At 44.7% G+C, this 131,886-nt stretch overlaps 5 protein-coding genes and 1 long non-coding RNA gene across 10 annotated transcripts; 4 read left to right on the top strand and 2 right to left on the bottom strand.

The window, feature by feature from the left end:
• Nucleotides 1–1,635: 1,635 nt before the first annotated feature.
• Nucleotides 1,636–21,942, bottom strand: ZMPSTE24 (zinc metallopeptidase STE24). Its single transcript, XM_055801080.1, has 10 exons — nucleotides 21,782–21,942; nucleotides 20,109–20,255; nucleotides 17,193–17,279; nucleotides 16,428–16,544; nucleotides 12,564–12,716; nucleotides 9,601–9,742; nucleotides 7,005–7,165; nucleotides 5,460–5,564; nucleotides 3,329–3,472; nucleotides 1,636–3,017 (listed from the first exon to the last, which is right to left on the bottom strand). Exons 1-10 carry the CDS (start codon nucleotides 21,896–21,898, stop codon nucleotides 2,793–2,795), a joined length of 1,398 nt encoding a protein of 465 aa, XP_055657055.1. The 5' UTR covers nucleotides 21,899–21,942; the 3' UTR covers nucleotides 1,636–2,792.
• A 10,962-nt stretch (nucleotides 21,943–32,904) lies between these two features.
• RLF (RLF zinc finger) lies at nucleotides 32,905–74,773 on the bottom strand. 4 transcript variants are annotated; one of them, XM_055801079.1, is made up of 8 exons: nucleotides 74,546–74,773; nucleotides 69,069–69,223; nucleotides 61,066–61,147; nucleotides 53,906–54,038; nucleotides 45,365–45,567; nucleotides 42,903–43,039; nucleotides 40,571–40,712; nucleotides 32,905–38,057 (listed from the first exon to the last, which is right to left on the bottom strand). In XM_055801079.1, exons 1-8 carry the CDS (start codon nucleotides 74,756–74,758, stop codon nucleotides 33,318–33,320), a joined length of 5,805 nt encoding a protein of 1,934 aa, XP_055657054.1. In that variant the 5' UTR covers nucleotides 74,759–74,773; the 3' UTR covers nucleotides 32,905–33,317. The 4 variants fall into 4 exon arrangements, with proteins under 4 accessions (XP_055657054.1, XP_027639138.1, XP_013152763.1 ...); XM_027783337.2 differs by lacking the exons at nucleotides 69,069–69,223; nucleotides 74,546–74,773 and adding an exon at nucleotides 56,633–56,871 and having other exon boundaries at nucleotides 61,066–61,114; XM_013297309.3 differs by lacking the exons at nucleotides 53,906–54,038; nucleotides 69,069–69,223; nucleotides 74,546–74,773 and having other exon boundaries at nucleotides 61,066–61,146.
• A 37-nt stretch (nucleotides 74,774–74,810) lies between these two features.
• Nucleotides 74,811–84,214, top strand: LOC114011431 (uncharacterized). Its single transcript, XR_008746719.1, has 3 exons — nucleotides 74,811–75,227; nucleotides 83,072–83,149; nucleotides 83,244–84,214. It is a non-coding gene; the product is annotated as an uncharacterized LOC114011431 (long non-coding RNA).
• Nucleotides 84,215–85,743: 1,529 nt separating this feature from the next.
• On the top strand, nucleotides 85,744–93,280 carry GJA9 (gap junction protein alpha 9). 2 transcript variants are annotated; one of them, XM_027783044.2, is made up of 2 exons: nucleotides 85,744–86,862; nucleotides 90,987–93,280. In XM_027783044.2, the coding sequence occupies exon 2, from the start codon at nucleotides 91,008–91,010 to the stop codon at nucleotides 92,562–92,564; it is 1,557 nt and encodes a 518-aa protein (XP_027638845.1). In that variant the 5' UTR covers nucleotides 85,744–86,862; nucleotides 90,987–91,007; the 3' UTR covers nucleotides 92,565–93,280. The 2 variants fall into 2 exon arrangements, with proteins under 2 accessions (XP_027638845.1, XP_005234916.1); XM_005234859.4 differs by lacking the exon at nucleotides 85,744–86,862 and adding an exon at nucleotides 88,827–89,693.
• Nucleotides 93,281–95,218: 1,938 nt separating this feature from the next.
• On the top strand, nucleotides 95,219–100,375 carry MYCBP (MYC binding protein). The gene is made up of 5 exons (XM_055799524.1): nucleotides 95,219–95,345; nucleotides 95,561–95,633; nucleotides 97,027–97,075; nucleotides 97,816–97,945; nucleotides 100,277–100,375. Exons 1-5 carry the CDS (start codon nucleotides 95,250–95,252, stop codon nucleotides 100,319–100,321), a joined length of 393 nt encoding a protein of 130 aa, XP_055655499.1. The 5' UTR covers nucleotides 95,219–95,249; the 3' UTR covers nucleotides 100,322–100,375.
• Nucleotides 100,376–102,314: 1,939 nt separating this feature from the next.
• Nucleotides 102,315–116,710, top strand: RRAGC (Ras related GTP binding C). Its single transcript, XM_055799523.1, has 7 exons — nucleotides 102,315–102,621; nucleotides 108,343–108,546; nucleotides 109,250–109,449; nucleotides 110,301–110,415; nucleotides 111,932–112,074; nucleotides 113,510–113,658; nucleotides 114,673–116,710. The coding sequence occupies exons 1-7, from the start codon at nucleotides 102,355–102,357 to the stop codon at nucleotides 114,822–114,824; spliced, it is 1,230 nt and encodes a 409-aa protein (XP_055655498.1). The 5' UTR covers nucleotides 102,315–102,354; the 3' UTR covers nucleotides 114,825–116,710.
• Nucleotides 116,711–131,886: the final 15,176 nt, after the last annotated feature.

Genomic DNA, 131,886 nt, shown 5'->3' with positions numbered 1-131,886 from the left:
AAGCCCAGTGGCCATAGCCATCCTCTGTGGACGTATTTCACAGCACAAGTTTCAAGTCCCCTGGGACGTGCCATGACTGCTGAAAGGGAGATGTTTGTGCCTATTTCCATAAAGCATTCCAGTCCTTGTCCTCCTTTCTCCTTCCAGGGTCTGGGACTTTTCCTCACCATGTCCTCTGTCAAGCTTCTACTTAAGACCACAAGAAAAAGCTGGTGAGGCAGGGAACAGGGAGCTGGAGCTGTCAGGTTTGGGCAAGCCACTGATCAGTGCCCACCAGCCTCGCAGGTGCCTGCGTGAACTGCCAGAGATGCTCTGCTCTGAGTCCCTCTGCCTTGAATATTTGAACATTATTAACTAAAAGTAACATTAACTAAAGGTAAAATTACTGTTTTTACCTCAGGCACTGCCATCACTCCAGGGGAGCCCCCGCTTACTCGCCTGGCCTCACAGAGCTCTCGCTAATTTTCTTGCCTGTCTCCTCAAAACTGGTCATTAATCAGAAGGGATGCTTGGCTGATTCTAGTAGACCCACCTTGGCATCAAGGTGGTTTGTATTGGTTGGTCATGTAGCTGTGTGGACCCCTGTAGGAAGACTGAGACACCAGAGAAGGCAGCAGCTGCACAGAAAGATTCAGGTGTGATTTAACGATTCTCAGGAACAGAGGAAGCAACTAGTGTCTGTAGAAAGTCTGCAACGTGTAGGTGATGCATTCCAGATGTCTGCATAGGCAGACAGGCAGAAGGTCAACAGCACACACTGACAAACAGTGCCAGTGCTAAGAAGCAGCTGGAGCAGACTGGAACCAACTCTGAACCTTTGTTCACAGCGTTTGACAGTGAAATCCAGCTGAGAGAATTAGAGAGGTCAACTCCAAACAGTGACAAGGAAGAAAAGGAAGCAACAGACAATTGCCATAACAGCATGATCCTCACCTGTAAGCCTAAGTATTGCAAGTATTTCATACTTCCATGGGAACTGGCATTTCCTTCATTATCCCACTTTAGTCTCCTTTTGTTTGTGTTTAGCCAAATTTCTGAAATAGCCACAAAATTAACTGTTGAGTTTAAGTTTTACCTCACGGGTGAGACAAAGGAAAGCCCATTTAACATGTTTTCCATAGGCTTACACCAACCAGCATCTCAAACTCAAATCCTGACATGGTTTTTTACTCTTCTGAATTGACAGATTCAAGTTAATCCTTTTATTTTTAAGGGCCATTTATTAAATGCAATTAACATGACAAATATCGGCTCCTCTATTTGTATTTGTATATATATTTGTCAAACTGTCTCCGAAGTCCATATCTATAGTTTAGCTTCATATTCACTAGGGTATAAACATAACTAGAATTAAGGCATATAAAGGGCTTCCAGCAACATCTTGTATCATGTCACAGCTGAGAATCATCATACCCATCATAAGGCATTTTTCCCTGTGATCAGAAGAGCAAATTTAAGCTAACAGTAAAGTCTGAGAATACTCTGACATCTCAAACAATCAGAATTTGTTTTGACTTCTCTCTTTGTACAGAGCCGAGTCGAACTTTTTCATTTACTGATATAAAATCTGATTTTTGTATGAAGTATGTGCAATCAGTCTGGTCCAAAACATTTGTATGGCACATACAAACATCCTTTTAACTTTTACCTTTATTTCAAGGAAAGTAAATTTAATGCCACCTTTCATCAGAAAAATATGAGCTAAACAATGCAGAAGCCATTTCCACAACCATTCACTTTGTCCTTCACTAACCTCTATGAACAAACTGTGTCTTGGGCTATTTACATGATAACAACGACAAGGAATATTTTCCAAGTATTCCAGCACTGCTATTTCAGCTGAATTCTTATTAATGGAATACCCTCCATGGACTGGAGGACAAACCCCCTTGGAATGAAAGTTTGGCTCTGATGCACTGTCTGAGCAACAGGATGCTTCCATATACACAAAGAATTTAGGAAAAGGACAACAGAAATTGAGGAACTGAGGTGTGGAAAAGATGATAACAATTTTGCTCAGGCAAAAGGGAGAAGAATAGAGAATTAGCAACTTTCTTGAACATGTAGGTCTTGTTCTGATTCTCCATATATCCTTCCATACCCCAAGCAGTGGAGAAGAGGAGGAGCCTAATCCCACTGTAACACTGCTGAATACCAACTAGTGCTCATTTTCCAGGAAGCCTTGGTATATTTCCTCAGCTGTAATTCATCGTTCTTCCCACACTTCAGAGAAAGGAGGTTTTATTAAGTAGCATTTTCAATTACGACAGACATGAGTCCAGGAGAAAGGCCTGTACTTCCATTCAGCTTTTTAAAACACAAAATAGTGACTGGTGAGTACAAGTATTATAATACAAGAAACCAAGTCACTCAGACTCTCTTCATTGTGAAGAGGGTTGAGACTGGGAAGGTTCACAGAACGCTGAGCAGGGGAAAAGGATCAAAAGCAATGTTCAAGGCATACACAAACTGAAGAGATAGGTGCTTTGAAGTCTATACTTTTGTTTTCTTCCTTTTACAAGTCTATACTATGATATGGAGATAAAAGCCAGTGGGGGGGGGGGGGGGGGAAGGTCTTCACCCAGTACTTTTTCCAAATTAAGTTCCACAGTTTTGTTTTTGTTAAAAAAAAGTTATTTATAATTTAATACCTGTTTCAGGATTCTCAGATCTGTCGTGCTGTTAACATTGCACTCAATTGGCATTATCCACTTTTAAAAAGAAATTAAAAAGCAGCTCTGAACTTTGCTTCTGAGATGGAAGCATTGTCTCTGAACCAGCAATGATTCCTGTCACTCTTGCTTTGCATCTTTCAAGGCCTGAAGTCTTTCTAAAAGGGGCGGATGGGAGTAATGCCACATTGAAAAGATCCAGTCAGAAACAGGGAATCCTAGATTATCTTTGTTTAGCTTGATCAAAGCAGAATATAGGTCTTTAGCTTTTCCAAGTTCCTTGGCAAATGCATCTGCTTGAAATTCAAATCGTCGGCTTAATACAGTCAAACAAAATGACAGAACCTGTGGAGATAAATATATTGCAAATTATTTTAAAATTCAGCTATCTGCAAGTTCCTTATATTATCAGTAAATACTGCTGTTTCTACCTTCCCACATCCCACACATCACTGTGGCTGTAGAATTATCTCACTAAGGTTTATCCAGGCCACACCTGAAACTGGGAGTCTTACCCAACATGGAGCACTAAGCCTACTTATGAAAATGAGACACCAGATAGAGCCCTAGAAACTTCAACCTTTCCCCTCAGTCAAAATAAAATCATTATTTAAATAGGGTGATACTTCAGCATCCATGCCTTGAAAACAATTTACCTCATTGTAAGGTGAAAAAATGAACTGGAAAATAATCATCAAGCCTATCAGGGTAGGCTGGGTGTCATAGAAACCAAATGCAGCAAAGAGTTCTTTTCGACCAATTAACACAGCAAACAAGAAGAAGCAGAGGAAGGAATTCATCTAGAGGAAGGAAACAACATTCTTAATTAAGACAAATTTTTCTTCTAAGTCTAAAACATGGCCTATACATATTACAGATTTGCATAGAAATGCCACTGAAAATACCCAAATATATTACTTTAGAACTAACATACAGTGAGAAACAAACAGCTGGCCTTTATCTGCTTTCTGTAAATGCATGCAGTAGAGAAACACTATTTTCTGTCAGTGAGCTAAAAAAAGAAAAAAAGAAAAGAAGTCTACATAATGGAAGTTGTGAAGGAAGATGAAAAGGCAAGAAGAAGATAAATAAGGAAGGAGTACAGGGTAGAATCCATCTCCTTGGAACTGAGCAGAACTTTCAAGAAGTTTAAAACTAAAAAAAATTTGTCTGTGCTGTGTCATACTACTATTCCTGGAAACAGTCTAAGCTTCCATCTAAGCCATGCATCACTGTGAACAAGCACTGTGCTTGCCTGGTTTTTCAGAGTCAAGAGGTAGGACCATGCCATACCAAGTTTTCTAGAGAAGGTGACTAGTACCTTTTCAATCCATTCAAGTGGCTGTTTGGTCTTTTTAGAGTAATGTGGAAGGTGCCAGAATATTGTTGGTTACTGAAATAGACGGGACAAAAAAAAAAAAAAAAAGAGGGATGGCTGTGACAGCAAACAATCAACAGAAAAAGTAGAAGACACTGCAGAAGAATTTGTGAAAAATTCTGGAAGTGAAGATAAAATCTACCTATTACAGCAAAGTAATAGTTTCTAGAAAGTGAATCGAAAGACAAATGTTACATGAGTTAGCAGCGTGGCAAGTGTCATAATAGTTGCTAGTTAGTAGGGATCAAGACTGCAGTTGGATCCACTGAGGCTAGAAAGCAATTGCCTTAAAGTAGAAAGCAAGAACAACGACACTGAAGTGTTCAATTACATGGATAAGAAAAAGCCAGTGTGGAAAGAATGATAGTTTCTTAAACAGGAACTTGATAGTGATGTTTATAGCCTGATAACCTGGTGAGTAGCCTTAGAAAAAGAACAGAACCAGCATTCCTGGTATGGGGCACACATCTCAAGAAAGACATGATGGAGTTACAGAAGGTGCATAGGAGGGCAGCTAAGAGAAACAGCAAATAACCGAAAAGGCTGGGAAACTTGGAGAAAAGAAGGGTGAGTGATAGGTGGAACAGATAGGTAGATCTATACCAAAGCATACAGTAGACTGCTGATTATTTAATAGAAGGCACATAGCTGTGCCTTGCAAATAAAAGAATTAGAAGTAGAAGGTTTGGGGGAGGAATTTCCTTGTACTGTGCAATGCCCAGAGGCATAAGTATGAGCGAACAGACCACCAGGCTCCTTTTCTTCAAAGGTGAGGCTAGACAATCTCTAGAGATTGCTTCAATGTTCACCCCCCATTTGGGCATGCACTAAGAATGGTGCAATTAAATTATTTACCAATAATCAATGCAAAAGGTATGAGAATACAATATAAGTAAGAATGTCCTCCTCTGTCAGTTTTCATAATCTTCAATCACATTCCTTCTCAGCTCTCCAAGGAACAAGACTGACAGAAACTCTCAGACACATAGCTTTCTCAGAGATAATGAAAAATACCTAAAAAAATGCAGGCTGGGAGACAGGATACATCCAATCCTATCCCTAGCACAAGGATGGAAACAGACCTTCAGGGAAGGCCCTGAGATTCAAACAGGCAAGGACGAAGTGTAACAGAGCAAGAAAAATGTGTCCCAAATTCAGAAGGCTGCTGAGATGAATTAAAACGGCAGCAGACAGGCTTTCTTAGATGCTTTCTACCAACCAGATGAAGCAAGGAGGGGACAGAAAGGCTAATGCATATTCACTGTAGATACAGCAAAGAAAAAAAACCTTTCTGTTGTAGAACATAAGTATATCATGTGAATGTACACTTAAAACATTGGAAGCAGGCATTTGGAAACAGCAGTAATTACAGCATCCTCCAGGAAAACCATCAGTTTATCATAACTTACCTGGCTGATGATAATATTTTTGACTGTGTGACCCAGTTTCCAGTGACCCAATTCATGACCAAGTACAGCCAGAACTTCTTCATTTTTACATCCTTGTTTCTTACTCTGAGGGAGTAACAAAGCAGTAGTGGTATCAGGTATGACTGAACACATCTGAAAAATTTCTTATGTATTAGTTTGTTTTTTCCTAGGTCATTTCAGTGTCCCTAGATCAAGCCATTCCCTTCCACCAGCAGATACACACACATAATTTCTTGTTTAGCCTTTTTCAGGAAGATAGTTACAAAAAACCCACCAACTTTTAAGTTCAACAAGATTTCTACCATGAGGTGGTGGTCTCTTATTTCTATGTATGCAGAGATGCCTATGCAAACCCGGAAGAAGGTGGGAAGATATGCCTTCCAAGCTGTCTCCTACCATCCCTTGAGCTCATCCTGTTTGTTTACTCAAGAAAAGGCATTACCATGGAAGCAGACATTTAGAGCCACAGACTTTCAATGGAGAATTGAGAGCGAAGTCCTCTCCGTAATTCCTTCAACACTCAACGTGTAGCCTTCCCCCCAAGGCACTACTGTTCCTTTAAAAACAATAACAACACCCCTGTCCTCTGCAATGAACTATGACACACCTTAAAGATCTAATTAGGAAAGATGGACACCTGTGCCTTCAAAGGTACATTAGCAAGTCAGAAGCAAGCATGTGGGCTTGTGTACTGAGAACACAGCTAAAGAACCTGTTGAAATGGAACAAATGATTCTCATTATGACTAGAGCAGCTGAGCTCAAAATCCCCTCCTCTCATACCCCACTTCAGCCGTAAGCCATACCAAATCGTGGATGAAGAGAATTCCACCACCTACATGGTCACAAGAAACAGAAGCTGAACTGAACAACAATCTATATGCTGGCCTAACCCTAGGCTGCACAAGGCAATTCTTTCTTCTCTGAATTACTCCTTCAGGCTCTTCAGAAGGTATTCCATCAGTCTTAACCATCCCTACAGTCTCCTGAAGCCACAAAAGCTGTTTCAGTAGACTCTTGATGTGCAGCTGCACATCAATGGAAAGGGCAGTGAAAAGCCATCATCCTGCTCTTGACCAGGGTGGGGGAGGATGCGCTTGTGGACTCTCTGTGTGTGTGTGTGTGTGCGCGCGCATGTGCGTGCCTCTTGCACCACAATTCTTGTCTGTAGTAAAAGAGCGCATTTCCTTCGAAGGGAAGCTTTCGTGTGGCAGACCCAAGCACAGGAACACGAGCTAAAATCTTGAACAGGCCCCTTATTCAAACAATCACAAGAGGGCCCTACTTTTTATGTGCAGGGACCCAATGTTTTGCTAAAGCTCTGGTGGATTTCTACAGTCTCTTTGGTGCTATATGCACCACTCACACAGCCCCAGGAATTCCAATTAGCAGCTCAGCGATATTTGGTGTTGAAATCGTTTGGGTTTTAGCAGCTCACTCAGGACCTTTAAAATACATTCAGAAAACACAGCAGAATATCTGACCAAGAAGTTAATAACACAATGGAAAACCAAGATGAACTCACTTTAGTTTTAGACTTTGTCTCTTCGTTTTCACCATCTTCTCCTTCTGCTGGCTCTTTGTTCAATGCAGAATAATCTTCCAGGAGGGTGTCAAAGAGTACTATCCGCTTATTCTTGAAGAAGCCATAGAAATAAGCATTGCTATGAGAAGAACGCTTAGAACCTGATGGGGAAAATTCACATTAAAGACCATCATCTGAATAATGTCATGCAGTGAAGACTATGCAATATTACATAGAATAGATTCTTCCAAAGGAATTCTCCAAGTCCCCAAATGAACAGCAGACAAACTCAAGCACATGAGTTTGCAGGTTGAAGCATATTTTAAAATATCTAAGTAATGATGATCTCATTTACTGTCTTCAATAATTTTTTTCCATCTCTAATATGTAATAACTAAAATAACTAAAAACGTAAGAGCAGTCATGTGAGGATCTAATATCCAGAAAAAAAGCAATTTCTATTGCAATTTCAGGTTCACAGTGGAAAGAGCATTCTGCATAGAACATGTGCCGCCCTCCCGGCAAAGGACCTGTGACAATACATTCAGAATACATTCAGAATTCTTTCAATGTGCCAGCAAAGATCATTCAAAACAGATAAGGATGAAGATGTTAGAAACAGATAAGAAGAAGATGAAGAGATGAACTACAGATATCAGGCAGTCCCTCAAAATTATTTTTATCTGAAACAGGCAAATTTTTACAGCTACTTTTATCTAGATCAGGCAAATCACAGACTGTTTCTACTATCAATATACTCAGGGCCAAGAAACTCATCCATTTCCATGGAACATGAACTGTTTCAGTTCACTTAAAAAGCTGTCTAGATCAAAGCAGCTGTTAAAACTTGGCCTATTTTTGCCTACGGACAGGAGCTGTTGCAACATCAGGACTGAAAGAGGTCTCTATGAGAGAAGAGGCAGATTGCTCTGATTTTTGCAGGAAAAGATACGATGCTTCAAAATTGAAGGCATTTGCCTTCAACTCTCACTATAAATGTATAAGCTGCATAAACTCCTTAGGACACAAACTATCCATTGTTCAAGACAACCCATGGTATGGTCATGGTAACCTTCAGCTCCAAACCAAGACAGATTAACTGAGGAAGAGGCTTGTCAGAGTATGAAGCCTCAGGATCCAGTCCCTTCTCAGTGAAGAAATCTGAACCACCATTGCCACAGGGTAGCGACGTTCCCTTTCATCTGCATATCATAAAAAACTTCATCTTCCACTAAGTGTTGGTAGAGAAGGAACCTTTGTCATGTGCTTACTACAGAATGAACCCTAAAATTAAAGGACTTGGTTGCATGTGTTACTAAGAAATCAGTTCCGGAGTGGGAAGTGCCATGACAGAGTGCAGAAAAACACTGGCAAAAAGATGCTCACACATCCAGTCCCCCATGTCCGAAGGGAATGCTGCCGGCTCAACATTCTTAAGGATGGCAGGAAGGAGAGTGGGGGTTTGGCAGCCTCCCTCCACTGCAGACCACTGCCACTAAATGCAGGCATGCTGAAGAAGCCAGTGAGTAGTACACTAGGCAGGTGCCAGAGTACCAACAACTGGCTCACAGGACTTTCACCATGGTTAAAAGCCAGGATACAGCCAGCAACACAGATGGGAAAAACTTACCTATTTGGCAAGCCTCTGTGCTGACTCTCAAGCTTGAAAAGCTTCAGCTTCTCTAGGAAAAAGAGAAGTTTCTTGGGCCCCAAGTATATCAATAGCAGTAGTTCCTGGCTGTAGTGAGGCAGAGCACCAGCTGGATTTGGCCAGCATGAAGTTTTGAAAGCCACAGCTTCCAGGCTAGACAAAGCCTTCATCACCCTCTCTTAAAGCAAAATTCTACCATTTCAGCTCTTTATGCCATATTATACTGCTTTCACCAAGGCAATAACAAAACTGCTGATCCTCACAGCTGGGGCACAAAACCAAAACAAAATTTGGGAAAGTCCCTGAAATCAAGTTCAGAAGGGAGCAGAATGAGCAACAGTGGAAATGTCAAACAATAAAACACTCCATGAACACGGAAGTGGAGAGTAACATGGCAGCTGGCATACTCCATGTTATATTCCATGACCTATGGAAAGAGGACGAGAAATTCATTACTAGGAAGTGAAAAAATTACAGCCTCAAGTGGAAGGTAGTCCAAGAGTCCATCCAGCCATACTATAAGAAACCATCCATGTGAACATTCTAAGAAGGAATAGGTGTTTTTAACTTCCATAACTCTTTCAACTGTTTCACAGTTGACACAATCAGTGCTAAACTGAGACTAGAAAAGATGAAAAGAAACTTTTCCCTCTGGTTTCAAGTTCTAAACTTGTAATCTTGAATGCTGCTTCCATTTCTCATTACTATGTATTTCCACTACACAGAGCCAAGACAAGGCTTCCAATGAGATGCTGAGTTAAGGCTGTACGATAAGCTTTCGTTTCTCTGACCTTAAGGCAAAAAAGGGAAAAAGGTACAGGCACTGACAAGTATTACAATAGCTGAGGAATATAAGCAACTGCCCTACTACAGCATCCACAATCAAAGCTAAAAATCCACAAATTCAAAATTACAAAGTGTTTTTATTTAAAAAAAAAGTCTCACCTTCAACAACATACACCTTAGTCAGTGGGAAGTCTATGCTCTTTGCCATTGTTTCAATTTGTTGCTTGAGCTCTCCCTCAGGAAGCGGAATGAATTTATCAAACAAAGGTGCAATGTAGTCTGCATAGATTGTAACAAGCACCTGCGAACAGATACAGATATTAAGGCATACAAATGTGTGTTTCCTACAAAAGGTGGAGCACAATTAAGTACAAATAGAAGGCACAACCTCAGAAAAAGCACTTGACAAAACCGTCCTGTAGGAAGTGTGATCTATGGCAAGGCTCTCTATAGGTCACCCCATCAATGAAGACAACTACTGAGTCTGTTGACAGTCAGCAATTCAACAGCAAGATGGGGGCGGGGGCAGGTTGATCTACAATCTACACTCCTCAGCAAAATTCACGTAAACAGTGCTTTTGCTCTGACAGTTCATGAAACTGCAGAAGGCAAAGCCACTATGACAGCTGGGAGCAGTGGTCTTATCAGTGACAGGCTGTCACTCTCACCCACTTCACCGATAATGGAAAGCTCTGAAGTGTTTCATAATGAGCAGTGGAGCCCACTGAACCAGGAGATAGTCCTGCTTCTTCGAATTCCTGCTAACTTGCAAAGCCATGGTCTAAAACAGGCAAGAAATTTCATGTTTTGTATTTTCTTCCCCCTCTTCCAGCTGTATGCAGGGCTAAGGAACTGCCTGATGGCTCTGGTCCCCAGTGAGTAACAGTCATGTCCCCCAAATCACTATAATGCACCTGCATCTCTTCAGACCAGCAGCAGATGCAACCCAGATGAGAAAGCCAGGACTGGAATAACACTGTGATGGGGAGGAATGCTGAACTCCCTTCCCTCACACTCTTGACCTTCATGAAGTGGTTTTTATTTAAGTATTTTAAAGTAAAGGACTGGGAAAAAAATTAAATCCCGGTTAGCTAAAAAGGTATGGTACATGAGAGGCAAACAGATATCAACATTAACTACAAAACTACCTTGACAGGGTTTTTTCCACTGAAAACAGTAGCTTGACTTTTGAAAATACCTGCACTGTTGAAAAAAAGTCCAGTGAAATATAAAACTAGGGAAACTGACTTTTCCAAAGTCATAGCAAGTGAGGGCATCAATACAATACACCGCTAGAAAATAAAAGTAGCTCAAATGCTGAACTATGATTTAAGTGTATACTGCTAATTAAAAGCTTGAAAGAAAAAGAGCAATTCCTTAAGAAGTACTGATCAGAGTCTGCACAGATCTTTCTGTAAAAGTCATTTCAATACCCATGAACTGACATTTTTGAGACCTAACACCATGATTTTTCAGAACACATTCAGAGACAAAAAAAGGGAAGATGACAAAGCATAAGGACACCTGGACCACAGAAAGCAGGAGCCAGCACAACAAAGCAAGAGGAAACACTGTAATTAAGCCAATAATTAAAAACAAGCTTGGAAGAACTCAAGGTAGCAATTGCAAGCTAGACTTACCACCTAAGTGGGGCACTTCTGCTACAATACTATGATCACCGAGTTCCTCAGAAACATGTCGCTGGTAACTGCACTATGCCAGAATATGCCATACAGAAACCCACTAACCCACACAGGTTTTACTTCAGTTACACATTAGGCATCAATGAAGAAAAAATACAAGTAAGCAAGAAATACAATTGAGATAATGAGATCTGTATCCCAGAAAAACAGGATTATGAAAAGACTTCGCAGTCATGATTTCAACTGAGCTACATTGCCTTCCATGTTGCCACATCTGAGAAAGTCAATGCAGCTATTGGGTATGTAAGTGGGAAATAAGACTTTTCCTGTGTTAATTGCAGTGGCCTCCCGGGTAGCATTACTCTCTCTTTTGTACAAATGTGGCCAGCCAGTGCCTCTGCTTTAGAAAGGAAGCTGACAAACTGAGAGTCCAAGAAACTTAGAAAAGTGATCTGAATCTAGAAGCAGGGGGCAGAAAGAAAAGGAAGAATATAAAAAGCAACACTTACTTAACTCATGAAAGAGAAGCTTAAGAAAGAAAAAATAATCATGATTTCCTGCTTAGGTGTTCCTAAACATTTTCTTCTTGATGCACTCCAGTTCGACCAGCAAGTCTGAACTTGACGTGAGAATTAGGGATTGATTGATCCAAATTTATTCTTAGGCTAACATGGCAGGCTTTATTACATTACTGCGATGTAGTAATTCTTTTACTTATTTAGGTGCTCTTTTAATCTAAAAATGAATTAATGTATACAGCAGTACTATAGCTTCTTCTTGGGTGACCAACGGTTAGTATATTGAGCAAAATGACAGTAGAACACTATGCTGAAATAGAAAAAAAGTAACAAAACAGACCTCGGAGCTTATAGTACCAATAAAAAACATCAAATCCTTATGATGTATACAAAAAGATCCTTTTAATATAAGCCCTAAAAATGTCAGTGTATAAAAGCAGCTATATAAGCAGAACCAGAAATAAAAAATTGCTATCCATCTCAGTACAAAGCAATGCCACTGAGAATTGGTTGTTTGATACTGTAAGAAAAACCCTGTGGAAACACTACGAATCAAAGCACATTCTGCCTTGTCTTGCCAAACTGCTGGCAGTTGTCCTTGTGTCCTTTCTGTATTTTAGAAAAAGGAAAACCTATCACCACATAGTGCTGTATTTCCAGTATCGGTTCTAAATCTTTTTGAATGTTTATTTTTCGACTGATGAAGACACTCCAGTATTAAATAGATAAAATGTATCACGTTAATGTGGACAATTAATATTGTTAAAGCAACTGTTAAAGCAGTTATTCCTGTACAAGTACACTGGGAGCAAGACACACTGTTAAAAGCTGTAGATACATAAATTCCCAGAGGTTTGGGTTTTTCTCCTTTTCCTTTCAGTTATGTTTTCAAACTTCAGCATGCTGAGCCATGCAAGTAAGCTAGCATTTGGAAGAAACCCAAACATATTCTCATACTCACCAAGGAAACAACTAATGTGAAGAGCCAGGCATAGATGAAGAAGTAGTCTCCCCCTATTTTAATAATGTAGAGCAGAAGGGATGTCACTGGCAATAGAATACACTGAGTCACGATAAACTTCTTGATAGCGTCCTTAAAAAAAAATCCCAGCGTCTGTGAAGAAAGGATATCAATGATATTTTCAACATAAATACTGATGTGCCACAGGGGTTAATGAACTGATCCCTTCAGTGGATGCACAGAAACAAAGAAAGACAAACTGCAGACCAGCAATACCAATGTGATAAGGAAATCATCGGTTAAGAAAAGGTGGAAGAAGCTTTTCACCTCCTCTCCTGGTAACTGCGGCTTTTTACATCCATGTGGACTTGAAGCCCATGCAGATATATTCTTCCTTAGCAAGATGAGACCCAAACCCTTATTTTCTGTTGCACATATATACTTCATTAAAGGAGGCAGAAAAAAAATTAAGCTTATCTGTCCCTTCATTCCTTTACAAATCTATATCCTAGACATCATGGGATTTTTAGAGAATAGGAAACTTAAAGAAACATAGCTGCTCTAAAATATTTTGTCCTTGAACAGTTGACTCTATCTTAACTTTCAGTTATCACTAAAGCTGATTGTCTTAATTTGGCATATATAGAAGTCCTATTCAAGATTTTTAGATACATATCCAGCATTTTACTCCAAGCTTCCACTGGCAGGCAGTTACTACTCATGTAGCTGTCTCAGGTTTTAAAATCTGTGTAACTTTAATAGAAGCAATAGAAATTTCAAAGACTTCTACCTGAATGAATCTAGTGACTCTGCAACATGGTCAGACACCCAGCCAGCTCTCTCAGGAACTGTTACCTCAGTACTTACAGCTATCTGCAAGCCACAGGAGTGAGGGAGTTATTATGTACAGATCCATCCCAACAAGGTCGTATCAAAAAGCCCATACTAAGTTAAAGATATCGAACTTGTCTGGAAAGAAAAAAATACTGGTAAAACAGATTTAAATTAAAACTAAGGATTTGGGTCAAAAATTTGGATAGAGGCCTCAGACTTCCATGACTATCAGAAAGACAAATCAGACATAAATCCACAATTTTTGACTATTCTTTATGTAGACATACTCGCCCTGGTCACAGTGAGCGCACTGGGGATATACTCTTGCTACGCAACCATTCGTATCAACAGTAACACAACTGTATAGAGACATGCCCAAACAAATGGAGCGCTCCTGAAGGCACTGTTCCTTGACTGCCTTTAATATTGCCAGGCGGTATGGGCTACCTATTCCAGCAAAACAGTTCTGTAACTAGAAAAACAAGACTTGTGGCTCTCATTCACAATAAGCAGTGCTCCTTTCCTGAAAATCGTAGGGAGGACCTGGACAAAAAAAAATGGTTTGTTTGATCAAGACTCTCAAACTGGTGCAAGCCAGTAGAGAGAAAACAAAATACACAGCAGTGTGTTCTTCCTTCCTTACTTCCTCAGCTCAGCCAGCCAAAGGCGTTATACAACCTTTTTATTTTTTAGCTTAGTAAACAGCTGAAGAAACAGTCTTAACAGAAAGCTTAACAGAAGTGTGCTGCCGCTGCTGGGAATCCATTTAGCTCAAGTTTTCATTTTAACTCTTCCTTTATGTCCAGCTCCACAATCTAGGAGTAGAGCTATAAACCTGCATGGTGTCTTTCATCTTTGCCCCACCTCTCTCCTGCTTTCCAAGGCAGATGTGACTTCAAGAGAAATACTAATTTTCAGCAAGCCACTCCCATGGAAGAAGTCGTCTATCTGAAGATCATTTGAGAATCATTGCTAGAAATTCCGAAGTTGGGGCTGGTACCAGGTGTGAATTTGGCTCATTCACTAAAGGACCTAGCCCATTAGTCTGAAATGAAAGAGGGAGGTTTGACATGTTTGTAAGACATTTGGTACCTCAGACTGGACTGGGGCTGGACTCAGCCTTCAACTCTTGGCATGCGGACCACTGTGGTGAAAAAAACCTTGTAAAAGACTTTCCTGGAAGAAAAGATTGCTTGACTCATGCTCTGGAAACACAGGAACACTCCTTCCTCCCTTGATAGGAACAGGATGTTAGTCTGCCAGTATGCTCACTCTAAAGTCTGCGGAAGGGAAGGGGTTCTCCAGGACTATGGCTCAGAGTCACCTAGGATATGAATAGCCATGTATGCCATCATTCTAACAACAAGTATTTACTTGCTGGCGAGAGAACAAGATTCTTAGAAGCTACACCAATGTTTTTAGAAGCACGGGGATTTTTTTTTGTAAGACTAGAGAGCTAAGTGGAGTCTAAGAAGAGTTCTGAGATGGTCACAAGCTCAAGGCTAATGACTAACCAGAACAATCTTCAGATTTGCTTCCCAAAGACTGGAGCAGGAGCCACCGCTGGCACAGTATCCAAATACTGGGGGCAGGGGGAGAAACAAAATAAGCTTTGCAGCTTCCAGAAATATACTCAGATGTCAAAGCAAAACTGTTCAGTGAGAATTTTCATAGTTGGGCTTCCCTAGAAAGAAAACAGTATGTCACTAAATAACTGAAGTGTATCAAAGGAATACAGGATGTGTCAGGATCTACACACTTCTGTTTTAAAGACGATTGAAAGAGGGTGCAAACTGAATCACTGCATCTAGAGCTTTTTTCCTCACTCATTTTCTTACTACTTTTATAAAAGAAGTAAGAATTTATCAATTCTAAGAAAAAGAAAGAAAATAGATTAAAATTAGGTATTAGGAAGAAATTCCTTACTGTGAGGGTGGTGAGACACTGGCACAGGTTCCCAGAGCAGCTGTGGGTGCCCCATCCCTGGCAGGGCTCAAGGCCAGGCTGGACGGGGCTTTGAGCAACCGGAGCTGGTGGAAGGTGTCCCTGCCTGTGGCAGGGCGTTGTAACTAGATGATCTTTAAGGCTTAAGGCCCCTTGTAACCCAAATCATTCTATGAATCTCTGAATTTATCAATTTACTAGGAATATAATGAGTTTAGAAACAAACTGATTCCACTTCTTTAGGTCTAACTGTCTTTCTGCCTCCATAGAAATTGGAAGACGAAATTGGCAAATATCAGAGCATCTCTACCCTGATTAAAATGAGCAAAGACCTTTATCCCACATCTGCTACCCATCCAAATTTCATTCTACTGTAAAAAAACACCAAAACTTCCTAGTAGACTTGGAACTGAAAGTACTGTAGACAACACTAGCTGGGTCCAAAAGCAGGAAACAAGTCATGCTCTGCCATGAAATGGCCAATGATGTGTGCCAGATTGAGGTTCCTCTCCCAAAACAGAAATCTGATCTCATGATAAACTGATACTGAAACAGGTTAAGCTGTGTTGGTGAAAGAAATTAAGCAAGCCAGGGCTGACACTGAGTACCTAAGAGAACTACAAATGAAGAGCTGAATTCTCTAATTTAGCTAAGGATGATAGAAGAAATCAATACATGAAATAAAATGAGGAGGAAAGTGACTTCTCTGTTTTGTTTCATCTGTTCAGTGTCCATGAATCAGAACTGCCCCTGTCAAGCAGTGATCCAGACTTCTCAGGAAGGGCATACGAAGGACAAAGAATAGTCCATTCAAAAAAGAACAACTGAGGTATGAAATGTTCTTTGTTCTACTCCTAGAACACACGCTTCTCTGTGCTAAGAGGCATGGGCTCACGCAGAGACGTTCTGGAGCGGCACAGGTACTTCTGCAACAGTCACAAACTGTCGTTGCTCTTACCTTTTTGCAGCGCGAGTAGAAATGTTCCTAAAACTAATAATCTTTGGCACAGGTAGGGACACACCAGTCTGCCTCACCAACCAAACCTTTTGAAGATGTTACATTAGTACAAGTGCTATCTGCAATACCTGTTGATTGAAGCCATGTTTCTCTTCTATGACAAATGTGTTATACAAACTCCATGGGAGACCAGTCACTGCACTGAAGAGTGTTGCAAGCAGCAGAAATACCAATGATTGAACAATCTAAAAAAAAAAAAAAAAAAAAAAAAAAAGAATTTTTCTGACCTGTACTAACATTAATATCTGGGTGTTAAAAATGGATTTTATGTCAGTGGTTTAACTGTAACCAGTTAGGAAATTAACCTAGATAAATTCACAGAAATAACATTTGTGATGATTAGATTACTTATCACTGGAATAGCTTACTATGTTAAAGAAAGAAAAATATATACTGATTAAACAGATCTGGGACAAGAATTTGGATAGATGCCTCATCCACAGCACAAAGACAACATAAGCAGTACCCTCAAATTTCTTTGACTTTTATTGTGCAGGAAGATCACATCTAGGCTTAATAAAAAGACAACACCCAAACAAAAAGCTCCCAAAAACCCAACCCACCACCTCATCTGACTGCAGTAGCTTTGAGACTTGTATGTTTTTAACATACAAGGCTATTTTAATTAGTAAGCTAATTTAAAAGTCACATACTGTTATCAGTTCTCAGACTCACTCAGTCACTGTGTCCACCAGAAAATATCTGTTGTTTTTAGTACCCGGTACCTGTAGCTAAATCCCACCTTAAGTAAATGCAACCTTAAAAAATATAAATTATTATAACAGTATAGTTCATGGACTACATGTTTTCACTAAAATTTAAAGACTGCTTACCTCATATTCTGGTCCAAACCCAGCACGACCAGAGATATGACCAGACAGATTCCAAAGAAAAGGAATTCCTCCACAGAGGAGAATCATCTTGAAAACAAAAGCACAAACCCACAGAGGCAATATGAAACAGACTGCCACCTTATTCTACTAAAATTTCAGTGTGATAAGGCCCTTTCAAGGGTAAATTTGATAAGTTTCATAATTACGCTTTTTGTCCCCCTCTGATCTTAGTGGTGCATAACGACAGCCTGGAATATTTGGCAATGGTTCATTTTTACTTTACAGAAGTAGAGATGGGATCAAACGTTTTTTTGGTGTTTGGGTTTTCTTTGTTTGGTTGGGGTTTTTTTGCACCTGAGATATACCAGCATATCTCCAAGCCTATTTAGTGTAGACTTTGCTGCTATATTGGCTCAGACACAAGGTGTGTTTTTCAGAAGACCTCACTCATTTGCCCTGTGGCTGTATAACACACCATCTCCAGCAGGGGTATGCAAGATTCTGCAACTTGATTCACAACTTAATGATATTTAAGGTCCCTTCCAACCCAAACCATTCTACAATATGATTCTATGATCTCCTCTTCCATTAACTTGCTAGGGTAATGAATCATACTTCTACCTACTAAAGGCAAAATGTTGCAAAACTGTCACCCAATTTCATCAGCTTTGGCCATGACAGCCTCTTTGAAGTTCAAGCGGTTCCCAAAGACAACAAATGAAGCAGTTTACGTGCTAAGGAAGTGGCAAACCCAGACAGCACTGGTCATCTCACTTTAGCTCTGCTGGAATCTGATAATCCCAGGACAGATGCTGAGAAACAGAAAGACGCTCAGCATCACAGAAAGGAGGCTATAATGTCTCCCCAGAAGGGCCGCTATAATGTCTCCCCAGAGCCTTCTCTTCTCCAGGCTGAACAACCCCAACCCTCTCAGTCTTTCTTCACTGGAGAGCTGTTCCAGCCCTCTGACCATTTCTGTGACCCTCCTCTGGACCTGCTCTGATAGGTCCGTGTCTTTCTTGAGCTGCAGACACTGCTGGATGCAGTACTCCAGGTGGGGTCTCACCATAGCAGAGTGGAGGGGGAGAATCACCTCCTTCAACCTTCTGTCCATGCTTCTTGTGATGCACCACAGGATACAGCTGGCTTTCTGAGCTACAAGTGCAAGTTGCTGGCTCACACCCAATTTTTCATCCACCAGTACCCTTAAGTCCTTCTCTCCAGGGCTACTCTCAATATATTCATCCCCCAGTCTGTACTTGTACTAGGGACTGCCCTGACCCAGGTGTCAGATCTTGCACTTGGCCTTGTTGAACGTCACAGGGTTTGCACAGCCCACTCCTTAGGCCTCTCAAAGTTGCCTTGGATGGCATTCCTTCCCTTTTGTGTATCAGCTGCACTGAGCTTGGTGTCACCTGCAAACTATCTTGTGTTGTCGATGAAGAAATTAAAGCGTTCATGCAAGTACAAACCCTTGAGGGACACCACTGGTTTCCACTTGGACACTGAGCTATTGGCTGTAACTCTTTGGATGCAGCCATCCAGCCAGCTCTTTATCCATCTAACAGTCCATCTGTCAATCCCATCCCTCTCCAATGTAGGAGCTAGAATGTTGTGAGGGACCACAACAACACTAGACCTGGGTGAAGATAAGCACAGACTGCTGATACGGCTCTTTGTTCAGCAGGGCACTAAATCCAGTGGCAAAAGAGGCTCATTGCAATCGTCTGTATTTTCCTTAAAAACACCAAGGGAAGCTGTTTTGTTTAAAGCTTTTGAAATCAAGATAGAGCTTCAGAACCTTTTGGCTAGCTGCACTGGCTAGGCGGTACCACCTCACCCTGTCCGCTAATCCACTGTGGGAGGATAGCTTCATTTTTCAAATGAAATACTACCGCTATAGTTGGTCAAAAACATAGAAGCTTTTCAAATTCACACAAAGATTGTCTTGAGTTCTACTCGGCATACCAAAATGCCCAACAAGAAGAATATAACATGTATAACAATATTTTTGCAATCTCATACAAAATGAAACAAGGCACAGGTTAGGCTGCACAAAAGAGACCAGGAAATGCGAAAGTTACGAGGGGGCATAATTCTTAAGGACTGGTTTTGCATTGAAGTTATACAGTTACATGACTTACAATATTTTAAAATACTACTTTCATTATCTTTTATAATTGACCTCTTTTCTTCCTTAAGTTCATCATGTAGTAGATCATACTCTAATTATATTTTGGAATGCCAGGCATTTCAGGATTTCTTTTTGACCCTGTGCTACCAATGAGCAACGCTTTTCAGCAGCAGGTCAGAAAAGTTTCTCTTAAGACTGTTTGTGTATCACACGTGTAAATACTTTGTTCTAACTCAATGGCTCTGTTTTTTCATATATGCAAACATTAATTGTCCCATGTAATTGTTCTTACACTTAAGTAGTACCCATTGGTACTCCTTCTGTTCTCACAGGCTTTTCTTTCTACCTTCTACTTTAATTTTATCTAAAAATGAAAGTAATTGCATTCCTCCAAACACAGAAAAAAGTCTGTATTTGTCACAATTTAAAATAATTCTTGTTACTAATTCTTAATAATGTTGCTTAATTATTTGGCAGTGGAAACCATAATAGGTCAGCTGTGCCACTAAAACATAGCAATATAATCTGTGTTGTAGTCGTGCAGTATGACTCAGCTCTGCATGAAGGAATTATTCAGACAGCACATAATTTCTCTATTTTATATGGCAAATACAGCCACAAACAAGAAACACAGAATCCTAGACCTTCCAAATTTCAGTGTTTGATGTAAGATGCCAGAATGCCAACAGTGCAGCTGCACAGGATCACTAAGGAACAAAGTATTTCACAGTTTAAGCACATTAAAAGTATCATATGAATGTTAGAGAGGCTCAGGTACTTACAGTGCCCTCAACCTCTGAATACAGGCCTGACCAAAAGCTGAAGGTACTTTTGTCCAGCTGATACAGACGAGATTTTTCAAATGTTTCTGAATCCATGATCTGTCCTAATTCCCGTGGTACATGTGTTGTTGTTCTATACACCCGTCTCTGAAAAATTGAAAAAGAAACTTAAAGTCTACATCCCATATTTTTAAGGAGATAATTAAGATTTAACAACACCACAAACACGATCCCACAGGCCATGACAGTTTAAAAAAACCACAACAAACACCAATAAAAGCACAGAATAACAAATATTCCTAAATTCCTATTCTCTATCAAGTTCCAAATATAAAACGGAAGCATAGTTGCTACGTTATAACCAGAAACTGAATTGCCTACTTATTATTTCCAATATAATTATTATATGAAGATCACACAAACTCATTTTTCCAAGGATATGACTTACTGCACCACAATAATGACTAAGGAGATTTTGAAACTAAACACCAGATCCTCCCATGCACACCGTGCAACTTCACCAGAAAACACATCTGTGATGCAGTTGCATAAATGAGGTGCTGTTTCATTTTTGGTAGAGAACTCTTCAAAATTTTGGAAGGCTAACAGTCCTTACTCCATCCACTGCCTTATCTTGGTTCAGTATATGCATTCCTTCACGAAGGAAACGATCCTACCCTTTGTCACTTCAAAATACACTCTTCCTCTGGCCAGAGTACCAGGCGGCAGTTTGGCAGGAGCTTAGCTGACCTACGGGCTCACAGGCTCTGCAGCATTCCCTCCTGCCCTCCCGGCAGCCTTTCCCCGGCTGTGCTGGGATGGAGCTGATGTTTTCACCGCAGTCCGATGCATCCGTGGCCAAAGCGGTGCTGGCAGCACAGCGCAGATCTGGCTGTGGCTACACAGCGGTACGTCCTTGGTCCCCAGTTAGCAGGGTGGGGGTGGACAAGAGGCTGGAAGGTGACACAGCCAGGACAGCTGGCCAAAGGGATACTCCGTGCCGTGTGATGTTATACTCGGCAATAAAAACTGAAGCAGAATAAGAAGAAAGGGGAGGGGAGGGGGCCTGACTTCCGAGGTAGCTGTTACTTGGAGACTGCCCAGGCATGGGCCTGCTTGTGGCAGGTGGTGAGCAACTGCCTTGGCCACGCTTGTGGGGTTTTTTCCCCTCTTTCTTCACTTCGACCCACCGGTGTTCCCACGTCTGCTCCTCCTGCTCTCTCACCTGTGCTGGGGGAGGAGCGTGGCGCTGCCGGGGGGTGCTGGGCTGCTCCTCACCCCACCGCACGCGCACCCTCCGGTCCCGCCGTGCCCCCACCGACTCAGGGCCGCGCGCCCCCGGCCCCCCGCTGAGAGCGGCGGCACACCGCGCCCCGGCCCCGCAGCAGCGCGGGCACCGAGCGGGACGGGACCCCGCGGGGCACCGGGCGCCCCTCCCCCCGGCACCGCGCTCGCAGCCCCGCGGCGGCCGGCCGCTGCCACCGGCAGGCCGAGCGGTGTGGCCCCGCGCCGCAGCCCCGCCGCCCCGGGGCCCAGCCCTCCCCGGGCAGGCGACTGACTAAGCCGGTCCCCGCAGCGCCCGGCCCCGGCCCGCCGCCCTCCACGTGAGGCCGGCCGGGCCTGGCACAGCCCCGGGCCCGGTGGCGCCTGTCCCCGCCGAAGCCCCCGCCGACCTGCCGGTGCGCCAGGAAGGCCTCCCACAGGTACACGGCCCAGGAGAAGAGCAGCACGGAGCAGAAGATGCGCTTCTCGGCCGGCAGCTCGGCCCACAGCTCGCCGGGCAGCGCCATGGCCCCGCGCCGCTCCCGCGCTTCCTTCCGCCGCCCGCGCTGCGGCGCCGCCTGGCGCCCGGAGGAGCCGCGGGGGGCGCGGCCGGGCCGGGCCCTGAGGGCAGGAGGGCGCCGGGGGCGGCCGGGACGGGGGCGGCAGCGACGAGGCCGCCGAGGGACGGTGCCGGGGCGCCGCGTCAGCCGGCCCCTGGTGGCGCGGGGCTCCCTTGCCGCGGGCGCGGAGGCGGCAGGCCGGGGCGGCCTCCGCGCAGGGTGGGCTCCTCTGCCCGGGGAGCGGCGGGACGGGGTAAGGCGACCGCGGCGGGTGACGGCCCAGTTAGGAGCCCGCGGGCCTGGGCCAGGCCTGGGCCTGGGAAGGTGTCGGGTGAGGGGAGGCCTGGCGGGGAGACAGCGGGGCAGCCCCAGCGGAACCCGCTGAGGCGAGGCGGAGGGGCGCACCGGTGAGGCGAGGAGCCCCCGGTGAGGTGAGGTGAGGTGCCGGCGGCAGGCAGGAGGGCGGGCGCCTGCCGGCGTGTTGGCCTGGACGCCCCACGCTGCGCTGAGGCCTCTCCTGATGCTCAGGTGCAAGGATGTAGGGACCGATGTTACGGAAATTTCCTTCCCTAGCCTATATCCATTAGTCTTTATAGTATGACAGTGTATTAACTTTGTTAATGTATACAGTAGTGCACTGGAATGCACTCATTAGGTAGTGGAATTTCACTGGAAACTCTGGTATTTTCGTGCTTAGGTAAAACAAACTAAAGGACAGCCTAGCCCTGGCAAGACTTTGCTTCTTGGAGGCTTAGCAGTGTCCATGAAGGATAAAGGATACCCCTGGACAACCCCTGAAACCTTCCCAGCATCGTCGCTGTAGTATCTTGGTACCATCAGGAGATAAGTAACTCCAGCAAGACTGACTCCAGGTTCATCTGGATCAACAGACAAGTGGCAAGAACGATGCTGAAATGTAGCTTTGCAAAGTTTTACCATGATTAGTAACTGGTACTGTGGATGATGATGATTAGTCAAATCATGTTGCACCTGAACATCTGAAAGGTATAAGAACCCTGTGCCCCAATTTGGCTGGGTCACCTCATAAGCATGGATAAATATTTACCCTTGTAATTATACACTTTGCATCCTGATCTCTCCTCAGGTGGCACAGGCCAGTTGTAAATTTTCATTGACACTGAGGGGTGGTGCAGAGCAAGGCCTCACTTTACCTGCTCTCCAGAGCGAGACTCGGGGGGGCCCTCAGAAACCCAACTGTAGCCGTGATCACAACAAATTGAAATACTTCTGGAGGCTGACCAGAGGTGCAAGGCTGGGGAAAAGGGTGTTGAGAGGCACAGTTATGAACAAGACCAGCGATCCCTCCTAAGGCAAGGACCCTTTAGGAGTTCTGTCCCATCTGTGCAGCCATTCTGGGACCCCAGCCTCCAGTTTGACTTAGGAAAAGGGATCACACACAGGTACCCTGAGACAGCAATAGGCTAAGGCCCACTCAGTGATGCGCAGTACAGGCATGAAAAAGTTTGTTTCCATCCGACTCCAACCATAAGGGCACAGTTTGACCAGTGTGGAGGAGGACACTGAGAAGATTTTTATTTTGTGGGCCTCCACATGCACTGGGTCTCCTGCATTCTGAATCAGAGAGAATATTGACAGTGTACACCAGCAGGCCCAGCTTGTGGAGCAACAACCCTACTGTCTCCTTCCAGAAGAGGCAGAGGAGTGGCTTGATAGCAGTGCAGTAGAATTGGTTGGGCAAGGGCAAACAATATAATTATCAAGTAAATCTGATCAGCTAGGTCAGTATACTTCTGAATGTGCCCAAGCACTTTCTAGCAGTGTGTAGTGTCCATAGGAGCCTCATATAATAGAGGTCAGAGCCAAACTCCTGCAGTTTTCCCATGGGGTAGCTGTCATCTGTGCCTATCAAATGTCTCTGCTGCAAGGCAAAGAACATACTAGCACTAAGTGGAGCAAGTTGCGAATCTGCTGCCCAAGATGCTCCAACCTGGGACCACCTAGGTCTGGTCAGGAGGGTTCCCCTTGCCTACAGGCTAGGTCAGTGAGGCGTCCCTGGTTGGGCAGGAAGACTGTGACAGCTCCCACTCTTGCACAGCAGGAGCCGCACATTATTGGCCTCAAACTTGACCCAGAAGGTGGGGAGCGACGGACCAAGGATGCTCTAGAAAGTGCAGTAAAACTTGATGTCAGCCCGTTGATCTCTGCAGTTGTCAGTACAGGTATGCGGGAGGGATCCCAAGCTGAGACACAGTGAGAGGGAGTTGCATCTATGGGGATGTCTCTTGCCAGCAGGTCGAAGGAGGTGATCCTTCCCTTCTGCTCATCACTGGGGGGGCCACACCTGGAATGGCCCTCTTGTGCTGGGCTCCCCAGTACAAGGGAGACATGGAGCTATGGGACAGAGTCCAGTGAAGGGCCATGAAGATGATGAAGGGACATCTTTAATATGAGGAAGGGCAGAGAGGGCTGATGCTGTTCAGTCTGGAGAAGGCTCAGGGGGCTCCTGCTGATGTGTGTAAATATCTAATGTGAGAGAGTGAAGATGAGGGAGCCGGACTCCCCTCAGCAGTGCCTGCTGGCAGGACAAGAGGCAATGGGCACAAATCAAAAAACCCATGACATTCTTACCTAAACACAAGAAAATGTTTGTTTTTTTTTTACTGTGAGAGTGGTCAAACACTGGGACAGGTTGTCCAGAGAGTTTGTGGAGACAGTCAATCTTCAGAGACACTCAAAAGCCATCTGGACGTGGTCCTGGGCAACCCACTCAGGCTGATCCTGCTTGAGTAGCAGGTAGGGGCAAGGGAGATGATACCAAGAAGTTTCCTCCAACCTAAATGATTCTTGGGGACCCTGGGGAGCCTGTTCTCACAGGTCTGGCAAGTGAACTCCAGAGAGCTATGTTTGCAGCCTTACTCCTTTCTGCATTAGCTCCAAATCCATCAACATTGTGTTAACCAAACCATCAAGGCACAGCTGTAATAGCGCTTCTGGGCCTGGCATCAGGGCACAGGCATTAATCAGGTTAATTAATCAGGTTTTCTCACAGTCCCAAAGATCCAGCAGGTAATCTGGTATAACCCTGGCAACCCAAAGAAAACAGGCTGGGGAAGAGCAGGGTCATTATACCCCTAAATACAGCTGAGTTCTGTAATTAGAGCAGGTGTATGTCCTGCAGGACACAACACCCTCCCTTCTGAAGGAAGAGGTGCACAAGGCTCCAGAGAAAACTCATCCTACTGTCTGTACTGTTACCCCGCAGTGCTCCTGAGGAGTCCTGGGCAGTACTGACACTTGTGCCAGTAGTCCCGTGCAGCAGCTGGCTCTCATCACAAGTGAGAGGTGTACAGGAGCTGCACATTTTCCTCTTTACCTAGTTTTGCTCCGCCTGTAACTATAAATCTGGAATCCCTTATTGCACTCATTGTTCTCTGGCTATTATTCTGACACAAGCACATCTTGTGCTGAAATTGCTACAAAGTTTTATCCATTTCATTGTTGTCTCTAACTTCATATCGTATAGAATCAAAACATCTTTTCCATGCTGTGCTGTTTATCCCACATGGATCTGAAATCCTGCCCTATCTCCAACTTCACCTCTCCCAAATACTTTTCAGCTGGCTCCATCTGATAACATTAGGAAGTTTTCCACCAGTCTTTGTTATTTTATAGTTTCTGCTGGTTCCCGCTGCTGCTACTCAGCAGTACTTACCTGCATCCATTTACATCTGCCATTCTTCCCAGCATTGCACAACATGAGCTCAGATGCTAGAGCTGAATTACCTTTCCCAAATGCAGTGTTCCTGCTTCTCTGTTCATACTCCCTCTTGCCCTCCCTGGTCCCCAGTACAATTAACAATTTCAGCAGAAGGCCTGCTTGCATAAGCAGGGAGTTTCTTAGTGACCTAAAATGCAAGAGAGTAGACTCCCGACTGCTACACAGCTCCTCCCTCTTGCTTTAACAAGAACGCTTGAAGGGTGTTCCTTTATTACTGGAGGGATGCAATTTTTGCTACCGAGGCCAGTCATCTCTGTTCCATCCTTTCACAGAGGTCTTTCCTCACTGCTTTTCCGATCTGGAAGACCAGAAAAGATCTTCCAGAACCACTCCAATAATTTGCAATATTTTTTAACTTTTTTTTCCCTTCTGATTTCCAATACAGCGTTCCTGTTGATTAGCTCTGTGCAATACTCTCTGTAAGCTCACACAGCTTCTCTGTGTTATGTGGGGGCAAGACAGAAGAGGCACTCCTCCTCAGCGTGCATTTGCTGTCCAATCAAAGGGCGGTTAGTTTTTCTTCATCCACTAGACTTTTAATTTCTCAGGTACTACAGTCTGTACTCAAGGTTTAAAGTATTTTTCTTCAGTACAAGTTACCTAGACTAAACATAGTAATACATATAAAGCCTCACCAGTACTTGTCCAAATCCTTTCACCGGCACACTAAAGAGAAGGGAAGTGCAAAAATTAATATTGACTAAACTTGTATTTGCCCCTGGTATAGCAAGCAGTCCCTTGACTGTCTCCTAACACTTTTTTTCTCCTTGCAATGCAGTGTGGTTGACTAATTCTACCAGAGCAAGCTCTGTTAATTCCTTTTAAAATAAAGCAGTCTGGCACAACACATGTTCCATAAAGCCATTTGTTTGGCTGCTTGCTCTGGGACTCCTCATTGCAGACAGACAGGTATTGCTGCAGAGGAATTCCCAGAATATGGGTTCCTTCCTTTTTAAAAAGGGGGAAGAATTCAAGGTAATTGGCCCCTCCTAGTCAAGCCACCAGAGATCTGCCAGAGACAAGCAGCTGCTACAGACAATCCCTGGAGATCAGCTTACTCATGTGAAGGACCATGATGGCTTATAGTGGAAGAACTTGGCGTGCAGGGGACCACTGCAGAGCACAGTCAGGCACGTTCACATTAGGAAGGCTGTGATTCCAGTCTGACCTGTTATTTTTTTGTGATTCTGTTCTCCTTGAGTAAGCAAATGGCAGGACCTGCGCTTCTGGGTAAGGAGATAAAGCCCGTTTACTTTTGTAAAGGAGGATGAGATGGATTATAGCATAGGAAAAAAAGGGGAGTAGAAAGACCAGAGTATAGAAGAGGGGAAGCCTGCTTAGAGGAGTTTGGGAAATGGAGGGAATGAGATGCCACAACAGTTCAAGTGAACAGCAGGCCTGAGCAAGGATGCAAGTGCATCCAAACGGGACAGAAATCTCACACAGCAGTAGCCCCAACTGCATTAATAACTTCTGAGTTGCAGCCCTATTTCCTTGCACTGCAAGGGTAGAAAGGTACTTCATTGTACATCACTGTTGCTGGGTTTGTTTTCTAATGTTTCAAGGGGTTAAATACATGGAAGTTGGAAGCTCGGAGCTGGCGCAAAGGAAACAGCAGGAGATCACAGCTGGGAACAGAGAAGCTGAGACTCCTTTTGGTAGCACTTAGACTTTGACTGCCTCACTCATCACTGTGAGCATTTGAAGCTGACTTGTATCAGCACTGCCATCAAAAGCCCGCTTCTCTCCCTCTCTCTCTTCCTGTGCTCACACACGTGTGGTTTTGTAGTAAGGACCAAAGAATTCATCTGTGTTAAAATACTTCAAGCCCTTCTTCTCATGGTTTTCGCCTAACCCAGTTTATTCTGAAGGTAAGCACATCCCTACCTTTCAGAACCAGAGTAAACAGCAAATGTTTTGGGGAATACAAGGTTACAAAGCCCTCCAAGGAATCAAATGTTTATTTAGAGTCAAAGCACTCTCTTGGTATTTGGTATCTCTAATGTTAAGTGAAGACAGCATAGGTGCTGCTGAAATGCACAGAGCTTGCCACAGCAGTTCCAGGGACACACGCACCATGCAGAGCACTGTGTAACCTTCCACGAGACACAGTAAGAGGGGTGGTCACGAATCCTCCTTTTTAGCCAATTCTTGAGACAGCACTTTAGTATCGGTCATCCATCTTATTTACACCAGCCTCAAGTACAACAGAACTTAGTTGTCTGTGGATTTTTCATCACTGACTTCTAATAAAATAATGCCAACTGAATTTTCTTGGTTTTTTATGCGTGACCATTTCTAACTATTAAGCAGAATGACCTGTCAAATACGTTAAAAACTAGCCTTTTCTGTAAGCTGGTATGGCCCCCCAGGAGAAATACAGACCTGCCACTGCCACAACAGAACAGGCACTGCTCCTCTGGGCGAGCTCGTCACCGGCTGTCACTTCTCTCCTTTCTGGAGGAAGCTCCAGCAATCCATGGGAGCTGGCCAGGCCAGATCCCTCCCCAGCACCGAGCTGAATCCAGACTAAGCCCTTACCTACTTCCTCCCCTGCAATCTTGACACATTTTCAAGGAAGAGCAACAGCTGCCTGTCCCACCCTCACCCCTCCAAACGCGCGTGGGCATCGGTAAAAACACGGGGGGAGCCCTGCTGGGGGGAGGCAGGAGCAGAAGGGCTCAAGGGCACCAGCTGTAAACTTTGGGGGGGAGGGAGGAGAACAGCTTTAGCACCTGACGGGGCCAGACAAGGGCAAGGTGGTTTCATTTAAGCCTCCCCTGCCCTCTGCCATAACCACGCTCAGATTCTTGACCAGACATGCTCGGACTTAACTGGAAGTTGAATTTCCCTTGAATAATTCACTGCAGCCAAGATGCAGAATTTGTGACGTACAGTGTCACAAGGCTTTATCAGCACCATAAAAATCAAAGATCTTACATGAAAAAAAGACAGACAGACGGAAAGTAAGAAGTAAAACCAGTGAACTAACCTGCTGGCTCTGCTGAGCGCCCTGCCAGAAGCACAGAAGCCAGCCCAGGTCTCTGTAACAGTATTTTACTACCCACGAGAACACTGCAGGGCAGCCCACAGGCTTGGGGGAATCTCAGCACGCACAGCCAATAAACATGTTTTTTCCCATAAAATCCACACACTTGAAATCGGTAATTTAAAAAATGGAAGCGACATACCATGATTGTGAACTTGCACCTATGTTTTCTCAGGCATCCGCTGTTTGCAGTGAGAATCCTTTTTTAGGAAGTCAACATGATGGCGTTCCTTTGCTGCAGAGCAAGATGCTTCTCCTGTATGAAAATGAGAAGCTGGAAATGTTGCGTCTTCACTGTACAACAAGTACTGGTAGTCCTTGGAAGGGAAAATGATAGCCTACTCGATGACATGAAAACAGAAACTAAAACCTCTTAACTTCAGACCTTTACCCTTTTGTGGCCTTCCCCCCCCCGATACCCACCAGTGCCAGGCAGATTGGATAAACAAGCCCAGAAGAAATGGGGATCAGGATGTGGCTCCAAACTGTCTAGTCTGATGGTGTAACATCTATCACCTTGCTGAGACAGCAGTGCATTTTGTGGACGATAAAGAAGTGGGGTTCAAAGACTGAAACACACTGTCAGTATCTGAAATGGGCAAGACGTTACTTCTATAACTAGAAATAGCCGATGGACCAGTGCAACACTGGTGTCTTTCAACAGAAATACAAATACAACCTGAGACCAGAGTATTAAAAATCCCAGTAGCTGCCTACTCAACAGGACCTACAAAATACTTCAGAGATGCAACGTGTAGAAGCTTGCCCTTTGTATATTGGTGGTGATTTACCACATGCACTAACTCTTACTTGTTAAGAGCAGAATACCTTTGAGGAGCTTCACACGTGACTGTTCCGTGGGACTGCAGAACTACGGTTGTCACAAAATTTATGCTTAATATGCAAATTTGTTTATACAACAATTGGCAGGATTAATTTTTTTAACAGTAAAGCTGAACAGCGAAGAACTTTAATACACAGCTTAAACAGTGGGATTGTGTAAGGGTAATTTTGTACAATTTTGTAGAGTTCTTTGGTGGCAAATTTGCAGCAGAGCTTATGTGAACAGCATACAAGGAACGCAAACTCATTCGAAGTCACAGCTTTAAAATGATCCAGAATTTGGGAGAAGGAAGGAGTAAGCCATGCTCCAAAGGGAGAGGCAAGGCTGCACCACTGTTTATTTTGTTAAGTCGTGCTACGCAGCAATTTATCTAGGAGTCTTAGACAAACTCTTACAAAGTTTTTATCTTTTACACAGAAGAGCTTCACCCATGCCAGGCAGAAACTCTTTTGTTCCTTAATTTCTGGACAACTTGTGGTCCCAGGTTTTTTTGGTTTGTTTTGTTTGGTTTGGGTTTTTTTTTGGTTTTTTTTTTACATTAAAAAAATTAATTCACACATTCCATAATGTTGCCACTGTGAACATAGCTTCCTACTGAGCAGAAAGTTATCAGTCATCAGTGCCAACTCCAAGAGGCAACAGCAGAAAAGAAAGTAAACAATCTGAAGAAAGTTTAAGTACAATCAATCTTGAGAATTGGTCAAGTGTAAAAAGAAAGGGAAACTGTGATGAGGGAGTTAAAGAGAAACCTTGTCCAGCTGCAGGTTACATGGGCACAACAGAGCATGGGAAATGGGGGGGGGGGCAGCTCAGATCGGCAATCAGAGTGGTACCATTTGTGGCATTTCTAAAACCAGTGATGTCTCTAATCTCCAAGAGCCTCCAGTGTTCAATTAGAGGAAGGTCTAGCAAACGATGTGTAAATGAAGTCTAAAAGAATAAATGCAAAATTCTCTTGAAGGCTTTTCTTGTGTACATAGGTAAAACCATCACAGTGAACTATTATCCCATGTAAATTTCCATCTGACACCTAAGCAACTGTTACCTAACCCAATGAAAATGGAATGCAAAAATTCTGTGTTTAAATACTTTCAGGCTTGCAAGGACATTGTAACTATTCCAGAACTACTACTACAAAAAAATAATCTGTAAGATTACATTATTTGCAACACACAACCTTAAATACCCCATTTACCAAAAGCTGCATCTACACCATAAAGCAGCCCCTTGGAATTAAAACCCGGTATTAATTTTTAAATTTTCCTCTGGTTTCTGGCTTACGTAAACATGTAGAGTAACACCTTTCAGACTTCTTATGAAAACAGAGCTGTCCTCACGTCACTCAAGACAACTTCAGGTCCTTGCACGGAGTAGACTTCCATCAGTGTGTGCTCATGGATGGGAGTGGCAGTCAGCATCAGACATGATGCAGTTGTCTCAGGAACATACAATTTTGTTACCTTCAAAGAGGAGTCAGCCTAAGGAGTCATCACAAAATTGTCTCCTACCTTTTAAGTCTGCAGATACTTGCTTTGGTGGAATCGGTTTCTCTTTACTGTTCCCCATGCATAAAGTTCTTCACTGGTCTCTTATGGCTCAGCTAATTTATTACCACATTTAAGTATCAGTCTTGCATTTCATAATTTCCATTTTCCTGACTGTACTTACAGCATTTTAAGTTGTAGGAAGCCATCAACCATATCAAAACTACTTTTTAAAAGGTGTGGTACATTTTTAGGACTACACAAAGCAGAAGCTTGCACACTGCCTTTGTCTCACCACTTCTCTGGTCTGTGGCATATATGTACCCTTTCTGTCTCGTTTCATTCCTGCATTCTCATCTGATTTTTCTCATTCCAAGTAAGTATTTTAAGTGCTTGAATTCTTCAATACTGTCATATCTGAAGCTGTGATTATCTAGTGAAAATAAAGCTGTTTGACCAGAAACTGAAGGCTCAAAACCTCAATGTATTTACTATTCATGCTGATCAATTTTCTTTCTTTAGGCACTGAAGGGGACGGACTGCTTTGTGGGATACTCAAAAAACCCCAGTACCGTACTGGTACCTCTCTAGGCACATTACCTTAAGCAGACATCACATAGAATCACAGAATCATTTAGGTTTGGAAAGATCATCATGCCCAGCTGTAAATTTTTATTAAGTTTACAGTTAACCCCTCTTCCTGTTCTGAGATCCTGAAAGATTCAAGTATGTCTGAACATGACACAAACTTGACATTAAAAGGTAAACTTCTTTTTTTTTTAAAAAAAAAAAAAAAAAAGACAAAAATTACGTTGGAACACACTTCCATCTACTTCAGGTATCTGACCTTTTGACCCTAACTTCCATTTTTAAAAGCCAGTGAGAAGATTCATGCACCATACACTTTTCATAACAAGAAGCTTACAGTTTACAGAAAGGAAACAACAGGAAAAGATACACAATAAACTATACTTCTCCTGCTTGGTGTACAACATTTAATTTAACTCTTTATTTTAAGAATGCCCCAAAAAGTTTTGTAGTATGAAGATGGCATTTCTGCCTAGTTTTGGTCATAATGCAGTTCCCCAGATTTTTTTTAATTGCCTTCTTCATTCCTGCACCCAGCCAATATTCATAGTTATTTTTAAACATTTCCCCAAGTTTTCTCCATTTCCATTCCACTGCTACTTTTCAGATCGCAGTATAAAACCCAAAACACTACAACAAAACCCATGCCCTCAATCAAGAAGCTGCGATTGCTACTTGCTCATTAACATCCTCACAGAGCCTGGGAAATAGCACTCACAGGGCAAACAGATTCTGGCCCTCACGACGTATCCAGAAGTATAGCAAGAAATGAGACACAGCAGAACAAGAAACAGATCTTAAAATATTAATTACTCTTCTGATGAATCTTCCAGCTAGGTTTTATTCATTATCAAAAAAGCTAAACAGGGAATCCAAAATGTGCTCTGATACTTTCACATGACACAACTGTCTCGGAAGCCTGGCAGCGCTCTTCCAACACTTATGTTGTACCATACGCTCTCTGAAGCATCTTCTTCCTTTAAAGGGAAAGGTAACTAGGACTTCCTCATCTCTACGTGGCAAGTGCTTTCTGCCTGTACTAATTCTAATTCTTTCAAGACTGAAAAAAGCACAAAGCATATTACAAAATAAAATGTAATACTTTTTCCTGTATCTATACTGTTTTATCAGTCTTATAAATTATCTACAAATGCATAAAACTTAAGCAACATTGTCCAATGCACTCAGAATGGTCCCAAATTCAATTACAAGTAAACCAAATTAAAGATTTATTGTACAGTAAACAGATGGGTGAAAAACTGTAATTTATTGAAACTCATAACTCAAAAAATATAAGATGCTGTAGTGTACAATATGTTACACAAAGCACCCTAGGGTGCACATTCAAGTCAAGTAATAACTCCATCATCCCCCAAACCCTGGTACCCTAGTACTTGTTCCATATACAATCATGCACGTTTACTCTTCAAGAGGAAGACCCCAGTATTCTGATGTGTTAAATAGCACCAATATCGGCATAGCCCACTGAAAAAAATGGGGAGCTAAATTAACTTGGCCAATAATTTTGACAGATAATATACATTCATGGAATTGAACAGTCTAAACTAACCTAAACAGTGTGTACTGTAACAATTACTGTTCTAATTTGAAGTTCTCCCCATATAGCAGTAGTGAAGGCAATCTGCTCTAAGCAAAACTACTTATGAACTTCCTACACAAAGCTCATCTGTCTTTTTTGTTGGAAATAAGTCTATGAGGGGTGTGGAAAACTTGGATCTTTCAAGAACAACTACTGGTCTTAAGTAATGAAGCTGTTTTAAGGCAAGGTCTCCACAGTCCGTTAGTGCCTTGTCCAAGATTGCCCTCAAATTTTCTAAAGAAGGGGCAGATGACGATTCTGACAACAAGGGCTGGATTTCTGTTAGCTGCCCATGATTATTTTGGGTTACGAGTACATTTTCATCATTTACAAAGTTATTTACTGGTGTCTCCCCTTGACCGTCTCCCTCTTTCTCCAAGGTTTTATCTGCTGGCAACTGCTCAGGAGACTCCCATTCTACTACCTCATCAAAATCATCGTCGTCGTCGTCATCTTTTCCCTCGCTTTCCTGAATAAATTTTAAAAATGAAGACTCAAACCCCATTGGTTTATATGTCTTTAAATCAAATAATTTGGACACTGGAGGCTTCTGAGTTTTGTCTTTTGTAGCACAAAATACATTTCTTTCTGCATTTTGATTAACTGCACTATTTTGACATCCTTCTGGGTCTTTCTCTCTTGGCAACTCTAATTGTAAACTGGAGAAGTACGAGCTATTCTCTCTTTCACTATTTTCAGGGAAATCTTCAGGTTTACACATAACTGTCTCCCTGACGTTAGACTCTTCGAAACAGGTGTTCTTTGAACTGTGGTTACATTTTAAAGTGCCGGAATACATAAAGGCACTGGCATCAAAACTCACACCACCTGACGGACATCTTTTTTGGTCGTCATTGCTCACATCTTGAGGATCATGATCAGTATTTGGAACAAGAGGTTTTTCACTTTCCTGCACACACTCGGGGTTAGCTGCTTTACCCTCTTTTACACCTTTTTTATCCAAGTCTGAAGCTGTTCCGGAGCAGGACTGTTTTTCAATCATTATGCCACATTTAACACAAACAACAAGTTTCTGAATCTGTTGCTCTATGTACATATTGGTCATCTGATGTGTGCGCTTATAGTGCCTCACTATACTGCTTTCCAATTTGACAACAGACAAACATCCCTGAACCATGCAAGGGTACTGGGTCTGGTTAGATTTCTCTTTGCACATTTGTAGGGCTTCCTCTTTTGTTTTGAAACTCATCAAATGCTTTTCTCTACTCCTGATAATTCGTTTAGATTTTTCTTTTACCTGCTTCCCATTCTGCTTGCTTACGTCAACACCGTCTTTCAAATAACTTTGTTCATTTTTATCTTTATCTTGATTATCTTCCTCCTCTTTCTGATTTCCAAAGAGACTATCATAATATTCACTATGTCGGAAATACACATGTTGAGAGTAGTGACTGTAATTAGTGAAAATTCGATCACAGCCATTAAGGTCACAATGGATTTCAAAATCTTTGTTTAATTTCTCTTCACTGTCATGTTCTTCTATTAGGTGCTGTTTAAGCTTATCAAAGGTATAAAATACAGCAGGGCAATGGGCTTGGTTACAAACAAATCTTGCAGATTCAGCTTCAGAAAGCAGTTTTTGATCCTCTAAGTGTTCATTGTGGAAGTCACTACAGTGCTTAGCAAGAGATTTGGAACATAAAAACCGCTTACCACACTCTTTGTATTTGCATGCAAATATTTTTTTACATTTGACAAGTTCCCTTTTTGTTCTTGCTTTGTCTTTTTCTAAGCAGAGCTGTTCTTTATTGTACTGGTGAACAGTTCTATAATGGCGAATCAAACCTTTCTGGTTGGTAAATGCAGAGTTGCAACTTTTATGTATACAATGAAATGGTTTGTGGTACTTATGCAATATGTAACATAAGTTTCCTTTAGCAACTGTTCTTTTGCTTCCTCTTCCCTGTCTTGCTTCCAGTTCTTCCCTGTGACTGTCCAGAGAAGCTGTATTAGATGTTTTTCTTGTTACATTATTGTCTGTCTCTTCACTGGACTCCAAATCTGTCTCAGAACTAGTGTCTTCCTTCTTCGGATGACACAGCTGCTCTGAGTAGTCTGAATGTTCACTGAATTCGATGCTGGTTGCGCAGACAGGTGTTGGAACACCGCTATTTTTACGCATGTCACCTGTACATAAACCTACAGGATCAAATTTTTCATTAGAGCAGACCTTGTGAGCGACCCTCTCACAGCCAATTTGATGTTTGTTTCTGTAGTGAATTCTAAGGTGTGTTTTTCTTGTAAATGATCTTTGGCAAATATGACACTTAAACGGCGAGTACCGATGCTGAAACATATTTAACTGAAGAACCATTTCCTTGGAATAGTTATGCTTTTTAACGTAATGCATTAGGAGAGCTTCTCTGGTCACAAACTCACACGTACATCCTTGACATTCACAGAAAAAGGGTTTAGCTGCCAGCTGAGTAAGGTACTGGCTGGGTAAATTATCTTGTTGCTCTTGAAGCTGAAATTTTGAGGTAGTTCCATCTACAGATCCGGGGCACTTGGCATCCCTAGATGAGTAGGACTGTAAGGAGCCCAAATAAGACTTGTGTTTTGAAGAATTCTGAATGTTAGAATTTTTCAAGCTTAGGTGTTTCAAGCCTAACATTAGTTCCAACATGTTATCTTCAATATTTGATTCTTTAGAGCTGTCATAAAAAGATGTTTCTGGAGAAGAAGGACATGTTTCCTCTTTCAGGCCATTGTTTCCTTTACCATCTATAGTACAATATGAGCTTTCTGGAGAGTCAGCATTTGTGTCTGAATTATGACCTAACTCTGTAGTAATGTCTGCAGGGAATCTGCTGTCCTGAGTGTCACTCATCAGATCGAGAAAGTCTTTAGTTTTCATCTCTGTATGTTTTTTACCTTTAAAATTATACGGATGGGGTCTGCGAAGGTGTTTTTGGATACTTCTGGAATTTTTGTGTGTAGAACAGCAGCCTTCAAAACCACAGGAAAGATTTTTTTCATCAAAGCCAACTGCCACATTGGAACACTGTTGTTTCACATCTGCTGGATGGAAGACCTCTTCCTGGGACAGGAGAAAACCTGGGACTGCCTGATTGTGAACCATTGTTTCAATCATCAGAGGAGACACCTGGCCTTGGTTTACCGCAGCACCTGTGCTGTGCTCCCCACAATGAAGACTGCAATTACTTTCACTGTCTAGATCTTCACTATCAGAGAGAGCTTCTTCCTTAATCTGCGGAACTTCCTGAGAGCCTGAGGGATCCAAGTTATCATGCAGGCTGGAATTTTCAGATTGTTCAAGCAGCTGAGGCTCTGGAAGATAACTGCATTTGTCTTTTGAAACTGACGCCTCAAGTTTGAAAGTCTGCTTCACTTCCCCATTTGAGACTTCAATATTATGCACTGCAAGGTGATTTTGAAATTCAGTTTTTGAATAATAAAACTTTTTGCAACCAAAGAAGTTGCAGGTGTACGATGCATCTCTGAAGTGCTGCGCCTCATGATGGTAAAGCTGCCCTAAGTCACTGAAAACAATATTACAGCCATTTAGCTCACATTTATAACGAAGATCATCATGTGTTTGTTTGTGATTGAGAAGCTCGTTAACTGACCCAAATCTAGCGTAACAATCCATTGACACACACATATACGGCTGAGGCCCACAGTGCACACGTTCATGCTCCCGCAGATGAAAGGATGTCATGAAGTGTCGGCGACAGAAAGCACATTTCTCTCTCCTGTTTTTCATATCCAAGTAGTGTTTTGCATTCTCATCGTTGTTTTGATGTTCAGCTTTCAGATGTACACTTAAGTATTTAAACTGTTTAAATACTCTAGAACAATCTGTTCCGGGACACGGATATATGTCTCTGTCTTGTAGCTGGCAATTTTCCAGTTGGCTGAACGTGACATATTCGTGTGTGTCATTTTCGAAGTTTTCAGGCAGCTGTGGCTGATCTGACTTTTCCTGAAACGCTGGAGGCGGGCTGCTGGAAGCTGTTGTCTTTTGTGGTGATCTCTCTTTTTTCAGTATGATTTTCTTTTTAGGTCTGTGCGTTCTACTAGGTGGCATTTTAACATGTTCCATTACATGTGGTACAAAAAATTCTTTTCTCTTGAACTTTTTTGTACACACTGGACATGTATAAACACCATCTTCCATATGCATCTTAGAATGATGCAGTATTCTAGCCTCTATACACTCCCTTTTGCAGAGCACACAAAAAAATTTGTATTGAAGCCACCTCTGATACCTTTCTGAAGAACCAATGGGTTTTTTCACTCTCGCTTTTTCTTTAGGGTGGTTCATTGTGTCTTTTCCATCATAATATTTATGTTCTTTTGTCTCATCATAGTCACTAAAGAAAGTGTCTAACATGTCGGTTTCATTGATTGACATATTACAACTTGCATCATCCTCTGAATCAGAAGCTACTTTTCCTAACAGTTTAAGGCAATGTCGCTTTAAAGTCTTCCAGTCCCAAAATTCAGGATCAAATGGCCAATATGCTTTTAAAGCTAACAGCAGCTCACAACGGAGTGAATTTGGAACCATTGCATTTTCTTCATCAAATTTTTGATCTGGTTGCATATAGAGCTCTTCTAACACATTAAATCCACTCAAAGTTGGCTCGAGCAAAAATTCCGTGAGCTGACAAGCTCTCCTAACTTCAAGGTCTTCTGGTAAAAGGCATGCAATTGTTTTACATACTGATGTCTTCATTTCATCACTTCCGTTTGATCTGATCTGAAGGGCTCTCACACATAACAGAACAGACACAGCAAGTCCTGCTTCTTCTGCCTGTTATAAAAGAACAAAACAAACCACACAAAAAAAAACCCAAAAAACAAACAGCCACAAAACAAATGTTACTTTTCTTTGATAAGTACATTTTCTCGAGAACTGTTCTATGAAAAAAGTGTGCAATGAGAGCATCCAACAGCCTACAGCCCGCTCAGAGTGTACTCAGGCTTCTGAGAGTTAAGTGCCCAAGTCACTTGCACACTCCAAAAAGTTGTGGTTTATTTCACATGAGGAACCTGCTCTACCTCGCAAGCGAGGGGAGCCACTTCATGTTTAGGGCACTCTGTGGAGGAGTCACACAAACGAGTTTAGGCATTAGATGTTGCAAAACATCCTTCTGACCCCTCTCTCTCTTCACTGAGTGACTCTCAATCGTAACTAAAGTAAGAGAATTGTGTAAAGTCTCCACATACATTCCTTCTGCAGCACCCTAACAGGATATGGATTCAGAAGGTGCTGTACTGTGTAATAAGGAAATTAATGTAAATTTACACCCTGAAACAAAATAACCTTCAATAGCATAAGCAGTACAGTACCAGAAATGATTCATGAAGGTTACTGGCATTTCACTTCCAAGCATTTTCTAAGGAGCCTATGCAACTTTAAGGTGCTGCTCAATAGCACCAGGAAGATACCTACGAATATAACTCAAATGCTGATTTAAAACCCCCCGATACATTCCAAATTTTACATGGACAAAATGGAAAGTTACCTTGTTCCAAAATCATACTTTACAGCATAAACAATCTGAATGCATTAAATAACTATTTAGTCATTATTAGTGAAGATACGTAACAGTTAAAATATTTATGAATAGTGCAGAGAGATGACATGTGGCTAACAGAACTACGCCCACACCAGCTCAGATGGTAAAAATCCAAAAGAACTAAGAACAAGTTAAAACAATTAGCAAGCTCTTATACTCGCTGTGCACGACCTATTGCAAGTCATGCAATACTTCTTTAATTCAATAACAGCATTAATTTGCTAGACAGCAATAAAAACCCTACTTCTCCAGGAGAAGAATTTTTAATATGGTTTAGAAGGAAACACAGAAAGAACTGTTACATAATTAACAATGTATTATGCTTTATATATAAAGTGCCCATTCACACACATTTTAAAAGCAGAAATGGGCCAACTTCAGAGAAATTTGGAGCAAACGCTTCTCTGTGCCATCACTGCTGGAATTCACCTATGCCAAATTAGAGTTCCAGACTCTCTATGGTCTGTCAGAAGGACAATCATGTAACGTTTCTCATCGCTACTGTGACTACCATAGGGATCTGATACTTGCTTTTCTCTTATCAAATCACACTTGATAACTCATTTTGTTCACAGCATTAACTCTAGCCAGTGAAAGACTCCCAGGCAAAGGAACCTGAAGCTAGAGAGAAATTTAATTGAAAAAAGGAACCCTGTCTGTTTCAGCCATAATCCATTTGATGCCTTAACTCTGAATTAACTCATCTCCATATAAGAATGCAAAAAGATGAGCAAATCTGGGATGGTACTGTTAACTGAAACATTCATAAAACTGCAATTCATGTGGGAAATTCTACTCCACATGTGCAAAACTATACTGTTTTTCAGGAAGAAATGTCTGAAATCTTTTGGAAATGGTGACATTCCTAAGGGAAAATCCCATATCTAATTTAAGGCCCGTGATCCATCTAATACAGTTACTAAAACAGTTAAAATCCTGTTATTATCAGCTTACTTATTTTCTCCTCTGTTAAAGTGTGCCTGATTAATTCTCATTCATAATTGCCTTCCACGAATCTGGCTTCATATAGTGACCAGACACAGGAAATTTCAGCCTAACCAATTCCAGGAGTCAGAGTAGCCATCCAAGGAAGACAGATACATCCTACTGAGCAGCTACCCAGATTTAACCACAGCTACCCCTTCCGCTTTGCTTAGGAAAACATGGTACATTTGCCTCCTGGGTAGATGGATCAATTAAAGTCTTTCCATTACTGCTCAAACAGAGGTTGCAGTTTTATAAAAATTTCTGCTAAGCATCTCTTGAACCTTCCTGCAACTGTCTAGATATGCATTAGGACAGAAGGCACAAGTCCAGATGTGATGGTATCACACATTTTAAGGAAAAGATACTTTCTCAGAACACAAAAATACGAGACATTTTAGCCAAGTCTCCATTTCTTAGAGATGCTGCAGAAAATTGTTGCTGTGCCTCGCTTCTAAACGAGGATCGGATCAAAACACAGCCATGTTTTGTTTGCAAAAGACTGACAGACTGTATTTTCGGAGTAACAACCAAACCATTCCACATTGTTTGAAGGTCACTTCATTGTGTCAAGCTGACACAAAACTAAAATGGCAGACATTGCTCAGAGATTTTTATTAGTAAGTTATTAGGCACTTAATCAGAAAGTATGAATAATGAAATAAACTATATTTCATATAAGTTCAGTAGACCTATTAACAATAAATCAATGTAAACAGTTCTGTCTGCATCCAAAAACTCTGGACTGCAGCTTACTTACTTCAGACTGTATGACTCTTATCAAGAAAAATAAATGCTGTAGTGTCTTGGCAATGATGCCAAACTGACGACATCTCTCCAAAAAGGAATCTAAAGAAGGATCTATTCTTCTCTGCAGTTTGCTCCAGAAAAGCGTCAATTCCCTGCAAAGAGTTGAAAGCTGAATGTAAAAAAAAATGCAGATATACACAATTTGTCCACAGTCTACACACTTTAGTTCAGAGTTGACCACAACAATTTAAGTGTTATTAAAAAACAGAATACACTTCAATTGGGTCTTGATCTCAGAGAGATGCTGAAGAGAACTGTGCCTTACTCCTACACAAGCATCAGATCAAAACACAGTGTGTCTCCTGTTATTTAATGGGGAAAGACACTGGCAACAGGATTAATCTCGCTTACTGCAGGCATCTATGGCTTAGCTGCATAGACTGCCTTTCTAGACAAGAAAGGCACCACCCCACCTTAGAGCCTTAACTTTTCACACAAAAGTTTAAAATAGGTAAGATGAACCATAATGTAAAGTAGCCACTTCTCTCCCACTAGGCAAGTAGCTTAGATGTTGACATCTACATTTAAATGATGTAACTGCCACTCACTGCTTTAGAAGATTTAGAAGATGACAGTATTTTATCTCTCCTTGGAGAATAAAGCAATCAGCTAGCTCAGAACTACTGCCCAGAGCAGTATTACTTCAATAAAGTTCCAAGCACGACAGATACCTCCAGTCTTAAAAGTAGCATTACATATTATTTTACGATTATCAGCAACAATCATTGCAAAATCTCCAGTTTTGGTGAGGAATAACATATATAAACCCGAAGTTTGCTTTCATCTTCAGCCGTGAGTTACAGGACCTGAAAGTTTCATTGAAATTCTAACTAGTTTCAGTTCAGTCTTTGTACTGCAAGCAAAAAAAATTGCCCACAGTTGTCACAAAAGAAATAAATGTTATTCTGTAAAAATAAATGCCTCATTGGTGAAGTCTGTTCTCCAGTCCCAATAGTACAAAAGTCTCAGCTACAGGTGAAGGTGAAGTTCAACTCTCTTCATTTCCACCCTAGGGATACAGCTTTTAGACAGAACTGCTTAACAAGTCTCCTTGGACAACAGCAAATCATGTAGTTCACCCTGGAAGAACGTTAGTTGTTGTTGGGTTTTTTTTTTTTGGTTGGTTTTGTTTTTTCTTTAAAAAGAGAACAGGGGATGGACTTCAGCCTTGTATCTCTTTGGACATGGCTCTAATCTAATCTGTAATGACATTTTGGTAGTGAAAAACAGCAAGCCCCTAGAACTTCCAAGTGTGCTGGACTCTGCTGCCTTGAGTCTTCCACAAGTTCGTTTCCCTCTACAAGGCATGCTTTTGCTTAAAAAGACATTTCTAGCCTGAAACAGAAGCAACATGCAAATACTTCTGGCCTTTTTGTACAGCGGATCAGACCAGGGTGAACTGCATCAACCTGCTGACATTTCAGTGCTGTGAAAACTTTCCTTAACGGCTTTAAAATGTGGAGTAGATGAACATGCCACAGCTGACCAAGTCCCAGTTCCCAAGATAAACTCCAGACGTTTGGTAACATCAAGCCTCATGTAGAACATTCAGCCATGCCTTGAAAGCTGAAACTACAAATTCATTTTTTAAGGGGCAGAAAATAGCTTCCCTACTTCGGCTCTAGCAGTTTGCCGCTGCTGAAACAGAGATGCAAAAAAGTTTTGGATCGCCAGCTAGTTATGAGGGCAGAGATGTTTTACAGTGGCTATTTGGCCAAGATCTAGTACTACAATTCCCAGAGTTACAGAAACTGCAAAAATATATGAAGAACTATAAGGCGGCTTTTAGGAGCATGGGGGTGGGGTAGGCAGGGAGAGAAAAAGTTAAAGGATGCTGCCTCTGCACATTGGTACTACTTACATCTCTACAGAGGAAGGGGAAAAAAAAGGTATCACACTATCCTGGGTCTAAGTACTCAAGAGGGAGGAACTTAACTACAACCACAAAGCTTAGGAGTTTAATATCAACCAAGACAGCACTGATCCACTACTCAGAGCTACTATATCGCTGAAGCATTACTATTAATGCCAACAATATGAGTACTGTCTCATTTTTCAACAATTTAAACATTACTTTTGTCTAGCTGCTCTATTACTGTAGCAAGATGAATCCTTATTTATTTTTTTCACAAGTTATCTAGAAAGTGCTTCAGTCTGACGCGCTTCTCAAGTTAAAGATACATCCACTTTCTCTACATATTTTTGTACCATATATTACTCAACTCACTTGCACTGAAGCCAGTGAGGAACAGTTAGGAGTAGCAGTAATACTTATTACTTACCAAGAGCAATACACATTTGCTGTTTGAAGCTGATGAGTAAGGTATGTTGTACAAAGAATAAATGCAGTGTTTTCTTGTCCCTCAGATTCCAGATTACATATGATGTCCAGTACTTCTTTGCAATCTACCTTTGCAATCTTAAAGAAAGAAAAGAAAATTAAAAGAAAAGGCACTTTACGGTCAGAGCGTTTACAGAAGAAATGCTTGTTTACTGTATTCAAAGGAAATGGTCTCACAAACACGTAACAAAACACTAAGTCTCCTTTTAATACCCAGAGCTCATACCACACCTTTCAGCTACAGAACGGCACAAGAAGTTCACGTATGTTAGTTCTGATCCCTTCTCAGTATTAGTTTTCTCTGGGACCATCTTCCATTTTGGGCAGCTCAGCAAAATACTTACATACAGGGAACAGTATATCTAAAACTTCCCAATCCTCCTCTGCACTTGAAGGCACCCGTTTTCTTTCTTTTTGAAAACTGAAACCCAGGTCCAAAAAGATCAAGAGATGTGAAAAAGCCAGTGTCTTGTCCTTTTTGTCCGTACGTGCCGATTCTGAACAATCACACTCCAAAACATGATGTTAAAAATAGAAGTGGTTAGAGAAGAGAGAAATTCCATGGAAGCTCTGAAAAGCGTACTTAAAGGTAGTACCTCGTCATGTATCAAACCAGGGCACTAGCTTGGTTATAAGTCAAGTATTTTAGACCACAACAGTAACTACGAAGTGCCTTTCATATTAAGCCAACGCTGGTTTCAATACATGTTTTCCACTGGATCTATTCCACCTCACAGAACAGATTGCACTGAAGCAACATCTACTTTAATCAAGCTGTTGCTACTATAAACAATTCAAGCCTCTTATTAATCATGAAAAATAATGATCCAGAAAGAACAAAGGGAAGTTAAAATATACCAAACTCATTTTCACAGCCATCTCATCCAGCAGGAAGAGCAGAAGCAGGTATATTACCCCAGTTTTCTATACAGGCCTGACATGCTTTTTTGCAATAGTACAAGCATTTTATTAACTACTTGTTAACTACTGTGCTGGAGAACCTCTTTAATTAGCATTCTAATTGATTCAATAAAATCGACAAATTCAAGCCAAACATTGGAATCAGTAAGCCAGACGGCAATTCTTTATTCTGTTACTTTCCATGTCTCTCGCTGAGCAGCAGCATTTCTTGTGAACAAATAATTTCATAGTCACATTGTTACATGTGTGTCTTAGGATCAATCCAAAGTACCAGAAATGCAAGAGGTTTAATTAGGTGCTTAGCATAATTTGATTCGATTAATCAATCTGTGTTCTCGCTTTTATACTTGACTGGCAAGTAAAGACTTTTTTGAGTATCCAGGTAAAAGACACAGCTACACCGTAACTCTTACATGAAACTAAAAACTGAACACAGTCTAATGTGATTCCTCTGCCACTCATCGTTAGCAGCCAACCCCACCAAAGCACATGTTGCAAGTTACCCACATAACCCCAACGCCTCCAGTACGATCCTGCCTGCAGTGAGCTGTTAAACGCATTCACTGCTCCTACAGCAAACTGAAGAGACAGTCTGAGGCTACACCTATCCAAATATTTATTTTTCAAAAGAAATGTTTTTAAAGGAATGCTTTTAAATAGTTTACATGTGTAACAAGAACACTCCAAACAAGTCTGCCACTCACTCAGGAAGCACAGACATCAGTTGCATTTGTGGGGTTTTTAATAGATATGTGAAGCTCCCCCAGTTTATCAGAGTCTTACTCAAAATGTTCAAGTCTCACATTTAAAACTGCACCAAACCCCCACAACTCTAACGAGAACAGTGAGACTGATAAAGTAACAGATGATGTGTGAGATCAAGAGGCAGAGGCAAGAGCCCTATGACTGCTGTTATGACTGCAACGTGTTAACACAAATTATTACTGTGTTACTGTAAAATGAAGACTAACTAGTTTGAGTTCTGGAGCAACAACTCTAAAGGGGGTTTTGTCTGTTTTGTGGGTTTGGTTTTTTTTAAACTTCTCTTTACTAAGTCAGAACAACTAGAAGACCAGTAACTGCTCTAGTACTAGTATTTGAGTCAGAAAAGACAGATTTTCAATCATATTCCCCTTGTAAGGTGGATGATTTATTTATAGAAATTCTACTCTCAATCATAAATTACTAATTATTATTACTTAAATTTAAATAGTTTAATTTACATCGTTCAATGGAAATAAAGCCAGTTACAAGCTTTATTTAAGCTTTCAAACACATCTAAAAACTTGAATGCAAGCATAGAATACGTACTCATCTACACCAGCAGTTCATACAAATGTTCTTTCCTACTGCAGCCTGCAACAGATCATCTCTTTTCACAACTCTGCTGCAACAGTTTCACTCTTCAGCCTCAGTTCTTAGTACTGCAGAAATAAATTTTCAAATGCTTGATATGTTAAAAAGGGACTATGGATTACTAACCTCCTTAATGGAGTCTTCATTAGGCAGCATAGAACACACACATGTGATGTAGGCTTGGCGAAAAGATGAAACATTTGCAATTTCTGGAGAATCTGCACACAATTTTGACAAGAAAGTAGCTTGCGGGATGCAGTTTGACTTCATCAAATGTTTTATTCGCATCTGCAGAAAGGAAGGCCCTTCTCGTGTAATCAATTTGTTAGCTATGGAAAGAAAAAAAAAAATCTTTGTGAATACACCGATTTACAGCTGACAACTGAAACTGGCTCGCTGTACAAATCAAAGTGACAGCAATGAACAGAATATCTTCTCCCGAACAAATTCAGACCACCTATGTAGAGAGAGAATGCTGGGGTACAGAAGACAGACACCCCCTCCCCAACCAAAAGCTAGCATCCAGTAAGGAAGTATGCCACAGCAGCGGCTAAAGGACACCGATCAGACCATACAGTGTTTTGAACAAGTTACCAGTAGTTTAGATGACATTCAAGATCTTCAGCTTTTAATTGTAGCTTCATATTCCAAAGAACCAAAAATATTTCAAACAAAGCATTATGTACTTTTCAACTGGAGATTTTTCTACCCAAGTTGTTAAAGGTCTTTTCCAAACTAAATGATTCTATAATGCAAAATATACAAAATGAAGTTGAAATTGAAAATGTTGTCTTTGCGGGACTTTGGAAGAATTGTGTTTAATACATGCTAGGCTTAAGTTCTAGATCTACCAAATAAAGCTAATCATTATAAAACTTGATCAACTAATTCAACAGTAAAAATGTAATTTCAGCTTATTTTTGTAAACAGTTAAAATTCACTTCATCGGATTAAAAACTTGGCAGATTTTGTTTGATTCTCTTCCCAGGTACTTAACAGAACCACGGAATTATCTCAAGTTGGAAGGGACCTATAAGGACAACTGACCCCAGCTCCCTGCTATCCGCAGGATACCCAAAACTAAACCGTGTGCCTAAAAGCATCATCCAGACGCTCCCTGAACTCTGACAGGCTTGGTGCTGCGACCACTGCCCTGGGGAGCCTGTTCCAGAGACTGCCCACCCTCTCGGTGAAGAGCTGTCTCCAGGTGTCCAGTTCCGAACGTCCTCATCTCCTTTCCTTGTGTCCTGTCGCTGGTCACCAGAGATCAGCCCCTCCCCACCGCTGCCCACCTTGAGGGAGGTGCGGCCCTCCAGGAGCTCACCCTTCAGACTCTCCTGCAAGCTGAACAACGCAAGCCACCTCAGCTGCTCCTCCTGAGCCTTGTCCTCAAGGGCTTTCATCATCCTGGTTGCCCTCCCCGGGACACACCTAACAGACCAGCGTCCTTACACTGAGGTGCCCAAACCTGCGCACAGCTCCAGCTGGGGCCATGCCAGCACAGCGCGGGGTGGCCGACGGGCGAGCTGTGCTCTGCTCGCTGCACCCCAGGGCATGGCGGACCCCTTTGGCTGCCAGGGCACGTTGCTGACTTGTATCCAATTCGCCATCAACCCCAGCCCCCAGAGCTCTTCCCATGGGGCTGCTCTCCAGACTCGTCCCCAGGTACGCACATATAACCAGGATTACCCCGGCAGGTGGAGAACCTGGCACTCGCTCTTGTTGAATTTGAGAAGGTTGGCTATTGCCCGGCTCTCTAGTCTACCCAGATCTCTCTGTAAGGCCTCTCTACCCCCGAGGGAGGCCACAGCTGCTCCTAGCGCAGTATCATCAGCAAACTTACTTCACGTACATTCGACTTCTGCACCCAGATAATTTATAAAAACATGAATGAGCACGGGCCGTAAAACTCAGCCCTGGAGAACCCTACCGGTGAGTGCCTGCCAGCCTGATGTGAACTCATTTACTATAACTCTTTGAGCCCAACCCATCAGCTAATTGCTCATCCAATTATCATGGACTCGTCTAGCTGTACGCTGGACACTTTATCCAGGGGGATACTGTGAGAGACAGCTTCAAAAGCTTTACTAAAGTACACGCACTTTGCCTTGGCTGATGAAATAGTATCTTCAAGACAGCTACGGTGCTACTTCCAGCTTAACAAACACCTACAGAAAGGCTTGATATTAGTCTCCAGATTGTACATATTTCCGAAGACCCTTGAGAATTAAGGAGTTGTCACTACATTCCTACACTGCACGCAATAATACACATCAACCAAGGAACAAACTGTCTGCTGATTTATAGAAGAAATTATGGAAATGCCTGAAACGTTCTGAATAACAACTTAGTGGAAGAGCCATAGCATAAAAATATTTTCACTATGTTAGTATCTTATTATTACTGTGTGAGACGGGTAGCTAAGAAACCAGGAGGATGTAAATTTCTGAAAGAGGGGATTGTACATAATACAAACCGAGAAATTCTCATGCTTTCTGCCCTTAAATTATGTCCAAACAAAAAAAGAACACATTCTAACAGACACGAGACTGGCTGGCAGAAGGCTTACAATGTGCACCTAAACAGAAAACTCATTTCAGGGGCCAAGTACATACTACATGCTTATAGTGAGACTTACCAGTATTCTGCAGAAGTTTCATTAGTGGACCATTAGAGATAATTTTAAGATTCATGTCTCTGGTAATGGTTTCCGTTTTTCACAGGAAAAACCTCTGAGCAGTAAACTCTTGACATAGCTGACACTGACATTTCACATTAAAGTGACTTCAACGAAGAAGGTAAAAAAAGCTGGCTGGCAAAGAGATAGTCTGCAGTAAGACCTCCAGTTGCTAGGAAACAAGCCTCCTCTCTTCCTTAAAAATTACATCTGTATATAACACCGTGCTCGAAAATTTATCAAAAATAACAGTGCTTCAGTGTCCATCCTACTTGTAGATGTAGAAGACTGCTAACCCAACAAGGTGGCCAAGAGGTCAGCGTAAGGAAGAACCCTACGAAGGCTTTCTTACTCAGCATCAGGATAAAGTCATCCACCCAGGTGAAACACACTATTGGTGTGCATGTCATTAATAGATTTTAGCACCCACAAGCATACAAAGCAGCTCTGTAGTCCCTGCTTCTACAGCTCCTGGCTCACAGAATAATTTTTTTTTTTTTTTTGAACAGGCCCGTAAGAATAACAGAAGCAGTGCTGGGAATAAATAAGATACTCTATTTACCTGCTCTAAGAATGATCTAGATTCCTCTTGTTTCTTATTGCACAGCTAGACATGCACCCAGCAATTGCTCAAATGGAGTTTTCAGCGGCGTGTCGGAGCCAGCTAGTCAAGACATGGGGAGTGTTTTAAGAGTATGTGCAGCGAGTCAGACAAATTTGATGTTTTCAGGTCAACAGTCACACATTTATCTTTAAGCACAGCTGAGAGAAACTTGCCAACGATACAGGAGGGACTCACTGCTGGTATGGACAAGAGGGTCTCACCTTGCTGCGATCTCTGGGAGTGGGCAGTAAACATGCACCCCCTCCTCCCCCAGGGGTGGAAGGTCTGTGCCCCAGGGCAGATTCCTCCACACCAAAGTGAGCGTGTATGGAACCATGCAAGGGAGGCAAACGACCCGAGCTCCTCTGTCACCCAGATGTAAGTGATGAGGGTAGGAGTAACAGTCAGATACCCGACTAGCGATTTATTTCTGTCTTAGCACTCAGTTTTCCTCTGAAGCGTCTATTCTTTTCCAGCAGCCTGCCTGCTACAACTTCCCTTTCCCTGAAAAGGGAACAAAACCCCATTTTGCTGCCTGTTGCTCAGAAGGGTTGTTTTCCCCTCAGAGAGCCTAACTTTGCACTCAATCCTAGATCCGTTACGTTTCCAAACATGTCCATGAACAGGTTTTCTCCTTCCTTTTCTTCCTAGGACCTCCTGCTGTTGTCTGTTCTGTCCCAGTATTCTACCAAACATCTCAGTACTAAACCATCTGGCCATAAAAATCAACGCAAAGACATGTTGAAACCCTCCCCTCCTCCAAAGCCTTTATAATAGTAACGGGTCGGTGCAGCTTCAAACCCCACACATACCATGGGCTCTCTTATCCTTGCTCTTTGGTCCCGGGATAAGAGATCCCCCTCTCACCCAAAAATTCATCTCATACTGCAAGTGTTTAAGTTATACCACAATATTGTATAACAGCCTTTATAAAGCACGGATGGCACTAATGCATGAAAACACTGCGATCAGTACGAGAAATGTTCGAGAGAAAGAGCATCTTGGGTGAGCATTTCCATTGAAAGTACCCCTGAAACAGAACAACAACGTGCTAAAGTGCAGTACAGCATGTTAACTACACACAAGTGACACTGAAGGCTGTACATTTTACAATAGCAGTGTGGTGGAGAGTTCTCCCGGCTTTCCTACAAGTCAACTCATGTCAACAGAGATATACCAAGATGTTGGCATTGATCTGCTGCACACAGCAAAAACGCTCACCCTAACCTCTTTGTTCTTCCTGCATGACACTACTTGTTAAACAAACAAAATATTTTTAAATCAGAGAATTAAAGCTAGCTTCCTTAGGCATAGAAGAATGTCAGAGGTCAAGGTTGCTGAACAGCATCTATTATGTTCACTTTGGGATGCTCATAAAATTTAGTCATTTCAAAGGTGTAAGCAACAGTGATTTTTTTTTTTTTTTGTGTGGCCCCTTTCTCCAGCAAATATTCATGCCCAAAGTAAACATCTTGAGCCAGCTGACAGTACAAAACAGCAACAACCACCCTAGACACATGGCAGGTTTATTTATTAACAGCATAGAAGCAGCAGACAGAACCTAAGCTGCTATGAAACTTTTGCTGAAAGAAATTTGGTAAGCCATATTTACAGTTGATGTCAGTTCTTTTTCAGGGCCAGTACATTAAAAAAAAGTAATTAAAAACCCCTTTAATCAAGAGAGACAAGAACATGTCACATTTTCACCATCTTTGATTCAAGTAAGCATCTGATGATCATTAACAGGCACTACCAGTTCACAAAACCAAGCTGGGCACACTGGGCTGCTCTCACATCTGGTTTACCAGTGGCCCACAACAGCAAAAACCAAGAATGCTTTTCAGACACACCCCACAAAGCCCAAAAGCATGAAATACAAGCAATTTAAAGAAACTAAGTTTTAGGTGACTGAAATAGTACCCATTTACAACAACACTTCAGAAGACAATCTGTGAAACTGTTGCACTGAAGGATAAAATGGCAGTTTCACCAAAACAACTGAAAAACAGTTGTGCTAGAGCTTTCTGCAGCCCTTACTCAAGGTGCCTAACAGCAGAACTGCCATCCCTGCCGGGACCTGTGGGAAGTGCATTTTGATTCCTGCTGTTTCTGTCAAATGGAGCCTGGTAGTCAGAAAAGAGATCAAAGTAGTGGTACAAGTAAGAGAAGGAAGACAAATGTGATAACTAATCAGTGACTTGAGATCTCCTATTATAGCTACAAGCATTTACGTAATATGATTCTGAAGGTAAGAAAGCATTAATTTAATGCAGTAGACATCCAGAGATAGTTGCTTAATTCCAGCTCCAACCACGTTCTGCACAAGGCCAAAAGATTAATTCCAGCTCCCCAGATAGGCCAAACGATACTACAGCAGCATCTGACTTTCTAGCACAGAGAAAAGGAGGGACTGAAGATGTGGAAGTAAACCAATACCCACAAGATTTTTACTTACCATAATACATGGTACGATACACCTTCATGAATCAGTTTTTTCAGCAGTAACTTCTGTAGTCACAGAATTACACTTTGATGATGTCATGAAGATAAACTAAGATAAACATTAGCAGCACAATTTAGGAGTCAAAAGATTTTCCATGCCAGAATTTGTTGCATAAAGAGCAAGATTTCTTTAAGCTCTCATTTTGCCTTGCACCAGAGTGTAGAGTATACAAATCTGGTGCATTCATCTTGCATTTTGAGAAAAGAGCAAGGTTTATGTACACCCTCAATCTACTTCTCTCTTCCTGTAACATTTTAGAGTTTTGTGACTCACAGTGACTCATCATATGCATTATTTTGACTTCTCTGGAGTCTGTATACTCCAGATATACTCTGTGGAGTATACATACAATTACAGGACACTGAATCCTATGCCCTGTGATGTCTTTCCCAGCCTTACGTTCTCACCTACAATCCCCTGCAAATCTTCAATACCTGTTCAGCATGCTCTTATCCTCCCAAGAGGCTAATAAGAACAAAACCAACCAAATAAAAACCCCTCCATCCTCTGTCATGTAAGGGCACGGAATTATTTAACTACTGAAACACTACCTCACAGTATTGGTAGATATTAAATATCCCCACTCCCCCTCTCGCTATTTTCCCATTTCCATTACTAATAATGCTACTACTTTAACCTGCCACTTTCACAGTATTTGCTGCAAACCAGAACAGCGGGAACAGAACATTGACATGGTGCTCTCACTGTCCCAGATGTTGACAGATACCACATGAGCTCTATCACTGCTTACAGTTCCCTGCACTGTCAGTTGAAAGCACTCAACCAATACCTAAAACTTCTTGCTTGGGTGCTAAGATGTCACATGCACATAGCCTGGAAAGCTCTTAGAAAAATCTTTCAGATATGTCTAAGCAACTACGTTGCATATCAACAGGCCACAGGGATGACACTTTTCTCAGTTTATCTGCTCTTAGATACCCCGAAAGCAAGCAAAAAAAATCAAAGCAAGATTTCCAGAACTGCCATGAAAGCAACACACTGTAAAAAGCCACGTTTTAGGCAGATACTTGGTGTCTTAGAACCGCCCTTCATTTAAAATGTCTAACTCTTTACCTTATGATTTACTTCAGAAACGTTCCTTTGACAGACCGGTCTAACAAGGGATTCCAAAGTCACAGTCAGACCATTTAAGTATGCCTGCGGATTACTCCAGCCTATATGAGAATGCACTTGTTCAGTTACAGAATTCCCAGAAGAGCTCCAATGCATGTCCCGTTGCCTCTGCTTGCATCTCATGAAAGGCCCACTGGTGAAGACCACTCTTTCGGGCATGTATTCAGATCTAGCTAAACAGATAAATATGTACTAAATAAAGAACACCAAGAAATCAATAGTTTCAAAGTTGCCGAGTGACCTCAGAAACGCTCAGCCCCATCCAACATGGCCAGAGATGTGTCAACCAATCAGTTTGCCAAGAGAAACTTCAACCCAAACTAAAAGCCAAAGGACTGAACGAACCAGTTCTATCCTATTACTGCTGAAGCCAAGAGGTAGTCTGAACCACGTCAAGGTCCTGTGCAGGAACAAAGAAGCGTAGCAGCATTTAGTAGGATAGCCACTGGTAAAATCAGCCACGTGTGTAAGAAGCAAATTAATCTATTAGAATCCACACAGATACGTAGGAGGAAATCACTCCTACTGGAATTCACACCAGTCCTCCGCAACAGTTCTCCTCCTGCCGCAGCTAAAGGGATTTTGCATAGCTAGCTAACCATTAGCCCGCACCGGTACACCACCCTCCGAGTAAGGGATTCTTCAATGGCTGGAGGTTTTCATTAACATGGACCAACTTCGAAATGCAAGTTCTTTTGAGTAGAAATACACTAAGAGCAGTAACTGTGCAACTGCATGGCCTAACAATACTATAAATGAAAGACTCCAAGACAGGATGTTAGTATGGAATGCAATTCTTTTCAAGACACACTGGAGATGGCATTAAATGCTGTCTGGAGTTCAAATGTTTCTGCCATACTACTGAATACCTGAAGCAAAGACTGCAGTCCAGCCATGGCTGCTTTTTTTTTTTTAATGCTTACTAGCACAGGGAAGCAACACATCTTCTCAATAACCTTAACATGTTTCTCAGTTATGTAGCAAAATGTACTAACTTAACTCAGAGAGGCTACACAACACCAGAAAGGAGGAGTCTGCTATGGAAGAAAGCTTGACTTAAAATCCCTTTTTGTGCTCCTGTAATTTTTAAGAAAATATCTTAAGCTTCTCTTCCCCTCAACATTATTTTTAACTTTGGATTACTACTGAGGCAAACTGCGGCCTTGTGTACTGTTAATGGAACAAGTTAAAAGAAATACCAGCAAGTACTTAATGGTATCACCAATAGATATGAAAAAATTTCAGAGAGTAAAAAAAAAAAGTATATAAAGAACTCCTTTTCCTCACCTCATATTCTCTGATTCACGATCTTATTTTCATAGCCTATACTCAATGAGCTTCCCAGCCCAGAGCCTAATAAAAGAAAATGTCCACACTCATGTTTCCCCTCCACGTGCATTTTACACCTCTGAAATGTTGGACATACACAATTCTTCCCTGTCTCAAGGGAGCAAAATTTCTGTATTTTTATGAGGGAAAAAATAAATGATTATTTATAAAAATGGAATTTCAAGATGTTCAAACCAATGGATAGTACAGCCCAAGCAGAGATGCATTAGCAAGGACACATTATCCACAGTGTCAGTGAGACAGTTTCATAACAAATATTGTTCAGCAACATATGAATACTATTGTACAACACAATTTAAAATACAACTCTCTTCCGACTTCAAAACATTAGTTCCCTACCAAAACTTCACCAAGTAACTCCTTAATAACCACGTATCATCTCTAAAATCACATTCTTACCTTCCTCAGTTTCTACTGGTTGCTGGGATAGAATTTTAATAAGAACTGGATTTTTCCATACTCCTTCCCTTGTGATATCCACCAGTATTTGGAGATTGTTATTCCCAAATTCCAGTAAAGCATCATGTGAATCCTACAAATTGCAAAAAAAAGGTCATTAAAAGTCTTCGCTAAATATTAAACCAATGTAATTTTGTATTACCTGTCCTAGTATTTGACTGTATTCTACTAGTTTCACACCATTCTAAGTCATTCATGTTTTAACATGTTTGCACTGGGATTTTAAAGTACATCCTTTCACTTCTCTAATTCTACAGCAAAACTTCCCAATTTCAAAGTACTGAAAGTTAACTGAAATGGCCTAACTCAAACAGCCCATCTGTAGTCCTAACTCTTTTGCAATTTTTACATTTCTCCAGGCACACATGTACATAAATTATATTATATTATATATAAATAATATGACAGAAATTATTGTATAAAAGACAAAGGATGATTTTGTATCAAAGCATTCAGTGCCATTTAAGAAAACAGAATGAAGACTAAATAGTTTTCAAAATGAGTAACAAAATGCCAAGAGTGTAAAATTTTACATTTAGGGTTAATGGCAGTGAGATGATCCAGCAACTCCCATTTCTGAGAACTATTAAAGGCGTCACTCACTAGTCTGAGGGAAGGGGGGGGGGAACATCCTTAAACTACATGAGCAGCAGCACAGCGGGAAAGGCTCAGAAACAACCCTCATCTACCAAAAGGGCAAGGCTGGGGTCATATGAAGATGCAGGTTTCCTGGTGGTCAGAGATGCAAGAAGTCTCAGGGAACTTAAGAAAGAGAGAGCAGCACGCAACACACAGCAGAGACTGCTGCACACCACTCACAATCCAGACCAAACTGGATTATAAATCATTTCCTTTAAGATGAAAACATCCTCCTACTGGATACAGATACAAAATTTCCTTAGAAGCCAATACATGTCCAGTGCATTTCCTTGGAGATTCAGGGATCTCCAGCGCTGAAGTTTTGAAGCTGTGAAGGCTGACCCAGATACCCTCCCCACTGCACAGGCCTCCCGCTGAAGTTCATCCACCAAACCTGTATAAATAGCAAAATACTCCGAGTGACCCAGGCCCTACTGCTTTTATTTCTGGAAATCTGAGGAGGGAAGGGAGGGTGGGGGGGGGTGGGGGGGGTGGGAAAGTAATGTTACACATGGAAAGAAGCCTGAAGTCTAACACAGAAGAAAAAGCAACTGGAAACAGATTCCAGCACTTAATGTCCCCCGCAGGAAAACCAATCTGGGGTGACTTGCACTGAAAAAACCTAAAACATCATCATGCAGAATTTTCTAACACTAACAAACTGAAGCCAACTAACTGTAGGCAATTTGTAGCTACACGTTCAGTAAAAATATCTTAAACTTAAGAATGAGTTTGATACGTGACAAGATCCCCTAGTTCTAGTGAGCTGTTTTAGGTGGGCAGTACTTTTAACACTATTATTAACCTCAGGTTTGCTTTCAATGGCCTCTGATGTCTCCTCTATATACACCGGAATCAATTCAGTGTTCTGATTTATCAGAATTAAATAGGGCTAATATTATGACCACTGAGAACACCACAGTAACCGAAGAGCCCTGTAGAATGGGCTGTCAAAAGATGGCAATAACCTGCACGCCACAGTGCCACGCAGAAGACATGGCTTTCAAATTCCCGAGTTTCCTTCTATAACCAACTGACTCTGCTACGAAAAAAACCCAAGACTTTCTCATCTACCGTACACAGTAGAAGGCATCTTTGCATTTAATGATTAGACCCTTTAATAAATAATTTGACTTACGCGCTACGCATTTTTTTCAATACAGTATGTTGCCAGAGCATCGTCTCCCATACTAACATTATAGCTTTAACCTGTACCAGTCTCAAGCAATAATCAGATCATAGATCAGGTCAAAGACTAAGTCCAAAAAGCCATCAGCATTTAACAGCTTATGACTTCAAATATCACATGGGAGACTGAACTCAGTGAGCTTTACCGAGCTACAGAGCTGTGAGAAGGCATTCAGCACATGTTAAGCCTTGGAAGGAGGTGGAACTAACCAGCAAAGCCCTTCCCATCAGCCTGTATCAATCAAGTAAAGGCAAGAAGTGCCAGGTTCCTTACACTTAGCACATGTAAGAGGAGAAAGGACACCACATCTTTTAAACAGCATGTTTTCTTGAAGAAAAGCAACAGCTGAATCAGTTCTCGTTATCAGAAGACCTTTGGTAATCAGGCTACATTTCCTTTGAGGCTATCATTTGTATGTTCAGATTCTTCACTAAGAGCTTCAAGAAAGCATTAATAACCCATACAAATTTAACAACTGTACTGCAAATCTTGAGAATTTATGCTATTTCCTGGCATCACTTCAATAAAAGCATGTAACTGACATTCCTGGCTCTTACTGTTGAGAAACAGTTTAACAAATATGACCCAAAGAACCATCTCTCAGATTACTGATGTTTTACTGTACTTAAATGTACTGCAGTACTGCAGAAGACATAGCTTTAGGAAGCCACAGAGAGCTCTCGGGACATTACATATAGTGCTGTCACCCAAATACCTGTTCCAGCAACTCAAAGATACTTATCAGTGAAAAACACTGAACTACAAACCTGATCGTCAGCTCTGCACGGTTCTGAAAGGCAAGGAAAGGAAAACACCAACTCCCGCCTGTATGAACTCACCCTCTCTACTGACAAGTCAGGGATATTCCCATCCTGGCCCCAGCAAACACTCGCCAACCAAGTGCCAAAGACCATACAAGCAGGTTTTGTAACACCACGTTGCACTAGCTGAGATCCATTGCCTCTTAGTGATACTTATCCCATGCCCCTCTGCTACTGGGCTGCATGTTCTGAGGAGCTAGAAGCCATTGCCTCAGAGGAAGACACGCTTTTCTGCTGCCACCACGAGAACGATGCAGCTGAGGAAAAAAAAAAATCATCACACAACCTGGACAAGGGTGAGGTACTACTACTGAAAAAACTGCAATCTCTCAGCCTATGACATTCTGCAATCCAGACATTGAATGTAAACACTGTTTTCCCAACAGCAACTCTTTTCTGATCCGAGGGCTTCAGGATGTAGAACAGAGCTAGCAGAGCCCAGTTCAGTTGTAAGGATCATCCCCATTTCAGCACCTTCATATTAAGAGCTGAAAGAACCTTGGAAGGTCAGAAAGAAGGGGCCTATTATACAAGTCAACCGCGATCTGCTGAGTCAGCACCATCTTTACGATTCAGGGTATCAATACTGAAATACCAAATATAAAATTCAGCAACGCATGCACCATAAGTGACCACTGACAATACAAGCCACTTCCACTCTAACACTTAGCTGAATCCTTCCTTATTGGACCTACTGAAGTGTATAAGGCTAATATTAATGGAAATACTTATGAAAAACTACTACAATACTTCAGAAATCTTTGAAGAAATCTAATGCAAAATTTAAGTATACAGATCTCATCATGTTGGGACAACACCATGTTCTGAAGAGAAGGACACAAAGCATTTAATTCTACATGAAGTCAGGAAAGGATATTATAGTAAAAAGCTATGGACAAACTTAAAACAATCCTTGGAACAGTTTACTGAAGATACCAGGATTTTTCAGTCCTGGCAATTTAAAGCTCACAGCAATCACTACAGTGTCACAAAAGTTTTCATTTTATGCTCACCCTCAATACACAACTTTTCTAAAGAAAGCATTCATGCTCTTTGTAAGGCTTGAAGGGAACCCTGTTCCACAATCCGTATTCAATTCCCACGACAATACATCTCTACTGCCACTAAAGCTGTTCTGAATGCACTGCTTTATCACACCCATCCCCACAGTACCTCTCCACTGGGTTCCTCCCCCAGACTACACGAGCTTACCTGTAGCAAGGGCCCTGCTGTAATTCCGACCCAATCTTTTTCTCATATTTTACAGTATTTCCCCACCCACATCCGCTGCCATTGCATAAAACCCACGCTGGGACTCCTGCCATACAATCTCACTCTTTTCAAGGTTTGTTTTCAAGACCACACGCTGCCTCTGATCTTGCTTAGAGATAATGAAAAAGTGGACTTATGGGGGACTGCGGGGCATAACTACTCTTTCTTAGGATCAAAGAACAAACAGGTTCAGACACCAAATAAAGTTTTTGATAACATTTTGTATGTGAGCTGGACATCAGCAACACTCCCATTTTCAGCTTCAGAACAGTCCCTACACCTTGCTGCTTTGAAATGCAAGCCCATACCTTCTTCACTCCTGTGATGAAAATTTATTTGAAGTTTCACTGACTCTCACTACCTGTGCAGATTGTTAGAGCAACAATTACTGCAGGCACATCTGGAAGAAATGCCTCTGTCCCACATTTGCTACAACCACCAGTTACATTTGGAGTTATATTCCTCAGCCATACTCTCCTCTTTTGCTAGGAAAGGAATAAGCATATTCACACCTGCCAATACAGGGCATGTTCTAATATATAATTTCGCAGTGCTTTGCTACTGGATTTGCCTGGAAATTGGCACATCAACATGGTCACAGGCTTTAAACCTGCAAGTGTTCACATGACTGCCTACGAGTGAATCCTGTCTAAAGTTGTATATTGCCCGCTGTATTCAATGCATACTCCTTCTCTGTTACTCTCCTCTGATGACAAGCGAGTTCCTACTGTACTCCAGGGCAGGGTACAGATGTTCTCGTTCTCATATTTCTGCAAGAGTGCTACCTCAAAAACACATTAGAGGCACCTGTTTGTAAAGGTTCACAAACCTCTTCAGCAAGGTTTCAGAGTACTAATATGTGTAATAAGCTTTGCACAAATCTTTTACTATCTAAACTATTGGGAGCATTAGATGAGTGCTATACCTGGAAGCCACCGTTTGAAAAACATCAGTACAAAAGCCAAGTACATTACTATACCTGGCAGCAGCACATCTTGAGCTTTCCTTTAATTCTAAAAGTTGACATGAGAGATCTGGGCTTGCATCACCCTTCTACCCCTGGAACTTAACAGTTTTCTTCCAACATATTCAGCCTGAATAAAGTCATCTCATCTGACTAAAAACTTGCTCTCTATTGACAAAAGTATCAAAGCTTGATCACTTGCTTCAGAAACCTAGAAATGCACATGTTTATTGCACCACAGAAATTATTCTCCTTGGTATCAAGAATTCTCCTTGCAGATCCCTCCAGTTAAAAGCTGGGAATTCTAGAGCTACTTTGTACCTCTTGTAACAGGAAAAAGCCTGTAGATGCCATCCCATTCTCTGAACATGAGAGAACATACTGCTTTAATTCTAGGCTATCTCAGTTACAAACTTACTATATGCCTTGTAGTGTATGATAAGCTCAGAAGGCTTAGGGGAGACCTAAACATGTTACAGTGTTTAAAGGGTGGCTACAAAGGAGACAGAGTCACACGGAAAAAATGAGGTGCAATGGGTACAAGTTAATCCTGTAGAGGTTCCAGTTGGATCCAAGAGGAAAATTTTTCACAATGAGAACAATCAGCCACTGGAACTAATAATCTCCCCAGGGAAGTGGTGTATTTCCCAACATCAGACACTTTCAAGATTCAGCTGGACAGGATGCTGGGCCACCTTGTCTAGACTGTGCTTTTACCAAGAAAGGTTGGACCAGATGATGCTTGAGGTCCCTTCAAACCTTGTATTCTATGATTCACTCCCCTTCCTCCAATGATGACTGCATTAGTGAATTAATGGGAGCACAGACCCAGCCTCTGCAACACAATGGCTAATAGATACAGACTATGTGTAATAGACGGCGTAGCTGGGTATTGTCAAAACAAACAGATGCACCTTCAGACTTGGTTCTGGAGTGCTGCAGTGTCCACTGTCATCTGCTGTAGTCACAGGACTTATGTTCCAACACTCAAAATAAAGGACAAATCTTTGACACCACTAAGACCATAGGATTTAAACTGTACCTACTGCATTTCCTTCTGCTACCAAGTACATGCCACATCCAACTGTTCTTAGGGTTACAATGATAGTACGTATTCCATAGTATCTCAAGAAAAGGAGGTCTATCCACACCTGAAGTCACCAGTCACAGACCAATTCTGTCGCTTCCACGACCACCAGGACTACAGAGCTCTACTAGTCCGTTTCTCTCAGTTTAAAGTGCTGGGTTTATTCATCTTCAGCCTACCTAAGAGTTTCCACACCTGCAATTTCCCTGACTGCAAGTGAAATAAAAGTAAAATTCCAGAACCTCTACACCTACACCTTCAGAGCTACTGCAGCAGCCAAGCCAGAGGGACTGAGGAAATCCCCAGTCACAGGGGGATAAGGTCTTGCGATAAGGTCTGCACGAGGACAGCTGCGATCTCTAAGTTTACTTCCTTCCAGCGGCTTCCTGCCAAAATCTTCACTTCATTAACTTAAAACTGATACTAGCTTCCTACTTCATCAGTCACAGTTAAAGCCAGAACAGGAAACAGCAGCAACAGATCAGTCCCTGGTCCTGGAAGGGTCTATTAGTTTAAAGGCAGCAAGACCACCACACCTGTCCTTCAGCTCCATGAGGAACACAACTCCTCGCAGACACCTAGGTACTACCTCCAGACTAAAACCTTGAAAACATCTCTCCCTCCTAGGTAGTCTACAGGAGCCATCTTCATCTGAGTGTACGACTAGTAGTATTATAAGCTTGTTTCTGCACCACCTCAGAAGAAACACTTATAGAAACCACCTGGACTAAAGACCTGTCCTACATTTTCATCTCTCTCAAATCAGGTATAGACACTAACTTTGCCACTCAGAAGCTCTTTTAGTCATCTTTAAAGTAATGCTTTGGAGCCGTTACATCACTCCATCAAAATCAGTCTTCCTCTCACACGAACCACTGGATAGATCAATATTTGCTACGATTCTCTTGCTGCAGCTGCTGTTGACTGTGTAGTTATAAATCTGCTGTTAGGCTCAAGGCTCCCAATACTGTTGTTGCAGTTAGTTTTTTGCTGCTCAGAAATTCTTGCTGCCTAGAAAACAGCAATGTAGGACAGGCAGAATTCAGTGGAAGGGTAGAAGAGGAGGAGCACAACAGCAGCCGCCTTTTTTAAATATGTAAGCTGGTAAAAGAAATTGAGAACACTTACCTGTATGGATTGATGGAATCCTAACCACACCTCATGCGGCAATTCACTTTCAGGAATTGAAAGCAGTAGCTCAAAGCAGCTCCTGGAAAAGTAAGAGGCAAGTAAGCAAGCTACCCGAACACATGCTGTTACTTTAAATAACTCTTGTGGCACATATTACTTAGCATTCAGATAACAAATGACATAACATTGAAATACATTTGACTGCAAAAATCAGTTAAAGGCCAGAAACAGGCAAGAGTCATCGTATGGAGAGTGCTCCTTTTTACTACGCACAATCTTGCTAGGATAAGATTGCAGCTACTTTTATAATCCAAGATAGTTTGTTCAACATTGCTCAGGAATGTTGCATTACAGAATTTCTGCTCTTTCCTCTCACAAAGAATTCCTAACATTCATTCTGAATAAAACTCTTTTAACCCCAGCATGGCCTCTGTGCCTAGAGTAAGAATGAAAACCAGCTCCAGCTAACTTAAAAGTTTCAATGCTGACATACAAAGATAGGAACATTAAAGAACAGCTTGACAGAAGACACATGCAGCGATCAGCACAGAAATGGACCTAGAGAACAGATTCCTAACAGCATCCTAAAAGCAACAGACTGACAATCTATTTCAAGAGGTGCACCAGCACAGAAACAGACCCACAGAACAGATTCCTAGAAACGCCTTAATGAGTCTTTGATAACTGGGAGTGGTAGTAGTGGACTCAAATACCTATGGTGCCAACTGTAACAAGCTCAAGAGCTTACCAAATGAAAAGTAAACCCCCACCCACGTTGATATGCCTATCAAAAATGTTCAGATTAAGGTCAGAGTTAAGCAGATCACACTGTGAAATATCTAGTTCATTAACTCAGGGAACTGCTGAATTTGTGTAGCTCAGTTATCTGCACAACACAGGTGGAAAACATTCCCTTATTTCTTCACTAAGCCAAACTCCTGCTTAAAAACAGGACACTAGTCACCGACCAGTCTTGATTTATTATACCCAGGAAAGTTTGTTACATCTCATTTTCAACTGTGTCAACGGTTAATGTTAGTATCAGTCAGCCCCATCACAATGGCATGTGAACTTCTGCTGTGTATCTGCTTTTCCAAATAAAAATTCAGGAAAGCAAGAAGGGTTCAGAAAGATTTAATATTTCTGAAACATCTAGCAAATTTGAGACCTATAAATTCCATACATAATTTCAGGCTCCAAGAACAGACAGGGGGAAAAGCAAGACCTACTTGATATTCCCTCATTTAGATCATCAGGTCAATGCTATCCCTTTTCAGAAACAAAAAGGAAACGACTGTATGTATTTAGCACATCCATGTCTTTTCAGGGAAAAGTCCTGGAGAACAAGAATCACTGTTTTCTAGGAGATAAAGCACTGGCAGGACTACTGCCTGTATTTTTCTCAAAAAGGGCTATCTAAACTTGTATGGGACACGTGGATTACCTAAACCCCAACTACTGCACAGAATAATTTGACCTGATCAAATGAAATGTGTTAACTATGACACTGTCTAGAGATTCACAAAATCTACACACAGCAAAAATGTCTCAAATCGTAACAGGTCTAAGACTCCACCTATAATACATGCACTGAGTAACTGCTATAAGCTACACCTACATTATTAGTTCCAACTCATGCTATTTTTTCTTCAAAACCTCCACTCTCAAATGTTAAACAGAAGAATGACAGGATGACACGTTCCGTCTTACCGTAGATAGAAGAGCTGAGCTTGGGGAAGGGGACAAGGAAGAGATGACCATAAAGCAAACACAAGTTTCAAAACTGCCTAGTACCCAAAATGAATGATTTTCCCCTTTACTCCTGACTTCTGAGAAATACATTGAACAGTTGCCTCCAAAATGCTATGGCTAATCAGTTTTTAGCCAGATTCAACATAAACAAAATCAAATGGACAAATACTTAGTTAACATCTGGCCAACCTTTTAATATTTCATTTAATATTGGGCCTTCACTGCCCAATCCTGTTCCTTTAAATAGAGGTTTATATAGAGCAAAAGCTCTAAACACTCCTACTAGGCAGAGAATAGGATAGCCTTCATCACTGTCATTCAGTAATTATTCACATCACCAGGCAATGGAATTTCACTCATTACTATACGCATTACTATACGTAACAGGATTGCCAGATACTCCAATTGTCATAGGTGTTGATTTTATATAATAACCAGGACTTACTTTTCCCTTTTCCTGAATTTACAAGTTAATTCACCAGTTCAGATGTCTACACTCAGGAGGTTGCTACTGGACTATCAAAAACAACTTTACAAGGTCTCATAGCAGCTGAACTCTATTTTAACATAAGAAGAAAAAAACAAACAAAAACCCCAGCACCCTAACAAGACAAAAACACCCACAAAAAAACCCCTAGGTATGTGTCCAATTTTCACGCATGTCACACAGACTCTATTCATCAAATGAAAATTTGCAAACGTCACAGTCTATGTGCTTTTGAAAAGTCTTTTGATGTACACCTCAGACAAAATCAACCAATTCTATCTACTACCACTTTTAATTCCTGGAAATACTTTTTTGTATGTATGATATTGGTTATATAAAACATCAGGTTTAAACAAAATGGCAAAGCAAGATTTTAAAAATAATTTTCCTGTACTTAATCCTTAAGGACTGTGAAAAAAAAATATCTGAAATTAGACTTTCAAAGCATTGTCTTCATAGACTGTTATCTCACTCTGTATAGACAAGAGGGCTGAATTTATGCCTCAAGAGTTATAGTCTGCTGTAGTAACATAGCACTGAGCTGAACCAAGAGCCAAAAATTATTTTGTTGTGAGTTCTTAAGTCTTCCTCAGGACCCCAACACCAAGCACTCTAGTTTGGAAACCGCTCCAGAAGAAATCTGGAGCTCCAATTGTATAGCCAGCATGTAAAACAATGTACAGCTCAACTGCAAAAGTAACATCCAGGATATTCCAATTAAGTTTTCCTAGGTAGAAAAATAAGTAGAATTCCAAGTCAATTGCATACGTTTTTGTTGTAAGAACTGACTCAAATGCACAGCTGCATAAAGCCTAGCCAGCCTTCCCTACTGGCAAGGGGGAAGAAATGCCCATTTAGCTTAATTCTTCCCTTTGCTTCTTATTATACAATACCTCAAAACACAACTATAGCCCTGAAAGCCCATTTCCTCCTTTACTGTAATGCAACTAAACGGAATTTAGGTATCAAGGCAAAGACCACAAATCAAAATACCAGCATCACTTAACTAAGTCAAGCCTTTTTAGCCCACTCTACCAATACCACCACAATACCTACCTATACAAACTTAATTCCAAACTTAAATCACAATTTTTGCAAATAAAACATAATGGGTGCTTGAATGCTTCCATTATTAAAATAAAATAATTTCTCAGGCACTCAACTTCAAAATACCTTTCAGGAGGAGGTCTCCTAGACTTAAATTTCTTAATTTTGGGAGGAATAACTCTAGGCAAAAATCAACACATTATCTGCATACAATTACTCTGTAATAATTTTATACCTCATTCACCATTATTTTTAGACAGAGATTTTAAAAAGTAAGTTTGAAAAGCTTTCAGGATTGTGTTCACCTTTAGATTGCATTAGAAAACTTTTCTCATCCTAAGCTTCTTAAGAGTTAAAAAGATGACTATACATTGGATGATCAACAGGAATAGTTCACTTGTTGCCAGGAATTATCCTGCATTTGTTAAGAGTTAAGTCCTAATGACAGAGTGGTAAATGCAAGTTAGTAAATCAAAAGACAAGTTTATTAGGTTGAGAAATTTTTAGAGACAGAGCAAGCAAACCATCCCATGTGCTCCCTCACAGAGGCGTTATGGAAAGCAAGTACATTCTTCCTGGAAGCAACGTGTTACATTCAGTAAGTACAACTAGTAGGCAAGATACAGCTCAAGAAGTCTGAGGTAGACTGGTCTTATCAGTTGAATCCAGTTTTGCTAATTAGACCAGATGACATTCAGATCTTTCCCAATTTTTTTTTTAAATTGAAAAAGCGCATAAACACCTTCTCAAAGATGCAGAAATGGTAAACTCCCTTTCAGACCAATGCCATCGCAGAAAAAAGTAGAAAGGTGCCAAATACTAGCTACTGGCAAACACTATGTGAACTAGGAGCAATTTTTTCTACTTTTTAAAAATCTAACCTATTAATTTTAGGGCCATATAAATCATTTTTAGACAGAAGTAAAATTTTCATAATGATGGTAACATGAATGGCACCTTCCTCCTCACACAGTACAGAATCACAAAATGGTCTGGGTTGGAAGGGACCTTACATACCACGAGTTCCAACCCCCTGCCCTGGGCAGGGACCCCTCTCACCAGCCCAGGCTCCTCCGTGCCCCGTCCAGCCTGGCCTGGGACACTGCCAGGGATGGGGCATCCACAGCTGCTCTGGGCAGCCTGTGCCAGTGCCTCGTCACCCTCACAGTTAAGAATTTCATCCTAAGATAAATCTGCCTTCTTTTAGTTTAAAACCGTTACCCTTTGTCCTATCGCTACAGGCCCTACCAAAAAGTCTGTCTCCACCTTTCTCATAACCCCCCTTCAGGCGCTGGCAGCTGCTGTAAGGTCTCCCCAGAGCCTTCTCTTCTCCAGGCTGAACCCCAACTCTCTCAGCCTGTCTTCATAGAGGAGGTGCCCCAACCCTCTGAATCGTCTTTGTGGCCCTGCTCTGGACTTGCTCCAACAGGTCCATGTCCTTCTGCGTTGGGGGCTCCAGAGCTGAATGCAGTATTCTAGGTGGGGTCTCACGAGAGCAGAGTAGAGGGGGAGAATCACCTCCTTTGACCGGCTGGCCATGCTCCTTTTGACGCAGCCCAGGACACCGTTGGCTTTCTGGGCTGCAAGCCCACATTGCCGGGTCATGTCGAGCTTTTCATCCACCAGCACCCCTGAGTCCTTCCCCTCAAGGCTGCTCTCAATCCATTCTCCACCCAGCCTGTACTTGTGCTTGGGATTGCCCAGACCCATGTGCAAGAGCTTGCCCTTGGCCTTGTTGAACCTCAGGAGGTTCGCACAGCCCGACCTTTCAAGCCTGTCAAGGCGCTCTGGATGGCATTCCTTCCCTTCAGTGTGCTGACCACACCACTCAGCTTGGTGTCACCAGCGAACTTGCTGAGGGTGCACTCGATCCCACTGTCCATGTTGCCAAGACAGACACTGAGCAGCACTGGTCCCAGTATGGACCCCTGAGGGACACCACTTGTCACCAGTCTCCACTTGGACCTGAGCCATTGATCACAGTTCTTTGAGTGTGACCATCCAGCTAATCTCTTCCTTATCCACCGAGTGGTCCACCCGTCAAATCCATGTCCCTCCAGTTTAGTGAGAAGGATGTTGTGTGGGACAGTGTCAAAAGCTTTGCACAAGTCCAGGTAGGTGACATCAGTATCCTCAAAAAAAAAAACACTCAGAGAAGCTCAAGTCAACAATCAGCTTCAAAAGCTTCCTAAGATTCACAAGGATGGCCAGCTAGCTAAATCTCAGTGAAAGACATCTTTGATATGTTTATTAGACACCTAATTCTTTACTAATTATTCAGTAGAGGCAACACCTTTGGCATAGTAATACTGGGGGGGTGAGGGGAATGTGTTGTGCTTTGTGGCTGTGGAAACAAGCAGTCTTGAGTTCTACATGACCAAAGCAGGTATGTCCCTTCATGGCCATGGCCAAGAAGAGCACTCCTGTTCCCCCACAATCATTTGCCAAATCTGGAAACTACGAGAGCAACCACTCCAAGCTTTCCTTTTATTTCCTAAGGTTACAGACAGTGGACAAAAAAAGTCTCACACTGCATCAGCATCGTGCTGCTTATGGGGGGCACTGTCTTTAAGTCATGTCAGATTTACTGTGGACACACGACTGAACTGGTCAGGTGGTAGGGAAAGCCACAGTGCACTGATTTTTGTTGTTACTGGTTCACCTTGCTGAGAAGGATATCAGGAGGAGGATCTGGGATGGATGTTGGCAGGGAAGGAGAATTTCAATACGTAGAACTCTTTTGCTTTAAAACAGGAAGCTTGCTCATTTCATTTCTCATCAGGGTTCAAATCAGAGAATACATAGCATGTATGACAGCTGTGGGTAACCCAACAGCCTCCCCAAAAATCACAGTTACATGAGAACAGTACACTGTCATGTCCCTAACCAGGTAACAGTCTTCCTCCTCCATGGAACTTAATTTAGTCTTTGGTTCCCTGCTCTTAACTTCTCTCTCCCTCCCTCGGAAAACCATATGTAAAAGAAAAACACGGGAGAGTTGAACCAGGTATGCCATTTCCCTCAAGCTACCCATGACCTTACTTGTTATCTTTCTCATTCTTTAGATTCCTCTCAAAGGTAATCATAACAAGAATAGGGAGATTCCAGAAAGTCAGCCTCTCTGCTGTCCTCCACAACATAGTTTTCTGGATATAAGCAACGGCAAACAAACTCCTCACACTGCAAGATGGAACAAACCATACTAGCAGAAGCAAAATATTTTGATTTTTCTCAACAAGAGAAAAGAATTTTGATAAACAATTTTGACACAGAACTGGGATTCCCACCCTGAAGTATGTAACAGTGGCAAAAAAAATACAGAAAGTACTCCAGTTACGGGTGACCTGCATACAGAGACAGTGAAAGACAAACTTCAAGCGACATGAGTAGGGAACTGCAGAATACACAAGCTAATTAATATGACGAAGATGAGAATACTCTCATCCATAAATGGACAGTCCACAAAACCAATTAAGATACGTTGCCAGAAATATATGTATTATGTACCAGGTAAGCGATTTAGCAGTTTAAGTCTTCAGTTTCTATATTAAGATGACAAACTTTTCCCGATTTTACACATTTTCCCTTCTTGACAGAAGGCTTAAAAAAATTACTCCTAATTCACATGCTTCTCATAACTAAAAAAAAAATAAATTCAAGGCATCATATGGAGATACCCGTTTCTGAACTGTTGATCAAATGCTTTGTTTTTTTGTAATGTATGAACTCGCAATGTAAATCAAGGAGTCCTCTGCAAACCCTTCTCAAAAAGAACACCTGACTTCAGACCACAAAGCAAGCAAGCAACTGGTAACAAATTAAGAATAGCCCATTGAAAACCTGTCAAGAGAATTACTTCTATTCTATGGTGATCTTTATATTCAAGGTTCTAGAAACTTCACCCTGCCCCCTCGAATAAAACCTTACCAGCAAGGAGTGACCAGCACATCAAGTTATCCTTCTCAGGCTAAGGGTAGTAACTGATAAAACTCCAATGTATGTGAAAGCCCTCAGGTTACCTCTTCAATTACAAATAGCTGTTTGCACTTAAAGCGGACTTTGAGGAACTATGAGTTATTCCAAATTAGCTGAGACTGTAACAGTTCTACCTCTTATCTGAAGAACTGCTGCATTTTAAGTCACATCTGCCAACACCTGTCAAAGATTTCAGGTTTAATTACCCTTTGTTTTGCTATTGTGTAGCAACAGCCCACATGCACAATATATTACCATAAATACAAAATAACTCAGCCTTTTCAGAACAGGACATGCTCAGAAGTACCCTGCATTACAGGTGAGAGGACACATGAAAGCAGCAACTGCACAGCAAGTGATACAGGTTTATTAATCCATGGATGAAGGTCTAATATTAAAGCTTCTGTTTAACAAGGACCACACTAGGCTTTTTCTACAGAAAATAATTTTCAGAATGTTTAAGAAAGAACAGAACTTTCCTAATAACTGCACAATTATCCAAATACAGAAGAACAAACCCTTACAACTTGTTCACATTAATTAACAAAATGCTCAAGTACATTTTTGTGGTATAATTAAAAAAGTACTAGAGACATTTACTAGACAATAAATTGTAAATACAGTTGTCAAATTACGCATTACACTATTTCAACAACTTTCCCTTTCATTTATAAAGCACATTTTGGTTCGTGTTTGTTTGGGTTTTTTTTTAATTATAATGTACCAACTTAAAACTTACAGCACTAGCCTGCCAAGTACCAAAAGAACATCTTCACATTCTGTAGTCAAGTAAGGTCGTGCATTAGCAAAGCTTTGGATGGAGATTCGATATACTTCCAAAAAAGGTAAAATATGTTCCGATGCACCCCGACTGCCAGCATACTGAAGTAGCGTCTGAAAGAAAATGAGTTACCATTAGAAGTTCTCATAACACACTTTTATCTAAAAAACCAAATATCAATATAAAATATCAAGCATATACAGTAGAATGTTTCTGGAAGTGATAAGTTTTTACTCAGAAGGAAATTTAAAAGTAGTAGCTTTTCTCCTCAATAGCAGTTGTCCCTTTTATTCAAAAATATTTTCATTTATTGTTTTGATAAAATCATCAGAATTTCTACTGGGGAGCAAGCTAGATGGAATCAATAGAAATGTGAACTGTTAAGTTACAAACTCAGGGAGATCCACACTCTGCTTCTTTTGCACAACTGCCATGGAGACAGAACCACATACACAACACTGGAATCTTTATTACTAGTGAGAATGCAGAAAAATAAGCAAGAAGTTCAATATTAGGAGCATAATTCCAGCTGTAATATTTTAAAGATACGTGCACTACCTGTACAGCAAACTTGAAGCCATTAGGAGGGGATAAAAAACCCAGATCAGATCGTTATAGATTCATTTTTCAAATGCAAAATTACCCTAGACTTTGCTACCTTGACCACAGCAATCCCACATTACCCAGGCACAGTACTGAAGCAGCAGTGTAAAACCTAGCCAGCTTTAAAAGAAATCCAAGTTTCAAAAATCAGCACAGGGACAACAGCAGTATCTCTCAACCTTTTTAAAACCTCACTACGCTCCCATGTTCTTTTCCTACAGGTCATAAAGTAATACTGAGAGCAAGCAGGGCACTTAGCTCTACTGACAGCTCTAACATCCCCTCTCTGTATGCACACCCGCGAGCTCCAGACCAGTTATGCCTGTGTTCTCACCAGTTACAATCCCTCTCTCATGCTGCACCCTCCTAGACCAAACCAGGTACCAATCTTTATTAAGGGCAGCTGTGAAAAAAACAAAAAACAATGAAAAAGGCTGTACTCTGTGGAACCCTTAAGGCCAAGGCTGTATGAAAAAAAAAACCTTCAGTGCCCTACCTTATAACTCAATACAAGCCAATTTGTTCTAAGAGGATCATCAGGTCACATCAGGCTTCAAATTATTTCGAGCTGGGACTCTTGACACAACCAATTTATTTTAACAGCTTAAACAATCACATGATCATATCAGATTATGACTGGGAGGACGCTACTGAACAGACCCTACAAAGAGCTTACTAAAAATCAAGTGTAGTCATTATAACGGCCATTAACTTCTAAGATGAAGCCTAACTTCCAACACACCAAGAAGTAAGTGGCCAGATACATGCTATTTAGTGTACTATCTGGTGTTATGTCAGTGTTCTAACTGTACAATACAATTCCTAGGGTAAAAGAAAACCAACAAAACAACAAACAGACATCTACTAGTCTGGCACAACCACCTGTGATCTTTAAGGAAAAAACAAACAAACAAACAAACAAACCAAAACCAACCATCCAAGAATCAATAAAAATCAAGAACATTTTGTAGATTATTCTCCTAGAACTCAGTAATATTAACTCCTAGGTGAATGAAAGTTACAAACTCTCAAAAAAAAGACACAATATTAATAGTTATGAAGACATAAGGAGGGTAGAGAAAGGGAAGATTGGAAGTTTACAGAAATCATCCTTAAATGTCATTATCAGAAGCAACAACTGGCTAGTAACTAACCAGTCTAAGTGCTTCTCTAACAGATTAATGAAGAATTTGATAATGTAACTCAAATTATATATGGCATTAGAAACATTAAGTGACATTTAAAGGCTGTCAAGCCTAGAGATAATCAATTGATTGCTACCATAAAGTCATCTGCTTAGTAAACCCAGCAGTAATGCTGCTGTTATAGTGAGTATGGAAATAGGTCAAACATACAAATCCCTGCACTTTTCTTAAAAATACGTCCCTTAAAACCAATCTACTTAAAAAGCGAAATTTAGTGCTCAATTATTTTGACAGACACTTAGATCATTAACTATCTGGTCTCTGTAAACCATAAAACATGGTAAAATATTTCCTAAGATTAAACAAAATTACTAGAATACTCTGCATCCTTGCCCAAGTGCAATCCTAGTGTTGAGATAGAAGTCTTACAGCTAATATTAGCAATTCGTTGAGGAGTCATTTATCAGAAACTTCTCCCCAAATAGATGAACAATGATGCTTTCTGCACATAAGGCAGATTCAAGGCAAGAGACTTATTAATAGCTTGAAGTTCAAAGATACATAGCTCTGAACATCATGCTATTAGTATTAGCACACTGACAAATAAGCAAAATGCAGTAACTGTATGAGAGTCTCTTAAAGCCCTTCTGCTAGTTCACAAGCAATGTAAGTAGAAGTTTTATTAGTTCACTACAGACTTTTCCTGGCAGTCTATACACAAGATTAAAATTAGACAATTTTTAACTTGTTAAAAATATATAGTCTACATGCTTAACCAATAGCCAAGTAACAACTTTCTAAGCAATTGTTACCTTACCATCTAATTACCTGAAGAGAGTATTCAAACATTTTAAGTCTGGTTAACACACATCCACTTATACTTCATCCGACCCTCCTTCCTTTGACTACAATAACATATCTAATTGGAAAGTGTGTGAGAAGAGCAGAGGCTACACACATCCACCTACTGTGTAACCTACAGACCAGCCTAGGTCCTCAACACTGCATGATGCTCATGTTCTGCAATTCTGGGATACCTGCTTAGCTGCATTTCTTCTGAAGCATCAGGGGGTTTATCTCAGAACCAATTTAAACATGTGAAAGCTGTAATAATGGGTCAGGCAACTTGAAGCCTCTAAGAGAAAACTTCCACCTCTTCTTAAAGATACCCGATGGCAACTGACAGTCCTCAACTGTGCCACTATTTCAGAAAGCCAACAGGTGCTGGGTATTTGGCAGGTGGAATGCTTTGATGTCCTACCACCTCTGCTTCACCGATAACTGTTCTTCGTATTTATGACAGCACAACATCAAACACACACACTGTTCATTCTAGTTGGCCTTTCGGGTACATACTGAGCTCTCAAACAGACATGCTTCTCCTAAGGTGAACATGCAAAGCATTCACAGTTGTACAATATAAAGTTGCAAGGTCGACCCACCATTTAGGCTTTATGGGTTTCTCTGTGTTACCCTGGACACCAATCTTACTTCCTGGCTCAAAAATAGGGATCTTCACGGAAACCATGTTACCCAGCATCACAGGAAGAGCTACTGGAGAGCTGCATGTGACAGCACAAGCTTACATGTGGTAAAACACAGCAGCCAGACAGCTCAAAGCACAGGAAAACTGCTGATTTGGTTGTTTGTTGTGTTCCAACAGCCTCAGTAACTTCCACAGCAAAACGGAGCACCTTTTCAAGACCATGCCATAGACATACACACAGGATGGCAAACCCATTGCTGCCCTAAAACATTTCAGCTACCCTCATCACAACAACTTCCCAAGATTGTATTTAGGCCCAGTTAAATTCAGCTTCATTCTAGGCATTTTCTGCTGTAGCTTAATAACGTTTATGACAACATACCAGTGGTAGCCTCCAAGTTGTTAATACAAAGTAAGTTGAGCTCCTTAAATGTCACTTTGGGACAGACCTTAAGTTATTTTTAAGTTTTACTACTGAAACTCTGTGCAACATTCACAAACATCCCGTCAGAAGGGGAAACAGAGATGTAAAATTACATCCTCACCAGTGTTTTGACTGCACAGTGACATCACAAATTCATACTCCATTGAGGTTGCCACATGACCGAATAGCAACTTCATGCTTTCCTCTGAATCTCTTGGTGTACAGTCATGACAATCAGCATGTCCCAATCTGACGGTAACCCAAGATAATTTATTTTTTTTTAATCTGTACTATCTATCACAGTGTTCTAAAACAAGACTACCATTCCATAACAGCACAGAGACCTAAGAAGGTCTACGTTTTTGTGGGACAGCGTTTGGAGGTTTGATTTTTTGGTTTGTTTTGTTGGTTTTTTTAACTGTCTTCCATCAAACTCCATTGACCAAGCAACCGCTAAAGCTTTATCTGTACCAAACTAATCTAGATGACTCGATATCTATATATACTGATCATCTACCTCTACTAAGTCTTAGCTGAATATTTGTTTCAATGTTCTGACGCAGTGAATGCCACTGGAAACAATTCTAGCAAAACCTGAAAAACGGAGAAAATCACATACATATACACTAGGCTTCATGTAAATGCAAGGTTGCAGACCTTACAAGTGTGCTTAACTTGGGACGCACACAGCAGTATGCAGCAGCATCCTGCAGTTTGAGAAGCAAGAGTTTGGAAACCTAACAGATTAACTCCTTCTGTTGTTTTGGTAAGTGACGAGCTAAACATCCTCCCAGAATGGTATAGCGAAGTACACAACCTATGAATGTAAAATGGAAGACTATGAAGGGTAACACCTCGCATCTATCATGCACCAGTAGGAGCTTTTTTTGTCTCAGTACCAGATTTTGCCATTTACCAAAAACCATGGCTGTATCTCCTAAGGTGTGGTTAAACTAGCTTGTGAAACAGATTTTTTTTTTTCCCATTTAATTTAGAAACCACAATCTCTTCCGAGTCAACATGGAAGACTCCAACAGAGAAACCTAGCAACAATTATCCAGCCTTAGAGCTCACAGTAAATGGTGCTGTGGGGGAAGCCACAACTAATAAACCCATCAAAGAGTTTATTTACAAATAAGATATCTCCATCACTGTGGCTTTAATCAAGTTCAGCTCTTCTTCTGGAAGTCAGCAGTTCAATTCAGGAATCGCTGATCCTCAGCCTGAGTTACATTAAGCGAGTATTCAGGAAAGCTCACTGACCAGAGCAGCTCACTCCGTGGGATAAGTGAGCTGCGGGCCTCTGCAAACCAGCACGCGTCGCTTATTCCCCGGCACATCGCAGTCACGGCAGGACACACAGTTCTGATCCCGAGACAAATAAAGGACAGGAAGGCTGAGGTCTAGGAACCGAGCCAAGGCCGCACTGAGAAAACGCGGAACGCGGCGCAGCCCGCCTGCCCCAGAGCTGCTCCCGCGGGCCACCGGCAGCCCAAGGCGCTGGCAGAGCCCGGCGGCGAGCGGCTGGCCCGGCCGCGGGGGTGTCCCTCCCGCAGGCCGCGCACGTCCGCGCCCAGCAGCGGCCCAGGCCGCACCGCCCGTCCCCCGCCGCGGCAGCGCTGGAGGAGCCGGCAGCGCCCCCGGAACGGCCCCGCGCCGCCCGCAGCGCCGGGCGCGCCCCACGGCGGGAGAGGCCCGCCCCGGCCCCGGCCCCGAGCGCTCCGCCCGGCGCCCGGCCTACGGCACGCACCGCGGCCCGCCGCCACCCGGCGCCTACCTGGCAGAAGCCCCGGCAGTAGGCCCGGGACGAGGCCTCCGACACCTCCTGCTCGCGCAGCTCCGTCTGCAGCTGCCAGAGGCGGGCTCGGAGCGCCGCCACCAGCCGCTGCATCTCGGGCCGCGGAGCCGCCTCGGCCTCAGCGTCCGCCATCTGCGCCCGACCCCACTGCGCGTAGGCAAGGATCACGTGACTCGCAGCCACTGACCTCATCGTCCTGGGACGCCGTCACGTGACGCACTCGTGACACAGCGCGCGTGTCGCAGCCCACGCGACCCGCCGTCGGGGGCGGCGAGCGGGCGTTTCCCGGCGACTGGCGTCACGTGGCGGGAGCCCGTCACCCGCGTGCGCGTCTCTGCGGGGGGAGCGGGCGCGCGGGGCTGCCCCGCCCCCCGCCGCGCGCCCCGCCCGCCTCAGCGCCGCCCTGCGCGGGAAGCGGCGGCGGCTCCGCCTGTGGGTTGAGCCCGGCGTTCCGCCCGGCCTGGCGCGGGGTCCCGCGGGCCGCCGCCCCGCGCGCTCCTCCCGCCCGCGGAAGCGCGGCACCGGCGCCCGGCGGCGCCCGGCGGCGGGGGAGGTGGTCCGGGGCGGGCTGCGCGGTTTTGTCCCGCAGCTGGTCCCCGCGCTGGCACCGGCGGCTCCCGCCTCTTACAGGGCGCATCGCAGAGCGGGAGCCGCCCCAAAGGTACCGGCGGGCACCGGGGAGCGTCCGCCTCCGCGCTGGGGCTGCGCGCCCGGCGGGCCCGCCTCACCCGCGCGTGGTGGGGGCGGGGCGGGCACGGGGCTGCGGTCTGCGCGCGGCGGGGCGGAGCGGGCGTCCCGCTCCCCTGCCCGTGTCTGATCCCGCTCCCCTGCCCGTGTCTGATCCCGCTCCCCTGCCCGTGTCTGATCCCGCTCCCCTGCCAGTGCCGTGATCCCGCTCCCCTGCCCGTGTCTGATCCCGCTCCCCTGCCCGTGCCTGATCCCGCTCCCCTGCCCGTGCCCTGATCCCGCTCCGCTGCCCGTGCCCTGATCCCGCTCCGCTGCCCGTATCTGATCCCGCTCCCCTGCCCGTGTCTGATCCCGCTCCCCTGCCCGTGCCCTGATCCCGCTCCCCTGCCCGTGCCCTGATCCCGCTCCCCTGCCCGTGCCCTGATCCCGCTCCGCTGCCCGTATCTGATCCCGCTCCCCTGCCCGTGCCCTGATTCCGCTCCGCTGCCCGTATCTGATCCCGCTCCGCTGCCCGTGTCTGATCCCGCTCCCCTGCCCGTGCCCTGATCCCGCTCCCCTGCCCGTGTCTGATCCCGCTCCCCTGCCCGTGCCCTGATCCCGCTCCGCTGCCTGTGCCCTGATCCCGCTCCCCTGCCCGTGTCTGATCCCGCTCCCCTGCCCGTGCCCTGATCCCGCTCCGCTGCCCGTGCCGTGATCCCGCTCCCCTGCCCGTGCCCTGATCCCGCTCCCCTGCCCGTGCCCTGATCCCGCTCCGCTGCCCGTATCTGATCCCGCTCCCCTGCCTGTGTCTGATCCCGCTCCGCTGTCCGTGCCGTGATCCCGCTCCCCTGCCCGTGCCCTGATCCCGCTCCCCTGCCCGTGCCCTGATCCCGCTCCCCTGCCCGTGTCTGATCCCGCTCCCCTGCCCGTGTCTGATCCCGCTCCCCTGCCAGTGCCGTGATCCCGCTCCCCTGCCCGTGTCTGATCCCGCTCCCCTGCCCGTGTCTGATCCCGCTCCCCTGCCCGTGTCTGATCCCGCTCCCCTGCCAGTGCCGTGATCCCGCTCCCCTGCCCGTGCCCTGATCCCGCTCCCCTGCCCGTATCTGATCCCGCTCCCCTGCCCGTGTCTGATCCCGCTCCCCTGCCCGTGTCTGATCCCGCTCCCCTGCCCGTGTCTGATCCCGCTCCCCTGCCCGTGCCCTGATCCCGCTCCCCTGCCCGTGTCTGATCCCGCTCCCCTGCCCGTGTCTGATCCCGCTCCGCTGCCCGTGTCTGATCCCGCTCCCCTGCCCGTGTCTGATCCCGCTCCCCTGCCCGTGTCTGATCCCGCTCCCCTGCCCGTGTCTGATCCCGCTCCCCTGCCCGTGTCTGATCCCGCTCCCCTGCCCGTGTCTGATCCCGCTCCCCTGCCCGTGTCTGATCCCGCTCCGCTGCCCGTGTCTGATCCCGCTCCCCTGCCCGTGCCCTGATCCCGCTCCCCTGCCCGTGCCCTGATCCCGCTCCCCTGCCCGTGTCTGATCCCGCTCCCCTGCCCGTGCCCTGATCCCGCTCCCGCTCCCCTGCCCTGATCCCGCTCCCCTGCCCGTGCCCTGATCCCGCTCCGCTGCCCGTGTCTGATCCCGCTCCCCTGCCCGTGTCTGATCCCGCTCCCCTGCCCGTGCCCTGATCCCGCTCCCCTGCCCGTGCCCTGATCCCGCTCCCCTGCCCGTGTCTGATCCCGCTCCGCTGCCTGTGCCCTGATCCCGCTCCCCTGCCCGTGCCCTGATCCCGCTCCCGCTCCCCTGCCCTGATCCCGCTCCCCTGCCCGTGTCTGATCCCGCTCCCCTGCCCGTGTCTGATCCCGCTCCCCTGCCCGTGTCTGATCCCGCTCCCCTGCCCGTGTCTGATCCCGCTCCCCTGCCCGTGCCCTGATCCCGCTCCCCTGCCCGTGTCTGATCCCGCTCCCCTGCCCGTGTCTGATCCCGCTCCCCTGCCCGTGTCTGATCCCGCTCCCCTGCCCGTGTCTGATCCCGCTCCCCTGCCCGTGTCTGATCCCGCTCCCCTGCCCGTGTCTGATCCCGCTCCCCTGCCCGTGTCTGATCCCGCTCCCCTGCCCGTGTCTGATCCCGCTCCGCTGCCCGTGTCTGATCCCGCTCCCCTGCCCGTGCCCTGATCCCGCTCCCCTGCCCGTGCCCTGATCCCGCTCCCCTGCCCGTGTCTGATCCCGCTCCCCTGCCCGTGCCCTGATCCCGCTCCCGCTCCCCTGCCCTGATCCCGCTCCCCTGCCCGTGCCCTGATCCCGCTCCGCTGCCCGTGTCTGATCCCGCTCCGCTGCCCGTGTCTGATCCCGCTCCCCTGCCCGTGCCCTGATCCCGCTCCCCTGCCCGTGTCTGATCCCGCTCCCCTGCCCGTGTCTGATCCCGCTCCCCTGCCCGTGCCCTGATCCCGCTCCGCTGCCCGTGCCCTGATCCCGCTCCCCTGCCCGTGCCCTGATCCCGCTCCCCTGCCCGTGCCCTGATCCCGCTCCCCTGCCCGTGTCTGATCCCGCTCCCCTGCCCGTGCCCTGATCCCGCTCCCCTGCCCGTGCCCTGATCCCGCTCCCCTGCCCGTATCTGATCCCGCTCCCCTGCCCGTGCCCTGATCCCGCTCCCCTGCCCGTGCCCTGATCCCGCTCCCCTGCCCGTGTCTGATCCCGCTCCCCTGCCCGTGTCTGATCCCGCTCCCCTGCCCGTGCCCTGATCCCGCTCCCCTGCCCGTATCTGATCCCGCTCCGCTGCCCGTGCCCTGATCCCGCTCCCCTGCCCGTGCCCTGATCCCGCTCCCCTGCCCGTGCCCTGATCCCGCTCCCCTGCCCGTATCTGATCCCGCTCCCCTGCCCGTGCCTGATCCCGCTCCCCTGCCCGTGTCTGATCCCGCTCCGCTGCCCGTGCCGTGATCCCGCTCCCCTGCCCGTGCCCTGATCCCGCTCCGCTGCCCGTATCTGATCCCGCTCCCCTGCCCGTGCCCTGATCCCGCTCCCCTGCCCGTATCTGATCCCGCTCCGCTGCCCGTGTCTGATCCCGCTCCCCTGCCCGTGTCTGATCCCGCTCCCCTGCCCGTGCCCTGATCCCGCTCCGCTGCCTGTGCCCTGATCCCGCTCCCCTGCCCGTGTCTGATCCCGCTCCCCTGCCCGTGCCCTGATCCCGCTCCGCTGCCCGTGCCGTGATCCCGCTCCCCTGCCCGTGCCCTGATCCCGCTCCCCTGCCCGTGCCCTGATCCCGCTCCGCTGCCCGTGCCGTGATCCCGCTCCCCTGCCCGTGCCCTGATCCCGCTCCGCTGCCCGTGCCCTGATCCCGCTCCGCTGCCCGTATCTGATCCCGCTCCCCTGCCCGTGTCTGATCCCGCTCCCCTGCCCGTGCCCTGATCCCGCTCCCCTGCCCGTGCCCTGATCCCGCTCCCCTGCCCGTGCCCTGATCCCGCTCCGCTGCCCGTATCTGATCCCGCTCCCCTGCCCGTGCCCTGATTCCGCTCCGCTGCCCGTATCTGATCCCGCTCCGCTGCCCGTGTCTGATCCCGCTCCCCTGCCCGTGCCCTGATCCCGCTCCCCTGCCCGTGTCTGATCCCGCTCCCCTGCCCGTGCCCTGATCCCGCTCCGCTGCCTGTGCCCTGATCCCGCTCCCCTGCCCGTGTCTGATCCCGCTCCCCTGCCCGTGCCCTGATCCCGCTCCGCTGCCCGTGCCGTGATCCCGCTCCCCTGCCCGTGCCCTGATCCCGCTCCCCTGCCCGTGCCCTGATCCCGCTCCGCTGCCCGTATCTGATCCCGCTCCCCTGCCTGTGTCTGATCCCGCTCCGCTGTCCGTGCCGTGATCCCGCTCCCCTGCCCGTGCCCTGATCCCGCTCCCCTGCCCGTGCCCTGATCCCGCTCCCCTGCCCGTGTCTGATCCCGCTCCCCTGCCCGTGTCTGATCCCGCTCCCCTGCCAGTGCCGTGATCCCGCTCCCCTGCCCGTGTCTGATCCCGCTCCCCTGCCCGTGCCCTGATCCCGCTCCGCTGCCCGTGCCCTGATCCCGCTCCCCTGCCCGTGCCCTGATCCCGCTCCCCTGCCCGTATCTGATCCCGCTCCCCTGCCCGTGCCCTGATCCCGCTCCCCTGCCCGTATCTGATCCCGCTCCCCTGCCCGTGCCCTGATCCCGCTCCCCTGCCCGTGCCCTGATCCCGCTCCCCTGCCCGTGCCCTGATCCCGCTCCGCTGCCCGTGTCTGATCCCGCTCCGCTGCCCGTGCCGTGATCCCGCTCCCCTGCCCGTGCCCTGATCCCGCTCCGCTGCCCGTGTCTGATCCCGCTCCGCTGCCCGTATCTGATCCCGCTCCGCTGCCCGTGCCCTGATCCCGCTCCGCTGCCCGTATCTGATCCCGCTCCCCTGCCCGTGTCTGATCCCGCTCCCCTGCCCGTGCCCTGATCCCGCTCCCCTGCCCGTGCCCTGATCCCGCTCCCCTGCCCGTGTCTGATCCCGCTCCCCTGCCCGTGTCTGATCCCGCTCCCCTGCCTGTGTCTGATCCCGCTCCCCTGCCCGTGCCCTGATCCCGCTCCCCTGCCCGTGCCGTGATCCCGCTCCCCTGCCCGTGTCTGATCCCGCTCCCCTGCCCGTGTCTGATCCCGCTCCCCTGCCCGTGCCCTGATCCCGCTCCGCTGCCCGTGCCCTGATCCCGCTCCCCTGCCCGTGCCCTGATCCCGCTCCCCTGCCCGTATCTGATCCCGCTCCCCTGCCCGTGCCCTGATCCCGCTCCCCTGCCCGTATCTGATCCCGCTCCCCTGCCCGTGCCCTGATCCCGCTCCCCTGCCCGTGCCCTGATCCCGCTCCGCTGCCCGTGTCTGATCCCGCTCCGCTGCCCGTGCCGTGATCCCGCTCCCCTGCCCGTGCCCTGATCCCGCTCCGCTGCCCGTGTCTGATCCCGCTCCGCTGCCCGTATCTGATCCCGCTCCGCTGCCCGTGCCCTGATCCCGCTCCGCTGCCCGTATCTGATCCCGCTCCCCTGCCCGTGCCCTGATCCCGCTCCCCTGCCCGTGTCTGATCCCGCTCCCCTGCCCGTGCCCTGATCCCGCTCCCCTGCCCGTGCCCTGATCCCGCTCCCCTGCCCGTGCCCTGATCCCGCTCCCCTGCCCGTGCCCTGATCCCGCTCCCCTGCCCGTGTCTGATCCCGCTCCCCTGCCCGTGCCCTGATCCCGCTCCCCTGCCCGTGCCCTGATCCCGCTCCCCTGCCCGTGCCCTGATCCCGCTCCCCTGCCCGTGTCTGATCCCGCTCCGCTGCCCGTGCCGTGATCCCGCTCCCCTGCCCGTACCCTGATCCCGCTCCGCTGCCCGTGCCCTGATCCCGCTCCGCTGCCCGTATCTGATCCCGCTCCCCTGCCTGTGTCTGATCCCGCTCCACTGTCCGTGCCGTGATCCCGCTCCCCTGCCCGTGCCCTGATCCCGCTCCCCTGCCCGTGCCGTGATCCCGCTCCCCTGCCCGTGTCTGATCCCGCTCCGCTGCCCGTGTCTGATCCCGCTCCGCTGCCCGTATCTGATCCCGCTCCGCTGCCCGTGCCCTGATCCCGCTCCGCTGCCCGTATCTGATCCCGCTCCCCTGCCCGTGTCTGATCCCGCTCCCCTGCCCGTGCCCTGATCCCGCTCCCCTGCCCGTGCCCTGATCCCGCTCCCCTGCCCGTGTCTGATCCCGCTCCCCTGCCCGTGTCTGATCCCGCTCCCCTGCCTGTGTCTGATCCCGCTCCCCTGCCCGTGCCCTGATCCCGCTCCCCTGCCCGTGCCGTGATCCCGCTCCCCTGCCCGTGTCTGATCCCGCTCCCCTGCCCGTGTCTGATCCCGCTCCCCTGCCCGTGCCCTGATCCCGCTCCGCTGCCCGTGCCCTGATCCCGCTCCCCTGCCCGTGCCCTGATCCCGCTCCCCTGCCCGTATCTGATCCCGCTCCCCTGCCCGTGCCCTGATCCCGCTCCCCTGCCCGTATCTGATCCCGCTCCCCTGCCCGTGCCCTGATCCCGCTCCCCTGCCCGTGCCCTGATCCCGCTCCGCTGCCCGTGTCTGATCCCGCTCCGCTGCCCGTGCCGTGATCCCGCTCCCCTGCCCGTGCCCTGATCCCGCTCCGCTGCCCGTGTCTGATCCCGCTCCGCTGCCCGTATCTGATCCCGCTCCGCTGCCCGTGCCCTGATCCCGCTCCGCTGCCCGTATCTGATCCCGCTCCCCTGCCCGTGTCTGATCCCGCTCCCCTGCCCGTGCCCTGATCCCGCTCCCCTGCCCGTGTCTGATCCCGCTCCCCTGCCCGTGTCTGATCCCGCTCCCCTGCCCGTGCCGTGATCCCGCTCCCCTGCCCGTGTCTGATCCCGCTCCCCTGCCCGTATCTGATCCCGCTCCCCTGCCCGTGCCCTGATCCCGCTCCCCTGCCCGTATCTGATCCCGCTCCCCTGCCCGTGCCCTGATCCCGCTCCCCTGCCCGTGCCCTGATCCCGCTCCCCTGCCCGTGCCCTGATCCCGCTCCCCTGCCCGTGCCCTGATCCCGCTCCGCTGCCCGTGTCTGATCCCGCTCCGCTGCCCGTGCCGTGATCCCGCTCCCCTGCCCGTGCCCTGATCCCGCTCCGCTGCCCGTGTCTGATCCCGCTCCGCTGCCCGTATCTGATCCCGCTCCGCTGCCCGTGCCCTGATCCCGCTCCGCTGCCCGTATCTGATCCCGCTCCCCTGCCCGTGTCTGATCCCGCTCCCCTGCCCGTGCCCTGATCCCGCTCCCCTGCCCGTGTCTGATCCCGCTCCCCTGCCCGTGTCTGATCCCGCTCCCCTGCCCGTGCCGTGATCCCGCTCCCCTGCCCGTGTCTGATCCCGCTCCCCTGCCCGTGTCTGATCCCGCTCCCCTGCCCGTGCCCTGATCCCGCTCCGCTGCCCGTGCCCTGATCCCGCTCCCCTGCCCGTGCCCTGATCCCGCTCCCCTGCCCGTATCTGATCCCGCTCCCCTGCCCGTGCCCTGATCCCGCTCCCCTGCCCGTATCTGATCCCGCTCCCCTGCCCGTGCCCTGATCCCGCTCCCCTGCCCGTGCCCTGATCCCGCTCCCCTGCCCGTGCCCTGATCCCGCTCCCCTGCCCGTGTCTGATCCCGCTCCCCTGCCCGTGTCTGATCCCGCTCCCCTGCCCGTGCCCTGATCCCGCTCCCCTGCCCGTGCCCTGATCCCGCTCCCCTGCCCGTGTCTGATCCCGCTCCCCTGCCCGTGCCCTGATCCCGCTCCCCTGCCCGTGCCCTGATCCCGCTCCCCTGCCCGTGCCCTGATCCCGCTCCCCTGCCCGTGTCTGATCCCGCTCCGCTGCCCGTGCCGTGATCCCGCTCCCCTGCCCGTACCCTGATCCCGCTCCGCTGCCCGTGCCCTGATCCCGCTCCGCTGCCCGTATCTGATCCCGCTCCCCTGCCTGTGTCTGATCCCGCTCCGCTGTCCGTGCCGTGATCCCGCTCCCCTGCCCGTGCCCTGATCCCGCTCCCCTGCCCGTGCCGTGATCCCGCTCCCCTGCCCGTGTCTGATCCCGCTCCCCTGCCCGTGTCTGATCCCGCTCCCCTGCCCGTGCCCTGATCCCGCTCCCCTGCCCGTGCCGTGATCCCGCTCCCCTGCCCGTGCCCTGATCCCGCTCCCCTGCCCGTGCCCTGATCCCGCTCCCCTGCCCGTGCCCTGATCCCGCTCCCCTGCCCGTGCCCTGATCCCGCTCCCCTGCCCGTGCCGTGATCCCGCTCCCCTGCCCGTGCCCTGATCCCGCTCCCCTGCCCGTGTCTGATCCCGCTCCCCTGCCCGTGCCCTGATCCCGCTCCCCTGCCCGTGTCTGATCCCGCTCCCCTGCCCATACTCTGCCTAATCAGACGTAAGCAGCGGGAGGGCAACAACCCCCGTCCGCCTGGCCAGAGTTACCTGCTCTTTTCCACCTCAGCCTCTGCAAGGTGAATGGGAAAGGGGGAGGGGTGAGGTGGGGAAGACTTGGGGTAAATTGAGGTGGAAGCATCTGGGAGGCTTGCCCATACGTTCACCTCATAGTTTTGCAGTATGAAGCAAACGGAGTGTCTCGTGTGCTTAACGCTTGGAGAGGTGGCTGAAACCTACGATGGATTAGGAATAGCAAAACTACCTGCCTGCAGATTTAATGCTGAAGGGGTGGCCTGGGAAGGAGAGGAGATATGTACAAGAAGAGCGTGGAGCTCCGGTGCCACCAATGTGCTTGTGAGCTTTTGCCCATCCCCATTATTCTCCAAGTTAAATGGTTCTGCATTTTTCCTGTTGAGAGCAAGTGTCTCCTAGATACCCCTCTGGCTTGCATGATAGGGTGAACAACAGTCTGTACGAGAAATCGACTGCTGGGGGGGGGGGGGGCAGGGGCTATTGTTCCCTCTTCAGAGTGGAGCCTTGCCCCTTTCCAAAATGTGGGAGAGTCCTCTCCTTGCACAAGACATTATATGGGGCCATGGATGTATGGAAAAAACTTTTTACATAAAAGTATTTATTACATAAAAATAAAATGTGGCTTCACATTTCTACAAGTCTGCCGCAGAAGCTTTAACGGGTCTGGGGTGAGCGTGCATTGAAGAGGTAACGGGGCAAAGGGACAGTCCTGTGAGCCAAAACACGGGACCACCACTCAGCCTTGCTCATCCAAAGGCAAGACCCACCTGTGAGTCTACCCAAGAGCCCCAACCACCCCCACTCCCGACTCCTGCTCTGCTAAAAGCGGTCTTTGTCCTAGCTAGTCATACGTGTTTCACTGGCACAAGGTAGTGTGTTAAAGAAAATGCATTTTGAATTAAGAACTTTAAAGTGCTGAAGCTGCTAAATGGCAGAACCAGGCCTCAGCCCTTGCATAGCCCTAATCCAAGGCTGGTTTAAACTTCATCAGGTTAATCAGTGGGAGAACAGAGAAACAATAGATGATAAATTGTATGCACAGGTGCTCTGAGAAACACAGCTGTTTTTAAAAAAAATAGTATATGTGAATAAAATTGCTTGTTCAAAGACTAAGTGTGCTTAAAGGATTGTGTGAGTTAAAGCTGACAGAAAGGAGATCATGATGGGAGGAGGAGACTGGAACCGAATAGATGAATCAGTTGGGACAGGGTCAGATGATGCATTCACAGAACTGACAAGACCAAAGGAAACTTCTAAAAACTTCAGACGTTGACTAATGATTTGATAAGCGTATATAAGCTGTGCTGTATCCCTTGGTTCTCTGCCACTCACTGGGGTGGTGGCCCAGCTCTGAGTCATGACTAAAGCAAGCCCAGCGGCACCCAGGGCTGTGTGAATTTCTCCTTTTAACAGCTGCAATCACTGGGGCTTATCTGTAGGAAAAAACCTTGCACCAACAGGTTCCTTGTGCTGCTGCTTCTGCCTCGATAATGGGTGGGGCACAGACAGAAAGAATTGTAGAGGAATGAAGGCAGGTTAATTAACATTGATAACATACAGCGGTGGGCTGGCTTCAGGGGCGGGGGGCTTGGCTGATGTGGATGAGGTGCAGCTGTGGCTGGTTCTGCTGAGTAGTTAAATAGCTGAGGGGGGAGATGGAAGAGGTGCATGGGAGGAAGAGACCTGGAAGAAGCAGAAGAGAGAGTGCTCTGGATGTGGGGGAGGCGAAGAGGCTGCAGCAGAGGCAAGAAGCAGGGTGGACCGGCACGAAGAGGATGAGGAAACAGCACGGGCAGTAAATGAACTGTTGAAACCTCGTGGGGGATTGGTGGCCGTGCCGGGGCAAGGTGTGGGAACTGCTGTTGGAGTTAACCTGGGGTGGGGTGGTAAAAGCCTCGTTGCAGCTGGTGAGTTTTGCTGGTGCTACGATAAAGAGCTACCCGATTTTTCAAGCCGTCAGACGTGATGGAAACGCTTGAGCCACGTGCGTGCTTCTTGGTACGGAGGCAACGGGCAGTATCGCCTGGGCTGCGACGGGAGAAGGGCAGAGCGCTGCGAGTCCCGCACCCGCAGCTCCCGCGTGCGGGCGGCGCAAACCGGGGGGGCTGCGGCCGCTGCGCGGCGCAGGTTCGGTGGGGCGCTGCTGCCACCTGGCGGCCGAATGTTGGTGCTGTAGCCCGGGCGCCACCCATGCGCTCGGAACTGCATCGTGGCGGCGGGGCAGTGCCGGGAGCGCGGGAGAGGCGAGCGAGCCGTGGGGCGGAGGTGGGGGGGCGGCACGGGGGGCTCCAGCCGCCTGCGAGCCGGGGGCTGAGGGGAGGGAGGCGGTGGTACAGTGAAACCCCCCAGCTCCGCTGCGGGCGGGAGCTGCGCAGGTAACGGAGACATCAGCACCGGGAGGGAGCGAAGGGGGGAGCTCAGCACTGGGCACTTGGGGAAGGGGCGGTTAAACCGATGTGGATGAGCTCAACGAGAACGTGAATAAGGAGCCTTCGGACCAGGACGCGCCAACCGCTACAAGAAACCAAACCAGGGTAAAGTAATTGTGGTAGCAGGAGATCAGCGACCTCCGACTCGCACGGCCCCGTATAGATTAAACCCAGCCCCGCGGGCACGGCTGGGCATGTGTAGAGGGGGCAGTAAGGGGGGGCTCGGTCAGCCAGCGGGTGTTACACACTGGAACCGCAGTAAGAGAACGGCTGATGTCTAAAGAACTCCAGTAGGTAACAGAAACTAAATGAAGATGGGTAACGTACGCCGAGAAAAACGGGAACTTCAGGTACCTGCCCACGAAGGTGAAAAGGAAATCTGGAAGGGGCGGCGGGGGGAGGAGATCCTGGATGCTCGGAAACCTGATGTGTGTGTGTGTGTGTGACTTGTACCATAAACACCCGGCTGCTGGTTGGAGCGCTGTGCAAGTCCGGAGGAGCGACCCCCCTTGCACCCGGCGCCGCAATGAGCACACCTGCTTTGTAACTCTCCTCGAGGTGTAGTTTGATTCCAGACCCGGTTAGTAATTTGCATATCATTATAGTATCTGCTGTGCCATCCTCTTCCATTACTACACTTGCACAGGGGAAGGGTCTTCACCTGGGCAAGGGTCGTCTCGACCTGTGGGTCTGGGTTTTAGCGTTATGGTGAAGGTGGTTCACTTCAGGACACCTTAAAAGTGAGTCTTGTTGCCAGGCTGGACGGCTGGATATCGGCCTGGCCAAGCTGTCCGGTGACACCCTGCACCCAGAGCCCAGGTGAGCTGGTGGTGGTCTAGGGAGTAGGGTCAGTATGGGCTGTGGCACAGGGGCTTCGGGTAGCACAGGCTCCGATAACAAGCACCACAGCAACTCATCCGTGGTTGGTTAACAAGCGCTAACATAATTCTAACAGGGAGGTTAACTCCTTAAATTCAAGATGGTCCTATAGCAAACTGTTTCACGAACACAAAATATAGAAAGATTCCGTAAAAATTTAAGATAATCTGCAACACCCTGGAGAAGGTGCCAGGTTGGAATTGTCTTGTGCTTCTCACCCTGCCCTGGCAGCCACGTGAAGGACATTGCAAGAGTTCTGCTCCCTGCTTTCTGGGGTGAGAAAACTGACCCAACACTTTTGTACTCGTACAGACTCCAGTGCTCCATGGAGCCACCCAGGCACAGCTCAACCAGAGGCGGTGCCAGGAAGGACTTCTCTTGGTGGTTCTCACCCTGCCCTGGTAGCCATGTGAGGGACATAGCAAAAGTTCTGCTACCTTTTTTCCGTGGTGAGAAAATTAATTTTTCACTTTTACACTTGTTCAGACTCAAATGCTCCATGGAACCACCCATGCACAGCTCCAGCAGAGAAGGTGCCACGAAGGCATTCTCTTGCAAATTCTTACCCTGCCTTGGTAGCCATGTGAAAGACATCACAAAAGTTGGGCTCCCCACATTCTGAGCCAACAACAGGTTAACTAAGTGTTCTCACGGTTTTTGGCTTTTTGCACTGCTAGAGCCAAAATGCTCATTGGAAACATCCACTCGCTGCCCTTCTGGATAAGGAGGTGCCACCACCAGGCTTCAGGCCTCCGATGTACCTGCCTCTACTTTGGGCAGGTACACGGGACACAAATCTGCACCAACTGATTTGCATGTACATCTTTAGCAATCAAAAGTTAATCTATAAGCCAGCACAGAAAATGGATGAATGTGAAGACTGTGCACCTCTATCTCTATTTTCTCTGGTCTGCCTTCAAACACGGCACCGTTGGATTTTGCAGCCCTAAATTCAGTACTGAGTAGTCCAAATTGCTCACTATTGCAGTTTATCATTTGTGATCCGAACTGCACAAGAGAACTGTGGGTGTGAGTCCACATTACTCAGCCTGTAGGACGCATCGCTGATGTTTGTGCCTCTAGCTGGCCGTTGTGGGTCAGACAAATACAGTAGAAAACAAAAATCAATTGTACACATAGAGTGCATGTTATTGATGAGTAGGAATGAAAAGGTCTTGATCTTTGCAGAATATTTCCACAATTGAATGATTTCTGTGGTGTTTGACCCTGAGCTAAGAAAACATAATATAGTCCTTAAAGTCTGGGGGATGTTTTGCAGCAAACCCACCACCAATGAGAAGCCGGTGAGGTAGCTTTGAGATCTGGAAGAAAAAGTATTCTCTCATTACATCACTAAGTGTTTTGTTACTAAACACTGAATGTTGGTCCAACAGTTTAGGTCAATAGTCGCATCCACAAAATGTCTGCACCAAGGTAAAAGGCAGCATTAGCACTATAAAATTGCCACTGGTGCTCAAATTCATTTTCCATCCTGACTCATCAAGTTGTCATTTGACTTAAATACCATTTTAAATTATATAAATGCATCCTGGAATATTATGTGCAGATCATTAAATATCTGTCTTAACCTTTACCTTTTACAGAAAAGGCAGATCCCCAACCATCGTAGCTCAGTCCCACCAAATACGTAGGCTTTTCAAACAAAGCTTCAGTATCTTTGCAGGAGGTTGTGTTGGGGGGTCTGTGGACCACTTCGGTGGATTTAGAGAATTTTTTTCACCAATAGCAGAAAAATGTTTAGAAAATTACTTTTAAGTACTCTACGGAAGTGATATATGTTTTGAAAGCTGCTTTAATATCTAATAGAAATAGTTGGCTGTAGACTGAGAGCTTTCCAAAACGATCGAATACTGTCATCTAACTATGAAATCGGACGTGACCTATTGACTGATCCTCAGCACCAAAATTAAAAGATAATGATTAGCTTTTTAGAGTTCTCAGCAGAGAAAGATTATTTATCCTATACAGGACACTTGGATCAGCGATAAGCATTTGCAGGGAGCCGAGGAGAATCATCTGAAAGAGGATTATAGTACTAGATACACTTCTTAACTCACATTGATCCTGGCAGCGGAGTTCCACATTAATACCAGGCATTACCCTTGGCCATTGCACTGCTAATGCTGACCCCTGACGATCTCTGTATACAAAACAAGTGTATTTCTGCCCCCGTCTTTCCTTTTGTAAAATGAGGTCTCTTTCCATCCCCTCTCCCCGGAATTTTTTGCAGGCATTTCCTAGAGTTTAGAGTGTTTGAAAGGGTGTTCCCCTGCCTACCATCAGTCTACAAAATGTACTGTAGCAATCTGATCAGCTACAAAGCCATTTGAGCAGATCTTAAGCATTTTTCATGTAATTTAAGTAAATAAGTAAGTAAGTTTCATGCATCAGCTTAATTTACAAGCTGCAATCTGTCCCCAAGTGCCGGGTGGACTTTTTTTGATACATAAGTATAGCTGTTAAGAACAATGACTGCCAACTTCAGTCTGTCTGACACTTAGACTGGAGTAATGACTTGCTCCTAAAAAGAAATACTGAATTACATGCACGGGGAGAATGGTGTAACACAGTTGCCACGTCCAGGGGTGTTTTAGAGAAATCAATGCAAGTAAGATGGCATGAGGAGAATAAACGACAGGTATAGAATCATAGAACATAGGGACAGATGCTCTTTTTGAAGAGGGAGTGAGTTTGGAGGGGCCAAAAGTACTAGCACTGGGTTTTTACATCGGGAGTGTGATGCTAAGCCATTCCAGGAGAACAGACTGCAGAAATCTGCAATGACAGTATTTGGAAGGATTTACCTCCTTTGCTTTTGCACAGGCAAACCAAGTCTTTGCTGCTACTGAGATATGTAAACTACAACTCGGTCCAAAATTTTTCTTCTATTCTGTTTGTCAGAGGCTGAGATTATTCTTGAAACTTGGAAGGTGCTGGAGAGGCAAAAGGGAAGATAATCTGAAGGAAGTTAGAGCTGCAGATTTTTCATTTCTAGCTTTTTTTTAAGGGGATTCCTTTATTGGTCAGAGTTAAATTTTGCTTGCAGTGGTAGCAGACTGCACAACAGATTGATTTTCTCCTCCCTCCATCCCTAGCAAATATAAATTCAATGTGCGAACTTGCACTCCATCACTTGCTCCTGTAGCAAAATAAACTGCTGATAATGTGAAATTTACTCACACGGACGGAAGATGGCAGGGGTTGTAACTTTTTGTCAGACACTGCAGATCCTTAATGTCACACATTTTCATAAAGAAAGGTATGTTTTATTTTTAACTTACCATTTATTTTTAATTTGTTTATCTTTAAAAAATGTCTATACTTGCCTATTTGTATCCTGATTTGCAAGAGTATTTCTCTTAGTAGGCTGCCTTAACATAAAGTTTCCTCTATTGTCGTTGGTATTGTGGCTGTAAGACTGCAACTTCAATTTGATTTCTTAACACTCCCATTTTACGGGGTGAAAATGAATCCCCTCTGAACAGAAAACACTGTTAAACCACCTTTATCCTAAAAAAAAAAAAAAAAGGTCAGATTATTCTGGTTTTAGTATAACTGAATTCTATTGAATTGTACTGTATGTACAACCAAAGGTAAATCTACGGATGTACCAGTTATCCTCACACATTTAAAAAAATATTTTTTTGTTAGTGTATACAATAAGATGGACATTGAAAAGGAATTTAAAATCTCGTCCACAATGCAGTTGGGGAAAGAAACACAGGAAAAAAAGGCAAGATGTGTGAACACATATATTACCAGTTCATCTGTACTCAGATGATAATAATTTAAGAAAATGCTGGTAGAGAACTTTTGTGTAAATTTATTTTTCAGTGAACTGGGGCAAAGATAGCAATGCTTCACACCTAGGCACTCTATTCTGTATTTCAAGTGCAGGTATCATTGATCAGAGGAAGCTGGACCGATTATGGTCATTCTATTTATTTGTTTATCATTGACATCTGTAAACAAAAAGCAACTGTCTGCACCAAATTATGTGCTTTTAAACATATTTTTAATTTAACAATACAATTTTAGTGACATGTTTTATTCTCTCTCGAGTTCCTTTGTATAAACATTTTTTGCTGTGAAACAGTAGTTGGACGTTACCTTAACTTCAGCTGCGACATGGGGCTTGGAACATCTGAACAGGAAGACCAGGAAATATTCCTCTACCTTCACAGGTGTCCTAAATATAAATGTACCGCTCTCACGCTGCTATGGGTGATGGTTCAAATGGACCAAATAATGTTCCTAAAACCCCGCTACCAGCCAGGCACCTTAGTTTCCACTGATTTGATGCGAACTGAGGGTGCTTATTACCTCAGATCATTACCAGGGTGTCTTTCACTGATAAATTAAGACACAGGTGGATGATGCACTTCATCTTGCAGATGAGAGAGAATAATACCTAGATTATCGACGAGTCATGTTGCCACGGTTACAATGTGACATACCGTGGTTTTTCCCAGAGTCATGTTCTTCGTAATGCGTTAAAGGACTGCAGCTTTTATGGTGTTTGTCTGATACTTTTCTCTCTCATACATTTTAGGGTTAAGATGGCAGAATAACCATGGGAGACTGGAATTTCCTTGGAGGCATTTTAGAGGAGGTCCACATTCATTCCACTATTATTGGAAAGATTTGGCTAACGATCCTCTTCATATTTCGAATGCTTGTCCTCGGAGTGGCAACTGAGGATGTTTGGAACGATGAACAATCAGAATTTATATGCAACACTGAGCAACCTGGTTGTAGAAATGTGTGCTATGATGAGGCCTTTCCCATCTCTCTCATAAGATACTGGGTCTTGCAAGTCATATTTGTGTCTTCCCCTTCCTTGGTGTATATGGGTCATGCCTTATACAGACTAAGAGCCTTGGAAAAAGAGAGGCAAAAAAAGAAAGCTCAGCTAAGAGTCGAACTGGAAAGCACCGAATTAGAAATTCCGACTGAATGTCGGAAAAGGCTGGAGAGAGAACTCCGGCAACTGGATCAAAGAAAGCTAAACAAAGCACCCCTGAGAGGCTCTTTGCTCTGCACTTACGTGATACATATTTTCACAAGATCTGCTGTGGAAGTTGGCTTCATGATTGGGCAGTATCTTCTTTATGGCTTTCATCTAGATCCCCTTTACAAATGTCAGAGAGATCCATGTCCAAACACAGTTGACTGCTTTGTGTCTAGGCCAACAGAGAAGACAGTGTTCATATTATTCATGCAATCCATAGCAACTGTATCATTACTTTTAAATATCCTAGAAATTATCCACCTAGGATTCCGAAAAATTAAAATGGGACTCTGTGGGCAGAATAAAAACAAGGATGACCCTGACAATTTCTACATAAACAAGTCTAAGAAATACTCGGTGATACCACGCTCCTCTTTAGGAATATCCACACCCCCGCAAAAGACTCTTCCTTCTACACTCGGCGGTTATGCCTTTTTAATGGAAAAGCAAACTGATGCTGCTGTCTACCCAGTTCTAAATTCTCCTCCCATGTTTCAGTACGTGCAAAATAACCGTGCAGAAAGAAGCAGCAATTACACCCATTGCAATCAGGAAAATAAATCGCCAAAGAAGAGGACAGCTACAAATGCTTTAGACAATCAGACTCAAAATACTAGCATAAATAATAACGAAGACTTGCTTGGGACTGAAGCGCAGGATATGCAAAAAGAAGCTGAAAAGAAACATTTCCTTGTTATTACTCAGAATGCAGATACAGCTTCAAGCACGTGCTTGAGAAGCTCTGCTGAAATGCCGTCTCAAACTTCACTGCAACACGACACAACTTTTCCTGTTACTGGTTTCCGAAGACAACACGGAATCAGCTCGTCTTGGAACTGCTCGGCAATGGCTGAGAATGCGGGAGCTTCAACAAATTGTCTTCCAAAGAACAGAAACAGAAGACAAAGCAGTTTCAGTACAACCAAAGCCCAACCACCCTACAATGCTGACATAAAAAATTCTAGCCGACCAGAGACTCCTGACTCTACAGGGGAGGTGAGCTCAGAATCTAAACAAAGTAGGAACTGCGACAGTCCTAAGCCTTTCCCCCTGTGCAGGCGCCTGTCGCTGTCAAGTAATGCCAGCATCAGGCGTGCCCCCACCGACCTTCAAATATAGTGGGAATATAGCGAATATATGGTGGAACCTGCCAATTGCACTAGTCACTTCTGGGATAATTACTGAATATTGCGACATAAGCAAGACATGTACGAGAGTAGCTAAATCATCAACTTTAACCAGCTGTTTCACAGAGATAGAAAAGATATGTAGCCCTTTGAATATTAGCTAAGTCATTTTAAACAGTCTCTTTGCTTCCTTTGTAATGAAAGGGTGGCCAGGACCTCAGCGTATAAACTTGTATGCCACCTTTCCAGCTACAAAGGCAAACACATTGTATAAATCCACAATATGCTAGGAAAAGTGAGGCATAAAATCACAGCTGACTATTTAAACTGCAGAGAAGTAGAAGACAAAATTTACAGTCTAACAATATATTTTGTGAAGACCAGTAAATTAAATTAGGCTAAAGCGGCCACTGGCACTCTCAGGAGAAATTAATTATCGGTAAATATGTTTCTGCTTAACCCCTCTGAGAATTCCAACAGATATTTGACAGCTGCCTGAAAGCAGGGTGTCAAACGTATTCTGCTGTTCGAACTGTGTTAAATGAAAAAAGAACAAAGCATTTGATACTTGTATCGCTAATTCTTTGACCCCCATGGTACACTTTTTTTTTCAGTGTATCTCCACTGACTTTCTCAGCAGAAAAAAATCAAAGTGAATCTCTTATTGTGTACTGTTACTGTTAAATACATTATTACATTTTTAAAGCATCATGAATTACAAATGAGTTGTGAGCCTTAATTTTGAGATTTTGCATAACACTAATAAGATAGCAATTGTATTTTTTTCAGTCAGAAAACAAGTTACTGAAATTTATTAATGAGGAGTTTTGGATTTCACAAACCAGAAGACTTACAATAGTAGAAAAAAAATGGGGGGGGAAAAAAAAAAGTAGTACCCTCTTACTTTCAGTTACAATGTAAAAAAACATGTAAAAGGTTTATCAAACTGTAAAACTTCTCCTTTTCTGTCTGTCTGTCCCCCAAATTCTGACAAACTTCTAAATCAAAGAATGTTTATAATTGTTTAGAAGGAGATTTCTATTTATGCTTTTTATGGGGGTAATAAAACAGATAAAAAACATTCATCCACTTGCTGCTCCAGTCCATGTAGTGTAAGGCAAGTTCCATGAAACAACCTGAAATAATAAAGGAGGGAAAGATGAACAAAATATGATGTTACATTTGTTCATCTTGACTTCCATGAATGTATTAGATTCACACAGCACCAACAGGCTGTAAATATTTGGTGAGGTGGTCACATCGGGGATGCGTTGCCATATATGCGTGTATTTTTTACTAGTGGATCTGACTTACTGTACGTGTACTGGAAAAGTAATTTGTGAGATGTAGCGTCAGGATGTTACGGCATCATTAACTTCTTAATGTGTGTTATTGTTATGTTTATGAGCCAGCCATGTGTCAGATTGGCTGAAGGCTGCACAATATTAGGAAAAAAAGGAGCCCCAAATGCTAAAAGGCTCTTTTGCTTGCAGCAGCTGCCTTAATTTGGCCCTGTCCACCTAAGAAACACACATTAATCCTACTAAACCTATTCACTGTAGATTTCTCTCCAGCAGCTTTTCTTCTTGGCTTTTGTTTCTCTCTGTGTGAACACGTAAATACAGCCCTATGTAATTCTGCTTACACTGTAGCATCTCACGTGGTGTAATACACAGGAGTGTATGTAAATGGTATAGCGTGATGTACCCAAGTCCATACTGCTACCGCAGCTTTAGTTCTTGCATTTCTTGATGCATACGTTTCTGTGGGCAATCACGGTGCTAATGCCTGGTTTGCATTTAATGTCTCTGTAATAAAAATCCCGGTGTTTAATGCACTCTGCTCCCACTGTCTAAATAACAGAAAAGCAGCGTTTACACGCGCACATACGGGACGGGACATTTGCGTTTTGGTTGGTTCAAGACAAGATACAGAAGAATTTGTTTTTCCTGCTGCTGACCGAGGATTTTTGAATAACTTTTTTGTGTGTGTGTGGATGTGGGTCAAACATTCCAGCTCACCTCAGCACCTCGCCAAGAGCAAAGGGCCACTTGGTGCCAGGAAAACCGGAGAGGAGCCCGTGCAGAGGAAGGGTGAGCAGACCCCAGCAGCGCAGCGCGGGATTAGGTGGATGGGTCTTTTTGGTTGGTTTTTTTTTTGGTTTAATGATAGCCAGCTTCGATCAGCCAGCAGGTCCCGCAGCGCGTCACGAAACCACACCGGTGCCGCCGCTTCCGTTCTGTGAAACGGGCGAGGGCGAACGGCTTCCCCGCCGCTGCCCAGTGCCGCGCACCCCCGCGGGGCGCCGCTCCGCAGCCGCGGCCCGCTGCAGCCCCCCGCCGCCCGCCGGGGCCCGCCCCCCGCTGCAGTGCCCCCCCCTTGAAGCGCCCCCCGCCGGCCGGGGCCCACCGCTCCCTGCAGCGCCCCCCAGTGCAGCGCCCCCCCGCAGCGCCCCCCGCCCGCGGGGGCCCACCCCCCCCGCAGCCCCCCCCCACCCACGCAGCCCCCTCCCCCGAAGCCCCCCGCCCCCGCCCGCCGGGGCCCCCCCCCAGCAGTGCCCCCCGCCCCCCCCCCCCGCCCCGAGCCGCCGGGACGCGGCGCCGCCCCCGGCCGGGAGCCCCCGCGGCGGGGGGAGGGGCGCGCGGGCGGCCCAGGGCGTCGCTGCCGCCCCGTCGCTATGGCAACAGCGGGGAAGCCCTCGCGCCGCCAAAGCGCAGGGCGCAGGCGCGGGGCCGCGTGCAGGCGCGGTGCGGGTCAGATGGCGCATTGCAAGGTAGGGGGGAGCGAGCCGGCGCGGCGCGGGTGCGGCTCGTCCTGCCGGGCCGGGCCCGGCCCGTTGCGCGGAGGGGCGGCCCGGCGGCGGCTCGGCCTTTCCTGCCGCCCCCGCGGTGGGGACGGGGGCCCGCCCGCCCCAACGAGCCGCCCCCGTCGCTGCGGGGAGTGGGGGGAGGGCGCCGCCGATCTGACCGTGTGGGCGTCCTCCCTCAGGCCGCGGACTCCAAGCGGGAGCAGTTCCGCCGGTACCTGGAGAAGTCGGGGGTGCTGGACACGCTCACCAAGGGTAAGTCCCCGGGCCGGGCCGAGGGGCCTGGGGCGGCTCTCGGCGCGCTTCTGCGGGGGGGAGCCGTTCCCCTCGGGGCGGCCCGGCCGCTGCCCCGGCACGGCTGCGGGGCCGGGCGCCCTGTGGAGACGCGGCCGGCGGGGGCGGGGGTCCTTGTTCTCTCACGGGCTGCGTGTGCTGGGGACACCCCCACCCCCCCGGCCGGGGGGCTCCTTCCCTGGCTGGTCTCGGGCCGTGGCTGGGTTCCCCGGGGGCCGCCGTTCTGCCGGAGCTCTCCGGACGGAGTCACGGCCTGGGACACGGAGCAGCCCCTGCGCCCCTGGGATCCCCGTTCAAAACCAGCGTGTCTGGAGCAGAGCTCGGTGCTTCTCCTAAAACGAGCCTGTGTGCGCTGTGAGAGCGGCGATCCGTATCAGCGGGGAAAATAACGGGGCTAAACTTGATGCTTTTGGCTTTCCGTGTGGCTTAGTATCTTTTAAATCCCTCGGAAGACTTTTTGAGAGCTTCCAGTTGTGCATGGAGAAAAATCTGTTAATATTCCTGCTTGAAAAATAGGCTGCCAAGCGAATAGGTGCTGCGCCAAGGCCCCTGGCCGGCCGTGTGGGTGCCACTTGATTTCTTTCTATTGCAACCCGAGGCATCCCATGGGATGGCGAAACAAGGCATCCAAGCAGCGTGGCATCCTAAGTTTGTTCTTAACTTCGGGGCTCAGCTTCAAACAGATTTGGCTGTGCAGCTTGGACATCTGAAACTGGGAGAAGGACCTCTAAGTATTTATGAAACCAGATGTCTCCTGTAGCTGTGTGTGTGCCCTGTGGGGAGGGAGGGGCTGGTTAAGTTTGGGAATTCTGTGAGTGTGACCGCCCTGGCTGCTAGGGCCCCCATCCATAAAGATTAGCTCTGTCACCTACTCTGGTGGTAACCATTTAGTTTTGTACCTGTAGTTATTTGACAGAGGTTTGCTTTTCTGCTGGAAGTTGTGGAAGTGCTGATGTTGGCCTGTGCCTTAAAGGTGTAGCTTAAGTGGAAATAATGGTGTATGAAGGAAGAGTCTCAAAAGAGTTAGAATTTCAATGTTGCTGATAAAACCCAATACTAGGGTTGTGTGTGGAATATCTTAAAACAGTCTAGGCTGTTTTGTGTTCCTTGCTAGAATAGTCAAACACTGTGGTTAGGGGATCAACAGAACTCTCTACGTGTTACTGGGTGGATTGTTTTGTTCCCTTCTGTACAGCAGACCTATTTTGCATCAAAGTATATAAGTGAAAATCTTGTTAAACAGAAGAACGTTCTATAAACATGGCATGCAACTTGTATGCCTTCTGACTGTTGATACATGTTTTAAAGACTTAGTTACATGGACTTGCAATTGTTGAATATTTTCTATTTGCAGTGTTGGTAGCCTTATATGAAGAGCCAGAGAAACCAAATAGTGCACTGGAGTATCCTTTTTCTCTTCCGTGAATTGTTTGTAGAGACTTCACGCGAAGCAGCAGCGCTGCTTCTGACTCGTGAACTGAGAGAGTGAACTGGAGAGACTCATTTAGAAGGCTTGCATTGAGAACGCAGCTTTTATGGTTGCGTTTTAGCTAATAATTGTGCTCTTACAAGCGAACAGGAAGCCTGACAAGGTGCAGAGGAACTGTGCATAACAGTATGCCAGCAATTATGAAGTTAAGTTAGTCTATTACAGAATGTTGTAGGCCTGCAGCATTAGATTTGAGTATTTACAGTATCTGTAGCTTCTGATGTCAGCTTCTTCACACTTCCTTTTTATTTTTTTTTTTTTAATAATAGGGGAATGCAATTTAATGTGTTTGTTTCTTGCTGCAGCCTCCCTTTTTGGCTATTGCTTCTATCTTTTGGTTATTCCTTCTAACTCCTCAAAACTGTGTTAAGAGAGGAAAAGAGGATATAGTAAAACATGAGAATTTGTCCTGTGTAGACTGATGTCTTGTGGGTTTTTTTGTGCTTTGGTTTTTTAAAGGAATATACCAATGGACTTGAAAAGCTTTTTTATTTTTGTAACTTCATCCTGTAGGATGAAAAGCACTGTAGGAACCTAAAGTGGTTTAATGCAATTTTGGTCGCATGCATTGCAGCACTAACTTCAGCATAAGTGTTAAAGCTATGATGCGGTTCTGCTACCTAACTGAGGAAATACTTAACATCTAAATATCAGCTTTTTGAAGCATCATCTGGGAGCTTCAGCTCCTGAGAATCCAGAAATAGAGGCACTTCGCTTGGAAGTGGCAGAGATGAAAGAAAAATATGAAGCTGTGTTGGAAGAAAATAAAAAACTGAAAACCAAGGTAAAAATCTACTTGGTGTTCCTCAGTAGTTCCATATTACACCACAAAAGGAATACTTTAATACTTGGAATACAGCTAACTTTCTTCTTTCTTCCCTTAGAGTAACTAATAAATGTTGTTGCATTGTTTAGCCTCATGGCTGTGGAATGCTGATAAAATCTTTACTATGATGAATTCTATTTTTTTTTATGGAACACTTCTTATATTCCATAACATAGACTAGTATTGCTAAACTAGGGATTTTATTCAGTGAAAGTATGTTATTGAGGCTAATTCCATGTCTTCATTCAGTCCTGTCTGGATATGTTCAAGTTGTCTGATGTTATGTAGCTCATGTTTCCACAGAGTTTTGAAAAAGAAAAAAAGCTAATGTATCTATTATAAAGGCTTTCAAAACACTAACTGAAGGAGGAATATTATACATCAGTTTGTGTGACCTGGCAGACCTACACGTGGCAGGATGTTACCAGTAGAGGCACCGATATCCATGTGGGACAGTAATTTGCATTTTTCAGCTAAAATGACTCCGGTGTTCCTTTATCTGCAGTAGCAGTGGATCTGAAGTGCTAGCTAAGGCAGAGCCGTTCTTTAGTGGGCCCGCAGGCTGTCTCTGAAACTGCTCCAAGATGTGAAAACTTCCCCTTACGAGGGAGCACTGACTATAAACTTCACAACACTGAAGAAGGAAACATTTGAGAACCTTAATAAGCTAGTAGCTTATATGCTGCTACAAGTTTCCATGAGTTTATTGGAAGAAGGTGGCTGTTGTTGTATGTGAACATCCCTACAGGCTTTTTACTGGGAGACAAGCACCTTAGTTCTGGGAGAAGGGACACTTGGCCATTACCCCTTTGTATTTCTCATCTGAAGTCCCCTCTTGCTGTCTTAGTAATTCTCCTCCTCTATTACCAACAGTCGAGTCCTTACAGCTACGTTTATTATTTCTTACTAGGAAATATGGCAAAGAGCAGAATTTTAGGGGGAATAGCAATAGACCAGCAGTTCACTCGGCGTAGCCGACTTAAAAATACAGCTGATAGTAAGTAGACACATGAAAGCAGAGTAATATGGGTCTTTGGTTAAAGAAATCTCTTAAAGAAGTCAAAACCTGTTCCGGGAAAGTAAGCCTTTCCATGATCGTGGGTTTATTTGTGCTTTCATCTTCTTTAGTCTTCAAATGATAAGTCTTACCTTACTGTGCCTTCTAATACTGATGGTTTTGTTTTTTCCCTTTCTTTCCTGTACAATCTTCTGCCTGTCACTCTTGACATACTGTAGAAGTTCACACAAAATGCAGGGAGAACACTACTGGTTAGCTTTTTTTTTTTTGTAGCAGTCCACACGTTTAACAGTGCATTTGTTGGTAACTTGAGCTGTGTCCAAATAGGTGGTGTTCTTCTGTTGCATTCAGATGTGGAGATCTTGTTCTTTTTCTTTATTACTGAGAATGTGGGTATTTGGGTGAGGGGCAGAAAGCAAACAATTAGGTACTTTGCGGAAAGAAAATTGACTTTGGATTGTGTACTGGCCATTTTTTGTGGTAAAATCTACAAGAATGAGAAAATGCTATTTTAGTGGTGCTTGTTACTTGGCATAGTGATTGCTGTAAATTAGTGTCGCTATGAGGAACACATGGGCATTTTATTTTTTTCATGTACTTTGTTTTTAACCTACTCTGCAATTTATAGGAGAGAGGAAGAATCTTAGCTGAGGAAACTGGACTGGTATATTTCAGAGACTCAGTCCTAATGCTTGAACTGTTTTTGAAGCTTGAGCTTATCTTTAATGTAACTGAGATCAAGTAAACACCTTTGTATGTTTCTTTGGAAGTAACTTTCAAAGTAAATGTTGTGCTTCAGTGCATAGTTGCCTAGGTCCTACTCTCCAGAAAGCATAATAAAAGAACAATTACAGGAAGTGTTAGTTTCGGTAGTGTTGCTATGAGTGACTATTTCATTTAATCATTTTTCAGTGACATCAAAGCTTATAAGGTGCTGATCATTATCAGCTGCTATTTGAGATCAAAAGTACTTAATGAAACCTACACTGAGAAACGGAAAAACTTCAGAGCAAGACCCATGTGCTTGAAAGTGCATTTTAAAAGCCCCCTTGTTATAGCTGCAGGATTATACAATGTGACAAATTGATGTTTTGAGGGAAGGGTTACTTTGTTGCCTGACTTGAAAATGGATTTGCATAAATACTAGTGATGGATTAAAATGCACAAAGTAAATGGAACACTTCCAGATGAAACGTTTTCCTACATTCCTTAATGTAGAAAGTGTTTCTGAAATGTTGCAGCTAACTAAATTCCTCTCTTTAAATCCACAGCTGGCTCAGTATGAACCACCTCAAGACGAGAAGCATGGTGAATAACAATAGTTTCTTCTTTAATGCCTTGACTTAATAAAGGGCTTCCTGAGAACTGCAGTCTTTTTTTGTGTGTGTGAACTCTGCATGTCTACTTTGTTAGCTCGTCATCTAAAAGAAAGGAAAAAAAAAAAAGCAGTATCATGAGTGTGCAGCTGCAGCAGCAACTGATGAGTTTAAGCATGCCGGTTAACTTTCTTGCTTTCTGTGCTTAAGAAAAGGTGATAGTTATGATGAATTTGTAGGTAACTGCCTGCCAAATTTGTGTAAATTTCGCATTGTTGCCAATGGTCCTGTTAAACCACCAGTGAGATCAGCAGTTTCCTTTTAACTGGAGAGGGTGAGGTATCACACAGGGACCAAACTGTAAACTAAAGCAGGACCTCCAAGATATGTTCTAAATTGGTACCCAGTGCTGAGGTTAAGCTTCTATTGAAGCTGATGGGATAACTGTCTACTCAGAGGGGCACAAAAGGAGCGAGTATAGTTGTGATGGACATAAAACAATGTTGGAGATGCATTGCCTACTGAATTTACACTTTTTAATTTACATGAGATGTACCTATTTCCATGTAGTTCATGTCTTGGGTCCTTTTTCACAAACTGGGCCATGGAGAGTTGATCCAGATATTGCCTGCACGGTTCTGAAGAGAATACAAAATTCTTGCCTGTAATGGATGTCTCATGTAATTAGCGGTGCATGTGAGAGTACAATGTGGAGAATTCATCTAGTGGGGAAAAGAAAATCTAGGCAGGGCAGAAAATCCAAGGGAGGTGTGTGTGTGTGTTTAACTTGTGATTTTTAATTTCGCCTCTCTGTCCTGTGGCCCCAGTTTCTCTGAATCAGCTTTGCCATCCTTCTGAGATGCCAAATAGGCCTTTATTTAAAAAAACAAACAAACAAAAAAAAAAACCCCACCCCCAAAAAAACCCCAACCCCAAGATACATTTTAAGGAGATGCGTTTGTCTCTAGGTACTTTAAAGGCAACTGATGACAAAAAACAAGGAGGGGAGGGTGGAAAAAGTGCAGTAGTCGTCTCATGTATTAGATCTACCGGCTCTTAGTTTAACTTCTTTGTTTCTAGGATGGGTTTGCAGCTTGTCTTACAGGTGTGGTAGGATGGATCAGAACTTGTACTAAAGCCAAGGTACAAACTGAACTCAAGGGCTAACGAATGTAATAGTTGTCTACTTCAGAGCAATAATAGGTACAGTAGTAAAGAGACCAGAAGAGAGGTAAATAAGGGGAAAGTGTTAAGCTGGTAAAATATCAACCAAAAAAACCCAGACAGAAAGTGTCCCACCCTCGGCAGCAAAGGCGAGAAGGCAGCTGGTGTGTAAGTTAGAAGATACACCTGGCATGAAGTTGCAGCGTGTGGCAATAGGGAGGGGATAATGCCGCAGAAAACGCATCGCAGAGCTGATGGTGTGGCCGTGGGAGCGTGACCGGAGGAGGACCGAGCTGAGCCCGCTGGGGCACACGCTGCCGGGTCGCGGGGGCAGGTAAGGCGTTGGGGGCAGGTAAGGCGTTGGGGGCAGGGGCGCGGGGCCTAGCCGTTGCTGCCAGGGCGGCGATGCACCCGCTCTGCGCTTCTGCCAGTACTGCCGCTGCGCTCGCTGCCCGCTGAGAGCAGCCCGGGCGCCCGCACCGAGGGTCGTGGCGCAGTGACGACGGTGGTTAGAGCTGCGGGGGCGATGCCGGCCGCCGCCGCCGGGCACCGAGCGGCCGTGCGGAGCGCTGCCGCCGGGGGGCGGGTGGCCGCTGCTCCCGCGAAAGCGCCCGGGCGGGGGCGGGGCCGTCCGTGGGGCCCCGGGTCCCGCCCCGCCCTTGGCGCCGCTCGCCCCGCCCCTCCCGCTCACGTGCGGCGGCGCCGTCAGGTGACCCGGGTCGGCTGACCGGAGGCACCCTACCTCGCTGCCCCCGCAGCCAATCGGCGCCGCGGAGCCCGGCGCCAGCCAATCCGGGGAGGGCCGCGAGGTGTCGGGTTGGGTTGGCCGCGCAGGGGGAGGCCCCGGGACGGGCCAGGCTCGGGCGGACATGGCGCTGCAGTTCGGCGGGGCGGGCGCGGCGGGTGCGGCTGAGGAGCCGGCGTTGGTGGGGGGGAGCTTCGGGGCCGCGGACTCGTTCCCCAAGGACTTCGGCTACGGGGAGGAGGAGGAGGAGGCGGAGCTGGAGGGAGGCCCGGGCCCCGGCGGGCCCGGCGGCGGCGCGGGCGGGCCTGGCGGCGGCGCGGGCGGGGCAGACTCCAAGCCGCGGATCCTGCTGATGGGGCTGCGGCGCAGCGGGAAGTCCTCCATCCAGAAGGTGAGGGGCAGCCGGCGGCTCCCGCCCCCGCCTGCCGCCCTGCCTCTCCGGGCCGAGCTCTTTCTCCTTCCGATGTCGCTGTCTAGGCAGTTCCTGCTTTGGAGCGGGGGGCGACGCTGGAGCGGGGGGCAGCGGCCGCGTTACGGGCGGGCCCTTCCCGGAGCGGCCCCCGCCGCCTGCCCTAGGGCGGGGGGTTGCGTAGCGCAGGGCGTGTAGCCTGTGTAGTTCTTCACTTTAACGCTCCAAAAATAAAAAGTGAAGATACTGGTGTGACAGTTGTCATGAGGCGTTTTCTTACGGATGGGAAGGCGCCGTGCGCGGCCCGGTCTGCGGTGCCAGCACGGTAAGAGGCCCGGTGTGCGGTGTTTCGCTAGTGCCTCCGCTCGGGAGGGGGCTGGAGCTGTTGTTCTGCCTTTGATGCTGTGGAAGAGACTTCTGCTTTCCTACGGGCAGCCTCGGGTTTCCTTTGGTCCGCCAGACCGAACAAGCGAGAGTCGCTGTTCGTTTGAGGAGGAAATAAAACAGTTTCAGTGCCTCAGGGTGGTTGGTAGCTTCATGAAGTCGCTAGAGTTTCCTAATAAAAATAAGACAAATCTGACTATTTTCCTTTGCCACGTACCTCAAGGGAAGTGAAGCGCTAAGAATGATCCTTGTTCCTCCGTGCCGGTTTTGTGTTTGTGGTCGCTGTTAGGAAGTTTGGGGGTGATGTTTGTACGGGATGCGTTCCTCGTGAAATGTGGTTCTCAAGCTCTAAACTCAGGGGCCTCAAACCTCCTTCAAGTGAAGTGTGGAATCCTGCAGAGAGTACTGGAAAGGGCTTATGCAGAGAAGCCTTTTGTGGACATTGCAGCATAGCAGGTATGAATCTACTTATTTTAGCCACCTTTGCGGGCTGCTTGGTAACCCATATGGGTTCCAGACTGTAGTCTGAAGGCTCCTAGATTTTGCTGTAGGCTTGCCTTTCTTAGACAAGGTTTGCAAAAGGTACTGTATCTGTTAGTGGGAATCTTTTTCCATTGTGCTGTTCTGAAATACAGTGGCAGACTGGGCTGTCATTGCTTTTCAGTATTTCCAGTTATTCCCGGTTATCGATAAGGTCTAATCCCACGCCCTGCCCTGTGTGTGCAGGTGCAGTGACTGCACTGAAAGTCTTTAAGTCTTTGCTGACATGAACGGCGCTCGTCGTACTCTCATTAGAGGTCTTATTGTACTGTCTGCTGTTGGAAAAAGTGAACCCTGAAAGCTAGAGGAAAGCAGTGACTCCAAACCGCAGGTAGATTTTGGTACCAAAGTGACAGCCGCAAGTTGTCACTTTATGGATGTAGCTTTTGGATATTATTTTTTTCCAATGACCAAGGTTGGTAGCATCAGTTTTCTGAGGACCCATTCAAGTAGTTGTACAAGAAAGGAACAGTGTGATGTTGTGTATGCAGTAAGAGGATGTAGAATTTCTCTTTTGCTGATCAGTTGCTGATCTGGCTTGGGAATTGAAGCTGTGGTTCTGTTACCTAGGAGCTCATTGTGCTGCTGCCTGAGCAAACTGACTGTGGCAATAATCTGAGACATTCTTGGAGTATCAAGAAGTTTCTCTTCAACAACGTCCCTGCTCTTAGATCTGTCTAGTGCAAAAATGGTCATAACCTGACCCAACCCTTCTGTCTGGGCACTGCTTGTTGATTGCCTTGCCAGAGAGTAGGGGTGTGCACAATAAATGCTGTATCGGGAGAAGTATTGGCTTTGTGGGAATCTAGAAATTTGCATGAAAAACATGAATTTTAAACCATTCCAGCCTTCTACTGAGATCAATGTTAACAGGAGGCTTGTCAGAAAAGAAGAAAATGATGGTACGGGGGAGGAAAACTTTTTATTATTTTTTTTTTATTTCCTTTGGACAATCGGATTTGCCATACTGGGTATAACCTGTGAATGTTCAGTAGCAAATTGAGGTTAGAAGATTTTGGGAATGTGACTATTGCTTCAGTTTATAAAACAATTTTTCTGCAGACTTATGAGTCGTGTAACTGGACTTACTGTACTGTCCTTATGCAATAGGAATTTGGAAAGAGTTCAAGCAGAGTACCTCATTTTGGGTTTTTTTTTGGGGTGCGTGTGGGGTTTTTTGGGGGGTTTGGGGTCGGCAGGTTTTTTTGGTTGCTGTCACCAGACTTGCTGCTCTGCCTTCATAAGATTAGCATAAATGTATTATTGGGGGAGGAAGGTGTGTGTGTGTGTTAGAACCTAAAGTAGCCGCTCCTTTGAGGCTGCTGTAAACTTTTCATTTATACTCATTTTTCTTTAAAGATGTTAAATAAATGAATTGGATTGGGGGAGCAGGGAGTCAGAACGAGCTGTGTGTCACGCTTCTGTAGCAAGCTCTAATACTTAGAAATATCTTAAAGCAAGATGTAACGTGCTGCTGCTAATAAGCAGTGAATTTCTTTAAGTCTTTGTCACTTGTGTCTTCCTTTTGCTGTACTTACCCTCTTTCTTTGTCACCCCACAGCCCCCAAATCTCTCCTCTGGAAAAAAAAAAAGCAGTTGCTTCTTCTAAGACCATCTTGTTCATTATAGCAGCTTAAGAAATCCACAGAACTGAAGCAACGATTCTGGAAAGTGTGAAAATGACAAAACGATTGTATGACTTACTGCTGTTAGAGAGTCCTTTAGAAGTTGCTTTTCATTGTTACCAGTGAAGCAGCTGTTCATTTCCAATTAGTAGATTCTCAAGACCATCTTGCAATACCGTACCTTTTCTCTCTCTTTTCAGGGACTTCCTTCCATGTGCCCCTGCAAATTCCTTTCTGGACATCGGGGCAATAGAATTAATCTAATACTACCTTAGGATAAAAAGGGGGTTTTTATGACTAGGGGAAAAAAAAAAAAAAAGTTTGAAAACCCATTCAAAGAGTTTGAAAACCCATTCTGCATTTGGACTTGTAGGTGAAGGTGCCTGTTTTTATGTCCAGAGTGATCCTGTGCTGCAGTGGGGAGATGCTTGCTTATGAAGGCCAAATTGCCTGCTTCGGCTGTACAGACTTCGTTGGGACATGCTTGGTGGTGGCTTGGGACAGCTCCCAGGGAAGGGGTCTTCCCTTCAGGTTACTTGCACTGTGAAGGTTCTTAGAATAAGTTCTGGCTCTGCTCGTTGTTTCCCTTCTGAAGCAAAGGATGCAGATATAAAACAGTTATTCATGTTTGCCGACAGTGTCAAAAAAAAGGGAAACTGCACTAGCTTTGTTACTTTCTCAGCAACTTGCAATTCCTGCCTTAGATATTCCTCTTGCAGTTTTTAGGTCTTGCTACAATGTACCCAATAAGGTGTCTTGCTGTGGCAAATTATATTTGATCATAAGCTCTTGTAGTAGGGATGTTGTGGAAGTCATGCCTGTCACTTGGTGTATAGGATTATTGTTTTGTTGTGTGGGAATTTTTGTTTGTATGGATCAGGCCAGTGTTTCAGCTGGAAGTGAAATCCCAAATATGGTTGTTTTCTGATTTGTGAGAAAAAACACGCAGACACACGCAGACACACGCAGACACACGCAGACACACGCAGACACACGCAGACACACGCAGACACACGCAGACACACGCTTCCATGGAGAGTCCATTCAAAGTTCAAGGTAGTGGAAATGAAATACATTGGACAAATTCAGCTCATGGATCTAAGGAAGGGTGACTACTTGAAAATTGGGACAGAAACGGTGAGGTTTTAAGAGAAAAAACAACCACCACCACCCCCCAAGCAAACAGAGCCATCCAAAAACATGGAAGTGGTTCGGGAATTTAGTATTAGGGGTGCAGCTTAACAGCTGCAGTTCGGAAGTAAACCCAAGTGCCGCTGTAGAGAAGTTATAGAGAAAAGGTTGACATGTCAGGAAATTAAAAAAAAAATAAATCTTGAAAACTAAAGAGATTGTGGCAGGTCAGATGTGAATGGGAAATTCAGAGGGATTGAAAAAAAAAAAAGAGTAAAAAAAAAAAGTGTACTGCTGACAGTGCTTAAGCTGAGAGTGACAATTTCTTACAATACAGTAGAAGCAGGAAGTCGCCAGGTACTGTTGAGGACATTGGATGTTGAATGTGTAAAAGGAACGCTTGGGAAAGATAGAAGCTATAGCAAGGCAACTTCGCAGATTCTTAGAATTTTACTAGTTTTGTCTGCCTTGCCTTGATATGCCTAGCCAAAATTGCTTGGTATCAGTGTTAGCTGCGTGCTTCTGATCAGATGCTTTTGCAGCCTTTTTTGTTTGCTGCATTGAAGCTGTGTAAAATAAGTAAGAGTGGGGGTAGATGCCAGGGTATAGAAATGGAATTTAATCAAAACTGTCCTGGTTCCCCTATTAGTGTGAAAAAATAGATGGGGAACATCAACCCAAGGAAACATGCTGCTTTGGGAAGATGGCATTGCTTCTCAGGGGCTCATCTGCTTTTAAACTGGATTCGCTGATTCTGTCCTGCTTCCCATGGGAGATGCCGAGTTCCAAAGATGAAACACTGATTTCAGAATGCTTTAAAATTGTGCTGCAAACCCTGAGGAATTTCTAGTCCTTGCAATACAGCCTCTGCGTATCTAGAGCTGTGTTTACTTTTCTATACAAATGCTCTGCTGTTTAAAACCTCATTTATATCCTGACTTCCTCAAATGTTTGCCTTGAGGAACTGATTTTTTTTCCTTGGTCTTGAAAAAATCTAGGCTGACGTACTACTATGAACCTCACTAAACAATCCATTTACCATGCTGGGTATATGCTGGAGTTGTTTGTCTTGCAGTTTTTTTGATGGAGACAGTTACACTAGGTCTCTTTAATGGATTACTTTTGTAACTGTGTGAAACATTAAAAAAAATAAAATACCAATACCAAGTGCTATATAGGAAGCTTTGTCTTTTTGCAGTCCTAGCATTCAACCACCTTATGTTTGTTGTAACTTTTGCAATATATATGGTTGGGTTGCTTTAGTGCAGTGTTCTCTGTTGAAACTGTCTGCTTTTGCTACAGGCTGCTTTGCGGGGGGGTTACTTGCTAGTTCTGTTTGTTCAGGGAAGGGCTAAAATCCCAGCAGGGCTTTTGGAGTACTAGCAGTGAGTGTGTTTTTAATCTCTGCAGCTAAACCGTTTATCAAACTAGTTTGAAAGCTTCCATCGTTTCTTTAGGGTACTTGAAAGGAGAGGGTCAGCAAACGTAATTCAGTTGTTAACAGACGGCATGCTACGCAGCTATTCGGTTCTCTAAAACCGGGGTGTTGTTTTTGTACACTTTTGTTGTAGTTTAGGAACAGTCTGATTATATTGTGTTGTAACACTTGACAACAGACTAAAAGCAAAGTTTCTTTTCGGAATTTCTAGGACTGGAAGGGAACAGTTCTTAAAAGCTTGCAGTTGCTCAGTTAACACAGTGGCTTTATACCACGTTTGAATTGGCTAATATAGCAGAATTTGAAAGTACTGTATTAGACTTGCAAGGAAGAAAGAATAACTGGGATATCTGTGCCTTTAGGCAGCAGTGTTATTTAGAGTTGTGAAAGTGTTCAACTGTATTTGGTTGCTTGCTTCTGGGGGGAGGGTAAGTTATTTCCTTAGCTGATGCAGAAAGCTATTTACCAAAGGAAACAATACACTTTAGAATGTATAAACCTATTTGTAAGATTCAAGTGGCAGAACTTCTACCAATCTCTTCTAATAAGACAAAGTGAAGACTGTAATTTGTGTTCTTTTAACAGGTGGTGTTTCACAAAATGTCTCCCAATGAGACTCTGTTCTTGGAAAGTACCAACAAGATCTACAAAGATGATATTTCCAACAGTTCATTTGTGAATTTCCAAATATGGGATTTTCCTGGACAGATGGACTTTTTTGATCCAACATTTGATTATGAGATGATCTTCAGAGGAACAGGTGCTCTAATATATGTTATTGATGCCCAGGTAAATACACATCGCTAAGAATCACAGGGAAGTTTTCTTTTTGCTATGTGTGCAAGAGGACTGATCGAGAAGCTAATAATTTATATATTTACGTAAGTTCGTAAAACATCTGTTATGTAGGAAAGGATGCATGGGCAATCTTAAGTTTGGTGTGTGGTTTTTAGTTTTGTGAAATGACTGGAACATACGCTCCTGGTGGAGAGAGTGGAAAGGGGCTGAACTGAACTTTTCTACAGTAATAGCAAGAACCTGCTGTGCTAGATGTTTTGAATTATCCCTGCCGCTGACGGCTATGGAGATCATTTAATAACAGCACTCTTCTGACCTCAGTTTCAAGTACTGGTACTATTTAGTATCTGATAGCTTTTAATCAACCTAGGAATTGCACCATGGAAGATTATCTGGTTATCAAGATAGGCAGCAGCAATCTCCAAGACTTTTCCTGCAGTTGAAGTGTAGCCTGCTTTTTTGCTCTGCAGGCTGGTTTTGTGTAGCTGAGCCTTGTATAGTTAATGCAACTTAATTTACATTAACAGAATCTAAGCTACTTGGATTTCTGACACTCCAAGGTATTCTTTTCTCCATAGTTCTGTTTAGTTGCAGAAGTGAAGTTCTTGCACTGAAATATTTTATCCTTGTGCAGAAAGGAATAGTTACCAGAGATAAAACCTTGTTGTTCATTCCTGCCAAAACTGATTTACAGGATGACTACATGGAAGCTTTAACAAGACTCCACATTACAGTTTCAAAAGCCTACAAGGTCAACCCAGAAATGAACTTTGAAGTTTTTATTCATAAAGTTGATGGTTTGTCGGATGACCATAAAATAGAAACTCAGAGGGATATTCATCAGAGGGCTAATGATGACCTTACGGATGCTGGGCTTGAAAAACTTCACCTGAGGTGAGTTAAAAGATTCTGGCCTGTACACAGACTGTTGGCTTTTAGATGTAATAGTGGCTGGACCAGAGCAAGGCCTTGTTAGTTCCTTAATATTGCACAAACTCTTTGTTATAAAATACACCACTGAATTTATGGTCAAGCCTCAGCTGTTAGATTGACTAAAATAAGGCAGGCTACTGTATCAGATTCCAATCAAGAGATTTATTAATGAACTCACTAGTAATGCAAGTGTTTTTTTGCATACTTGTCGTTCAGCATAACAGGCTGAATTTGTACACGTGGCCTGCAGGGGCAGGGGCAGGAGAGGGGAAGCTGGCTGCCTTCTAGTTCTGGCTAGCGCTGACTTTTCAGTGTGAGTGGTTTGAAAAGCTTAGTCTCTTCCTTGGTATTTGGCTTGCTTTTAAGGTGTCTTCTACCAATGCCTTTATAATGAGCTAACTTTTCTCTGGTTTTACTGCTGTTTTGATTCATATGGAGCCTTCAAGTATTACCAGTATCTCTTGGTGTTAACGTGAACAAAGTGGAAGGCCAGGAACTGACCCGAAGATACCTGCTTGAGTGTTTAATGCCTTTGTGATAAGCATTCTCTAGGCTGTGTTGTGAAAGCATGTTCAGATTTTTCTCTCTCTTCTATCTCCCAGGGACAGGGGAAGTCTGTTTCATGTTTACTCCAGTCACTCAGAAAATTAGGTTCTTGGTGCAGTGGCCAGGTGTATTTTTGATAAAGGCATTCCAGCTAAATCATCGAGCCTAAATGTTAAAAAACATTGCTTTAACATTACTATTACAATTCTGAAATACTCTTGAATCTTTGTTCTGTTTTCTTCCTTTCCCCTCCCTCCGTATCTCAGCTTTTACTTGACCAGTATCTATGACCATTCAATATTTGAAGCCTTCAGTAAAGTGGTACAGAAGCTCATTCCACAGCTGCCAACGCTGGAAAATCTACTAAATATCTTTATATCAGTAAGTGTTAATCTAACAGAACTTTGAGTGAAATACATGGAATCGTAAAGCAAGTCCTTCGGCTAAGGAGCACTAGCTCGATCTGCCCGTGGGAGATGCAGGTGGCACTCCTGTTGGTGTCCTCTGCCGGCCCAGTTGTCTGCATTAGCAGCTCTTTACCACAGCTAAATTGTGCTGGTGTGTGTTTGTGTGGGTTTCTTTAAATACTGACCAAGCATAGTTTGGCTAGTTATAACTGTTGATACAGAAGTGTTCTGCCAGCACGATATACTGATTTGTCTGCTAAGGCACTTCGTAAATTATTGTAGTTGTATTGGCAAGAGACTTTTTTTTCTAATGTGAATTTGGCCTTGAACAGGCACGTGCCCTGTGAGACTTTTGCCCTGATTTTTTCGTGTTTGCATTTCTTACAGAATTTGTGACACAGACATTTGCTGCTTTATACTTTAAACGAAATAGTACGTCACTCTAGAGAAAAGGCTGAAGTAGCCTGTCTCATTTAAGTTAAGTCTGTGAGGCTGTTGCAGGCATGTGGACAACATGAGGGAAACCGGTTGTGACTGAGAGGAGCCGCGTGGGTCAGACGTGTTGCCCCATGCTACTGTATAATGCTTGTTTCCAGTGTTAGTCGAGGACTGTCTGTAACAACCTGGCCCAGTGGATAGAGGACACGTTAATGCTCACCCTTGCTTGGTGCTGTGAGGATATGGATTGTGGCCCTGATGCCAAAAGGATGTCCTTGGGGCACTGCCTTGGATGTTCAGGCTAGCTAGGAAGAAGCAATAAGGAATGCTTCTGGTGCATAAACAGAAATTAAGCTTTGCCAGAAATCCATAGTGTTTGCGAGGTGACTTGCTTAAAAGCAGAAGGCTCCTGAACTTGCAATGTGTGTGCACTTTGCCAAAATGCTCAGTTACAAATGGGGTGGTACAGTTGGCTCAGTGCTTTTCCGTATCCGTAACTGCCATAATGTGATACTCTTCATGTGGTTGTAAGTTTAGAAGCTGACTTTATTTGTTGTGCATGTTAAACTACATGGCAACTGCCTCACACAGAAACTAAGCTGCCATGATACTACAAGTGTAAAGTTTTATGTGTCAGGATACTACTATGTAGTAAGTAATCTCTGAGCCTGGCCCATCAGGTGGGTGTAAATATGTGGCTCCTCTGGAGTTAATAGAACCACAGAAGAGGAAAACTGCTGCATTTGAGTTCTGAAAGCATATTACAATGTAACCCAAACTATGATCTGGTAAATAATAAACTGCAAAGAATTCTAACCAATCCTCAGTTTTATTTTTTTCAACTAGAAGGTGATGTTGATATGTACTATGGCAACAAGGGTATTGTATTTACGAACTATATGCTCTAAATCTTGATTCATTCTTAAGCCTCTAAATTGATAATGTTTAAACCATTTCCTGCTATTAAGAATGTGAAAGTGTGTGAATTCTACTTGAGATTTAAAAGATTGAGTTATTTCTAAAATTTATCCAAATTCTTTCTCTTTCTGAAGAATTCAGGCATTGAAAAAGCTTTTCTCTTCGATGTAGTCAGCAAAATCTACATTGCAACAGACAGTTCCCCTGTGGACATGCAGTCATATGAGTTGTGCTGTGACATGATTGATGTAGTGATAGATGTTTCCTGTATATATGGGTAAGTGATGAATACTCTTAGGAAAAGAGTCCTTAAATGTTGTAGAATAGGTTGCAAACCATGCAAGTCATGGTGGCCTTGTCATCCGGCAAGATGCTATCGATTGGTGTGTAAAGCACATTGGTTCTGTAACTAATTAGAATGAAGCCAAACGACTTGGCAGCTGGATTGAGCATTTGTACTCTGTTTCCACTCACGGCCTCAGGCAGCCATCTGACATTTGTAAAAGCCAAGTGTTTCATGTGTGGTATGAATGAATACTGCTGTGTCTCACTTGGCATGGTGGGTGCAGGTATTGTTATTATGATTTATTGTTATACCTGCAAATAATTGGAGTCGATAGCATGGTATAGCTCATAAATGTAACTTGCAGTCACGTTGCTTTGAGACTTGCCACTGTCTAAACAGAATAGCTTTTGCCAGGTCAGCTCAGCTCTTGCTGACTTTCTCTGAGGGATGCACATGGTACTTGTTTCTCACAGTTTATGCCTGAATTATGCTTCACAATGGGTTTTTGAATGGAGAAGCGGTAACTTATTTTAAAACTGTGCTCATAGCCTGGAAAATACAGTGCTGGCAAGAAGTACCGCAATGTTTAGTAGTCTGTCTTCTGATGGGTCAACCCAGGGTTGTGTAACTGTTTGCTTTGGTTTCTTTTCCAGGAGTGAGTGTGTGGAAGTAGCTTGCGATACAGCTCTTGCTTCTACAGTAACTTAACAAACACTACTAACTTGCAGATAGAAAGTAGCATCCTAACCTTCTCTTGTAAATGCAGGCTGCTTTAGCTGCAGACCAGAAAGTGTCCTGCCCCCTCTTGCACTTCCTGCACTGGCCTCGCTAAGGAAGCCTTTGTATTAATTTACCAAAAGTAATTTTGCTGAGGTGTTACTCCATTGACGTTTCTGTCAATGGAGTAACTTGCATTACAAGTAACTTGCAAATAGGAGGCTTGCATTAGAATCTTCAAACGAATCACTTGATTCCTTACTCTGGCACTGTGAACTCAGTGAGACGCTGAGTAGCAGTGACTCTTTGAAGGTGAGCTGTGCTGTTACTAATGCGCTGTACTATCTCCTGTACTACCTCCATTAAGAATGCTCAGCTGTAAGCTGAAAACGGCATCGACTAAACAGCCACAGCTATTAGTCTGATATTGAAGGAATGGATGCGGATAGCTTGCTCTTAACTGCTTGTCTAAGATAGCCAGTATCTAGTGAAGGCCTCTACTCTCTTTCGATCTAGCTTTCCTGAGAAACTTAAGGTGGGATACTGGTCTTTCTGATGTGATAGTATTAAGACCCGCACTGCAGGTTCTTCATTTGCTTACCATTCAGTATGAGTAATATTCTTCTAACTGCATTTAACAGTTATTTGTCTTGAAGTTACATATGCATGCTTATGAGATTATGTCTTGGGTTAACTCCTTCTTTCTTAGGTTAAAGGAAGATGGCACTGGAAGTGCTTATGATAAAGAATCAATGGCAATTATCAAGCTCAATAACACAACGGTCCTGTACTTAAAGGAAGTAACAAAGTTTTTGGCATTAGTTTGCATTCTTAGAGAAGAGAGTTTTGAGCGCAAAGGTAAGGACTTTGCCCCCAGTGAATGGCTTTTATCTAATGCGTTTTATCAGCTGTGAAATAGTCATATGACTTAAATCAAGGTGACTTGTAAACTAAATTTGTTTCATTTCTTTTGGGAAGAATTTTCTCCTTTCCTTAGAGGTAGGTATAAAGAGGTCTTATTTTTATTCTTGTGAATCTTCTCTTTAATTGCTGTTCTCCTGCTGAAATTACTTGTGTAGCTAATGAAGCCTATTTCACTACCACCTGCTACAGTGGAATCAGTAGAATGGAGTAATGCTTACTACGTTTTGCTTGACAGCTGTTGCACTGTGAATAATATTCTCTATCACATGTGGCACTGATGTAATTTTTTTAATGTATGACTGAAGAAATCAACAGTGGTAGGCTAGTACAGTATGTGGTAGGAACTTTAGAACTAAGTGTTTAATATGTTGCAGGTCTAACCAACTGCATAGCTGCTTGGACCTGTAGGACATGATGGTATAAATGGTCTTCGTAAGTTACGGGGTAGAAATGGCAGCATAGGCCCTAATTTGAGTGTTTGATGTAAATGGTGACAGTACTTACCTTGGCATTTTAAAAAGGGAAAAAGCAGGTGTGTTCTTTTAATGACTGTACTGTATTTGAACTCAAAAGTTTTTCTCACCGTGGGTAGGATATATATCAGTGATATAAAGTGCAAGATAACATTCAAGTGATGGTCATGCTGTAATAGCATGTTTTTTGGGGGTAGAGTCTTGTATTGTCCCCTCACCTGCTTTTTAGTTATGAATATACACCTTGCACTCCAAATGAGTACCCTTTTTTTCTCAAAACTGAGACAGTCTAAATGAATACTGGCATCAGTAAAACTTTGTTAAATCCTCTGTATCCAAGTTCATACTAAAATAAGTAACAAAATAGCTGTTGGTTAAATGAAACATTTTATATCGATTTTGAAGCTCTGTTTATTACTGAAGTGTGCCAAGCTGAGCACAGTTTTTCCTCTCCCCTCCCCCTCCCTCTTGACAGGTCTGATAGACTACAATTTTCATTGCTTCCGCAAAGCCATTCATGAAGTCTTTGAAGTAGGTGTTGCCTCCCACAGAATCTGCAACCATCAATCAAGCGCCTCAAATATGAAAGCAGTGACTCACAATGGCACGCCTAGGAATGCAGTCTAGAGGAGAACTAAAGACGTTGGATAGACTTGTCAGCTCTTCACTCCGAAGCTTTGTGGAACAAGAGAAGAGTAGTCTGAAAGCCTGAAGTATGTTTCACAGGAGAAGAGTGGCGCTAACTGTGGAACAAGCAGCTTGTAACTCATGTTGGACAACTGAAACTACTGTAAAAATACTTCGAGGCCAGTGGAGTTAGAAATGCCAGTTTGAAACCAGCCCTATTGCTAGTGCAGTGGTTTTTCAGTTTGGAGTCCTATTCTCAGTCTGTCTCTGACCGATTGCCCAGTCAAAACTTAAAGTGATTGAGTTGAGTTTTGGGTGAAACACTGAATAGTCACTTGCTCAACTTTTTTTTTTTTTTTTTTTTTTATTAATCTGTAGGATGTCTACTTTTGCTTAAGTTTACCCTTTTGTAATTAAAAAAAAAAAGGTGGTGTCATTATTTAGGCTTGTGAAACAGTCTTTTTGTTTGGTGAGGCTGGTCTCACAGATCATTCCATAAAGTAGTTCTTGCTCTCGCCAGCGTGCTCAGAGTATTCTCATGAATTTTGTACTTGTTAAGTGGATGCAAGGTAGAGCTCTGTTCTAGTGATTCTGTATTTGTTTGGAGAGCTGACCTGAAGCTTCATTTTAAGAAATTGTGATACTTTGCTTTCAGACCACACTTCTTGGTTATGCCCCCTTTGATGGAAGGGAAGTATTAAAACCAGAAATGAACTACCTGCTCTCTTCTGCAAAAACATGGATGTCACAAATCTGTGTGGTTGATCCTATTCACAAAACAACTTCATGGCTAACTAAACTGAAATGTCTGCCATCTGTTGCAATAAAGCAACCACTTTCAGCTATTCCCAAGAGAAGAAATGCCAAAGTTACTGACTTATGGTAGATCTCTCTGCCCTCTGACTGATAATCACAACAACTCCTAGGAAAATGTTTGAGGGTGTTATCCTTGCACAGCAATTAAAAATCAATGTGTCACAACCTACTAATAATATTGGACATTGAAAGTGCGTTGATTCTGTACTGTGGCAAACACCTTCCTGTTTGTCGCCATGCAATCTGAAGAGAACATTGTTTTTTCTGATTTTGTGGATGCTGGCTTTCATACTATGGGAAGTATAGCTGAATTCTTTTAACCTAATTTCTCGGTGTTGGTATTATTACTGCAGATGTCGTACTGTACGTCAGCCTTGCTATGCAGTAGGCTCAGCTACTGGCCTGTAAAGATCTTGGCTCTTTTTACCTGTCCCTATGTGTGTATAGGTGTTGCGAAGCCACTGGACCAACTGACTATACAAGTGCCACTATAAAAGTTTCTGCGAGAAGATCTGTAACTGTAAGCGATCTCTGCAACCGATGTATTTATGTGGTCAGAAATAACCACAGGATTGCTTCTGCGCTTATAGAATGGATTTTCATTGAACTATGTAAAAATATACATGCATTAACATTAGGGTGTATGCACATATTGTGTAAATGTTTCTCCTTTGTTTTAAAGATGTTGTATGTTACTAAATATATAAAGGATCTGATCCAGAAGTTACCACAGTCAGCAGCAGACTTGGGAATTCAAGTGGTCTAGTTCAGTTCTCTTAACAGCAGTTACAGCCCTGAACCTAGGCTGAGCTCCTTTTTGGTCATGGAACTGCAGGGGTTTTTAAGGAAGTGCTGGAGGCTTGTAAGGTCGGGGTTTGTAACTTGCAAACTGTCGCAGTGTCCTAGTACTCATGGGGAGAGGAGAAGTAATTGGCTAGATCACAGGAAGGAAGAAATCATTCCCACTTATGCAGTGAGTTTTCCATGTTCTAAGTACATGTGTATGTTCCTCCTCTCTTTCTCTTCACTCCCTACATGGTTTTGTGCTAATAAAATGAAAAAAGGTCAAACTAACAGTATTGTTTCTGTTGGAGGGTGAGGTGCTTCAACAAAAGTCTATGAAGGCCTATACAGTTAAGCAAGTTTTAATAAGCCTTGCGATGTTCACAGTATTTTTTAAAAAGTTAAATACCACCTCCCCCTGTGAGGCTTTAAAAATTTTAGTCAGCCTTAGCTTTCCTCTGAATTAAAAACTGACTCCAAACTGAATACTCAGTTTTCAGAAGATGTCTCTAGACTTTAAAGGCATATAAATGATGAAGTGACTTGTTCACCTTTTGATCAATGGTGAGCCTTAGGCTGTGTTCCGGAATTCTGCCTTCTGGTGTGGGTGTTGTGGTTTGCGGGTTTTTTGGGTGGTTGGTTTGTTTTTTTTTTTTAATTATTTTTGTCAGCATTACCTTACTCTTGAACGGTTGCATTTACCTAAGGTTCATGGTAGCATTTTAAAACAGAAATACTGATTATTTTCACTACTACCTGAATGATATTAGCTTTAAAAGTTAAATTTGTCTCTAGGAAGGAGAATGGTATTTCTTTAATTTACTAGAACTAGTCATAACCTTCCTTAAATTGATTAATGCAAATCAGATGCTGCACTTCGAGTTGTGTTACTTAACCTCTCGCTGCTTTAACGAGGCAGTTTTTGGTTTCTGCTGAAATCTTGAAGGCTGCCAGAGAGAGAGGGGGAAGGGCAGTCATAAGGCTTTACCTTCTCCATCGCGCAGGGGCCCGACCCCTGGTGCTGAGCCGGGGCAGGGGGAGATGCTGGTTAGGGGTGAGGGAGGGCAGCACCGTGGTCTCAAGGAAAGGACTGAAAGTGTAAAGGGGACCATCGGCTCGTGCGTCCCCCACCCCGCAGCGGTACGGCTGCCCCGCCGGCTTTGTGCGGGCGGCTGCGGGCTTGTGCTCCCGCGGAGAGCAGGGGTGCGGGGGCAGCGGCAGGAGTGAGCCCCCCGCGGGAGGGTACGGCGGCCCCTGGGAGGGCACCTTGCGGGGTGGCGGGGGCGGCACCGCGGGACGGCCGGGCAGCGGGGCAGGGCCACGCCAGCCGGTGCCAGCGCTGCCCGGGGCCGTGCAGCCGCCTGACGGCGGGCGAACGCCGGCCGCCGTGCTGGGCCCTCCCCGGTCACGGGGGCTGAGCCGCTCCGGACCGAACGGAGCACCGGGGCCGCGGGGACCCGCTCGGCACATCCCCCGCCCCGGCCGAGCCGCGTCTTCCCCCGCGGTGCCCGCCCCGGCCGGCAGGAGGCGCCCAGGTGCCGCTCGGTCCGCCCGCGGTGTCCTGCGCGCCGGGCTCGCCTGAGGGGCCGCGGGCTGCCGGGGCCGCCGCCCGCCGGTCCTGCGGGTGGGCGCTGGGGCGGCCGGGGAGCCGCCCGCCCGGTCTGGCAGCGCGGGCCGTGAGGGGCTGCGGGAGCTGCCCGGGGCCTGTGCGTCTGTGCGCGGCCCTTCCTCGGTCACGATCGCTGCGGTGTCCCCTGTAGCGCGGCACAGCGAGGGGCTTTGCTGCTGGGCGCCTGCTGGCGGTAGGTGGCGCTCTGGTCGCGTCGCCGCAAGGGGACGTTAAAGGCCGCTCCCGTCCCCAAAACCGCCTCCGCCGCGGCAGGTCTGGCGCGGGGGAACGGGAGGCGGTGGGTTCGATTCTCCCCTTGAGCACCGAGTGCGGGCGGAGCGGCCGCGCGTCGTGCCCCGGTTAAACTTTTCAGTTTTGTCTCCCAGGTAAAGTTGTTTGTTTTGTTTTTGTCGCGCTCCACGTCTCCACCGACTCCTGGGCGGCGCGTACGGCCGCCCCCAGCCCCTCTCCTCACCCCGCTGGGCCCTGAGCCGGGGGCGGCCGGAGGGGCAGGGGCCCTTCCCAAGGGATTTCTGAGAGGGGTCCCGGACGCGCCTTTTCGGGAGGCTGGAGCGTTTTTGGAGTCAACTTTCCCTCGGTAAAATTCTGTTATGTTGTCTGGAGCAGGGTTTTGTCCTCTTGTCAGTTCATACCAGCGTAGAGTAAATGTTGCTTTTTTTTGCCTGGGATCTATCAGGTTAGGATTTTTTGCTTTGTGTTATGAACAGCATGTTTTTCCATGTCTAGAACTGTTGGTTGTTTTTTTTTTTTTTTTTTATTTTTGCAACTACATGTTTGCCTTTTTAACGTCCAGGTTTTTCGTGACAGTGGCTGATGCCACGGTGAGGGCGGGCGACACCAAGCCGCACCTGGGCAGTTCAGGTTAGATCCTACAAAAAAAAAAGTCTTTGCTGAGGAGATCCCTTATCTTCTAGAGGTGAGATCACATCCCTCCTTTGTTTCTGTCTCGTCCAGGTTTCTTCTCATGCTCCCTCAAAGTTACTTACCTCTTTGCTGCAGGGCCTCAGCTGCAGGTGGTCGGAGCAAGGCCACAGCTGCACATTGCCAATGTCACAGCCCTCGGCTGCCATTCCCTGCAGAGGTGATGTGGTACTTGGAACAGGTTACCCAGAGACTTCCAGGTCTCCATCCTCAGGTGTTTTGAAGCATCGTCTAGGAAAAGCTTGGGCTGACCCGACCTAGTGGTGGTGGCAGCTTTGTGAGGCTGCTTGGGCGTGATGGTGTTCAGGGGTTGCTTATATCCCACAGCTCTGTGGTGCTGCCGAGTATTTCCAGCTCTGCTGGCTGAAGAGTGTAAGGAACAGATGAAACCTTTTCTAATTTGCAGTGTATATGTAGTTCAAAATACAGTTGCGCTGAAGGGGGATCGGTGGTAGGGCCACCAGGCATGGGTGTGCGGTCTGTAGTGTGCAGTGCATTTAAAAATAGTGAGAAAAATGCTTTTTTTCCTCTCTGTGAGTGGTTTGGTGTTATTCCCTGAGGGAGTGTGAGGTGAGTTAGCAAATGCTCAAGTACTATTACGAATCAAGCTTCACTCATTGGTGTAAACATTGCACAGGACCAAGCAGTAAAGACAAAATAAAACGTCTGTCTCTGTTTTAACTGACTGCGGTTTTAACAGACAGATCATCTAAGTTTAGTGGGAACCAAGCGAATCTGCTGAGCTTTTCTGAACACATGGCTCTACTAGCTGTGCTTCTGTCTGGATTTAAGACTTACTTGTCCTCCACTGTTCCTGAGCTTCAAAGCTGTATGGTGCTGCCCAGTTTGGTTTTAATGTGTGAACAGGTATCCCTTGAGAACGAGAAGGAAAGAAATACCAGTGTCTTTATTTTTAATTAACCCTAAATTAACCCTAGCTTGTTTTCTGTGTATGCTCTGATATCCCTGTGAAGGTGATGCTAGTGGGCATTGGTGTGTCTCCAGGTGCACTGCTTTATTAATGGCACCATTATAAAAATACAGACCTTGTAAAACTAGGAGGGAGAGCCGTATCACAGAGAAGGTTACACAGTTTTGGTATGATTTTATTTAAATTTGTAAGTTCTTCCCAATTTTAGTCAGGAAGTAGATTGGTTTTTGAGTATAAGAGTTTGTTTTTTCTAATACAAGCATTTTTGTGGTTCTAAATAGAAGTCAGAGCTGCTACTTAGCAGTTTGGGTATTATCCTCCTTTGCAGTCTGCTCTGATACTTGTTTTGAAAGCTATAATTCTTCTGGGCGTAAGCAGCTACAGTTTGGTTTCTGTGATTCACCTTCCAGATGGTTGTGTTTGAGGTGAAATATTAGTTAAGGAATTTATAACAATATATTCAGCATGAAAAGAAATGTTACTGAAACAGCGGATAACTTGATATGCTTTTTAAAAATTCAAGTTTCATTATTTCACAGAGGAATAGATCAATATTCCATCATTTAACAGTTGAGTTTAAAAACCTGCTGTGAAGTGAAGCAATATATCTTATATTGGATGTAAGCTACTTTTATGTTAATTCCCTGGTTTTGTGTCACTTAGGGGCAAATAAGCCTTTCAGCTTCAGTCGTGACGCGTTATGTCATTATGCTGGGCACTTACTGTACCTCCACAGCTATGCAATTTGTGTACAATAGAAAGCATGACGGTGTTTTTAGCTACTTTGTTATACTACTGATTTCTTGGTTTCTTAAAAAAACCCACCTTTTATAGCTTCAAGCAGAGTTGTCATAGTTTGAGTCTATAACATTGATTGGGTCCTGCCTGGAATGGTTTTCACGGTATTTTAGATATATAAATAAAAGTACTACCATTTTATTTTTCATTGTGGCTGTAACGGCATTGATCCCAGAAAGAAAATGTGAGCTGTATCCAATAAAAAAAAAAAAAATCAAAACAAACCAAACACCCAGAAACCAAAAAACCCTCAACTAAACCCCTAAATATTTAGTGATAATAAAAATCCCCAAGCATCTCCTTCACTTTAATGAACAAATATCCACAGCACTTCAGTCCCTTGCATGGCATGAATATTGGCTGTTTACTGGGCTAAAGATTTTTGTGCATCATTTGGAAAATGCTTTCCTCTGGGTATTCTTGAGTGCACACCGTCATGGCTCGTTCACAGGTGTAAGTACGAGGGGAGGACTTCCATGTGCCATGAGAGCATTCCAAACTGCGGCTGGATTGGGATTACTTCTGCAGTTACTGAATTACTTGTGCAGCCTTTTGAAGACAAATGAAAAATAACTAGAGTGTTAACTGAGTACAGCTGAGGATCTTCACCTGCCCCTCCTCCCCACTCCCACTGTAAAGGTTCCATATAATGGAGGAAAAAACAGATGATATTTCAGATTCTCTTCCTCCCTGTTTATCTGGTGCCTGTTTCTTCACTGCACAGAAGGTGTTGAGCACTCACTGTTTGACACTGCTAGCCATGCCCTTTAAATTACATTTCTATTTATAGAACTTGCCACTGAAATAATAGACCATTTTATATTTGATAATTAATGCTGACAATTTCCCAGTATTAGGTGACAAATAGATTGCTCATTATTCCCAGTCTCTGTGCATACACAGAATGTGATCTCTTTGAATGACTGGGTAACATGCTAAACAGTGCAAACCCATTACCAAGTAGGATACTTCATGTCAACTAGGAAAAGTAGCGTAGTCACTAGTTCATGCCACAGCAGCTTTTCTCGGTAATTGTGCTCAGTGTAAGTACAGAAAGATTTAGCTTTAAAATAATTTGCTTGTCAGCATCAGAGCCTGGTTGCTGTTTTACAGTTCCTAGTTGTGTATCATTTCTAAATCAAGTCTAAGAGGTATTGTGAAAACGTGTTCATGTGAGCTCTGGGATGAGAAATTTGATTTGAGTAAGTTGGAAGCAGACTCTTTAAACCAAACCTTTGTTCTGTGTTGTAGGTGAAAACAAAACCAAAATACAATAAAATAGAAAATGCAACGCTGGGTACAAAACGTGCCCGATAGTCAAGAAAGGTCCTTATGGGGGCTTACATTCGATACCAAGTGCACAGAAGTGTGGTTTGTTACCCTGCTGTCGCTCAAGGGGACGGCTGGCACGACTTTCCCTGTGACCTGCCTTTCGACTGACACAACTCAGGCAGGTTTTTTTCCTCCTGCTCTTTCAAACATCAGTGTCTTCAAAAGTTCTAGCTTGGATTATAATAATAGCACCTACTGAATGTGAATACATTTTCTGTCTTTGTTGTTGTTTTGTTGCCGTTTACTTAGCTAAGACATTTTTACAGCATAACCACAAATCATATAGAAAGTACATTCACAGCTCGTATTAATAGTTTGGTGCAAGTTAAGCCAGACCAAATCCATGAAGGCGTCTTGCAGTTTGTTACAGAGCAAACAGGCTGAGGGCTGATGAAACCTCCCAAAAACTGGCTGCTGCTTTCGCTCTTTTACTGGCGGTGAAGCTATGGTGGTCGGTCATGTTCCTCGGATTATTGAGGCTGCAGTCAGCGAGCGCTGTTTAATTGCTACAAAATAAGGCTTGCTAATTATGTTTATAAACAATTGATTTGTCTTTGGTAGAAGGGAGCATAACCACATTTGCTAGCTTCCTGGGCTGGATGGACGACCAAAGATTGTTCTCACTCCCGTCTTCCTTTATGTCTTTAATAAAATGTGTGTTACGTTAAAAGATTTTTCGCTTTAGATAATGTCACTTTTTTCAGCCATCAGCTAGATGACTGAGAACTAACTATCCTGATCTACCTCTCAGACACCTGGTGAAGCAGGTGAAGAAAAGTAGTTGGGGACCATTGAGAAGGAAAAGGACCAATTAAGATAAATCTGTTTTTAAACAGGAGGTTAGAAAAATGCTGGAGGCTGCAGGTGAGGCATTTGAAGAGTGGACTGTTTGCAAGATCCTGACCAAAGAATTTGCATTGTAACTTTTCTGGAAACTGTTTTCTTTTCACGGTAAAATAGATGGTATTCTAAAGGCAGGAACAGAGTTCAGCTTCAGGAGAGAAACTTTTTTTTTTTTTTTTTTTTATTACCTAGACCTAGAACTCATGCAGCCTATTTAATAAGCTTTTCATATGTATTTCTAGCAACCACAAATATCTACAATTACACACTTTGCTTTCACAATGGAATTGTATGAAGGTGAATTAACTCTTCTTCTGAAGTTTGTTGCAATCCGAAGGTAGGACTTTCTTTGATTAGAAAGTGGCAAATGTGTAAATGAGGCAGCTGTTGATTCTTTAATGTTCTTTTTTCTTTCCTGCCTTGAGAGGAGAAGCTATTCTGGTCTGTCTGCATCTTGATTCTGACTTGGATTTTCACAATAGAGATTTTATTGTTGATGATGTGCCCCTCCCCCCAATGTCTTTCAGGCTGCTAACTGCTTATTCTTTATCTGAAATCTGTAAGAGAAAAGCAAAGAGGAAATATTTGCATTTATAAGCCTATATAATTGTATTTTGAGAGACTGATAATTTTGATTACTATTGAAAGCAAGGAAAAATCTCACTTGCCCATAAGCATATTCACTCTTCAGAAATTCTGTGAGCTCTGTGTGTCACCCTTCCAGTGCCTGGTGTCTCTGAGGGAGCTGTTGTCACCTGGCAGGTACCTGCGGGCTGGAACCCAGGCACAGAAGGTGCTCCTGGGCTGACGGAGCCCAGTTCTGGCAGGGCTGTATGAGTCTGTACGAGTACAAAAGTGTTGGGTCAGTTTTCTCACCCCAGAAAGCAGGGAGCAGAACTCTTGCAATGTCCTTCACGTGGCTGCCAGGGCAGGGTGAGAAGCACAAGACAATTCCAACCTGGCACCTTCTCCAGGGTGTTGCAGATTATCTTAAATTTTTACGGAATCTTTCTATATTTTGTGTTCGTGAAACAGTTTGCTATAGGACCATCTTGAATTTAAGGAGTTAACCTCCCTGTTAGAATTATGTTAGCGCTTGTTAACCAACCACGTATGAGTTGCTGTGGTGCTTGTTATCGGAGCCTGTGCTACCCGAAGCCCCTGTGCCACAGCCCATACTGACCCTACTCCCTAGACCACCACCAGCTCACCTGGGCTCTGGGTGCAGGGTGTCACCGGACAGCTTGGCCAGGCCGATATCCAGCCATCCAGCCTGGCAACAAGACTCACTTTTAAGGTGTCCTGAAGTGAACCACCTTCACCATAACGCTAAAACCCAGACCCACAGGTCGAGACGACCCTTGCCCAGGTGAAGACCCTTCCCCTGTGCAAGTGTAGTAATGGAAGAGGATGGCACAGCAGATACTATAATGATATGCAAATTACTAACCGGGTCTGGAATCAAACTACACCTCGAGGAGAGTTACAAAGCAGGTGTGCTCATTGCGGCGCCGGGTGCAAGGGGGGTCGCTCCTCCGGACTTGCACAGCGCTCCAACCAGCAGCCGGGTGTTTATGGTACAAGTCACACACACACACACACATCAGGTTTCCGAGCATCCAGGATCTCCTCCCCCCGCCGCCCCTTCCAGATTTCCTTTTCACCTTCGTGGGCAGGTACCTGAAGTTCCCGTTTTTCTCGGCGTACGTTACCCATCTTCATTTAGTTTCTGTTACCTACTGGAGTTCTTTAGACATCAGCCGTTCTCTTACTGCGGTTCCAGTGTGTAACACCCGCTGGCTGACCGAGCCCCCCCTTACTGCCCCCTCTACACATGCCCAGCCGTGCCCGCGGGGCTGGGTTTAATCTATACGGGGCCGTGCGAGTCGGAGGTCGCTGATCTCCTGCTACCACAATTACTTTACCCTGGTTTGGTTTCTTGTAGCGGTTGGCGCGTCCTGGTCCGAAGGCTCCTTATTCACGTTCTCGTTGAGCTCATCCACATCGGTTTAACCGCCCCTTCCCCAAGTGCCCAGTGCTGAGCTCCCCCCTTCGCTCCCTCCCGGTGCTGATGTCTCCGTTACCTGCGCAGCTCCCGCCCGCAGCGGAGCTGGGGGGTTTCACCGTGTCAGTTCAGAGCCACCTTCTGAGCCATTGCAGTCCCTCAGGTGTTGAAACCTCATCTGAAGATCAGCCAGGTTCTAGGCCAGACAGTTTTTGACCTGGAAGGTGATCAGATTTGTAGTCTTGTCTTCTCCCCCATCGCCCCTCACCCTGTCTTGGTCTTGTTTCTTTGTTGGTTGGTTGTGTTGGTTTTTTTTTAATATAACCTGGATGGTATTTGATACAAATGCTGATGTGAATGGTTTTTGGAAAATGACCAATTTTGAATGACAGTGTAAAGAATGGCAGTGTTGAACAGAAATGTTACCTTTGTGCGGGATGATCGAAATGTTAAACAGACAATAAACTTAAGAAAGTGTCTTGGTCTGAACTTGTAATTTCAGTTGACGGTGCATGAATTTTTAAATACTATTGTCATACTGATGAGAGATTAAGAAAACCAACCAACCAAAAACCGAATGAACAAACAAAAAATCCCCACCCAAAACCAAACCTCAAAGAACAGAAGACCACCTAAAATAGTCCTGTTTAAAATGAAAGAATTTATTTGAACAAAATAATAATGGGCAACATCTATCTTTCTCTTATCATCCAAGTACAAGGTATACCTTTTACCAGACTGTCTGCTGAAGGCACGATTCTGTAGCAACCTTCCATTAGCTGATAGAACAAAAACCTACCTTTTATGGTTCCTGAGGGAGTTTAACTTCTTCCCATTAAAAATGAATAATAAAATTTCAAGCTTTCATCATAATGGGGTTAGGAGGAGGTGTTTTGCTTTTTATAGCTATATCAATGATCGAAAAGCTGGTTGAAACCATTGCAAAACTAGGGAAGAGGTCACCATTAGAAGGCCAGTGTGAAGAATCTTTTTAAGAACACTTTTGGATTTAATTCAAAGATTATTTCTTGCTGGTGTTCCACACTTCATGTCAGATATGAAACAAAGGGAAAGTGTGAAATGTCTCGGGCTTATCCAGAAATGTAGGGGATGAGGTACTTCAGTGTGAATGGCCTTCCGTAGACTTTTTCCTTAATCAGTATGTAGGGGAATGAAATGTGCCTCCACACCCCATGCACCCCCCCGATTCTTGAGTGACGACTCAAGACCTCTACTCCGTATGGAAATGGCAGGAGATGGGAGAGAGTTTTGTATGCATTTGTCCCTGTACAATGAAAAGTATGCCAGGTACCCATGACAGGCTTAAGAGACAGCCTGCAGTGGTCAGGGTGGGCTCGATGAATTAAGAACCATTACCTCTCTGGTAATGTAGAAATTAAGACCATCAAAAAGGAAATTGGTTGAGGGGGAGAAAAAAGCATTGCTGATGAGTTGTTTCACCCCACAATCTTCCCTCTTCCCAACCTGAATCAAAACTCTAGAAATATTTTTCTCTGTACTTTCTTCAGATGATAATCCGGTTCTTCTGCACATTTTTCTTAATTGATAACATCTGTTCCGGAGCAGCCACGCCAATAGAACTGCATTAAGCTTTCCCACTGCCAGGAACTGATCTGAATAAATGGTAGGAGTTATCCTCAATCCTTTCCCACTGGGCTGGAATCCCCAAATGCATCCAATTCTGTGATGCGCCAATAAATACTTAGATGCATCTCTTGGAACTCTTGCTTCTATGACTTACTGTGAAAGTTTACAGCTCAGAGTTCTGGACTGCTGTGGGCGTTGTGGCCATAGCTGCTGGTTTACGGCACCGTAGGAAGGAAGCTTGCTGCCAGTTTAACTGCCTTTTTGTGCCGTGTTTTGTTCGGCACCAGAGCCAGTCACCCTGTGAGAAGGAAATTAGGAGTACTGAAACGTTGTTAATAAGGTAGAACTGACGTCTTTATCCTTAATTATGGATAATTTTAATTTCGTAGATGTCTATGCCATATAGTGAAAAACATGTTGCTTTTATAAAAATACGTGCTCTCTGCATAAGTTATCATCCTAAAAGGAGAAAACTGTCACTTTTGGGGTTTGGGGTTATTGATTAAGTGAATTACATTGAATAGCAAGTAAAAATAAACTCCCGGGTGTGTAGCAGGGATGCGGATTATTTTCAGTTAGGGACACATCTTTGTGGCCGGGGTCTTTTCCAGCTTACAGGGAGTTGGGTGCTCCACTGACCTAAAGATAATTTATTTTTCTTGCCCTCTAGATGGCTGTCTTGTTCTCTTCTAAAGAATCCTTTACACAGAGTCTAGTAGCGCTGTAAGGGAGAAAGCTTATTTAAATAGCCACCGTTTTTACATGTTTGTCTATTTGCAGCGTACTTAGGCGTTTATGAGCAAAAACGTTGATATGTGACTATTTCATTGAAAACCTGCTGCGAGCAACTGTGAGACAATACGTCTTCTGCTACTGGGCAGGGCGAGAATACGTAGTAACTTGTTTCAGAGAACTGAAAATATTTCCTAATACATTTTTCATTATATCAAAAAAACTGGTAATTTATCATGGGAAGAAAAATTCCCTCATGGTTCTAACAGGCACAGCTGTAGTAGTATTTTTCCATCTACTTAATTCTATAGAAATTTTGCTTAATTAATTTATCTTAGAAACTTCTTTAAGTCTTTTGATCATAGCCAGAAGTGTGTGCAGAGTATAATAAAGACACTGAAGGAATGTTCTTGCAATATTTCTAATACATTAGAATACAGGACATACAAGAAGGATTTTTGAGCGTGGTTTTTTTTTTTCTGGGATTTTTTCTGGTTTTGTGTCTCCACTTCCCCCCACCCCCCCCAAAAAATAAAAATCTGGCTTCATCTTGCGAATTTGTATGCATATGAGCTAAGTCTTCAGAAGTAACTTATGTAGGGGATTGTCTTTAAATGGACCATTGTCAATTAATTTTTAAGATGAATAGGTGTTTCACACACTTTACATAAAGGAAAGCCAGCAATACAAAAATCTGTTTATTTTGTAAGCATTTTTTAAAAAAAATAAAACAACCCATCAGAGGAAACTCCTGAAAACCCTCAAATGAAGCAGTGATCATATGTCTATGTCTGTTTTGCTTAGTTTAATAATTTCTAAAACGTAAGATTTGCTTTATGGATAATAATGGATGCTCATGACTCTTTGCGTGGGAAGTCAGCATTTGGTTTATTTGCATTTATAGGACAATATACATAGTTGAGTGCCATGCCACACCCATTGCTCAAATTGTTGATTTATTGGATAATTGTAAATTTATGTAATTTGGAAGAGTTGTGATTGGTTTGGGTTTTTGCATATGCGTTTCGAAGAGTGCACTGAGGCTCTGTTGCAGTTACATGTGTAGCTTATGGCCAAGGTTCTAAATAGTGACTCCTGAGTGTAACTTTGTGGACCTGCAGGATGACTGAGTCTAGGCATTCTTACTCCAATGCATTTTTTGAATACCCAAGTCATTACTTACAAGTCAGACATTTAACCGTGTTTTGGGGTTTACAACTACTTATAAATCATACAATAATTGCCCAACAACAGCTTAATAAAACCAAATCTTCAGGAATCACCCATCAGAGGTGTGGAGTGAAAACTTCCTGACATATTCAGCTCTTCATTGTTAATAAACCCAACATTCTTGGGTTTTGAAGTCCTTCATATATTTTGTTCAATATAGCTGCTTAACACAGGAAGGAGCCCGATGTTTGCTATTCAGTTGGCATTTATCTTTATTCATAAGTAAATCAACCTAGAATGTGGCTTTGGTATTTGCTGTGTTGAAGTAGAGAGAGGCAGAAGGATCTTATTCTGCGGTTTTCTGAATAGTGACGAAGGCATTTAATTCCTACAGTGATTCCTTTGTTTCTAAAAGTCTTTACATGTATGTTTTTTTCCTGCTTCTGAAGGACTGAAAACGGAGCTTTCTCAGTAAGTGGCACACTGAACAAGCAGTGCCCTCCTTTTGACTGCAGCACCAGTCTTGGGGTGTTTAGAAACAACTGTCTAGCTAATTGCTTTTAAAGACAATTGTTAAGGAATGATAACTAATATGATTTAGCATTGATTAAAATAATTGCTTTCTGGAAAAAGACTCTCTCGTCTATTAAGTTAATGCTTCTGAAGGGGCGATGTTAAGATTATTAAGCATCCTTCTACTGTCACGAAGAAAGATGGCAGTTTCCGTAAGTGACAATTAGCACAGTCTGATAGTAACTTTGGTTAGGAGGTGACTAGCTTAATCTGCCTTTCCTGCATACAACAGATCATAATGTGATAGATAAGCAGTTATGCTTACTCCATGATTAATGATGAATCACGTTTGAAAATCATGATGTAAAGCATTCAGTGATCTTATCAGTCATTCATAATAACTCCTATGTCACGCAGACTTTTTATGAAAAAGAGCAAAGTAATTGGTATCCGTCACATGCACTTGTGTTAAGATCACAATTTCCATGACAGTACTGCACTTTAATAGAGTCTGTCAACTTAACTTAGCCCGTAATGGCTCACAGCACATCAGTGTTAAAGAATACATGAATCTATTAGTGAAGTTAACTGTAAATTTACACAGAATTGTACCACAGAACTCTCTTAGGGACAAAAAGTTAAATACAGAGGAAATCCAGTGCAATTAGGTCACACAGCTTTTCAAATAGTAAGATGAGGATAAATGGTGAGTTCACTTAAAAAAAAATAATCAAAAGGCAAATAAGAGTCTTCTGAGGTTAAGAAAAAAACATTATGAAGTTTAGATTTGACTTAAGTTATTTTTTTAATAGAATTTCCAAGGCTATCTAATATAAATATATTTCCAACCAAGCAGATGACTTGGTAACATCATTAAAAAAATTCAAAACCTGCATTTGTTTTAACTTTCAGAAATGCATGGTCACCTGAACTAGTTGTTGTGAAAAAAGTATCAGAAAGCTGAAGGAGCAGAGGCAAGATTGCCGTTTGTTCATTGTCCAGCTCTGTTTGTATGAGGATGATGTGTCACCAGGAGCAGGGACAGTGAGAGAGGTTGTGCTTGAAGGACAGGAAGATCCCTGAAATATGTCAAGAGTAAATGGGTGCTTCAAGGAGTTGTTGCTATGGAACAGCCGTTTTCAAGACAACAGAAAGGTGCTTTTTCACTTCGATGCAGACAGCAGAAGTTGGATAATCTTCTTTCTGTTTTTTCTGATAGTGCGTGTTTCAAATGATACTTGTTGGAAATGTCAAAATGCCAAGTAAGAGCATATCCTTTTCTCAAACTTAATTGAAAATACCATAAAGACACTGGAAATTTTAATGAGGCTTTGAATTTCCTAGTCTGGCTGTGCACCTTGCAGACCAACACGCTCTCCCAGATTGGGATGGAAGAATTGCCAAGCTGATTACATCTTTTTCAGCTAATTTTTCCCCCCACGTTTCTTCCTTTTGTAATGCTGTATACACAATGTGAGAAAAGTCATACTGAAAATATCAATGTTGAAATGCTGGCAGTGTCGGACAGGCACGCTTGGCATTGGCTGGCTTTTTCAGAGTCTCATTGTTTCAAGGCTTTTTCCCCACGTGTATTTGATTTTGCTTTCTCATGTTTTCTCTGTATGAGGCTTCCTCCCATTAGCCCAATGCCATGTGCTGCTAGGGTGAAACTATGCTTGATACCTAAGGGAATTAAAAAAGGGAAATGTCATGGGTACCAGTTACGTGTTCCGTTACAGTTTAATGGCTTCTGTGACTGCAGCTCACATAGGTACACCTGAGCTATCTAAACTAGTTCACTTGGATGCTGCTAACGTGGCAACAGCAGGATGGAGTTGCAGTGTACGTCAGAGAAGTGGAAAAAATACTTATGTATTTGGAATGTGCAAAGATCCATCCAAACTATGTAGTTCAAAGTCCGCTTAAGTAAGCTTGATTGATTTGAAGCTAGCGATGTCCCAAGGAAAGATGCATGATTGAAACACCTGAGGTTTCCAATCATGTAAAATTAGGGATGATGTGAGGTTGTGCTGTCATATTCAGTGTTTTGTAGTGCGGCTGTTCTCTGATTACACAAAAACCTGCTTGAGATTGTCGCTAACTTAAGCTTTTTCATTTTTAACACTCCCATCTCATTTTTTTTTTTATTCTTTCCAGTAACAGTGCTGAATAAGGTCTGTATACAAGAAAATAGAAAAAATTTTAATGCCTGTCTCCTTTAATTATTTTTTTTTCTTTTTCTGCTTAGCTGGCAAGTCAAAGACTAGACTTGTAGCATTTGCCATTATTGTGAGGCAGTTAAGTGGGGTTTGCCTTATTCTTCTCTATCGGCCAGGACACAAAAAAATGCAAACACAAGAGAGGGGAGTGCTCAAAGACGCCATATGTGAATGTTCCACATGCATAGTTCTGAAAAACTTTGTTTTCAGATTATTTTCTTATAAAGTAAAAGCTGGAGGTGAACTTGGAGAACTTCACTGCCTTTTTTTCAGATTAGCAGTGTACTTTGTGTGGATGTTTGACTCCGCAGTGGGTCGGAATGTGTCTCATGGGCCTTTGTAGTCCGTTGGTCAGTTTGGTTTTCAGGTTATTGTAATCTTGTACAGAAGCTACTGCGTGTAACTCTTGATAAAATAGGATGGTTACTGCAATTTTATTGAAGTTCCTGTCTCCTGCTCTTGCTGGATTTCTTTTTTAGTATCTGGTCTATAATAATAAGGTGTGTATATCTTAAGTACATAGGTCTGTAGAGGATTGCTTGTAGCTCCTCTCTCCGTTTAGTTGTAAACATACAGATAATCTGTAAGGCAGCTTCAGTGTTCCTGACATGATGGAGTAGTCGCGCTGTCAGTTTTCTGTCTGCTCTGAAATTACTTCTACGGTTCCCTGTATCTTTTGGGGATTCAGTTGAGCAGAACTGTATGTGCATATTCTAAATCTTTAATTTTTTACCATCATGCTTCCTCTCTAGAAAAGTAAT

The sequence above is a fragment of the Falco peregrinus genome, chromosome 3 (genome assembly GCF_023634155.1).
Source record: "Falco peregrinus isolate bFalPer1 chromosome 3, bFalPer1.pri, whole genome shotgun sequence".
NCBI lineage: Eukaryota > Metazoa > Chordata > Aves > Falconiformes > Falconidae > Falco > Falco peregrinus.
The sequence above is the reverse complement of the archived record's forward strand: the minus strand, read 5'-3'. Positions and strand labels throughout refer to the sequence as shown.

What these genes read in the sequence shown, in the direction of transcription:
- RRAGC (XM_055799523.1), top strand. Translation starts at nt 102,355, where the DNA reads ATGGCGCTGCAGTTCGGCGGGGCGGGCGCGGCGGGTGCGGCTGAGGAG. An exon ending in GGAAGTCCTCCATCCAGAAG is followed by an intron (nt 102,622 to 108,342) that starts GTGAGGGGCAGC and finishes TTCTTTTAACAG; the next exon opens with GTGGTGTTTCACAAAATGTC. An exon ending in AGAGAGTTTTGAGCGCAAAG is followed by an intron (nt 113,659 to 114,672) that starts GTAAGGACTTTG and finishes CCCTCTTGACAG; the next exon opens with GTCTGATAGACTACAATTTT.
- RLF (XM_055801079.1), bottom strand. Translation starts at nt 74,758, where the DNA reads ATGAGGTCAGTGGCTGCGAGTCACGTGATCCTTGCCTACGCGCAGTGG. An exon ending in GCAAATGTGTATTGCTCTTG is followed by an intron (nt 40,713 to 42,902) that starts GTAAGTAATAAG and finishes AACTCTTTGCAG; the next exon opens with GGAATTGACGCTTTTCTGGA. An exon ending in TAAGAGTCATACAGTCTGAA is followed by an intron (nt 38,058 to 40,570) that starts GTAAGTAAGCTG and finishes CTTTTATAACAG; the next exon opens with GCAGAAGAAGCAGGACTTGC.
- GJA9 (XM_027783044.2), top strand. Translation starts at nt 91,008, where the DNA reads ATGGGAGACTGGAATTTCCTTGGAGGCATTTTAGAGGAGGTCCACATT.
- ZMPSTE24 (XM_055801080.1), bottom strand. Translation starts at nt 21,898, where the DNA reads ATGGCGCTGCCCGGCGAGCTGTGGGCCGAGCTGCCGGCCGAGAAGCGC. An exon ending in AACATGGCTTCAATCAACAG is followed by an intron (nt 12,717 to 16,427) that starts GTATTGCAGATA and finishes CTTTCTTCACAG; the next exon opens with ACGCTGGGATTTTTTTTTAA. An exon ending in TAAGGTGTATGTTGTTGAAG is followed by an intron (nt 7,166 to 9,600) that starts GTGAGACTTTTT and finishes TTTCCCCATCAG; the next exon opens with GTTCTAAGCGTTCTTCTCAT.
- MYCBP (XM_055799524.1), top strand. Translation starts at nt 95,250, where the DNA reads ATGGCAACAGCGGGGAAGCCCTCGCGCCGCCAAAGCGCAGGGCGCAGG. An exon ending in GTCAGATGGCGCATTGCAAG is followed by an intron (nt 95,346 to 95,560) that starts GTAGGGGGGAGC and finishes GTCCTCCCTCAG; the next exon opens with GCCGCGGACTCCAAGCGGGA. An exon ending in ATAAAAAACTGAAAACCAAG is followed by an intron (nt 97,946 to 100,276) that starts GTAAAAATCTAC and finishes TTAAATCCACAG; the next exon opens with CTGGCTCAGTATGAACCACC.